Source organism: Parasteatoda tepidariorum, chromosome 10 (genome assembly GCF_982258835.1).
Source record: "Parasteatoda tepidariorum strain Cologne lab strain chromosome 10, Ptep-v5.0, whole genome shotgun sequence".
Lineage (NCBI taxonomy): Eukaryota > Metazoa > Arthropoda > Arachnida > Araneae > Theridiidae > Parasteatoda > Parasteatoda tepidariorum.
The window spans coordinates 58,039,605-58,167,395 of record NC_141764.1 but is presented as its reverse complement, the minus strand read 5'-3'; the positions used below and the strand labels follow the sequence as shown (position 1 = coordinate 58,167,395).

Genomic DNA, 127,791 nt, shown 5'->3' with positions numbered 1-127,791 from the left:
GGTACAAAGTACTGGCACTTTGGGCGCATCATCTGTGAAATCCAACTTACCGTAAAATCCACTTAAAGGTAAAATCCATTTCCCGTATTATACCGTGATTTGTAAAGTAATATTTATTTAATTAGACTGATTAAGTGATTACTACTGTAAAAATTATCAAAATGAATGGTCATTAATTTGGATTTAGCCTAATTTTTGTTATAAAATTCATTGTAATAAAACGCTACTAAGTGCGAAAGTTATTTTTTTCAAAAACGCATGGATAATTTTCTGGATAATCAATTTTGGAAGATGAAATATGGACCGAACAAAAAGTAAGTTTCAAATTCATTTTGAACACAATGACACATACTGACAAATTCTAGGATTGATAAAATAAATAACAGATTTTATTGGGTGACTCAAACAAAATTTAAGTGTGGCGAATTTAAATCTGCATTGAAAATGAATCTATCACACTTAAACAATCTTAACAAAAAAATCTGAAACAAAAAAAATCTGAAACAAATCAATATTTTTTACGTCATATAGATAAAAAAATAAGGATGTTGTAACAGTTTACCATTGTTGTCGGTACATTTTTGTTATTTAGTAAATTACATGGTAGGATCCAGTTTCCCCATATTAATTTTGCTTTAATTTTTTTTTTTTGGTTGCCATCAACATAAAATTAAAAAAGGCCATAAAGGTGCTGTTTTACTGCAAAATATTTCTGTTTACTAAATTTAAAGGTATTTACTGGCAATATTTATTTTCCGTTTTCTAGTATGTTCTACTCACATTTTAATTTCGATTGTTTTTTAAATTAAGGATTAAACGATATAAATTATATGAATAACGTATATATATATATATATATATATATATATATATATATATATATATATATATATATATATATATATATATATATATATATATATATATATATATATATATATATATATATATATATATATATATATATATATATATATATATATATATATATATATATATATATATATATATATATATATATATAAAACAAAGAAAAATTATAGACATATGAAAAAAAGGGGGTGGGAAATAATAAGTAAAAAAAAAAAAAACAACAAACAATATTTTATTTTCATTTCGACATTTCACTTTTTTTTTTTTTTTTTTTTTTAATAAAATATTGTTTGTTGTTTTTTTTTTTTTACTTATTATTTCCCACCCCCTTTTTTTCATATGTCTATAATTTTTCTTTGTTTTATTCTTCATTTTGAACTTTTCTAATGAGTGCTGTTTACTTGCAGCTTAAGCGCAATAAATGTTACTTATTGTTTTCTTAATTTTCTTAGTGTTTTCTTGTATTTATTTTTTTATTATATATATATATATATATATATATATATATATATATATATATATATATATATATATATATATATATATAATATATATATATATATATATATATATATATATATATATATATATATATATATATATATATATATATATATATATAATATATATATATATATATATATATATATATATATATATATATATATATATATATATATATAATATATATATATATATATATATATATATATATATATATATATATATATATATATATATATATATATATATATATATATATATATATATATATATATATATACCGAATATATTTGTAAGAAAAAATTTTAAATTAAGCAGAAAAAGGATTCGATAATGAGTCGATTAAGCAAGATGATTATAAATTATTTCTTATATGTTGGATGGCAAGAATCTGGATGAAAAACAGAACAGCTACGGTGAATAAAATATATGCTAACCTACTAAATAAGTCTCCCTTGTATTAAGGTGATAAAACAACACTTCACATTCTTTTAAAATAAGGATTAATGTTACTCAGTATCACTTATTTATCATGATGATATTGATCGCTGATGATATATTGCTCGCTAAATGATAGTCAAAATTTACAAGCAAATAATTTACTTCGGTACCTATTCCGTTCGAGGGATCGTAAGACACTTATTTCCACAGTATTAAAACTACTCAGTATTGGTGCAATTAAAATCATTTCCTAACATATCAAAATAATAATTTTATCAAACTTACGCCAAAATTTAAAAATTATAAGGGATTTTTAGTAAGGTATTAATAAGACTTTTAGAGCATCACCAGTGGTAAAAAAAAGCTCGTTCAATTCTAATTTAAAATATTAATACACTATCTTACTTCCGTCTATTGGAAAATATGCTGTAGAATTCTATTAAAACTGCAGCAATTATCAACGAATAAATACCTTTTCTTTATTAACTTTGCTTTTTCATACATTTCTTTTTCTTTTTTTTTAAGTAATACGTATTACTAATATTAACTAAACTTGCGGTGTCAATAATAATGTGGCGATTTTTTACAATTCCCCAAAATGAATAAGCATCCTCTCTCCATAAACTTTGCTGCGTTTTAATACATGGCTTATTCTTTTATTTAAATTAATACACATTAACAACATTAATTAAACATCAATTTCGTCAATAATAGTATGACAATTTTTTATGATTCCTCTAAGCGAATAAGTATATTTACTCCATTAATTTTGCTTTTTAGTACCTAGCTATTATTTTTTATTTCAATATATACTTATTACCTAAATTAATCAAGCATCGTTGGCGTCAATATGGCTATTTCTTACGTTTCTTTTAAATGATTTAGTGGCACTTTTCTTATACTTTTGCTTTTCAATGCATGAATAATTTTTTACTTCCTTTCAATTTCCATTGAGTTAAATAGTAATTTGGTGACGTAATCCACACTTACGTACGTTATCGTTGTTCATTAAATTTTAAGGCAACATAGCAATAATAATTAATAAATAAAAGCAATACGGAAATATTAAAATACGTACAATAAACTTTTTTTTCATCAAATAGATCTAGAAACTAGGAAGTGTGTTTAAAATATTGGGGGGGAAATGGAATCGCTTTTAGGTTATAATAATGAATAACTCTGAACCGATTCAGAAATTCCAACTCGTTTTTTGCTTCAAATGCTTCGATTGTTTTTTGATTTTGTTTTTTTTTCATAGATTTTTACGGAGCTTCTGAAGCAAGTGACTTTACATAACACACTTAACATATTTAACATTAAAGTAACACACTTAACATTGAAGTGATATATAGTCCTTCTTATGAGAAAAAACTATATTTTGGAGGAAATAATTTATCCTTTACCTCATCGTGCTTTTCTTTATTATTCTTAAATAACAAATAAAAACAATGATAATAACCATAATAAAATAAATATCTAGTTTATAAATATATAGATATATATAACCGCTTCACGCCAGGATAGCCTGGTTGGTAGGGCATTGGGATGATGTCCAAATGGTCGTGAGTTTGAGCCCAGTCAGTTGCAAACTCCCGGTGTAGTAAATGATGACTGGTACACATTAAATCTTTCAGAATCATGAAGTTCTCCAAATTCCCAGAACAAACCTTTGGGGGTACTGAGTAAGAGATTGATCGTTCTCTGGTTCAGGCCAAAATTACCATTTGTGGATGAAGGAATGGGGTCGCCTTTTAAGACGGGCTGTGACGTGTGTATGGCTGAAGCCTTATTCATGGCCATAGACGGCGCCACTGAAAAACAAACGATGAACCCTCTGGCTTCAATTCGCTTGGATACACCAAGCAGACTTGCTAGTATTTGGCAAGTGACATTAGAAAAAACAACAACATATATCCGCTCCATGTACTATAAAAACGGTTAGAAAAAGATTTAGTTATAGAACGGTTAGTTAAAGATTTTTTTAAAAAAACTTTATTATAAATTTTTTTTTAGAAAACTTTCTTTTTTTCTAAAACATTTATTTTCATTTCCTACATTAAAGCTACTAGTTCCTTTCACATTAGTTACTTTAAAAATAAAAAAAAAGATAAAAATTTTTGTCAAATTTTTCGAAATATGAACTTACCACCACCTGAAAAACGTCCGCAAAGAGCTGTACTCGGAAATGAGAAGAGAAAAAACAAGTTGCTAATTTAGTTCGTTAATAACTTATTTTTGGTAGGAAATATAGCTTTATATAAACTAGAAACAACCTTGCATATATGTTAGATAGATTTGATATACGTTATAGTAGTCACGGTAGTTTTTTACTCCTCCTGATACAAATAAAATAGTACTGTCAACTTTTTTTAAAAAAAAAAGAAATTCTAGATAAGTTTTTCGGCTAAATATTTTCTAGTAAAGGACTGAAAACTGTCATATACAATTATTATTTATGAAACATTTATTTTCAACAACTGGATAAAAGCTACTAGTTTTTTGCTACTAGTTTCTTTTAAAAAAAACTTCAAATTCTTTTATATCATTTTGAAAAATAAGGATTTCGGGGCACAAGAGAAACTACTGCAAAGAACTGTATTTGGAAATCTTAAAAAAAAAATATAATAAGTAAAGAAAGAAAATCTTGCACTCAATTTATTTCCTCTCTAGCTTGTTTTAGGGAGAAATTGAATATTTATTCAAACGAGAAATAGTCCTGTATACATACTGTATCGATATAACATATGCCATGGTGATCACGGATGTCTTACTCCTTCTGAAAACAAAATGTAAATAAAATAGTTTCACTGTCATTTTTTTTTCTAATTTTCAGATAAGGAGCCAGATTATAGATTTTTTTTAAATTTAACTCCGTTAATATATGACTCACATCGTCAATTTATCTGACACGTTTTACTATCCTTTCAAATAATATTTCTTTTTTTTTTAAATTTCAATGAAAAATTATCTGTCTTTTTACAAACTCCAGTCTTTATAAAGATAGGCTTATACGTATTTATACATGTGCCAGGTTTATCAATTTAATCTAGAAAATCAGCTCTATCTATTAAGGTATCATTATCAGCATTTTAACTAGTGATAATTGGCTATTGAACTTAAATGGAAAAAAAATAACAACAAACTCTTCTTTGTCATATAAAGAATTTTTAGAACTTAATAGAAGTCCAAAAACAAAATTTTCGACTATAACATGCAACAAGTATTGGTTTCTATGACAACAATTGTGCAACAAACATAAAATAAAACTGAATAAGGGAAAAAAAGACAAAGCTGCTGACAAAAGATATGGGCTGCGTGGTTATGGTTTCTATGTTTTTCCCCTATTTGTTATGTTTCATTCATATTTCATGCATTTTCTATCCATTATTATCAAATTCTATTTCGTTGCTTAGTCAATGTTTTATTGATCATAAAAAGCATTATGTTAACAAAAGAGAATATGTGTATTAATATAAATATCGATAAAGCCTTCGCGTGACAGTAAATTTATTTTTTATTTTGTGAATTTTAATTTTTAAAACATCGTAATTTTAAAATTAATATTTAACAGTAGTTTAACATTTATCGCGATTTTGGTAAACAGGGAGGGGGGCCATCATTGATATCATTGGTTTTATATGGGGGCTATCATTGGTAGCTCCTTCCAGCTCAATTTTTTTTGCAGTTTATGTCGGCAGGTGCTTTCTAGTGACTGTTTAATATACAATGTAAGAATTTTGAAAATAACATCTTGTTCGTTGATTAATTTTAATTTAAAAATATTTCCCGTTTAAGTGCAAATTTTGAATTTTTCTTCCAATTTTTCACTATACATGAATTAAAGACATCATAAAGACTTTAATTGGGTTTTAATTTTCTCATGACCGACAGAACAGGGCTCGAATCTCAGTCTTGACACTACAATATTTCCTCCTTTCAATTCCACACATGAAGTATTTCCAATGTCCTGCGCTCCCCAATTTGTGACCCAGGCCTATTTGAATACTATACTCTCATTCATGCATAGATAGCAGCACCATATAAATTCTAAACTGATTCCAATGTCCAGTTACATTCTTTTTTCTTATGGTTTTAAAACTGTGCACGTTAAAAATGGATAAAAAAAAACGTATAGCCTTGTATTCATGATTTCCTAAGCATGCTAGTATTAAACGGTTTCAAAACAGTAAAGGTTAATTACGGTTAATCGGTTGAACAGACGGCTGCCTGTTATTTTATCACAATTCTAGAATGCAAATTCTAACATTGTACAAATTTGTCAGAAGTTAAGAAAATTAAATTATATATTAATCTAATTTATCCTTGCTAAATCAAGTTGCACTCATTAAATATTTGGAAATATTAGAAATCCCTTAAAAAAATGGTGCAACCGCAGAATATACATAGGGGAAGAATACTAGCTTCCATAGACAAAATGTAAACCAGTCCTCCAAGGTTTGGAGCGGTTCCTGCGTATAAGGAAAAAACAATATTTAGGGGCATAGAAAAAGTGGTTCTTGATACGGATTTGCACCTCCTTCTCCTCCCAATCACTGCTGGAGTTGAGGAAGAGACAAAATTTCTCGCTTTTTATTCATTGATGGCTTGTTCCGTATTTTTTATACCATAGATTAACAGATACTGTACCATTAATTAAGATACTTCTTTGCGAATACATTTCTGTTATTAAATCTGCTAACACGTTTTGACTTAGTAGGAAATAATAAAATGGCAGGAGGACAACGTACCAAACCATACATGCAGAGTTCTCAGACAACCGATTTACAATTAATGTATCACCTGGCTGTCACTGTGCTTCTTATGCGCATGTGCTAAATCTTAGTACATGTAATACTCTGCTAAATCTGAAAACGTTGTTCACTCTTTAACTTGCTTTTCTGGTAACGCATACCACCCCGAGCAGTCTCCCGCGTTGGTTACGTATTCGAAAAGATGGATTTCTTCTCTTTCTATGTATATTCTTTGGTGCAATTATGCTCTAGCTCCCAAGTCATTCTGGCTCATAATAATTTTAAATGTATTAATATCTTGTATTTAGGTCATGCAATAAGATTGAAAAATAAAAAAGCTACCTGCTTATTCAAAGAAACTTCTGGCCCACTGAAGGTGGCCTTTCATTGGGCAGTTAGCCCCCAATTTTTATTTTTTTAATACTTACTTAACATTTTATAATCGTTATGTCAATGCTCAGGTATGCACAGTAATGAAAGTACTAATTATATAAACTTATACATAACTGTACAAGTTCCATATTGATGCAGAAATCAAGTGTCAAAAATAGGTTTCCCAACATTAGCAACATTCTCCCACGTATAAAAATCCTTGAGCAAGTCTTAATTATATCCTAAAATAGCGTATAGAAACGTCTTCTTACAGAGAAGGCTGCCAATCAAGTAATACACCGTTCTGAGGTAGGATTCAAATATTAATGCATATTTTTGTTCGCTAATTCGGGAAATTTACATAAAATTTCCCTTGCTAAAAATAACATCTTAACTAATATTTAGACAAAATCGGTTTAGTGCGTGGAAAGTCAATCAAAAGGCGCGCAGAAATTATTTCGGAGTCAACAGTAAAAACTTACTATATTGTTGTGACATTGTGTCACATAATTTGATTTTTTCCAACAAAATTGTGACCTAAAAATTAGGCCGACCCCTGACCCCTCTCTTCTGACGCCTTTCTGTCTGTCGTCCTTCACGGCTTTGACCTTCGGCAGCCTTTGATGTAGGCACATGGGAGATGGTCCGATATGGTCGCAGTTAGTTCATAATTGTGGTTTTATTTAAGCTGTTCATCAGTTCACTTCGGTTCTCTCTTAGCCACGATTCTTGATGCGTTTTAGGAAGTTTAACTTCAATTTTCAACCTAATGATATAAATACCGCCCATTTTTTGGAGCAAGTAGCTTTCTATAACTTAACGTCTTCCTGAACACTACGATCCCTTAACAGGGATTTTTCTTTCTTCCACCCCCCCCCGTGGGGGTTTTGCTGTCCAACTGGGATGGCGTCACCTTCACCATGATTTTTTAAAAAGCTGAATATGTACGGATGGCGTGATTACCGATATGTTCGGGATTCATCATAACGACTTTATCACATGTTTATCACAGATCTGTTTACGGAAGTGGCAAGCGTTGTGGATGCCGTATCCCGTGTGGTCGTGTTTTTGGTTTTCCTTTCACTGACAAGATGTCCACCAGTTCAGTCTAGCCTTATGTTGTGATTGTGATCTCTCTGTATCCTGAGTAATCGATGATGTGTTTTACAAAATAAGGAAAATGTTTTGAATCGTGCTGTGTCCCTGCTTCCCATAGATGTTGTGATTATGTTTCGAACCGTGCTGTGTCTCTACTTCCCATTGTGATTCCCCTGTTGTGTGTTTTAGAACATTCATCAGCTAAAAAAATAAAAAGATATGTTTGTTTTGTAACGACAAGAACTCATTTTCTCTGACTCCTCAGAATTGGTCATTTTAAATATTCTCAGCTTGAAGTAAATCTCCGCCTGATTCAGTAACAGGTATGTTGGACTTAATCACCATGATGTATTGATTTTTGCTGTTTTAAATGGTTTTTTTTTATTTTAAGGATTATTGTAGCACAAATTTTTTAAGTACTTTTCCACTATAGTAGTTGTCACGCGCCATGATTATTTTGTTACCTTTGTCTTTGTTTTTTTTTTGTTTTGCACAACCTCTTAACGATAATATTAATTAATTAAATCTAAATTTTCCCAACCTTAATTGGTACAATTGTATATTACTTTGATGCCCTATGTCTATTCTAAAAGAGATTTACTAGATTTTTTTTCCTCATTACAAAGCAACTTCTTTTTCGCAAAATAATTTTTTATGTATATAGCTGGCGCTGAACAGCCAACATAGCTACACTATCAATGTTATAAGCGACTATCAAAGTTCAACTTCGTAGCCTTGTAGTTTTGAATCCAACCCAGAAGACAAGCGGACTCCAGGATCAAGAATTGAGACAAACTAGTCTCCATGGAGGACTTTTTGATGGAACTAACTCGCATTTCCGTTACATGGAGAGAAACACCAGAAAAACCTCTCGTGGTTCGCCAGACGGCTAGGTGCTAGGATATTCTAATCCAAGATCGTGAGGCGGGAGCAGAATTTGTACTAACCTGTTATCGCTAGTATTCTAATCTAGGTAACCTAATTTTAGTCAAACGCTCTATTTCCTGAGTCACTGCTGCTCTTGGGCGTTTTTTTTTTTTTTTTTTTTTTTCAATTATTGCTTTATAACCGTCATTGAACAACCGAATGAACCAATGTTCAACTCCGTAGCCTTGTAATTTTGATCCAAGTCCAAAAGACAAGGAAACTCTTGGATTAAGTATTGAGAAAAATTGTCTTTGTGGAAGATTGTTTTGATGGAATTAACCGGCATTGGAATTAATCAGCAACCGGAAAATCACGAAAACCTCCCACAGTTAACCTGACGGCAAGGGACTTTAACCCGTGATCCGTCTACCATGTGGATATTTTACTTCTGCTCTGTGATTGGTGTGAGCAGGGTGTGGAATTCGTATCAATCAGCCATCGCTGAGATTCGAACCTCGCTCAGCTCATTCGGAATCGAGAGCTGGATGTTTGTTTGTTCATAATATCACGATAAACTCTAACTATAAGGAATTAACTATAAAGTGTAGTCACTTTTGAATTGAAACTTGATAACTCTAGCTGGTCTAAACAAAGTTAAAAATTTGTATATCGACGTATGTGTATAGCGTATTTGTACATATTGTAGGTGATAATGAATGCTTGTAGCTGCCAAAAAATGATCGAATTCTATGATTTCATGCAGCACAGACCTCTCAGTTCATCAATTCAAAATTTTAGTATTCTAGCTAACCATAAAATGATCAAAATTTTGATTTACCTTTATTTTTATTTATTTATTTTTTCAATTTTTTATTTTTATTTATTTATTTCTTGTAAATAGCCAAAATAAAAATTACTAAAGATATAAATTTAAATATATTTAGTTTAAGAAATGAATAATTCTTAAAAAGAGATGAAGATATTTACGAAATTATTTTTATTTTTTTTTACTGCTTTGAACGTAAATTCTATCTCCGTTTTATACAAATCGCAGTAAGTCGCATACGTCACATTAAATCTTCTACGGGATTGCACTCCACGATTTAAAATTGAAATGAACTAACTCTTGAAATAGCAAGAAATAATTATTACAAACTTTCAAAATTACCAAAGTCGGATGTTAATTTTAAAATTCTTTAATTTTGCCAGATCGGAAGAGTTCTACAAAATACACTGTATGAAAAAGCACAAATTATCGACTGAGTCATATGTAAAGAACGAAACTAATTAAAAAAATGTCTGATATACATCCGGGGAATTTATTAATGCCCGAGAAACCAATGTTACAGTTTAAATTGCTTCACGCGATCATGGAAGTGCTCTACTGTTTCAAGCAGACTGCAGTACTTAGAAATTTTGATTAAAAGATTTGACCCTCACAAACACGAAACCAAATTTCGAAATGCTGAATTAAAAACATATCAAGCAGTTAAATAATTGTACTATGAATCAATAAAATTCTATTATTTGATACAAAATCAGTTCAAATTAAAATTAAAGAGAAAAATTCAATCAAACATGTTGACATCTATACGCAAAAGAGAGAACAAAATCAAATCGAAGTAAGTTTTTTGCATCCTTACATTTTAATATTTATCATGAATAGATACGTATGTTAAATTTTAGATATAAGTGAATTTTTTAACACTATCTCAATACATTTTTGTGCGAAAATGGTGCAATTTAAATAATAGGGAAATTTATGTGCATTTTTTCCCAAATGGCTAGATTTCTACCACTGTCCAGCGGTAGTAAAACGAACTACCAACAAAAACAAATAGTAGAAATGATGTATTACCAGGAAAACACTCGATTTCCGTGTTTCAATGGCAATTCTGCTGGGGTTTTTTATAGATAATAAAAGAGACAGAGTTCCAGAGATAAAAAGCATTTATGATTAAAAAAAATATCTGGGTTTAAGTGTGGAAATACCAAGTTTAAAATCCATCTTTGAAGTTGAATTGCATAATATAAAGCACATTGAATATGATAATGTGTTATCGGTGGCTTAAAGCTCAGAGAAATAAAACAGTTGTAAGTAGCATGCATTTATTCGCAATCCCTTCAAATTAATTTAAAAAATAAAATAGTGATATTGCTCTGATAAGCCATTAATTCAAAGATCTGATAAAGCGAATTTAAAGAATAAAAGAGCTATTATTGTATTCATCTCATATCAAATTGAATTTTACCTATGAAATATACATACAAGATGATGCTAAGGTGAGATAATTTTGATACTGAGTATTAAAAAAGCATTTTTATGTTTTAAAAAATTTATTTTTTATGATACGACAATACAAATTTTGTGTTATAAGACTAATGCTGATATTTAAATTTTGCTATAAAATGAAAATATTCCATCGTTATGGGTTTAAAAAAATGTAAAAAGGACAGCTTTTGTTTTAGAAGTAGAATAGCATTTCTAATTATTTGAATAAACTCATTGCATGTGTATATAACATATTAAAAACTTTTTCATTAAATTAAGTTCAATATTAATTTTTTTTTGAAAAAGTAGGTAATTTTCCATAAAAATATTCGCTTTCAAAATCAATTTCAAATACACTTTTTCGTAAATTGTAACAAACTGTAAATTGGGTAGAGTACATTATTCTTAACAATTATTTAAAGCCTTGTTTAAAAAGGAAAAGTGGAGACATCGTGAAGAAAAATTCTGTGAATCACAGTAATGCGTATTAAAAATGTATCTTGTTAACTTGTATGATCTTGTTAAATGTAGATATGTTAACTTGTTACACTATTACAAAAGTAGCGTAACTTAACTAATAAGCATTAAATGTAATAAAAGTAGGTTTAGTAAAGATTAGAATTTACCGAGTTATAATTATGTATAAAAATAAATTATAAATAAATTGTTATTCTTCAAACTATAACATACATAAAAGTGATTAAAGAAGAAACTGTCAAAATAAAACTCTATTGAATAATACATATCTCACAAAAAACCTTATTTCAATTAAATAGTTAATAAGTTTTTTCATTTGTTTATATTCTTAATGTGTCTATTTTTATCTCTTATTTGATTTATTAATTAACTTTTTAATTAATTTTTTTATTATTTACCTTTATGTATTATTATTTTTAAATTCATTCAATTAATTTTACTTTTACTACTTACTTTTCTTTCAATTCACTTTTTAATTTTAATTTATATATTTACTTAAATCCAACTATCATAAATAAAGGTAACCAACGAAAGGTAACCAAAACAAAGCCAGTTATATACAATAATTACGTAAAAAAATGTTTGTTAACGAATGGTCGCGAATAAGTCATTCACATAAAAAGCAATGTTCCCCTGCAAGTAAAGCAATATATATATATATATATATATATATATATATATATATATATATATATATATATATATATATATATATATATATATATATATATATATATATATATATATATATATATATATATATATATATATATATATATATACGACGGTTGCTATTTATATTTCTGGCCTAATAATGAAAAAACAAATATGAAGGATCGAAATTGGTTTTATTGTTTTTCAAAATATTCTCCATGATGATCAATACACTTTTGCATGCGTTTGAACCAATTTTCAAAGAACTTTTTCCAGCCCGATTGAGGTAACTCCAAAACATGCGTTTTGAATGCATCAACCGCATCTTCGGGGGTCGAAAATCGTTGTCCACGTAATTTATTTTTGATGTGTGGGAATAAGAAGAAGTCATTGGGTGCCAAATCAGGGCTGTACGGCGGATGACCCATCAGTTCGATCTTTCGCTCCGTCAGAAATGCCTTTGTTTGAGTCGATGTGAGAGAGCTCGCATTGTCATGATGAAGAATGATTCGTCTGTTCTTCTGCTTTTTTCGAATTTCTCCGATGACTTCTGGCAAACAAATGGTCGTGTACCATTCAGAATTTACCGTTCTGCGTTGATCTAATGCCACTGTTGCCACATGACCGTTAATGCCGAAGAAACAGGCAATCATTTGTTTCGATGTGCTTCTTCCTCGAACAACTTTTGTTGGTTTTGCCTCGTCTTGGATGACCCATACAGTTGATTGCTGTTTTTTTCCGGCTCATATGCATAGATTCATGATTCGTCACCTGTGTAGATGTTATACACAGCCTCTGATGTACCTTAAATGTATTTTTCCAACATTTCCTTGCACCAATCGACACGAGCCTTTTTTGAGCGTTTGTCAGATTATGCGGGATCCAACGCGAACAATTTTTTTTACGCTCAAATGTTCATGCAATATTTTATTGCTGCTAATCATACTAATGTCCAAAGACGCCTCTATCTCACGGTATGTCACATGACGATCTTGCTTTATCAGTTCACGCACAGCATCGATCTTTTCTGGCACAACAACGGATTTTGGACGACCTGCACGGGATTCGTCCTGGATCGAACATCGACCACGATTAAATTCGTTATACCAATTTTTTACAGTGCTGTAGGATGGCGCTTTATCGCTGAATAAAGAATTAAGTTCATCGAAGCACTCTTGTCTTGACAATCCACTTCGAAAGTTATGAAAAATAATTGCACGAAAATGTTCGCGATTCAATTCCATTCTTTGAAAGAGAAGAACTTTTCAATTTACTGTCAACAACACAAATGAAGGTATAATGGTAAATCGTCTGCTGAATTTATGTTTAAAAATATCAAACTTTCGATTAAACTCGTCTGCGGTCGCCTAGCAACACTTACTGTTGCCAAGACCAGAAATATAAATAGCAACCCTCGTATATATATTTTTTTTAATATTTTTATATATATATATATATATATATATATATATATATATATATATATATATATATATATATATATATATATATATATATATATATATATATATATATATATATATATATATATATATATATATATATACAATATTTTAAATTTTATGCCATATTAACAGAATTTTTTTGTCCATCCAGCTAACCCTTTTGCATTACATAATTTCAGAAATCAGAAAATATTGATATTGTTGGTGCATGCAACTCTTATAACACTTAACAATGGCTGTAAGTCGAACACAATTTTATTTTACCTTCCATTCTTCAAAAATAATTAAATGCATAGTATTGTTTATTTTTGCATTATTTTTTTTCAATAGCATTTTGGGAAGAAAAAAAAATTTCGTATTTGTGCAAACGCTTGATCTTGCTTAAATCAGGCGTGGCGAATTCACATCTGAAATTAATTTTTCTCCAATAGCTACCATTTTTTAAAGGATATTTTTAATCTATTTGGTGTCGTAATGTTAAGGCTTAAATACGTTAGATATGACAGGGTGTAGAACACATCTTCAGGATTGAAATTGCGTAAGGAACCTTCCGGGAAGACGTCGTACGCAGATAGGAGCTCTTCCCTATTATGACCTGTTCAGAAGCACGCAAAGAAACAGTTCATAATAGTGAAGCTCCTCTAGCGGCGTATGACAACATTTCCCACATGGGTTCAGATGCAATTTTAATTGTGATAACGTGTCCCAACTCCCCTAGAAGTTTGTCACAACATTTATGTGAGCCCCTGTTATATATAACGTTCCTGAACTAGTATATTTCGACAAAAAAATAAATATGTTTAATAAAAAAATTGTTGCTTGAAGAGAGAAACCGATGGCAGATTTGAAATTGGTGATACAAAAGTATCCACGATCTGTTTAAAAAAACTCATGCAGAAGAAAACAAACAAAAATCCCTGTATTTCCTTCTTTTGATATTTTTTTTTAAATGTAGCTATTACGGGAGGTTTGACACATTATACCAAACCAAATATTTTAACAAATGCTTTGATAAAAGATAAGATGCCTGTCCCCTGTGAAGAAAAGGTACGATAAGAAAAAATATATAAGATCAAAAAACGGACAAAAGCGCGAATAATGGATCTGTCTTCAGAAAATACAAACAAAAGTAATTTAACAATATCAGTTCAATTTGCTCTTTTTCATTGATAAATAAATATTTGATACTTCTTTATCTATAATTATTGTGTGCCATATTACTTAAAACATTGATTTATTGCTGCATAGGTTTTAAATTGCATTCCTTGCGTAATTATTTTGGCCCATGAATCAAATCTCCCTTAAATCGAGAAATGTCATACCAGGGAAAAATCATAATAAAAAGAATAGTTTATAATTTGAGCGAAACGGCTGGACTTTGTCGGGGTCAGGGAACTGACCTTGCATCAGGAAGGTTCTGGGTTCGAATTCTGGGCAAGGCATGGATGTTGTTTCATTCTCTGTACTATCTGTCCTTACTGTGGGAGCAATGTTGGCCCACCTAATATCGTGCCTCTTAAGGAGTGGCCAACAAATCTGCCCTGTAAATGCCTGAATTGACGAAATGTTAACATAGGTGGGCATTTGAAGTAAAATAATTTGAGTGGAAATGATAATATAATCAGTTACAATGATCAAAAGCTATAAATTTATTCCAACTTGTTAAGTTCATTATGTTAAAATGAAATTAAAGAAACCTTTTTATAAGAATCGGGTGAAGTTTCCATGTTTCCCCAATATTCAGTCCTTATGCTGTTGGTTTCAACTATGCAAGGACACCAAAATTCATAACAAGCCAAATTCGGTTACATATTTATCTAATAAATATCTTTATTGTTTCATTACGTATAACTAGTTTGAAATTGTAGAGTAATCTAATGTTTTATTTAACTACTGAAAGCGAAACTTTCATAATCAAACTTAAAATAATAATTATTTCTCAAGTAATTAATTTTCATGCATATAATCATAATATAGACATCGAATATACAAACAAAAACATTGAATAGAAAGCTTTTGCTAAATTTTTGAAATAAATTATTCAATATTTTTATATAATTTGATGTGTATCTTGTTTTCAGGCTCAAACGTTGAAATTGTATCGCTCACAGAATGGGGTGGCAAAACACCTCTTCCGCTCACCGATTTGAAATTGCCACAAAAACATATCATTATAAGTCATACAGTCACACCGCAATGCCATTCAAAAACTCAATGTGCAAATCGAATGAGGAGTATGCAAGAATACCACATGCACCAGTTAGGTAAGTAAGCTTTATTAGTAAACTAAATATAAATCACCATACATGTAAAGCTCTAAGAATAACAATGTACACTTTTGTGGATTCAGCAATCCTTGAGCTTTATTTCGTTACTTTTAGCAGTCATTTCTGTGCAAAATTACTTGATTTTTGTCGAAACACGAATATTTGGAAAAGTGTGTGGTTAAACTGGTTAAGAATACAACATCTACCATTTAAGTAATTTAAAATAGTAAACATATGTAAGCTAAATATAAATTATATATAGCATTTAATAAATCAAGAGGCTTATTACCCTCTCGGGATAAAAACGTACATTTTTATTGCTTTGGCTATACATAATTCATTTCATTAAAACTCAGTGGCATGACAGCCCATGCAGGGCCAAGGTCTACTCTGCCCATCTCAGTGTTCTTGACCTTCTGGCTCTGGGGTGCAAGAGCAGATATTCCAGTTGGGTTGTCAACTCAACACGGGACCCCCAGTGTTTAATTACCAAACACACTCGGTATTCATTTTATCGACCCACTGAAGGGAGGAAAGGCTGAGTCAACCTTTCCCGGCCCGAGGACCTGTGGCACGACAGCGCGAAGGACTACCACTCAGCCACCGGACGTCAATCATAACGGAATTTATATATTTTTATCGAAATGCAGTATTTTGTATTATATATGGTATCTAGATTTTATAAAAGAAAAAAGGTATAGAACTTTTTCTTTTTAAATAGGATGGCCAAATATAGGATATAATTTCGTCATTGGAGGTGATGGTAGAGTCTACGAAGGAACAGGCTGGACAAAAGAAGGAATTCACACTTACGGATGGAATCCCAAGTCTTACGGCATTTCATTTATCGGTGATTATAGATTTCAAAAACCGAATAATGCCATGATTAAGGCGGCGCATTCCCTCACCATCTGTGGAATAAAAAAGGTAGATGATCTTAAACTGTAATTGAAGCAATACAAAGTAATTAACACTCATGCTTGGTTCGGATTTAAAGGGTGTGTTAAATACATAATGTTTCTTTCCCTCTTCTAGAAATACTGATATATTCGATAATAAACGAAGAAAAACTGAGAACAATCCCTTTTTTCATCTTTTAAGTATTTAAAGTTAATAGGATTAGTATTTGTGGCTTAGTTGTAGTGAATTTACAATATAATCTAATTTAAATTTGGATTATGGGTGAATTTTAAATTTGAGGCATTTATAAAGTCCGACAAAAGAATATTTTTTGATATGGAATATTCAATAGTCTGTTGTCTACTTAATAGTTTGTTCTCTTAGATGTTTATAATTTCCAAAACTAAGAACGATTGAAAGTTAGAATGCATAATATTATAAGAATTTCAAACAGCATTATTTTCTATAAATATCTGATCAAACGTAATCCTAAAAAATAGGCTGCCCAAAACGTCAAATTTTATTCTGAACATTTTTCTAATATCCAATGCATGAAATAACTTCAAAACAGATTACATGTTAAAAATGCATTTTTAATAAATCTTGAGACATCTGCAGTTTTTTTTTTAAATTTTTCTGATACATATTATTTTCCTTATGTTCTCTAAGAGAAGTGTTTGGTCTTCAGATTCCTAAGATAATAATTTTTAAAATTCCTCAGTAGTTGATACTACCACTTTTTAATATTTCTTTCATGATTCAGTGTTTAGTAATAATCATTTTAAAAAATAATCTTTAGATGAACGATTACTTTTGAAGATTTTTGGATTTTAAAACGATGAGTATTTTTTATGCTGTCCGTCTCTTTAAAGTTAATTTATTAAGATATATTAACTGCTTGTCTTTTCCAAAGTGAGTCTGCGAACCATATTTGAGTCCAAAAAGTTTGCATGTGATAGCAACAAAATTCAATTATATAAAATTGTCAAGTGCGTTTCCTGTTAAAGTGTTTTTTAGTTAAGTGATGATTTATAAGATCCCCACAGATCAAAATTTTAATTCAATCTTGATGTTAAAACACTTACAAGACCTGTACGAGAATCAATGTTAAGTACCAACGAAAATCAGTTTTAATTTCATTTCTAAAACGATTTAAATGCCTTCACATTTGAAAATTACTCTTATACAAAATATTAAAAAAAAAGTAGTAGAAAATTGGCAATTAGAATAATATTCTCTAGCCCTTCCAAAAGTCTTCTACAGCCTATTGCTGCAAATTTAATTTTAAAAAAAAAATACACAAAAATTAAAACTATCTGTTGGAAAATTTCTTTTCTCAGTCCTTCAAATCTTGAAACAAAGCTCGTGGTAAAAAATACATTGTGTTAATTAAGCATCACACCTAATTAATACCTTTTGGTAAATGTTATTATTCGGTTATTTTGCCCCATCACCACTGAATTTGGTAAGTGTGATAAAATTTAAATTTTTTTTAGATTACAGAATTTTACTAAATGAGATAATTTCGGATTAGATTCGAGGAGTAAAATGTTTGCTTAAAAAATTAAACTTATATAATATTATTCTAAAGATTATTCAGAAACCAACACCCTTTCTTGACATACCCTTCAATTTTATGATACTTCCCTACAAAGAGCAAATTTGTTTGCCTGAGGTTGACTACAAACTTTACACTTAGGATAGATTTAGAAATTTGTTAGTGTAGGAAATATCCAGGCAATGATCCTTAGCTTTAAAAAAAAATTAGCGAATGGAATTCTGTGGCAGTGTATACGGGGCAATGATCATTAAAGTTAAAAACTCATCATAGTGGGGAATAACTATCAAATGTATATCGGCTACATTGACATTAAAAGCATATTAGTCTCACAAATATCGAGCAATGTGATTAAATTGCGTTTTAACACACTTTCTGAAAACCGTGACCATTATAAAAAAAAACTGAATTAACCGGGATAATTTACGGACAGGAATATTAGCCCATTCATTCTACTTACCTCGTTCTGAGTACACTTTTCTGAAATTCCCCACGCGTCTGTTTTACATAAGACAAAGGGCCTTAGCATGGTATTCCCTACACCGTTTCTTTTTTGTAACGATACGTCATTTTCTGTAATGTTACTGTATTTTGTAATTGTTACTGTATTAATGCTACTGTATTAATGTAACTGTATTTTGTAATGTTACTGGACGTTATTTTTATTTGATTTTTTATTATTATTAAAGACCTCATTACTTCTCAAAATAACCTAATTCGGGGAAATTCTTCATTCGGGGATAGTATAAATAAACTGGTAAATTTCATAAATATTCACTAATTTATCCCTTTGCCAAGTTAAGTTGTGTTTTTGAATATTCTCCGGTGATTATGCATGATCACCAGCTTATTTCCTTTGCTGAAACTTATATCTTTTGACAATCCTTGATAATAATTAATTCACTAGAATCTGCCCCAAATTCAAATTCTAAATCTTATGTTACTACGAAAATAAATGTTTAAATCATTGGTTTCAATTAAAGTGAATGTCGAGTGTAAATAATAAAAAAACCAAATTACTCTAAAGACGCAAGAAAGCTATCCGTTTTTAACTAGGACTGTTTTGCAAAGTGAATTAAGTTATTAAGTTTCACATATTAGGACACAAAATGGCCGAAATTTTCTCTGTCAGAAAATACGGCAAATAAAAAAACTTTCTTTTGGTTAGTTGAACTTCTATATTTGTGTTTCGATAAATTAAATAATATGAGGTCACTGCAAAGGGAAAAAATTAAAAGGAAACCGGAAATTATAAGTACTAAAGTGTCAGTTTTGGGAGTAATTAAAAAAAGAGATTTGCTGTACATGATTAGGCTTCGCTGAAAATGATTAGGCTTTAGTTATCGTATTCTGCATTTAAAATATGAATGTGACAAACTTTTAGTGCTGAATAAGTATTGTGAAATATGTGTGTAAGAATTCATTTTTAGTAAAAATGGCCATTCTAATATGGTAAAGTTACCTAGAAAAATAAAAAAATAAGAAGGAAAATTAAAGTTATGTCAATGTTATGGATTAAGTGTTGATTCAGTGGTATAATTGTGACCAAGCCTAAGAAATGTATGCTAAAAAATTGTAAATTAATGTTAAGTACACAAAAAGAGTAAATGCAATCCTTACTTGTACTCAAATTAAAACACACCATGTTCTTAAAATTTAATAATTAAATTAATTAAAATTAGTATTTGATATCTCATAATTGTTTTTTAGAAATAATTAAACTTATAACTAACGCAAGGAAACATTTAAAATAAGTCAAAAGTGTGCAATTTTAAATTTATGAAGATTTAGTTTGTTTCAAAGGGACTGCAAATAAAAAACTGAATTTAATACGACTGAAATTAATTCGATTAATCCAAGATAAATAAATAAAATTTTAATTTTATTCGATAAATATCAGTTTCAAACTCTTATTCTTTCATTCAATGGTGAATATAAGAATTGATGATTGCAATTAGACTGTGACTTCAATGAAATTCAATAAGTTAATTGTGTTATTAGCTTTATAAAAATTCATTAATTTAATAATTCTAAATTTAACGAATGAAGCATTTAAGATGTTAATTACATAACCATTTTTTTAAATAACTGAAATGCAGACTTAGCAACAAGCAAATCTTTGTCCTTGAGGTTTTGATTTCTGGAAATCGATTTTGGATTAGTCAGTTTCACGAATTCTTTTGCCCACTTGTAATCTCCTAAATTTCGAACACTGCTTAGGAGAGTAATGACGTCGGGAGAAATAGTTTCAATTAAATTTATCAATGAAAGGGGCAATCTTTCAGGCAAAAAAACTAACATTTCAAATTATAAAAGCATAGCTGTTATGCAAACTCTTTCTACCTTAAAAAATACCAAGTATATCAAGATGAAATAGCAAAACATCACGGATGACGTTGACTAGAGATCCAATCAAAGCGTACAAAATCTCTCTTCAATTTGAGTAAAAGTAAGGATTGTTTTTATGCACCTGGTAAGAGCAAGAATTAATTAAAATATAAGAACTGCGAATTAAAGAAAACTTTACTTATTTTTGAAATTCTATTATTTTTTTTTAAAATTTAATATTTCGTATCAATAATATTTCAATTTTAAGAAAATTGAATCTCAAAAAACAACAAAACAATGCATCTTAATACAGTTTTGAATCATTCTTTTAGGGTTATATATCTAAGTCTCGGGAATTACATGGCGCAAGAGATGCAACATGTACAGAATCTCCCGGAAATGCTTTGTACGAAATCATAAAGAAATGGCCAAGATTTAAAGGTGGACCTCTTCCAGGATACAAATGTTAAATATTTTGTGCGATTAGGCTAACTTAAACGAAATAATTTTCAATTATAATACATTTTATGCAGTTAAATGTGAATAAAATTATATTTTTGACAATAATATCGTTTAATTTCTTTTCATATAGAGCAAACGACTACCTAAGAAATACCATATTTCTTTTTTGGTAAATATTATGTTAATTTATTTTAATTTTTAACATATTTTTCCTTTAATATTGGCGTTCTTTTAATATGTTCTGCTTTTTCTCAATCTTTCTTACTCTCTCCCTCTCTCTTTTTATTTTAGTTATAATTATAAGTTTTAAGACAAAGTACACAGTGACATATAAATCTTAGTTTCGTATCTTGATCAGGTTATCGAAATATTTCATTACTTGTAAATATTGCTTCCTTAAAAATACCTACTCTTTTCGTATGTTCCAAATAAACTACATTTGCAAGTTCGAAGAAACCTGGTTTGACTTCTAACAAAAAGCTGAATGATTTTTTGTATTGACGTTTAAATAAAAACATTGTTGGGAGTATAATTAATAAAAAATAAACATCATTACGATGTTCCAAAGAAAAACAAGTATAATCAATCATTTTTACTTCAATTCAGTTCTTTTTCAACTGCTCTTTTTACTTCATTTTCAGCTCAAAGAAAAAGTTCGAGTGCACAAACGATAATTTAAGCACGTATCGGTTTTCCAACAGTTACAATTAGAACAATTTAGTTTTTCAAATTAAACAAAAATATTTTGTCTAAAGTGGCACAAAAAAGTTACTCAAAGTCGCAAAAAATGTCTGAGGCAGGACACGCACTGAGGAAGCAAGCGGAAAGAAAGAAGTATACAGGTGACGAATTCCTATACTTTTGCATTAAGATGGACAGAAGTAATGTGCGCATGCTAATGCAAAAGTATGGGAATCTGCCTGTTTCATACAGCTTGTTTCCTCAGTGTGTGACCTACTTAAGTTATTGCTACGAAAATAAAGCCTCGGTAGCATTGTCTCAACGTTGCTCTGCATTGTTTACAGTTTCACCCAATTTACAATCTTTCCAGAAATTGATCTCTAGTTAAATGTGGGTAATGGAGGAGGGTTATATGAGATATTAAACATGTCTAGTACATGTATTCCTTATTCGTCTATATCATAGCAAAATTAAGTTTGATAAACTTAAAAATCAAATTCTTTTCGATATATTCTTAAAGGTGTGGCGTAACTACCACTATAAATATTAAATACCAATTCACTAGTATATAAGACAAGTTAACTTGATTCTATTTTAAGGTACCTTTTGTTATTATTGTTAATATAGTTTAATTTGAAGGAAATGAGGTACCGTTTGAAAGATGAAGGTTGACATAGTCGATAATTAAATCCCCACACTGATGACCCGGACGTGATGAGAACTTGCCAATATTGATGGATGATCCCCATTAAACAGTTGATTTGCTTAAAACTATACTGCTCGAAGGAAGAAGAAAAAATCCGGTAAAGTAAATAAAGTCTCCCGGTCAATAAACAAAAAAATGAAAGAAAAAAAATAATGATCGAAATGCTATAAAGAAAGAAAATAAATATAATAATGAGAGAAATGATATAAAAACAAAATAAATAAATAAATAAAAAATGAAGAAAAAACAAAATGAGCAAAATTGGTATAAATAAATAAATAGCATGAATCAACTAGTGGTAGTCATTCATCGAATTCTACCACAGATAAAAATTCTGGTAGGGGAGTAATCTGGAGTAACTACCAATATAAATATTAAATACCAATTCACTAGTATATAACACACGTTAACTTGATTCTATCTTGAGGTACCTTTTGACAGATTAAGTTTGACATGGGCGATAATATAATTTCCCACAAGGGGTTGGAAATGAAATGAAAAATAATTTGTTTCAACTAATAGTTTCTACTCTTAAATGCTACTAAACCCATTAAATTTAATAATCCGACTGGGTTCAAAGTAAAGACCATTGTAATTTTAACCCGATACAGAAAACAAGGGAATCTCCCATTGGGAGAAATTTTCAATCGTGGTGGTCTTTTTGATAGAACTAACCCGCATTTACCCTACATGAAGAAGAAAACCGCGAAAACTTCTCATAATATGCCTGACGGTAAGGAGACTATAATCCAAGATTCGCCTACTATTCAGGATTTCTTATGTCAGCACTGTTACTGGTGCGAGCGAATCGACCAGCCATCGCTGGAACTCGAACCTGGTTTACCTCATAGGAGGTGAACGACCTATCCCCTGAGCCACCATGGCTCTTTACATAGCGTTCAATAAATTTTAATACTTATTCCTTTCAATAATCCATTGCTTCAAATATTAATAAAGCTTGCATGATTATAAAAACTTTCGTCCATTGCAAATAATTACTATTACATATTCTTTAGCTTTTACCTACTTTACCTTTTTAAATTAAGATATATAACGTGTTAAAATTAAAACCAATAAAAATAATTTCTTTCTAATCCATCCCTTAGGAACAGCCAATAAACAAACAAATAAACGAAAACAAAGCAAATATACTCAGGTAATGAACGGCTTTTAAAGTCAGCGTTTTAAGAGTTATCTAATTATTTTTTTAAAGCTAACAAAAGCAATTTTCCAAAAATTATATATTTAATGAAAAATCAAAACATTTTAAATAATTGAAAATATAAACACTTACTTATATTTGAAAAATGACTGGATTAATCGGTCTAGTAAGTTTCTTTTTGTTTATTTGGGTGTTTATGTGGATGAGTATCTTTGAATACCACCAAGAAAACCCTATTATTATATGGCGTATACCTATATTTTGCGCATTTCATGAGGAAGAAGATATTAGCAATAATGTTTTGAATCATTCAGATGCAGTTACTGCTGAAAATGCTGTTTTGAATCATACAGACGGAGTTACATTACAAAATAATATTTTTAGAGACACAGATTTAATTAAAGTAAGATTTTTGAGATTGGAATGTTTTGGGGAAGAATTTGAAATAGATTTGACACTGTATAACACTTTACAACAAGATGCTAGAAAGGAGATGATTATCAATAAAAAAGGTGATTTTGTGTTGTTAGACGGGAATTCATTTGAACTTTACCATGGGAATGTTAGAGACAAAGAAAACTCGTTTGTTTTAGGTTTCTTTTTACACACTGGTATTTTTCGAGGTTACATAATCGCAGATCAAATGTATGGCTTTGAATCTACAATTGATAAGGGAAACAAAGAAATAATTTGTTACCGTTTAAAAGACATAATGGCGAAAGATTGCTTCAATGAGGAAAAAAAAGACTGTTCTCAATCAGAATTTTTCAAAAAATTAGAAAAAGGTACGATCACCTCACAAGAAAATTCAAGAAACAATGAATATAAAAAATTACAAAGTAAAAATGGTGATCATGAACCGGAAAAAGAAGTACCGTCTTCCACTAAATTTAGTACTATTGATAAATCAAATAAAAATAAAATGTTCGAAGTAAAAAACAAAGGTATTCATCCAGCGAGCATTATAACATCAACACGGGCACACAAAAATGGTGGTGAACTAGGTAACAAATCCTCATTTCCGCCTGAAATTGATGTTTTGGATAGTATAAAAATTGCTAGGGAAAATGCCTCACAAGTTAAACCAGTCTCAAAATCCAAACGTAAAAAACATATTGATATAAATATGATAATGGTAAAGAATATGACTAAGCATTTATTTCTAGAAGATACACAAACATTGCTTTTTGATGATGTAGAGAATTTATCCTTTAAAAGGTGAGTTAAAAATTAAATTACTCTATAACTAATATAATTCATGGTTTAATACGCTTCCGTGAATGAAAACAAATTATCAGTTTTCATGTTCCACATCAACAAGAACATTGTTCTTTATAATTGATAATTTTGAATTTTAATAACACAATATAATGGCAAAAACATTGATATTTGACAAAATGTTGCAGTATTTTTCTAATCGAGTAAATTGCCATTATTTCCTCATTGGTCAATGCTTTCGTTATCCAAATAAAATTTATCAACACTTTCCAAAAAATTTGCATCTTCTCTACTCCAGTACGTTATTATTATAATAATCTCATAAAAATACATAGTTATGAGTTATAAATACTCCTTAATTGCCGTGTGAATAAAAAGAGTAGCGTTGCTGACTTCGTTACCAAGGTGACGGAAGTAAAAAATGTGACCTTGAGACGCCAATTTATTATTGCCACATAGCATTGTAAATATGTGACATTTCACGTGTTTCTTTATTTCTTTTCTAATGATTATAATGACAGCCTGAATTTGGTACTTGCACTATAAGAGGAAGAAGATCACCAATACCCTTACAAGTGACCTATGAAATCAGCGCCAGCTGATTGTTTATAATCAAAATGTCGTGTTAAAGTTGTATTAACTTTCTCCACACTAGTTAGAATGTTAATCAATCTAAAATTATCAAAATACAGTGCCGTATTGCCCACCAAATTTGTTGAAAGATAATCTACATCTTTTACTTAACTTATAACTATTATTTGTTTATGTATTTTGTAGTAACCGTGATATATTTTTGTTTTGTGTACCTGGCAACTTCGGTGAAAAAATATATCGTGAAAAAATGGAAATCCTTGTGAAAGAATATAGAATGTGTCATTTAAGAGAGTTGATACTAGACGGGCTTGGCTTACTCGAAATACAATGAAAAGATGAGATGCTAATACAAACAAATTCCATGTTACAACAACCAATCAGAATCGAGATACCCTCTCTATGTCACTTGCAGGTGACCCATTATAATAACTTCTAAACAAGTAAAAATTCCCTGAATCTAATATTTGGCTGAAAAATTTTTATTTTCAAAACTACAATAGTATTGTATTTGTATTTCAAAAACGTAATGAAAGCATAACGTTCTATTTTTTTTTAATTTTCTTAGAATTTAATCTTCGGTTATACTTTCTTTCGAGGTACCTCTTGGTTCTTAACTAAATTGGTCGCCAGAGCGATGTTGCTTAATTTAGGGCAACCCGTACAAAAACCTCTAGATAAGTCAATAACATATTTCCTATTTTACTCTATATCAGAATACATGAATTAACATTTCTTATGTTATTTCCTTGTCGTTATTTTGATATAAAATACATTTTTTTCGAGTTTTATTTTTTTATGCTTGAATTATTTGGCAGAGTATGCCACGTAAGCAAAAACACAGAAATTTTCCAATTAAATTTATTACTCCATTATTGTCCGTGGCTTTAATTTTTCCTACCTAAAACATATCAAACCGTTTTTTTTTTCCTTTTTTTTTTTTTTTTTTTTAAAGAAGAAGGAAACAGGCAAATGTCATTACAAAAAAATACTTCTATTCGCTGCGTTTTTCCATTTTCCATTTTATTAATGCATCTGATGACTTCAGCAATCTGATTAAGAATTCTCATATTAGTCTTGTTTTGGTGACATTTTATTCAAATGTCTTATGTCATGGTAGAATTCTAGAAGACGAACAACACGGAATTCGAAAATATATACCAGTTCTCTTAATTTGACATTTTTTCTGTTATATGTATGATTACATCTGAATGGGATACCTGCAAGAGACCTAGTGTAAGTATCTCGATCCTGATTGGTAGCTAAAACATGGCATTTGCTTACGTTAGCAACTGTTCTTTGCATTCTATTTCGAATAAGCCAAGTCCGTCTGGTATCAGTTCTCTTAAGTGACGCATTCTATATTCTTCACAAAGAGTTTTTCACAAAGATTTCAATTCTTTCACTATATATTTCCTACTTAACACAAAGACAGGAACGAAGCCTTGTAAAACATAAACATCGAAGTTGTCAGGTACACGAAGCAATATTATATCACGCTTTGCAATAAAATACAGTAACAAATAATAATCTAAGTTAAGTTAAAAACATAGACGAAAACTAATTATATTTTACAAATTTGATGTGTGATACAGCACTGTATTTAATTAACTTTTCGTTAATTAACATTTTAACTTAAGTGGGGAAACTTAGACTCAACTTTAGCACGCTATTTTGCTTATAAATCATTTGCTGACGGTGACGTCATTGGTCACATGTGTGGGAGTCCGTGTCTTCTTTTTCTTGAAGTGCAAGTATCCAGTTGCGTTAGTGAGAGATATCTTCTGTGGTCAAAGCCTTTCAGTTGGGTAAATTTAACTTAAACCATTTGAATCCCTCTCAAAAATTTTAAATTGACCCTTGCATAAATTCATTATTGTCATAAACACTAGATTTTATTTTAACAAATCTTGTTAATCATTCTTATCTCAATCTTCTTTTTTATTCTCAAATGAAAATGCAACTAAAAAGGAAATAATTATTTTAATTTTTGTTTCTTCTTACATCTTTTTTCAGTTCTACATTGGAGTCTGATGCCCTTTCTTGTGGTCTAAAAATTATAGCTAGCCGTTCATTGATGGAATTCTTTGAGGAAAATAGTACTGATTTAGTGAAAGATATTTATCTCCAAACTGAAATGTTAAATATTCTTTATAGGAAGCTGACATTCCAGAATAAAACAAACAATTTCATAGTCAAGTTTCATATTGAAACTATTATTTTACAAGGTAAAGATCTCTCAGAACATTCCAGTCAAGAATTATCGCTTGAAGAATTAATTAAAAGCTATAGCCACGATAAATCTTTTTCCCAAGCTTGTCTTATAGTCGGTAAGTTAAGCTTTTATTAAGAAAGGTGTACCGTAATTATTAGTTTCATTGATCGTACAGTTTTTTTCTCACTGATTAAATGTGCTATAATAATTATAGGTTTTAAAATGTTTTATTTTGTCTGCTATAAAAATATTCATACTACTGAGTGATGCTATCAAAATAAGCACAAATGGAAGTAGAGGTGAAAATAACTAATCAGGCAATGCTATAGTCCGCTCACCAGGAGTTAGTACTTGACTCCACCTCCTCGGACGAAGAGTTCATTTCAGCGAGGGAGTTAGAGGAGAAACACTCTTGAAATTGAGTCAACCCTTCATGCGCGCCAAACTCAAACAGAGAATTCTTTTTCAGTCACTTACTTCGCTTTATCATCTGCTATTATACCTCTCATTATTCTATCTAATTAAATATATTGCAGCAAAATGTCCCAAAAAGGACAAACTATTCACTCAAAAGAGTGAATAGTTTGTCCAGAAATATCATCAATAGTTTGTCAAATAGTTTGAAAAAGAAATATCATCAAATTTAAGAAATATTTAATGCTGAAAAATGCATATAAAGATTGCGAAATAAAAAAATTTTTCATACGATCGTCAAATAGCAACCTTGTTCAAAATTGTTCACATCCTTCTCCCAAAAATGGCGAAATAGTATCGCCGTATACCACGTGATGAAGGCGGAGCCAAGTAGCAACTCCTGGTGAACGAACTATATTTATATCAAGTCCCCTGGTGGAAAACAAAAAATAAAAATTAGAAACCCAGACTTTTGCTTCGTCATCAAAAGTGAAGTTGGTGAACGTTAGCAAGTTAGGCTCTATTTGTAAATATTTCGTCAGTTTCCATAAATTTGCAGCTATAATAGCTTTATTTCTTTCAAAAAATAGATATAAAATTCAAAATTCCTAAGTTTATTCACTTAATTCAAAATAAAATTTAAATAAAATGTTTCTTTATTAAAAATTTGTTAAAATAAATGCCCCAAAGGATGTATAGTATGTTAATTCAAAAACTAAATTTTTGTTTTAACCGGAAGTTAGCTTAACTTCTAAGAACTAGAAAGTAATTTGCAGAGTTTTACTCACTTGATTTTAATAAAATTACTTAAGCCTCCAGCATAAATTTTGTATGTTTTAAAAACAAATATCTGTTTTTTATTCTTTGTAATTTTGTTATACATGAGTAAAAAGCTATTTATATATATATAAATTAATACTTTTAAATGATGTTCGAATTAAATATTTAAATGCTGTACTCCTCATTGCAAATATTCTTAAAATTGTACTAAAATTTTTAGATAAATAAATTGTGGTTGATTTGATTGAAAAATGCTGATTGTGTAGCTATTGTTTATTTCCTTGGCTTAATGTTAATGAGCAATAATATTGTGTTCCCTCTTTAGAAAGGAGAAGTAAAATATTTAAATATTTTAAATGTTAAAGTTTTCTTGGTAATTACAGCAAAAAGAAGTATGAATTTTTGGAAAAATAAAATTCCAAGGTATTTTTGACAAAAAACGAAGAAGAAAAAAACTTTTCTTGTATTATTAGGAATGATACTGGTAAACTTCACAAATCTCCTCTGTATACGTCTCCTTTTTTCGAGAATATAGAGGTAATTTAAGGGAGGTTTTTTTTTTAAAACAGGCAAATGAGGCATTGTTATCAATTTATTTTCCCCTAAATTGAATGAGATCAATACCGAGACGATCGGAGTAAATAGTTCAGAAGTTATTTGGCTTTTAGATACCAAATCTGCAAATTTATACTTTTACCAATTTATGCATCTGATATTTCTATCTAAACGAGTGAAGCATCAAGTCAATAGAACTAGTAGTTAAAAAGTTGCAAGCGTTTTCATGTAAAAAAAAAGTATTACTTTTGGCATGACATAATGCACTTTTTACTTTGCTATCGCTAGGCATTCCAAACTTCAAAAGGAATTTTAGATTGCAGCTACCCCTTTCCCTTAACTTGATGTTTAAAAATTCAAATTCGTCAAGAAAGGTATGCTTAATCAGAAAAAACGCGTTTTTTTGTCTGATTCCTAAATAAATTAGTAACTAGCACTAATTAGTTAGCATATTTGAAAGCACCCTAAACCATTAGATCCATTAAGGTTGGCTCTTAGTAAAAATATAATCAGCAATAAAAGTTGTTTAGGGTGTTTTTTTCTCAACACTGATTAAACGATATAGTTACTATAAAAGGGTTGCTGTTAATGTTTTCGCTATAATTTCAATACCAACTACTTCAAATATCTCAGTAGATGTGTCACAATAATCTATAAGCTATATTTAATGAAAGAGATTTGTCATGCTCTATTTTTATCCAGACTTTTTTTTTTTAATAGAACAGAGATACGGAAAATTATGAACATTACTGCCGATAATTTATCAAGATATAATACTAACGAAAGAAATAGGATTTTACACGTTATCACTCTAATAACGTTAACAACTAACTGCTTTGGTGTATCTTTTCCCAGAGTAGAGATATCACAAAAAAAAATGATTTAATACTTAGAAATAACTATATATATTTCACAGACTGAATAATAAGCTTGGTAACAAACATTTTCTGTAGAAATTTCGGAATCATAATTCCGACCCTTGCTTTACCGATTAATTATTCATAAAGTTGCAGCAATTATTTCCTAAAATTCTGCTTTTTTTCTGTTAAAGCCTTTTAAAGTATGTATTAACTTATGGTTTCTCTTCGCGAATGTTTTGGCTGCCTAATGCGTCTTTTCGTAATTTAAATATATTTTCCCTCCTTATAACACTTAGGGATTATGATCAAGCTTTATTTCAGTCGGAAATTATTCATTTATACCAGCCAGATTCAATTGATTTGTTCGTAAACTTTTATACTTTGCACCCATTTCTGAAATAAAACTTAAGTTTCCAAAAAAAAGAGTAAATTTTACGCTGAAAACCAACATGGCTTAGTTCTTTGTGCTATATATAGATGAAAAATACATAAGAGCAATTTTGACTTTGTGTCATAGCATTTGACATATAGCATAAGAGCATTTTGACTTTGAGGGACATATATGTCCCTCACTGGGATATATATGTCCCGTAGATATTTACATCTCACAGATATTTACATCTCACAGATATATACATATCGCTATATCTCACTGATTTTATGTGGTAATATTAACATTTTAGCTTAATTCTTTAGTCTAATTGGCAGAATTTCATTATTTTTACCTTATTTCAGCGATTAAAGTCGTAATTAGTCTTTTTAACGCAAAAGAAAAAACTGGTTTTGAAAGGGTTGAAGAACATAAAAGATATGTCTGAAGTGAAGATCTATATATATATTTCTCTTACACGGTGACAAAAAAAAAGCCTCATTACAACTCCCCGAATGGCAACGCTAGAAAATCGACCAATGATTGCCGTTAAAATTTCACATGCCAAATCTAGATGAGGTGGCTCAACATATAGCGCTTTTAAAAACAGAAACTGAAATAACCAAAGAGAGCATTCTTACCAAATGTGATCTGTTCCGAAAATTACCCTATCAGCTGCGGCAATCTCATACTATTAGGCTAGGCAAAAAGTGAGTAGTCTTCGTTGATAGATCTCTGTTTTAGTATTTCGTTGAAAACGCTTTTTTTATGAATTTATATATTACGAATTTATTTGACAATTTTTAATTTATATCACGAATTTATTTGTTTTATTATTGTTATTAGTTATTCATTGAAAAATGACTCTCAGTCGTGCTGTTATGCTTTAAGATTTTATACTATGGCACATTTCTAATAGGTTTAACGAATTACATGTCATTTATTTGAATTCAAATTTATTTTAATGACTTAGTATTTACTAAAAAGATGTATTTTTTTAAAAAAAGTAAAGTTGTTGTCTGGATTTGAATGATTGTTTTGAATTCTTAGAATTTAGTGCATTTGCAATGTACCTAAGTTAGTAGCGAGTGCGAAGCGAGCTTGGTTTGCGAAGCAAACCATATAAGATTGCGCAGCAATTTTCGGGGGTTGGCGAGCGTTAGCGAGCAAGGGGCGCAGCCCACTAGTATTAAATAATCTTCCATAGCCCTACATAGATGCAATTTTAATCATAAGTTTGAGTTTTCTTCATTTAAACCATTCAACAATGCTCTACAGCCAGTGACTTTGACTTTTGGGAATCTTTTCATTCTTTGAAAAGTTTTGATTATTTAAAAAAAAAACTACCTTCTTAATATTCTATTCTTTCCAAATCTTTGGAAGCGCATTTTATTTTATTTTCTTCATCTAGTAAACCTGGAGATCTCACCTTACAACCACCATACCTGCATCTTATTTCTTTTCCTTGGTTTAATTATCTAACTCAAACTTTTTCTCGTCCACATTGGATTAAATCAATTATTTCTTGCTGCAACTTGTTTATAATATTTCTTCTGAACCTCACTCATTATCTTCTAACAATCTATATTTTGTCACTGAGGAATGCTCTCGGTAATAAAAACGAAACTATAATATGTCTAACTTTTTAGCTTTATTTTTGTTCCATTCGTGTTGTCCAGTTTTATTTGTAAAACATACGTTAAGAAAGCTCTAAGGAACATGAACAAATATCGATTGTTGTCTGGTATAGAAATCTTAATAATGCCTTCTTAACTAAACTTTTTTGTTTGAATTATCATTAAAAATCATTATTCATAATACAGCAAAGCAATTTCTTATTTTTATCTCTAATACACCTGCAGGATTGGATATGAAATTACCAAACACCGAAAAGTTATTCGATCAGTCACCTGAGACTGGAGAAGCCTGTATAGATGGTAAGAACATCATCATTGTGAGTCATGGTACTTCAGAAAATCCAAAGCCAATGGCTTTCTACTTTGCTTCATATGTCACAGCTATAACTCGAGCTCTGGCATCCACTGATAGTGATAAAGTGTGCCATTTAAGCTCTTCCGAAAACCCTTTAGTTATGATTGAAGAATACTTTCTCTCTAACCATATTGAGCCTTCATCCTCCTATGGAATATTCTCTGATTGTTACATTCGAGAAATAGAAAATAGTTTGTTAAACAAAAGTAAGTACGCTTGATAAATATAAGATTTAATTTAAACTTTCTATATTTACAATAACCCAAATTGCATAGTAATCTGTTAAATGCAAAGTATTGATTTGAAGGTAATGAGAAAATATCATTGCATCATTTAATTATAACATGCTAAGTTTTTGCATTTTAATATTTTACTCAAACTGAGCCTTCATCCTCATATGGTATATTCTCTGATTGTTACATTCTAGAAATAGAGAAGAGTTTGTTAAACAAAAGTAAGTACGCTTGATTAATGTAAGATTTAATTTAAACTTTCTATATTTGCAGTAACCCAAACTGTATAGTAATCTGTTAAATGCAAAGTATTGATTTGAAGGTAATGAGAAAATAACATTGCATCATTTAATTATAACATGCTAAGTTTTTGTATTTTAATATTTTTCTCAAACTGAGCCTTCATCCTCATATGGAATATTCTCTGATTGTTACATTCGAGAAATAGAAAAGAGTTTGTTAAACAAAAGTAAGTACGCTTGATTAATGTAAGATTTAATTTAAACTTTCTATTTTTACAATAACCCAAATTGTATAGTAATCTGTTTTATGCAAAGTATTGATTTGAAGGTAAGGAGAAGATATCACTGCATCATTTAATTATAACATGCTAAGTTTTTGCATTTTAATATTTTACTCAAACTGAGCCTTCATCCTCATATGGAATATTCTCTGATTGTTACATTCGAGAAATTGAAAAGAGTTTGTTAAACAAAAGTAAGTATGCATGATTAATGTAAGATTTAATTTAAAATTTCCAATTTTTACAATAACCCAAATTGTATAGTTATCCGTTATATGCAAAGTTTTTATTTGAAGGTAAGGAGAAGATATCACTGCATCATTTAATTATAACATGCTAAGTTTTTGTATTTTAATATTTTACTCAAACTGAATACCCTGTCTTTGAGACATTTTAAAAGGTATATATTTTAAAACAAGAACGTGTATTTTTGAAGAAAACCTCAGACATTTATTAGGCAAAAGCTATCGCAAGTTGAAAGTTAGATTTTTCGTTTAACAACAAAGAAAATAAAGATCAGAACTGCTGATAAATATTCATATGACTTTCACAATGTTAATTAATCTCCTTTTCCAGCATCAAGTATTTCATCTAACATGATCAACATAAGATGGTGGTAAAAGACTTTTCCTAAATATACTCTTTCTGAATAGAATAGGTGTCTCTAGGTTACGTGATTTTCTAAATATCTATACTTTTAGTTAATATATCTCTCTAAATATCTCTCTTTTGGTTAAGACAGGTCCTAGAACACTAAGTAAACCACTGATGTTTCCCCATTTTTGCACTTTATTTATTCTCTTATTTTTTATTTAATTTGTTTCAGATATATTTCCTTATGTTGTTTCATTCATTTACCTAGAATACATTATGTAGTTAAAATTTGCCACAGTATAGACATAGTGCCTTTCAACTAAAAATTTAACTCCAATGCCAATTTGTAGGTAGGTGTTTTCACATTGACTGGTTATAATGGCAAGGAGTTACAAATTGACTTTAAACAACTTCTAGAGTTTAATGTTTGAAAATGACAACCCTACAAACTAAGAATACAACATGCCAAATTTAAATCCATTTTGGAGAACTTGCTATTGTTTAGATTTTCTCTTTAAACTGGTACTCAATATCTAACTTAAATTTTTTACCTATTTCCTATAGCTTCTCATTATTTAGACTCGTTAAAACAAAGTTTTAAAATGCTAATTATCATTAAAATAAATAAAACAATATTTAAGAAGAAAAAAATCTATTGTTGAAAAAAATTTAACTGCATGTAAAAACAATAATACTTTATATTTATACTATAACATTTATTTTAAGTTATAAAATTCATTTTACCTAAGAAATGCACAGTAGTCCATCAAAAGAAACTTCAATTTTTTAGCATTTAATTAATGAATAAATTTTAAAAATTATAAAATATTTCAATACTTTCAATTTTTTTCTCCATAAGGCAAACTATATATTCTCTCTTGCCTTTGTAAACAGAATGCTTGAAGAAAACTCCCTTTTGCACTGGAACCTGTCCTGGAAATTCGTCTCACTGCCCCACATGTATTCCATCAAGACAGCCATCATCGTGTGAGAACTTCTCAAACTGTAGAGCCTTCGTGTGCTCTGCAAGAGGTCTAAAAACTTGCCTATGCAAAGGAAAGGACGAATGTATCACGTGTTGCGTCGACGGAGGCAAATGCCAAGTGACAGAAATTCATGACGTATATTTTTGGAGGAGACACATATTTTTAGCTTTTCCCGACGGTTCAAAATGCAGCAGTAATAGAAGTTGCTAGTAAGTACAACTTCTCACTCAAAGAAAAACTTTTAAAAAATAAAAAAGGTGAAAACTGAAGCACTATTTTGTGAGCCGCGGTGACTCAGGGGATAAGGCGATTGCCTCCCTATTAGGTGTAAAGGTTTGAATCCCAGCAGTGGCTTTTCATTGGCACGACAGACCAGGATGGGCCTTGGCCTTCTCAACAAGCCTATGCCAAGACATTCTTCCCTTAGCCAACGTTCTCCAGTTTATTATCTTTAAAATTTGTTGGTCATTTTCAAGGCAGTCTAAAAGTCTCAGGTTTGGCCGTCCTCTTTTTCTTGTACCTGTTGGCCTGGCACTGAAAACTTTTTTGGTTGCCCTGCCATCCTCAATTCTTATAATGTGGCCTGCCCATTTAATCCTTTGAATTTTGATAAATTTAATGACATCAGGTTCTTTATATGCTTTATAAAGTTCCGTGTTTGTTCTTCTGAAAAAGGTACCGTTAAGTTACCAGTCTAAACCAGGTTACCCAGCAGTGGCTACTTGGAACCAATTCTGCTTCATATTTTTGGAGAATACATGTATGGAGATGAATGTAAAACATCCTAAGTGGTATACGGATCATGCGTTAGATTTTCTTGCCGTCGTGTTAACCGTAGGTGGTTTTCGTGGTTTTCCTCTCCATGCAGCGCAAATGCGGGTAAATTACAACGAAAAGTCCTCCACAAAGGTCTGTTTGTCCAAATGGTTGATTCAAGAGTTCCCTTGTCTTCTGGTGGTTTGGGTTTAAAATTACAAGACTACGGAGTTGAGCATTCATAGTCGTTGACTCGAAACTGGGTAAGCTGTTCAACGCCGGTTGTATAGATAAAAACTATTTTACAAAGAAAAAAAAACAGAAAACTAAGTAGCTTTGTAATGAGAAAAAATTTGATAAATCTTTCTTATAATAAACAAAAGCAAAGATAAAGGATTATAAAAGAAATATTAGATAGAAATGTTAACCTCGAATTTAAGTATTAGACCAACAAATCCCTAAAATAATAAATTTTTGCGGATCAGCTTCTTTCATTTGTGAGCGTCCTTGATTTTTGTGTTATATAAGCTCCACCCGTATTATAACTTCAAGATTTGAGGTTGCTATACGTTCATAGAATTTGAACTATGTTTGAATAATAAGTTTAAATTAATTTATAACTGTTTTTACAATTTATAAGTGAGAGAAGCTTGTTTAATTATACGGTTTAGTTTAGAAGTTTATCTGAGTTAAATTAGAGTCCTTTGATAATAGCTGTTTTCTACAAATCAATTACATATCTACTTTTTACAGATTATTAATTAACATGGGTTACTTTTACCAGCATAAAAGCATATTCAAATAGCTAAATTTTTAAACAATTTTTTTTAAAAATAAAATTGTCATAAAAATTCAGATTAGTAAAGGAACTCAAATACTTTGAGTAGAGCCTGCTTTGGGTTGCTTGTTATTGAATCTTTATTAAAGATTTTTTAATTGTAGGAAACTCATTTGTTTGTAGTAAGATTTTTATTCTGATAATATTTATTAAGGATTTTTTTTCTATGTGATTTGATAGATTTGTTATGAGGAATTGAGACGGGACTAATTTTAAGCCTCAAAGAAATTATGAGAGTGGTACTTAATTTAATGTCAAAACAAAGTCAAACATATCTAAACAACTTTTCCGCAGAAATTAATTAAATGAGGTATTTGCTGCCCTGAAACCTAAATCTGAGGCTGACATTCTTAGATAGCATGGATTTTTCAGTCTCTCTTCTTGACTTTTGCTTAGCATAAAATAAATTTACCTGATATTTTTAATTACAAAGCAACTTGTCTGATTTTTCTTTGTTGCCTAATAGTTTTTCAGTCTGATGGCTTTTTTCTACTTTTTAAAAGTTTTATTTATGTTAAGTTTTAATTAAGTTTTTTAAGGTATTAGATAACTAAAAATACAACTAATAACCCATCTCCCTCTAAAAATCGCGATTATTAATTCAAATACAATTTGGATCATAAAGTTTCTCATGCTCATTATAGTAGCTCTAACTAGAGCCCCTGAATTAGAATCCTAGTAGAGTAGCCTTAGCTTTAACAAATTTAATAAGTTTATCTGCAGCAAATTGTGTGTTTACGAACTCAATCACTCTCTTTATCACCAAATTATGAAACGATAAAATTTGTTTTCACTAATATAAAAAATTGAAAGGGTAATTTATTGAAATTTAAGCCTACGTAGGATTGTAAGTTGCAATATTCTGAATCAAAGAGAAATCTACGCCGCTTTCGATTAATAACTTGGTTGAGTCTGATGGCTTGTTTAAAATTTTACATGTTAAAGGATTTTAACTCTACTGTCGATTTCGTTTACAGAAATTTCAATAACTTTTCAGCGTCGTTTTTAATTCTAAAAAGCGCATTTTCCTTCATTTTAAGACGTAGCTGATATTTTGGTAAGATCTTTTTATTTTTATTTTTTCTCTACAAAGTTAAGCTTCCCAGAAGAAAATTTTTTTTTTCAACTTTAACATGGTTGTGCCGAGTATATATACCTCGTGTAGTTTCTGACTTTTAAGGTTTGTGGCTAAAATATCGTCTCGCTTGAAAATCTATTGTTTTTCTTCGTGAATTATATCTTAATCAAAAATAATTAGTTAGTACTAATCCGGTAGCTGAGTAACTTCCATGCGCCATAATGGTAGCCAATTAGGAAAGTATTAGAAGAAAGATAGTTACATCGAAACTTATTTAATTATGTTGAACCGATTAAAAACAAAGACTTTAACAAGTCTATATTGTTTCAGAAAAAAAGTTTATTTTTAGGGGAAAAAATACTTATTTAATGAAACTTTAAGATTCATTACATAATTTGAAATTGCCTAATAACGAAAAAGGAAGTATTCAATTTTTCCAAATACATTTCCAAATATATTTTCCAAACATATTTTCCAAATATATTTTCCAAATATATTTTCCAAATATATTTCATAAGACAAATCATACAACTAAGTTATTTTCAACTGTTATAAAAAAATAAAAAAAATAAATATAAAATTTCTTGCAGTCAGTGCAAATTGATTTTTTAAAATTTTCGCTATGTTTTTCAGCGTGTTTCATATAATTAATTAAATGTAATCAAAAATGAAAATACATCAGTGTCAAATAAATAATTGGAGAAAGAATTCGTGAGAAAGCTTAGCTGTTTTAAGAAGGTTTCGTCTTGTGTCAGATACTACGTAACAAATGATTTCTTAAGACTCATAGGTTGCTAACTGGTATAAAATTCAGTAGGTGCTAGTGTTACTTCTTACATCTTTTTTACAACTTAGATTTACGAGCTTTATGCAAATTATCTTCATGCTAAGTGTTCATAAATCAACCCCTTTACTCATAAGTTGCTAACTGGTATAAAATTCAGTAGGTGCTAGTGTTACTTCTTACATCTTTTTTACTACTTAGATTTAAGAGCTTTATGTAAATTATCTTCATGCTAAGTGTCCATAAATCAACCCCTTTAATATATATTTTTAGAATCCGTATTAAAAATGATGTACAGAACATACACATTGGAAAGTTGTATATGTAGGTATGCAATAAAAACAAAATTTATCTGTGTCAAAACCTCACGAAATCAAACAATTAAATGTCACCAATTGGCTACTTGCAGCTAATCACATGGTTGTGTCGAGTCACGTGGTTGTGAATGTCATCTTAACGTTACATATTTCAGGAATGGGTTTATTATCAAACTGAATCAATTTTCATATCAAATTTAAGTGGATGTCTGCGAACGATGTTCTGCGTGTGCGTCGAACCTGATTGGCTCACCCACACGTGACGTCTCTTGCAGGTATCCAACTGATTTGAATTAGCGAGGATCTTTTCTGAAATTACTTTCTAAGCATGACTTCCAAATATAAAACTTTTCACAGGAAATCTTACCATTGTTCTATTTATTGATTAATATTTGATTCTTGGATTTAAAAACATGACAGGAAAAACTTAAACAATCTTAGACACACTTAATAAATAAATTATTTAAACGTACACAAACAAACTGAGAATTATTGCATTCTTATATTTAAGTGTAGCCAAAATAATGAAACAAAAATGTGAAATCAAACAAAATACTTCAATAAAAAGAAAAAAGTTGGTAGATTATTGATATTTTCATTTAAAAAAATGCTTTGAAATATTTAAAAAATCAATTACATATCTTAGAATAATGTTACAAGAGGTTTAAAGGGTTAAAAACAAATGGTTTAAAAAAGTTAAAAACAGAGCAGTTCATCACCAGTGATTCCCCCTGGAAATTATTTTCTCCATTTTACTCTAACGTATTATTTTGTATAAAATAATTTCCGTTTAATTAGACCTCATACGAAAAGCGTAAAGCGCATCAGTTTTGAAAGACGTAAGCGGAAAAAGCTGGTAATTATTTCAAAAATAGAATTATTTTCTATTTCTCAGTATACTTAGTAAAAAACTTAGTTTTTAAAATTTCCTTTTATTTTGTAATAATAACATTGTTATTGTACTTTAATACAATCTTTAGTTTTGCTATCACTAATAACTTGTTGATTGCTTTTTTAACTGACTTCTTTTTATTTTATATAGCAATGGTGCATGCATTAGAGAAAAAACTGGTCATTTAACCTGGATCTGGAAATAATGTGAAATCTCAAAAATTCCATGTCACTCTTTTTTTTAAATGTTAATTTCAATTCTTATAAGTGTATATTTCAATTCTCTTTATTTGTATTAGCACACATTTTAAAAGTACTATTATTTCCTCAAAGAGATATTTAGAACTAAGTTAAATTCTGTATATATTTGCATTCACATTTATTAACAGACTATAATGAAAACATAGATCACTGTTAAACATAAGAGCATTAATGTATCTAAATTTTTGGAATTACAGCACCAATGATACATTTATTTTCTGTCTACTCGTTGTTCTAATTATGCTGTTTTAATTGTAATCCCTAATTCCTCTCAGTTTATATCGAGACGGAGGCCCCCAAAACTAACCCGCGATTTGAAAATAGAAACAATTAAAGAAAATCAAAAAGACAGACGAATTCACAATTTCTTATGTTCCGCTAGAGGACATGTTTATTTATTCTCAACTAGCTTCAGACTATCTAGAAAACTGATCAACAGATGGCGCTGCTAACTGGAAGGAAAAAAACCTTTTTAAAATAACTACAACACTGTGGTGCTGCATCATAGAACCAGGAAATATTTTAATTACCATGGTCTGATATGGAGCCTAAACGTTTCAATGTTTCCAGTCAGCAGCACCATCCATTGACAACCTGCAAATAATTTTGATTGTAACTAATTTTGATATGTAGTAAAAGCATGTTGAACGAGGCAACAAGCTATACTACTTTTATTTATATCCTTCCATTTTTATTAACTGATTTTTCAAATCATTTTAGGAAGATTTACTATGAAGAACCAATTAACTTGTAAAATTACTTTTTTTTCGTTATTTCATAAACTCTAATGCCAAAAGAATTTTCCAAATTATTTGTTTGTTGTATAATAATTATGTACGTCTTTTATTGTATAGATTACATATCTGATTCTGTCCAAAAGTAAGCTTTTAACTTTAATCTCCTAATAAATATCATTTATAATTTTTTTGCTCTGATCAATGTACATTAATGCAATTACCCAAAATGCGCTAATTTTCAGGTTGACTTTTTCGAATTCGTAAATTTTAGTATTTAGTATTTTTCTTCCATGAAATAAATTAGTGTCTTCAAAAAAGAACACTTTTTAAAGCTGCCAAAATAGATTGTAAAATTTAATATGCAGCTACAAAACGTGGAACTGCAATACTCATTTACCTCTGGTGTGTTACAAGTTTAATTGCATGATGTATGTAATATAAAACGTTATTTTAGTTTTCAATCACAATTTAAGGTTTTTCGAAATTACCGTTATCGTGTCAAATCACGCTCTGTAGCCTATAATATGCTATTTTGTATGACTGTTTTGCGCTTCTAATTGTAAATTATGACTGATTGGTAAAGTTTGGTACAATAATTTTCTTTTAAATGAAATAAAATCCTGCCAAGTTGATGATTTTTTATAAAAAAAAGCTTAATAGTTTATTTTTAATAATCTAGATTTTTGTCTGTTATGAGTCCAGAAAATCTTTTTAGAAATATTGTACATATATAGTTGAAAATAAAGCTTTGCTTAGAGTTAAAGGTATTAAAACTGTGTTGTTTTTTTTGTCTGCTTTTTAGGAAAAAAATACTAGGGAATATATTTATTATTATAGAAATAAGTGCATCAAAGTTCCAGATTACATTAGTCAATTCGAAATTATCAAAATTTTTAATTGATTAATTTTTTTGGGAGAAATAATGTATTAATCATTTAAATTTAATTTCAGAACATTATTTCCAATTATTGAATACTAGCCGCTTAAGGCGGCCAGCTGTCCGCCAGGCTAAAAGTTTTCTCAAATAAAGATTTTTAAAACATAGCAGGAAATCTGAAGATTAGTGGACAATTAAAGTGTTCCCGTCCTGCAATTTTGTCTTCAATATTAAAATCTAAGTGCTTATCTGCTGAAACCTTCTGAAAATAACTAATTACATTTGATAAAAACTGTTAAAATAAAGAATAGAAAAACCAAAGAGATCCAAGGTAAGAGTGATCGTTAATTCAAAAACAATTAAATTCCTATTTTATATAGCTACAACGCTTAAGAAAAAAAAAAACTAAAATGCTAAATACATGAAAAGAACACGAAAACGAATTAATTTTTTATGGTATCAACTTCTATTTCCATATAATTTTTTATGGTATCAATTTCTATTTCTATATGGCGACAAAAATTATCGTCTTCGCTTAAGAAAAAAAAATAGAGCGTGGAAAGAAGAAAAACTTATCACAATTATGAACAACAACAAATATATCAAAGCGAAGCGTTCTATTTACGTATCGAATATGTTGCCACATTTTTAATACAAAAGTTAAACTTTTCTCCACTTTGATAAATGTAAACTAATGCGAACCTTACAATTAAATTATTAATTCATTCATACATTATTGGTTTAAGTTGTCGAAAATTAATATTTCAATTGTAAGGTTAGCATTAGCATACATTTATAAGAGTGGAGAAAAGTATATGCATTTTTCAATTCGCGATAGCAACGAACTATAGGGGGCGTTGTTGTATGAGACGCTTACCTGCGATTTCTATATGAACCGTCATTCAGTTACTCTGGAGACGTCGTTAATGTAGCGTGTAGCATTGCAACGTTCCGTCTTTATTGTGGCTTATTAAATTTAAAAAAGAAAAATGCTTGATCTTCTTTCTTATACAACCGAAAACAAAATGGTATCTCTTTTTATTAGAGAAGGAACATCCAAAACACATCGGAAAAATATTTGTACATTAACAGAAAAAAATATGTATATTCTTATAAGAGTTAAAACCTAATGCCCGAGAAATAGTATTACTAAATTTAATGATATAACATGAAAGGCCCATTTAAACTTTACATTCTATAGTTTTAAGAATCATATTAGTTCAAAAATTAAAATGAACAAAAAGTATACATAAGCCTCATAATTTTATGAAATTTAATTTTGTAAACAACGTTTTTTGACAACAATTTTTATCAAAAAATTTCAAGTTTCAATAAAAATCATTATTTAGAAACTAAGAAACGTAAAATAGAGAATGCTGACGAAACAAAAACAAAAAAAAAAAGACAATTCTTTTTTGTCGCCATTTTTAGTGCTACGAATATTCGTCTTTGGGATTTGCCAAAAACAAAACAAGATGCAATTTTATTTTTTCAGGAGGGAAATATTTTACCGAAAAAACGAAAATGTACCAATTACCACAACATAAAACTTTATCTTGGTAAACGTACGTTTTGGAAATGTTATTTCATTTGGAATCTTATTCATCAGAGTTCATATGGCGATATGATTGTTTTGAATCTATGCTAAACTCTATATCGGCTCATTTTCCACCGAAATCCGATTATCTATTTTGATTTTAAATAAAGTGTTTTATTTTATGAATTGTCGCAAAAATTTTAAGTGTAGATTAGCGGCTCTTAAAAACCGCCAAATCTGTAGCGGCGGTGGCGTTAATACGTTAGTACCGAATTTTTATTCCATACTTTTCTGAATCATATTACTTCAAACATTGGAATATACAAGAAGTATACATAAACACATAATGTTATACCATTTAATTTTTCAAAAAAAGTATTTTGAGAACAATTTTTATCAAAAAATTATAAACTAAAAAACGGAAAATAAAGAATTCTTAGGATAAAAAAACGATTTTAAGAATTCTTTACATTGAAATAAAAACTTTCATATTGTTTCTTTTTTTATTATTCTTATAGTTCTTAATCAGACGTAAAAACCCATTCTGTAGTGTAGAGAACCATCATCAAATGAAAAAAAAAATATTTACAAGCAAATTTTTTATTGTAAAAATCATTGCACTTACCTGATTTATGATTCCCGGAGAATTCCAAAATGATAAGTTCCTTGTTTGAAAACTTTATTCTCAAATAATAGATACATAGTTTATACCTTCATTACTTTTAGATAGCATACTACACAGCAAAATTTTATAATTGATATGAATTTGAATATGTAACTAAAAACAGAATAGCTGAATTCTAGTTGAACTTATTCTTTCAAAATTAAAAAAAACTTACCAAGAAAACGATTTAAATTAATTAAGAATCAGCAGAAATGGCACTATTTCAAGTAACTTGGATAATTTTTTATTGTTGTTTTCCGAATTATATGGATACAGAAATATATACTATTCTATAACTATTACAATTCTGTATGTTCTGAATTCATATTTATTCACTGGAATGACGAAAGCAATGTTGACTTCACTTTAATTCGTAATGAATTGAAGACAGAAGAAATGCATTTTACCTTAATACACACATCTGTAACAGTATCCGAAATCGGAAGTCATCAGTTGCAAGTTTGTTGATAATAGAAATTAAAAATTATTGAAGAATTTTTCTTCAAATGTTTGGCGTCGTGTTCTGTTCCTGAAAGATTTACTAATATTCTGGAGATTTTTTTCAAGTTCTTCGGCCTTTTCCTTAGGGAAATTTTGTTTCCTATTTGCTGCTAAAAAATGGCGTCTGATTCAGTCAATGACTTTGATGGAACTAAATGAAAACGTGATAAATTAATGTCCGATATTTACAGGCTCCCGCTAGACGGCGTACTCGAGCGTTGCGATCGCGAATAGTTTTTTGAATATGGCTCTTTAAAGACGAAAAAGCATAGATTTTCTTGCAAAATTACTGATAACTAAAAAACTAATCCAAATTTTTGAAAAAGAAAAAAAATACTTCTTCATTATGTCAAAACACAATTATGTGCCGAGTTTTGTGCCTGGGCGAGGCTTCTGGGGAGATATATTGTGATTACAGACACACACACACACACACAGCCGCGTTTATTATTATGTATAGATTAAATTCTTATAACCAGTTATTTTGTAAAAGAAATACTCTGTATATAAAAATAATTAAAATTATTAAATAAAATATTAGATGAAAATAAGTGGCACAATGAAAATTATTATTCAATGAAACTAAACATGAAAGGGTGAGTGTTTTGTAAAAACCCTATAATATGAAGGATATTACAACAGAGACCTAAAAATAAAATTAATTAAAGAAACATGATTATCTATATTTATTTTTAGACAATTAACAGTAAGGAACAGCATAAAAAGCAAGTGATAAACTATCAATGAGACCATCAAACCTCAATAAGACAATTACCTTAAATAAAAATTACCTTACTTATTCATGGGGATTTCTGGCTGGTGGTTTCATTGAACTATATTTTCCTTTCGACAAGGATCAACAACTAAATATTGCAGTTTTTTTTTAGTAAAAAATTTATGTCAACAAACTATTGATCTCCCACACCCTTAAAAAGAGTATTTACACTTTATCTCGCAGATAGAACAGCATTTGAAGAACTTAGTGGAAGAAGGTAAGTTTGTGAATTTCGGAAATCTCATTGGCATTCTTTGAGTGTTTTTGAAGTGGAAGAAGGTTCCAGGAGCTTACCAAGAAATGGTCCTTGAGGACTAAATAAAGTATCTCTCTCTCTTAGCAACTCGCCAAAAGCTCGCCAATATGCCTAATGAGAAAAGAGTGAGTAATTTAAATGCGTGTTAGGAATTCATTGATTTAAGTTATTCACTGTAAAAAATTCCAAATCAGATTATGGTATAAAGAACCAGCACTCTAGATGCATTTACTATAAAATCCATTTCACCGTAAAATGTTATACCGTAGTTTTCACGGTAATATTTATTTAATTAGAGTGATTCAGTAATTATTACGGCACTTATTATTATTTTTTCCGTAACGTGGTCCGTTTCAGATTTTTTGTTCCAGTAAAAGTAGATTTTATGGTAAAAAGTGTCAGTGCCTTAAGTGCTGGTACTTTTTTTCCATAATTTGATCCGGAATTTTTACATTGTAGGACAGGAAATGAAGTGAACTTTATTTCTAATTACATTCTGTTTCTTTTTTTTAAAATAACATTTCATTTACTCAAGAAAATAAAAACGCTGAATTTACCAAAGAAATTACATGCTATTTAGGAAGAAGTATGCTTTTGTGCCAAATATTATTTTACTAACTATCACAAAGCAGTTAACAAAAATTAAAAATTGGGTGCCTCGTATCGTGCGTCGTGGAAATGCGTCTTTTTGCCATGAAAAAACCGAGTATTGTGACTAAAAACAATTTAATTTCTATATTCCTAAATGCAGAAGTAAGTATTAAACTTAACCAATTCTCCTATCTCTCATGCATAAAGTGGATAAGCATGATGTGATGTGCATAAATATAGATAGTATCTATAATTTATTTTTAAGAAAATTCCATTCTCGCTAAAAAAAAAAAATTTGGCTTAATCAATGTACTCATAAATTGTGAGCGTGATATAATAACAAATATACTAACAACACAGTAATATTATAATGTAACAAAAACAAGCAACTGTGAATTTAAAAGTAAGGGGCATACGCGTGCATGATAGATTTTAATAAATCCACTATCATTTTCAAAATTCAATAATGTATAAAGGAAATCCAAAACTAAAGTTTCATATCTTTTTATACATCCATGTCTTATCAACCCCCAGCTATGTTCTTCCATTGTATATCATGTTTAACATTGTCATCAGTGCTGTCTATTTAGAGAAGCAAAGACGTTTTAACTATGACGGAGTGGAAGATAAAATTAAATGCTCACTGAAGCACAGAGCTGAAGCTGGTATGAAGTAGAATTTGCAAAACAAATGACGCAGTATTTTCAAAAATGTTCCATCTAAGTGTGATTCCAAATATAAGCGGAAAAAAAGTTAAGCTTTTAAAATAATACAGTATTATAAAAAATTAAAAAATTTCTGTAGTTTAAAAAAAAGCACCATTCTCTTCTTTTAAGAATACGTATGAACTTAATGTTTTTAAAATTTTTAAAAATTTTTTTTGAGAGGTTGACATAGGCAGTGCTCTTGAGGTTGACATAGGCATACGTAATCTCAAAAGAAGAAAAAGCACCATTCTCTTCTTTTGAGATTACGTATGAACTTAATGTTTTTAAAAATTTTAAAAAATGCTTTTGAGAGGTTGACATAGGCAGTTTTCTTGAAAAAATAGCTTTAAAGAAAGGAAAATAATCACAGTTTTTAAAAAAATAAAAGCATTATCATTTAGAGTAAAATGCAAAACAAAGTGTGGTTATCCTTATTTTTTGTGTCGATATTTTCAATTTTTCTAACAATTCTATTAACCTTTATTGCTTCAAAAGAACTCACCATAATTATAGTACCTTTAAGGTGTGAATCAGTACTGTAAGATGAAAGCTATTTTCGAGATCTCTGGTGAGTAATTTTGCATACAGGAAAATGATTTCAAGTATAGCAAGAAATATAATTGAAGTTTAATTGTTTTTATTTTATATGCTGTTATATTATGTTATATCCTATTACATTATGTTAGATGCTTCTATATTATGATATATTTTGTTGTACTATGTTATGTAATATGCATAACTTTTTTTAAAATTTTATTTGTTTTGCGATTCTACGGCGTCAGACGTAAAATATTAACATAAATATCTTAAGAAACGATAGTAATTTAATTATAGTTAATAAGTTTAGTTAATTTAAATAATAAAACTTCCAAAGATAGTTATTAACACTATCTGAGCAATGTCGTGATTGAAAATCAATGAAAATAAACGAGAGAAAAAATAAAATTACACAAAAGAGTTATTTTGAATATGGATTTTATTTATAAAGTTAACAGAATTCTTCTACTGTTCAAGATGTTCTCACTGCTCACGATACTAAAATAAGATGTATTTATGAAGTTATTAGTCTGTGGCGTAACTACCACTACAAATATTAAATACCAATTCAGTAGTATATAAGACATGTTAACTTGATTCTCTCATGAGGTACCTTTTAATAGATGAAAGTTGACATTTTCGATGACTTAATCCTCTCAAGTATGTATAAAGTATTATTAAATAGAATACAAGTATTTAAGCTTAATTTACTAGTTCATTAAATTTATTGGATTTATTTCGGCTAAATTTTACACTCTAATGATTTTCGTGGTTATTTAATTCAACACATTTCATTTATTCTCAATGGTAACTTCTTTTAAAATTGAGAAAAAGGAAAGAAAGGTTGACGTTGTACCTATAATATTTTATTTATAACTTCTAAGAACCTTTAAAAATTATGTCAACACAAATCTATAAAAAATCAAAAATTATTAAGTATTAGAAAATAAAATATGAATTGACAAAACGGAAAAATTTCTGCCCCCCTCTGAACTCAGTATACTATTTAAACATATCGATGCAGGCATATATCTATACTATCAAAATATGCCATATATATATATATATATATATATATATATATATATATATATATATATATATATATATATATATATATATATATATATATATATATATATATATATATATATATATATATATATATATATATATATATTATATATATATATATATATATATATATATATATATATATATATATATATATATATATATATACTTCGTCAAGAGAAAGTTAGAACTGTTACACTGAGAAAAAATGTATGGTCAAAGCTAACAGAATATAGTAAAATTTACAGCGTTTCTGCCTCTGTGATAACATCAAAAAACTAAGTAATTTTTAACGAAGTGATTCGGTAAATATTTTGGTAAAATAAGCAAAAAATAGAGTTTGATAATATGTGATAAATTTTGGATTATGATACTTAAGAGCATAGCATAAGAGCCATTTATTCTGTTAGATTTATTATTCATTTTCAGTGAGGGGTAATAAGAGGTATAATTTTGAAAACCAGAATTTCCTGTAAACTGTTACCATGTGAGCGGAAAAATTACCAAATGAATTGTTTAAATTCTGTATATTTTGTTTTAATTAAACAGAGTTGTTTCTTTTTTTATATAACAGAAATGTTCTTACCTTACAGTTAGGTAAATTTACCACAATTATTATCTCCGTGCAATTTTATATTTAGCCTGTATCCTGCCTATTTCGATGACTGTTTAAGCGAATCAAAAATATTTTGCTCGCGATTAGAAAATTTGTAAGGATTATAACATACTACTACCATTACAGTTTAATTGCTATAATAGACTCCTTTGTCATAAAACCCTTGCAGGAAATTTAAGGATTCCATAATAATTTGGTTACTAAATAATTCTATTCTTAAAAACAATTGTTATTTACCGTTTCGAAAGAATATAATACGCTTCAAGCTCAGAAGCATCCAAGGTTGTGCCAACGAAAATAGTCTGAACTCTAAATAGCTCTTTAATTTTCATTATTCTAGTCACCAAACAGTAATACAAACTGCTTATCTAGATTAATATCCTTTCAACACTAAATAAACAAAGTCAAATGTCTTAGATTGCTTGCTACGGAATTCCCTTAATATTGTTTGGTTAGCATTAGGTACATATAAATTTTCCTGGGCTAGCATAATCATTATTATCATCGATGTCTTACTTGAACGAAGTTTAAGTGTAGAATGTTCTTAGTGCAAATATAAACTTTTAAAACAATTTTGTAACTAGTTGTTTTTCTTATGCTTTCTTTGTGATGAACTCTTTACAGGTTTAAAATGAAATAAAATGTTAGACAAGATAATATTTGTGATATACTTCACTCTTTGTCTAGTCAACAGTGTTCTTAGTGATACTGAACAGCATCTTCTTTCATATGAAGCCACTACTATTAAACACATAGAAGATGATTTCACAAGATCTGAAGCTTTCAAACATGTCACAACTTTGAGCTTCTTGGCATGCCGTAAAAGGTATACAGTACAATTACAAGTTTATTTTCCACTTTATTATGAAACAAGAATTAAAATTGTATCTAGTGGTAGAAAGGAATTCTCCCACCAAGCTGACATTGACGACTATACCTTATACCATGGTCAAGTGAAAGATGTTAACAATTCATTTGTATTAGGTTATTTTTTAGTTTCGGGAGGATTTCAAGGTTATATAATGACTGATCACATATGCTGTATCGATTCGCTGCATGAGAAAAATGGCGTAACCATTGCGTACCGGTTTAAAGATGCTGTACCGCCGGGATGTCGAATTGACCGTAGTGGCAAGGAGATTGATTGCTTACAATCTGAACGATTCGAACCTTGGTTTTTAGGAATTTTATATGATATTGATTGGCAAAGACGTGATATGTCAAGAAATGTTTCAGACATAACCAGAGATTTATTTCCAGCTACTGATATGTTGTCTCAAGCTGAAACTGAAACCATTGACGGTAAAATAAAATGGCAGGCAATTACTCTTGCTAATCTGTCAAATAAAGCTACATTTGGCAATAGAAAGGCATTTTTTAAGAAAAGAGAAATACCACAAACAAAGATTTCCACGTTAGAGCACGAAGAAGACGCTTTGTTACATGAAGAGATATTAAGACCAGATGGTGGCGTAGAATATGGATATGATCATCCAGATGTGCTACCAGGAATTGGTGATTTTTCTGTTAAAAGGTAAAATTTGGAATTACTTTCGTTTTGATACGATAACGGTATATAAGCATATACAGTGAATTCGCGATAACTCGAATCTGATAGGACTGACGAAAAACTTCGACATATCGGAAGTTCGACTTACGGTTAGTTTCGGTTTTGGACTTTCAAAATATTGTCGAATTATTTAATTAATGCTTATTAATTACAAATCTTCTAAATGCTTACAATATTTAAGATCATTTTTCTGACAAGCCATTTACGATACGACTGTTTGAAGAACTTTAAGATACCCTGGTCCATCGGCTGCAACTTTGCTGTTGTGTTTGGCGGGAGGAACTGCAAGTTTACGGCTTTCAAATTAGGTAGATCACTATGCGCTGTGCATTTATCCATTAAGGGTATCACTTTTCTTTTTTTAGCGAAGAATTTCCGATCCAGTTTTCTTACATAGTCTTCAAATAAAATGTCATCCAAAACTTTTTGTTAGACTTGTAATCCAAAGGATACGTTTTGTACATTCTTGAAACATCGGGGATTTCGGTATTTTCCGATAACAAGTAAGGGCAATTTCTCTGTCCCAGACTCATTTCCTCCAACTAGGATAGTCAAACGTTCCTTGCACATTTTACCCCCTGAGCAGTTTTCATCCTTAAACATCATTGCCTTATTTGGAAGACATTTAAAAAATAAACCCATTTCATCAATATTGAAAACATCATTTTCACTGTATGCTTGAAGTAAATTTGGTAACGTTTCATTTAACCACTGTTCATATACTTCAAGAGGGATAGCTTTAGCTTCTCCATGAAGAGTGCGAAAGACATTTGTGTGTGTGTTGCAAAGGAAGGGGCAAAATATCAACTCCTAGGTCTTTTTCTTGCTTTAAAAGATCCAAAAAAAATCGAGTTAAAGGGAGTAAAATTCGAGTAATCGAGAATAATTAACATGAAATTGAAGATAAAAGGGTCGGGACCTCATAAAAAAATCGAGTTATAGTAATATTCGAGTTATCGTACTTCGAGTTATAGCGAATTGACTGTATTTTGAAGTGACTGACTTATTAAATGTATTTTATGTGCTTATGATCTAACTCTTTAGATCTAGCGTTAATTTTTAAATGTTTAAATCACTATTGAAGAAATTCCAAAATATTTTTCTTTATTCTTCTGTGAATGCTAATATAATTTTGTCAAAGTCTTTGCGAAGAAGAATTTCCTTATAATTAGGTGCGTTAATCAGTTTAATAAAACTTGAGAAGCTGGACATCAAAAATTTATCAACCCAATACACACAAAAATGCTCGTTTTTATTAAATATGCAATGTTTAAGTGGTTTTAAAAATTCTAAAGAAAATAAATAAGCATAAAAAAGTGCGCACAAAGCACATGTAAGTGATTCTATGCAATCTAATGGATACTTTTTCACTATAAGCACATCACTAAAAATGTATTTGTGTTTTCATTCAATAGCTTTTTTTTTTTAAAGTCAGATTGCTTTCACCAAGTTGTACCTGATGATCTGTAAACATGAAATATAACTAAATAGAGCAGTAAGCATAGGTTTCCCTTAACAAGTTTGAAAGTACAAAGTGAGAGTAAAACAAATCGGAAGAGTTTATTTTAGCTATTAAGGGGAAGAAGGCAAAGCAAAAGAGAAACGGAGAATCGGGGGGGGGGGGAGGAATATAGTCACATTAATCGGCGCAATGCAGAAAAGAGAAGAATAAAAAATCTAACTTATTGAAAGTGCTTTCTATATTTGTGAACCATTGTCTTCAAGTAAATTGTTGTTAGGCTACCATTAATTTCTAACTACTAGTTTATTGTTGCATTTTTATTTTATTCTACTGCTAACTTGCAACTAAACTTGCATTCATGAATTAAACTTTTGGCGATATTTCAGACTTTTTTCCCTTAAGGATGAATTTTTACGGGATAATATAATGCAGAAATAGTAATACGAGTTATGCTTCCATATTTTTGTTTATTAGTTTGTTTCGATATCCAATTTTTATAACGCCTATGTATAGAGTTCATAAGAAACGAAAACTATTCACTACTTTTAATGAAATGATTCTATTTCCCCGTGCAATTAGTGCAGAAGGTATCTTAAGTAACAAAACTAAACACAAAAGCATATTTTTTCTAAATAAGCATACCTTTTTTTGACGGATTTAGATTTTTGACAATCAAAATGTGGGGGTAGCCGCAATCTGGGAAATATTATCCAATGATTGAGGAAAATTTTGAAACCCTTAAAGTTAATTTCAAACTTTACGCCTTTCTTCTTCTCTAAGTAGTCCTATTTGTAAAAAAACATTTCTCAATATATTAGACCGATCCCGTTCAAAATTTAAATGTTATTATTTAAGATTATATACATTAAAATGGTGCTAGAATTTGTATGTCTTTCAACTCAAAAATTTTCGACTATCAATAAATTAAATTATAAAAAAAAATTGTTGCTTAAAATAATTTTTTCTTTGAATTATCTTTGGATAAACACGCTTTGTAACTTTGAAAATTTTGTTTGCAATTCACTTCATTAGTTTCGAGAGAAGTAGCCAAATACTCAAAAAGTATTTTAGTATTTTAGTTATAAAGTACAGTAATAGTTTCTGAAAAAATCTCTCAGATTATCGGAATTTAATTTGTACTGAAAAATATAAAATCCAAAAAAAAAATAATAAAGTGATTTTTTCTCATTCGTATTCAAAACTTCATCAGTAATTGATTTTTTTAAATTATAGAAATTTCAATTATGAATAGCTGTTTCTCTCTAATCTAAATAAGTGCATATTTGAAAACTTAATGTTTGAAAGTGAGCCGTGTTTGGAAAATTTTACCCTTAACGCAGAAAAAGACACCAGTGTTTCATGGTGTATTTCATAACCATAAATTATTAAAACGCTAAATGTGGTGTTTTTCACGTATTTTGACCTAAATTAATATAAATAGGGAAATATATCAAAATTTATCAAAATAATAAATCAAGTGAAAAGAAGTAACAAAAATATGTTTAATAAAAATTATGCGTCTAAGTGATAATGAGTCAAAAATATCGTTTCCTAAACTATCGGGACCATATTTTTCAAATGGTAATTATCCCCACTATTTTGATATAAAAAAATCTAAATCAGATGAAGAAAAAGGTATGCTTATTCCGAGAAAATACTTTTGTGTTTGATTTCGTAACAAAATAATTTGCATATTTATGGTCAGACACTCGAACCATAGATATTGAGTCCTAGTACGTGGAAATATGACCATTAGATCAAAAGACCATTAGACCATTAGATTAATAGCGTTTATGTATTTATTTATTTATTCATTTATTCATTTATTCATTTATTCATTTATTTATTTATTTATTTATTTATTTATTTATTTATTTATTTATTTATTTATTTATTTATTTACTTATTTATTTTATTTATTTATTTATTTATTTATTTTTGTGTACTGTACTTCGAATCAAAGTCACTACATTATTAAAATGGATAGTCACAATAAAAGAGAATATTTGTCTTAAGTTCATATGATTACCTATTGTTACATACTTTAATGTTAAATATTTTAGTTGAATGCGTTTTTTCGTAAAACTTTATTTAATTTAATGAGCATGTTTATTTTAATTAATTAGTGGAGATGACAATTTCAATTATTAAATCAGATCTAGAAACTTACTGCCGAAAAATCGAAATTTTTTTTATCAATTTAGATTATTAAATTTCAGGACTGGCTACAATTTGGAAGCTATGGTACCAAAAGTTTAGTTTTTTTTTTTGTTTTCAGTATATTAGTTTTTTGTTACATTAAAATCATCTTCTTTCAGTTCTAGATTCAGGCCTAATGACCTTTCTTGTGGTCTTAAAATTGTAGTTAGTCGAACATTGATGGAGTTTTTTGAGAAAAGCACCACCGATGTAGTTAAAGATATATTTCTCCAAACAGAAATGCTGAATATTCTCTATAGAAAGATATCTTTTAGAAATAAAACAAAGACTTTCAAAATGAATTTTCACATAGACACCATTATTTTACCGAGTAAAGAACTTGTAGAAGAAACTGAGGAAATGTCCTTAAATGATTTCATTGAAAAGTATACCTACTTCCACTCAAGTTTACAACCTGCTTGTCTTATCGTAGGTACGTATATTAACAATAGCACCAAGGAGAAATATTTAAAGAAAATTATTAATATTAAAAATAACGACACATTTTTAAAACGCAGCTAAGCTGCAATACTTTTAGGCCTAACGTATACAGCGCTTTGCTGCGATACTAAACTTAATGATTCGTTGATTGCTTTTGTCCTATTTTACATTACTGATTATAGATTAATTGTGTATATTACATTTTATAATAAATTGCTGGCTATATATTAATAGATTGGCTATATAAATAACAGTAATACAGATAGAAAAAAAAATAAACATAAGTAAACAAAGACATGAGGGTTAACTCGTCATATCCGAAAAGTAAACTAAATGGGGTTTTTTAATGTTGATAAAGGGGACAACTTTAGATACAATTTTTATTTATTTATTATACTTAGAATCTTTCCATCACACATATACACATTCGTTCCGTACAATGATTGTTTCATTTTTTTGTCAAGTTTTGAGCTGAACATGATCTTGCAACTTTTATAAAATGTATCCGCTATTCCACGTCGTAACTAATCTGAAAACAGAATTGGATACCTGCAAGTGACGTCATCGTATGTGAATCACCACATTTGTCAATTCAAAAGCTAAGTTCGACAAGCAACTGTGACCTCAATTACAGCTATCCAATTAAATCTCATTTAAATCACACGGCAAGACACAATCGTTTCACTTCTTCCCCAGTTGCAGGTACCCAACAATTACTCAGAGATTTTGATGCCCCCGATACTTGAAAAGAAGTGATATTTTATGTACAGTCAAGGGGCGAGTTTTCATCACTTCAACCTTTGTGAATAAACTGTAATAAAATATATATTTCGTTACTAAAGATGTATTTAAATGGTTAGAAGATATATCATGGCTTTTGGTACATATAATGTATCAACGAATAAGTCTTTTTCTTCCTTCAAATATATGCAGTAATCTAACAATGCATAAACATCTAAATATAAAGTCGCAGTTTTTCATGGTTGTCGGTACATTATTATTTGCCGAAAAATCACATGATAACATTCAGTTTTTCCACTTTAATTTTCATGATTATTTGGTCACCATCTGCAAAAAAATTAATTAAAGTCATAAAGGTATACGTTACCTCTGATAACTCTATGATTAGATCAAGACATTGTATTGTCTTTTATGTATATTGGGCAAATAACGCTTGTGTTTCAATCTGAAAGAAGTATTTCAGCATTCCAGATGTCAGAAATAAGATTATAGATTAACTTTATAAGTACTGGTCCATGACATTTCAACAGCTCAGTTGCGATATAGTCGTACTCTGCTTTCATTCTATTCAAGAACTCAAGAACAAACTTTATAATTTTTCTCCTAAAAAACTTTTTTCTAGCCCTCGTGTAGTCTCTTTTCCTCCCTTTTGCATTACCTACATTCCTTAGCCTTAAATCTTGTGTTCCTTTGAATCATTTTCGTATAAGCAATGTCTTTAATGTTCGTATCTGTAGCATATTCAACGTCAAACCTATCCTTGCTTGAGCTCTTTTTCTTTTTGCAAATAATGGTGTAACAGCATTACATATGTTTTCTTTCAATTGTGACCATTTTGACTTAGTTGAGTCATTCTATCAATGTATATTGGCAAGTGCAATTTAACACAATATATTTCGTAACTTCAATTCCTTATCATTCGTAATATTACGTCGACGATTAACCGAAAGAAATTCCATGAATGACTCGTTTTTACCAATACTTGAATCAGTGAGTGGAGAAATGATCATATTGCAGCCGAATTCGCTTCTGAAACAAGATAACAAAATTTTTTTTAATGAAAAACCAGCAAAATTAAAGAAAAACATTTTCAGTCAATCGTGCAGTTCAAAAAATTGCAAGAAACGATAACAAATAAAATTATAATTAATGTTTATTTTAACGGGATGCAGTTGGTATTTAAATCTCTTTCTGTTCAACAGATGGAATTAGCAGATGTTGATCAAAAGTCTATGTTTTTTTTAATTATCTGTATTGAAAATAATCCCAATTAGTTGATTTGTTGTGTTAGTTGATTTAAACATTATACTTTCTAACATTTTAAACAAGTAATTCAATTTGGAACAGAAACATATAATTATTACTGATTGTATGAGTCAACAAAATTTTCGTATTAATGTTGTTAACATGTTTCGTATTTGTAGGTTTGGATATGGTACAAGAAAATACGAAAAAGTTTTTTGTAAGTTCGCATGAAAATGGAGAACCCTGTAGCAAGATAAAAAATACCATCATTGTGAGTCATGGAACGTTAAATAAACCAGAGCCCATGGCACTGTACTTAGCTCAATATGTTACAACCATCACTCGAGCTTTCGGAGCCACTGATAGTGATAAGATATGCCAAACGGGTTATCCTCCAAATCCAATGGTGTTAATCGAAAATTATTATCTCTCTTCAAGTATTGAACCTACATTTTCATATGGCATCTTTTCAGCTTGCAATGTACGAGAAATGGAGAAGAAATTATCAGACCAAAGTGAGTTCATTTATTTCTACTTTCCTTTAAAAAAAATTTCGTCAAATAAAACTTTTTACAACGTGTGATACATTAATTTGATATGAATGTAATGTATTTTTATTTAGTTTCTTAGGGAGAAAGAATTCTTTTCGATGCAATGCCCCGGTGCAAAATATCTAAAAAGTTCAAAAATTATATAGAATCCCATAAAATCTCGAGAACAATAAAATTTAAGTATTTAGGAATGTGGTTGGGGAGACCTGGTCTGCTATGCATCAATAACATAAAGAAAAGAAACACTTATCATGTTGAAAGGTAAGGGATTTGTTGCGGCCACTCAAAAGACATGTTGAAAAAGACTGCTGTTTCCTAGGAATATTTAACTGGTAACTCCATAGTGGTCTTTTTCTAATGTTCTATGAATGAGCAGGGGAGACTTCTCCCAGAGTGGGTTTAATTCCATTTGCAACGACGTGTCTCTCCCTGATGATTTGCCAAACAGTACAGAACAAAAATTACGATTTTTGTCGCAATCAGCAAAAAAAAACATAGCTGTTCTGTTGTTAAAAAAAAGCTCATTTGATCACCCTTTACAAAAGATAAAAATAAAAACAAACTATCTTACTGAGATAAAGCGAAACTATCTAAATGACATTAAGTGTAATGGACAAAACAAAACGATACCACCTTAAATGACTACAAAAAGTTACAAAAACTACTTACCAATATTAAAGGCTCAAACGGGTGATCTCAAATATCGTGATTAATAATTGTTAAATATTAATAAAGTTACAGAAACAAACACGAAAACATACTTTGTCTGAATAATAAAATCCGTCTTTCAACGTATTTGGATTTTTGATCATCATAATAAAAGAGAGGGAAGCCGCAATGCAATCTGTGAAATGAGTTGTTCCAATAGTTTTTCACAAGAGTTGTTTTAAAGCGAATAGAACATTTTTTATACATATAAAATTTGTTTATCCAAACATAATTCTAAGTTAAAAATGATTTTAATAATTTTTTTACTTTTTATTATTTTATTTAACATGGGTCAAAAAATTTTGAATTGCAAGATACATAAACTTCTACACCATTTTAAACTATGTAATTTTAAATGACAAAATGCAAAAATTGAGAAATATCGATTGAATAATTTCGGACTTATAAAATTCAAAAAAATGATATTTTTAAAATTATATTTCAAGAACTATTCGATCCATTTCGTTCAAATTTTGCAGTTCATCATTCAAAAAGAAATAGTTTGAAATGGATCAAGCATTTATATGTCTTTAAATTCCAAACTTTTTGTTTGTTTATTGATGTTTATAATTTTCATAATTAAGCTTAAACATAAATTTTTAGAATGTTTCGAGAAGTTTGAGTACTCTACATGTGGAAATGCAATCCGAGAAGACGGTGAAGAGTGCGATTGTGGACCAAAACGATTTTGTGAAGAAATAGATAAATGCTGCGAGCCACCCACTCCTATATTTCAAAGCAAAATTGGAAAACATTCTAATAATACTAATAGTACGCAATGTATGCTACGCCCTGAAGCAGAATGCGCCACAAAGGATGCTTGTTGTAATGATTGCAAATTTGCATATTATGGGGTAACATTTATAACTAGCATTCTAACTTATCTAAATCGTATCTTTGCCGTTTTAAACCTTCATATATTCTTTTAATATTACTTATATCAAGATTGTATTTTAATTATATAAACTGCAATAGCATTTTTTTTAATTTATGGATAATTTATTATTTATAGCATACATTATTATAACTTACATCTTATCTGTATATTTCTTATCTTTACCTATTTAAATCTTTATTAATTCCCTTTAATGCAGATTATATTACAATTAAAAGGCAAAAATCCTTTTATTAGTCTTTAAAAAAACTACACTGGTGAACAAAATTAAGAGATGGAAAGCTTTTTTGCAAATTCATTCTCACATGCAAGATACCCGCACAGAGCTCCATGTGTTTGACAATGGCTCCGTGAATGCCCAGAGGTACAGGCAGGAGATACTAGACCCCTATGTGCATCTTTTTAGGGGCGCTGTTGGCCCTGAGTTCATTTTTATGGACCACAATGAGCGACCACATAGGGCTCTCATGGTTCATAAGTATCTGGAGAGTGAGGAAATTCAACGAATGGATTAGCCAGCCAAATCCCCTGACCTGAATCCTATTGAACATGCTTGGGCTGCTCTTGGGAGAGCTATTGCGATGCGCCAACCTCCCCCCAGAACCATTCTGGAGTTAAAAATTGCTCTGGTGGAAGAATGGGAGGGTCTTCCGCAAGTCCTCCTTAACTCCCTTCTTAACAGCATGCATACTCGTTGTGCATGCTGTCTGTCTGTCAGGGGTGACCATGCACCATACTAGAGGCAACACACACTGTACAAGACTCACTTTTATTGTCATATTTTATCCTTAAGTTCAGACTTTGGATTTATTGGCAATAGGTCTTGCCAGTGAATGGCGCTTTCATTTTTGTTTTGCATACTTTATTGCCATGTAATAAGCTATAGCTCGTTCACCAGGAGTTGGCACTTGGCTCGACCTTAATCACGTGGTATGCGACGATACTATTTCGTTATTTTCGGGAGAAGATTGTGAGCAAGCCTGAACAAGGTTGCTATTTGACTATTGTATGGCAAAAATATTTATTTCGCAAACTTCATCTGCATTTTTTTAACATTAAATATTTCATAAATTTGATGATATTTCGCTCTATTTATGGTTACTCTTTTGAGTGAATAGTTTGTCCTTTTTGAGACATTTTGCTGGGAAAACAATAGTTTTTTAATTTAAAATATATTTAACTATCTAGAGAAACGAAAAGTATAATAGCAGATGATAAAGCGAAGTAAGTAACTGGAAAAAATTCCCTTATGTGTTTGGCGCGCATTAAGGGTTGGCTCAATTTCAAAAGCGGAGATGTTTCTCTTTTTACTGCCGCTCTGAAGTGAACTCTGCGTCCGAGGAGGTGGAGTCAAGTGCCAACTCTGGTGAATGAACTATATATCCATACCAAATTTCATTAATTTATATTCAGTACTTTTTGAGATATTTGGGAAAATGTCTTCCATCTCTTAATTTTATCCATCGGTGTAATTGAACATTTTAGTAAGCATATTTTTAAATGTTTACTAATCCTATTCCAACTTGCGCTTAGCCTACAGCTTAACTTCATTTCTTTTGAAGTTCAGTTTAAAAAGTCTAAAATTAGGATGTTTTATTGAGATTTTATACTTAGTGAATGTGAAGGAAATTTGATCTAAATAAATAAATAAGTTAGATTAAACTGGGGAGCAAATTTTTTGTTGCGTTTAAACAAATACTTGATCTTGTCTGATTTTGGGGCGGGGATTTCAAATCTGCAATCGGTTTTCGTTTTTTGCAAAGTTGCGTTTTTTTAATGCATTTTTAGTCTACTATTGTTATGCTCAAGTTTAAAAACTTTACATATAATGAAGGATCTCTTAATTGTTGTGACAAACTTCGGGGGAAGTTAGGACCTATCACGATTAAAATTTCATAGGAAGGCATTACCGGAAATACAGTCAAAAGCCCACGAAGAAACAGCTCATAAATAAGGAAAGCACCCCTGGTGGCGTATGATATTTCCGGGCATTGGTTCCTATTTAATTTTTATCCTGGCGATGTGCCCTAACTCCCCTAGAGTTTTGCAACATTATTTATATGACCCCCTGTTATATATTACCTTTATAACAAAACGACAGAAAATCTAAAAATGTCATTTAAAAAGAGAGGAAAGAGAAACAGATAGCATATTTGAAATCAGTGATAAGAAAGAATTTAAGATCTGTTAAAAAAATAATAACTCATACACAACAGAAAACAAAGAACAATTTGCTTACTAGTTTTATTAATTATGTTCCAAATGTTCGAATAGAGCAACTTTGGTCGAGATAAATAACTTGATTTAAATGATAACTGCATTTGCATGATGTAGCAGTGAATAAAATTAAACAAAAATTTTTACTTTTTAGTTTTTCAAGAAATAACACAACAGTGTTTACAGGAAATTGAATCCATAAATATATATATATATATATATATATATATATATATATATATATATATTATGTTATTATGTATATCAATACAGATCCTTACCACCTTCTTTTACCTTACAGACAAAATGTGTGGATAGAGCACATCATTGCAGTGAAGAAATGTGTCTTGGTAACTCATCAGAGTGCATTTGTGTTGCGAATAGTTCTCAGTCAAAATCACATCATTGCAAGGGATTAGAATGTGGAAGCATTCCGTGCGCCACAGATAGTCTAAAGCCTTGCTTATGCACTGGAAAAGATGAATGTCTGGTGTGTTGTATAAAGCATGATGTTTGCAAGACTGCAACTCGAGATTTAAAAGTAATGGGGGATTTACTTCTTGCTTTCCCCGATGGCACGAAATGTGGCGTTGCTGATGAAGATGCGCAATGCTAGTAAGTATAACTTCATACAAAAATGCAGTAAAACAGATAGAACTACGACTTCATGTATTCTGCCTAATAAACTAGGTTTTATTATCCCCAATTTTAAGAATTAGTTACGAAATTCGTCAACAGATGTCTGGAAGACAATAAAATTGGGTAGTTTTTTTCTGCATTCGCACTATTCAAACTTAAATATTGACTTCGTACTAAGTCCTTTGACCATCATTTAAATGGAAGTTATTTTGAACATGATACTCATAATTTTGAACTCATTTTGTAGTTCCATTTATTGTTGAAATTTGTGACTAATTTTGAGAGTTTTTAAGAATAATGGTTCTTCAAATTGAATAAAGAATAAATGCTTCTGATTTTCTAAGAAAAATGTAACTACCCATGCATTTCTATATCATCCCTTGTATAATTTAATATTTTTAATTTAATATTCAAAAAAAAAATTTTTTTTTAATATTTAAAAACTAGCTTAAATCCATCAGTTGAGAACAAAACTATCTTTGAATCAGCAAATTGTTTTGAAATAAAAATTATACAAGTTCGTGCAATTAGTTGTCAACAATTGCAACTAATTACTTAATACTTAGTATCAAAAATACCATAAACAAGAATAGGGTTACATATGTCAAAGTTACAACTTATCTTGTGACTGGGTCATTTCCATTGTCTCGTGCCATTTGGAAAATATTCCTTCTATATGCAATAGCATCATTATGCATTTGTTTATAAGATAGGCATTAACAGATAATTTCAAGAAAACAGGGGGATATATAAGGCACTTTTTTTATCAAAAACAGATTGTTTATCATAATTTGCTAATCTGATAGCTAAATTGGAGAGCATTGCTACTTTGTTGCCAAGTCAATAAACTACGATGAAACAGATTAATCTAAGTCTATTTTAATGTCAGTAACTCTTATCAAAAATATATAATTAACATAAAATTAAAATAATTCATGTGGATTAAGGTAACGATTTAAATCGCTTGAACAGATAATGAGTGACTATTCTCAATCGTTTTACTGAACACTACATCTCAAAGTTTGCAACCGCTGAACTAAATTGACCAATATAGATCTTTACAACTTCAAATTCTTCTAAATTATTAGCAAATAATGGATCTTAGAAACGGTTCATTGCATAATTTGTAGCGTGGGATTTTTTTTATTTCCTCGAAAACAAAATATTGGATTTTTTGAGAATACTTTTTTTGTTTTTTATTTTGAGCATCCACTGTCTCCTAATGTGAAAGTATTTTCAACGGAATTTTAATGATATTAGTTAATTCAACCCGCTAGATAAAAGTACAATAAAAAGGGTTTTCTTTTTTTCAAAATTACTTTCAAGAAATCAAAAATTCTCTATCAAATTTTGTACATGTACTAAATACTCTAAGCAGCTGTTAGAAGCAGCTTTTTCTAGTGTTTTACGTTTAGTTGTTGAAAATTTTTTAAATATTTATTTAAACTTGTAAAAAGGTATTAAAATATTTTTTTTCTTCAGTGCACATTTAGTGAATAATTTTTTTATTACATTTCCAGAATAATTTTTTTTAAGTAATATCTGCTACCTATCATAACTGTTACCTATTATAGTGGCATGCACCTAAATTAGAAATTTGGTAACTAGGTTCAATAGAAGTAAAAAATAATCAAAAATATTAATTAGTAGAATAAATAAATTGCCTTTACATAAATCTCTGTACGTTAAAGTAGAAAAAATAAAATACCTTATTAATTTAAAAAGATCCTTCATATTTAATACAGAAGTTTGTTTATAAATTCCATTTGCATGTGATGACTTTAAGCTATCTTTCTTTTATCCATATTCTTGATATCCATATTCTTGATATTCTTGATCCATATCTTTCATATTCCTGATTATGACTATTTAAATATTGTTAGTAACTCTCGTAAGAAATTTAGCCACAAAATTTAAAAATTTTATTTGAAAAAAATAAAACTTTGCAAATCGAAAAGATATCAATGGTTGTACGCAGGGAAAGAGTAGATGGCAGCCGATGTATAAAGAGATCTTCAATGATCATGACTAAGATTGACGAAAATGTCAAAGACACATAAAGATATGAATAAATAAGGTTGAAAAAGAGCTCAACTGAAAAATCAGAAATAGAAAAAGAAAAACACGAGGCAGAGCCTTTGGTGTCTAATTATAAGGGAAGGACTGTTAGGAGAGAATAAAACATTATTGATTAAACAGATTGTGTTATTACATCTTATTCATCTCATCTGCTGTTATCAACAAACCCTGTTAATTTATAAAAAAAATTATTATACTAGAAGTCATTAAAATTTTTCTTGTACAACATATAAACTTTAATTATAATTTAATTTTAACGAAGCCGACTGCACAACACAACTGCATTTAACTATTATAATTCTGCAAATCCTCCTCAAATATCAACATCTTATTAGTTTTAAACAGCATATTTACCAAATATAATCGTCTAGATGTTGCCCTCGAAAAATACTATGATTTCAATTTCAACCATTTTACAAAGTTGTCCGCGATATTATCAACAAGCCCTGTTAATTTATAAAGAAATATTATGCTAGCAGTCGTTAAAATTTATCTTGTGCAACATATAAACTTTAATTATAATTTAATTTTAACGAAGCCGAATGCACGACACAACGCATTTAACTACTCTACTTCTGCAAACCCTCCTCTAATATCAACATCTTATTAGTTTTAAACAACGTATTTACCGAGTATAATCGTCTAGATGTTGCCCTCGAAAAATACGATGATTTCAATTTTAACCATTTTCCAAAGGTGTCCTCGATATTATCAAAGTTTTCTATGAATTGAAATTTACTGAAAACTTAAAATCACTCAAACCACCGTAAGTATGAGTTTAAGACATTTGATTATTTAGATTATAAATAAAATGATTGATAGACATAGATTGATAGATTATAAATAAATTACATAGATTGATGACATAGATTGATAGATTATAAATAAAATGATAGTAAGAGTTTATTATCACAACACAAGAATTCAAGACACTTGTGTTAACGATATTATTTATTGATACACTTTTCTTACTTCTTTTATTAATTTTAGCAATGGTTCTTGTATTGTAAAAAGAAAGGATCCATTCAAGCCTAAAACTGGTCAAGCTCAAGGAGACTCAGACTCGAATGAATCGAGTGGAGGTTCGAAAATCTCTCTCTGTTTTGGATTCCTCATAGGATTTCTACTTCTTACAATCCTTTTTCATATTAGTACTATCTGGGAATTACTCACCTTTATACTACTTTAACACTCTTTTGAAATTGTAATATTGTTTCCTCATTAGCTTGTTAATTTATAGGTTGGAGCCGATACATAGTGTCGTTTTCAATATCTGGTGTAAACTAAACCAAATAGAAACAAATTTGATTTGGAAGAAAGTATCAATTTTAATGTGTAGTATGTAATCTATTATAAAAATTTTAGTACAGTAAATGCAGAAGTACCTGAATTTATCAAATATTTTTCTTATTTCGGTTTAATTTGTGTTTCTTTGAAATTATTTTTATTTTTTTAATACTGTGTGTCATATATATACTTTTTTGAATAAATTCTATTTTAGAGCATAATTTTTGGTAAATTGTTGTTTTATATTTAAAATGTATTGCAGTTGAACTTTTCCATTACTTTTTTCTTACCTGAAAATAAATAAATATTAAGTTTAGTTTAAAAGAATTATGCATATTTACAATTTATAAGCTAAAAATCCGCTTAAATTTTTTTTTTAATTTTAATTATGCTAGTGGTTTATGGAACTCTTTTGATTGCTTACAGTATTTTTTTTTTGCTTTGTATTTATAAAACAAATTGTACTATTCCTAACATTAAAGAAATATTTCTAAATTTTGTGTTTTGTGTGTAATTTTTTACAGTGAAGTTACTATCATTTTTTCAATAATTTAAAACACTGATTGCAATGTATACCCTGAATACTATATGTACCCAAACAATGATAATTGAAGTGGTACAAAAACATTGCCTCATGCCAGCCCAGCTCGCTTACCTAATCCTCGCCTAATTGCTTCCCCTTTATCATTGTTGCAAGTGAGAATAAGTTATCTATCAAATGCAATGGGAATAAGTGTAAATCAAGCTTCAGCGCTAAATTCCTCTAAGACTGTGAAACAAATAGAGATAGTTTTGTTTATAAATAAGTGGTTCTTAAAAATATCGCCAAATTAATATCTAACGAAATTAAATCTTTCAATGACAAAGACAAACTCAACAAAGTTTCTCACGAAAGAAGAGATTGCCGTGGATAAACAATTTTGATTGTGATGTATTTTATATTATTATCATATATGTATTTTATATTATTATCATATATGTATTTTATATTATTATCATATATGTATTTTATATTATTATCATATATGTATTTTATATTATTATCATATATGTATTTTATATTATTATCATAACTACAATAAGTTCAAAATTAATTCTTACCTGATAAATTCCTTCTAAAAATAGGCAAGGTAAAAGAAACCGAAGCTTTTTTTCTGTCAACCTCAATGTTGTGAAGTATTGAGACAAATAATTGAAACAGAAGCATTTTACCAGAAATTAACTATAAATTATCGAGTAATTTTAAAAAAGAAATAGATATAAATAAGAAGAGAAAACTTGTTTATTTTTTCAAAACTGTATTTTAGAATCTAAAACATTTTTAATATTAATAAAAATTGTAAAGTAAATTTAAAATAAGATGATTTTAAACTATCAATTAATGCAGCATTAAAATAAACGAAAATTTTGCCTTATTTTAAGATCTATTTAAGCCTTAAAAATATCATTTCTTTTTCTTTTTTTTCTTCTTTTTTTTCAATTTTTTTCTCTTTTTCCTTTGTTTTATACTTAAAAATGGCAGAATTTAACACAAAATGAAGGTTATACGATATTATCGACTACATATAACCAACTGTTTTTCTTAATAGTAATTTTTCTTTCAATGACATTTTTATTTGTCTATGAAATTCTTATTTCGAACTAAAAAATATGCACGTCAATCGAAACCAGAAAAATAATTCAAAACAAAAGATTATTAAGTAATAATGAATATGCTATAATAATAAATATAAATGAAAGTAGCGTTATTTCTTTTAAGGTAACGTTTAAAATGAAAAGTTTTTTTTAAAAAAATACTCACTTTGATTTAAGTTCAATTCCTACTATGAAAAAACATTGATTGCTTTCATTTTAGCAATGCAAACTTCCCAGACATGCTAATTTTAAAAATTATGCTAATATCGGAAAAAGATAAAAGGTATTAAGAGTTTTTTCATTTACGGGAACATCCTTGGTAGAAACTTCTATGATGACAGCGTGCTTTCGTTGATTCGTTGTTTTAAGACTAGATTGATGCTTTAGTGATACGCTCCTACAGATCAAAGATGTGACATTCCATGCATAAAACATATTTTCATTTAAAACGCGTTATGCATCGAAAATCCTGAGATTAGAAAACGTTTAAAGAGACTGAAAATGAATTGAAAATTTTAATAAAATGCTTATGAGTTATAGTTCTTGGTTAAATGTGTTGCCTGACTTTAAGAAAATAAGTTCCTAACTATTTCGTTTCGAATTTCCACTTTCAAACATTTTGATATCAGCAGTAAATACACTTTTAATAACAAAATCATAATTAAACTCTTACAAAGAACACACGTAACTATTTAAGGGGGAAAATTTCAAACCTTTTCTAATCAATAAAAATTCCTTAAAAATGCTTCTCTCTTGCTAGACACATTGAAAAAAGTTCCGATTTAAATTACGGTAAAAAAAAAACTGATACTCATGGTGATAAGGATTTTTACCGAATAATCTATTGTTACCATAAAGTTTTACGGAACAAAAATTTTACATACCATAATTTTAACAGTAATTTTTACTGCAAAATCACTAAAATATTGTAATTAAATAAATATAAAAACATACCAGCAGCATTATATCGATGTAACTTTTATTTTAGGTATAAATCAAAAGTATTAAGTATTAATTACAAAGAAGTACTAAGAATCTATAATAGTAAAATGAAAAGCTTGTCAACGTGCCCGTGTGTTTGCCTCTCTTATAATTCGAAAACCATTTTTGATAGCGTCCTGAAATTTGTAAAGTGGTGGGTGAAGGAGGCAATTTTAGACCTTAATTTTACAAAGAGTTAAAAAATTTCAGTTATATTTTTAGGGAGAGACGTTTAAAAGATAGTTTTTCTTTTGATTTAGGACTAGACATTGGCAAAAAATAAAACTACAGATGATTCTGCTCTTTTTTTCTTTTTTTTTGGGGGGGGGGTTTAATTTTTTTTTCATCTTCCAAGTATTTCAAAGATAACATCAGTGATGTTTTCTAGCTTATTGCTTTCATTCGAAAAGGTGCGTATTGCTCGTTTTACAATGCTTGATTATTTTTTATGAATTACGTCAGATAAATCTAATTAAAAACGTGTAAATTTTAGCATGCGCGAACTGCATCAGCAAATTAATATTCTTAAGTTATTTGAAACCGCGCATTTATTTTGTTTATTATTATGCTTTAAAAGGTGTTTTTCTAAAACTAACTAATCAACATAAATGGCATTTGGAAGAAAAAAAAGGTTTTATACTAAAAACTAAAATTAATGGAGAAATAATACTAATTCGCTTATGAGAAACGAAAAACATCTCTTTACTATTGTTGACTTTAATGATGGTTGATAAATTTCAATAATAAGCACTAAATGACGAAAGAATAAACTATGTATATAGAAGCAAAACCAATGGAGAATAGATAGAAAAGTATTTATGAGAAGCATAAAAAATTGCAGTACAACAATTGTTGCCAATAATACTTTATTAATTTTGATAGTATTGTAGTTACTAATTGATGCAAAACAGGAGCTATGTGCTAAAAAGCAAAATTAATGGAAAGCTAATTCATTTAGAAAAAGCGTGAAAAATCGCCAGATTGTTATTGACGCCAATGATGCTTAACTAATTTTGGTAATAAATGCTAATTGAAACGAAAAAAAGCTATGTATTAAAAAAGCAAAATTAATGGAGAAATGGTACTAATTCGTTTTGGAAAAGTGTAAAAATTCACTGAACTATTATTGACCCTAAAAATGCTTAATTAATTTTTGTAATAGTTACTAATTGAAACAAAAAAAATATACACTAAAAAGAATAAGTAGAGGGAAAATTGTGCTAATACGTTCAGGATAAGTGTAAAAAGTCGTCACGGTATTCTAGAAAACAATGACTCTTAATAAATTTTGAAAATGGGCTTTAATTAATAACTCTTAATTAATAAAAAAAAACAATGGAGATGTACTAATTCAATGAGTAGAAACGTAAAAACATATTATGCTATTATAGATGCCAATGATGCTGAATTAAATTGTGTAGTCGGCACTACTTGTCTTAAGGTAATGGGAGCACATTTTAGAAAATTCGGCAACCAATTACGGTAAAAAAAAACAGGCATCCTAATTGCAACATAATTAAAAACTGTTTTTCCATAAAACTCATTTTACCGTAGTATTTTATGTCGTAATTTTTGAGTAATATTTATTTAAATAAAGTGATTCAGTGATTTAACAATAAATATTACGGTAAAAATTATATTATTTTTTGTTCTTTAACATTTTGGGGTAAAAATGAATTTTATGGTATAAGGTACTGACACCCTAGGTGCTGGTAATTTTTACCGTAATTTGATCGCAAACTTTATACAGTTCAGTTTTCATAGGTACCAAATGTACAATTATAGTTACAATATATTTTATTATTTTACTTGGTTATTATTGTGCAATTTTATTATATACACTGTGGAAAAATGTTTTTACGGCCCCTATAAAGGACAAGTACCGAAGAGTAGTGGGTATAGGCCTCGAGCAGCATGATAATTTTCAAATGATACTGAATATGTTTAATCTTTATTTTGATGGGATAAGCTATTACGAAACGTGTTTTGCTTGATCTAATAACGTAAAGCCACCGGAGAATAAAAAATATAATAAACAATTTGAAGTACTTTAGCTTTATTCGTTGTGTTGATATATGCCTTTCAGTTTAGTGCAAAATTTGGCAGTGTTGTTGCGTATTGATTTATTAATTACTTTCCTTTTTTCCAGCCCGCGCGAAGAACGGGTATTCGACTCGTTTTCAATAAAGAACCAATCAATAAGCACGAATGAGTTTCGATGGATTTGATGTTATTAGTTGTTTTGCACACATTATTAGTTGTTGTTTTAATATTATTACTACTTGTTAAAAGGGATAAAGAAAAGGCAGAACCTTAACGGCAAGTGCATGCCTTTAAACTTGTCTACTTATTTTCGTGCTAAACAATCAATTGTTTATTTGTAGCTGAAGTATAAAGTATTAAAGATAGAACAGTGATTGAGAGGAAAATTTTTTAATAAAAATAATCTTTACTAAGGGGATAAAAAAATACCAAAGATTGTTTCAAGAATTCCGATTTATATGATTAAAATAATTAACTTTACAATAAATCTTATCAAAGAAAATCATTTCATTTTTGCTCTGACTTTACGCTTGCGCTACTGAATTATCTAGGATATTATCGTCAAAATTATACGGGTTTTACAGTATTTCGGATTAAATTTTTACAAGCTGACTTGATCATGCAAGGTCAAAAGTACACTCCCGATTGGAATTTCTTAAACACTGTTGGTACATTTAACGATGAATTTTTTTAACGTTGCGTCGCTAGGCATGTTGGGCAACATAATTTTCGAGCCCTACTACAGAGTATGCTATAAATATATATTCATTTCTTTAATAAATATGCATAATACTAAATATACATAATACTAAACATGCATGTGTAAAAATAAACATTTAAATAAAAAAAGATATTCAAAAGACATTAAACCTAAGTTTATTAAACTCATAAGCCAAAGGATGTAACAAAGTTTTCAAAAAGTAACATACCTTTTATCATTTTAAAATATCAATGAGAAAAAAAAGGGTAATAAATACGTTGTTTTTTTTCCTTTTTTGCACTTTAAAGCAAACAAATATCGTCATATGTAGAGTCATTGATTTCTATTTTAACACTGACCTAGTTATGAGATATTTGTTATGAGAAACCGTTCAAGCTCAAAATTGAGCTTCGATTTGGCCTTGATTTTGCGAATCTGTACTAAGATCATAAAAAAAAGGTGATAAATACGTTGTTTTCTTCCTTTTTTGCACTTTAAAGCAAACAAATATCGTCATATGTAGAGTCATTGATTCCTATTTCAACACTGACCTAGTTATGAGATATTTGTTATGAGGAACCGTTCAAGTTCAAAATTGAGCTTCGATTTGACCGTGATTTTGCGAATCTGTACTGAGGTCATCAATTGCAGCTGTTCAAAACAAACAAAAAAACTTTTATTGCAGCTTTTTTTTTTTTTACGAAAGTAGCCTTCGGTGCAAAACTAATACATTCAATTTATTGGATAAAAAATTGGAAATTTAATTTAGATGCTAATGTAATTTTGGAATTGATATGAAATAATGTTCAAAATATAAGCAGTATTTTCTTTTATAACAGTAATATTAGTTTTATACCTTAACATCCCCAAAAAATTGGATTCCAGCAGCAAACTGTTAAGTACCTTTCTCTTAGTGAGTGGTAAAATGTTGCATGACATTGCATTTTAGAGTTTAGATGTAAGTGGAGAAGGATGAAAAGGGGATGACACTTAAATATGGTTATACAGGCAAATGATATTTCTAAAGAATTTCTTAAGTTCGATTGAATGCAATCAGACGTTAAGACAGTTTAATAGTTTAGTAATTATAATCGTTTTATGTATAAAAAGTACATATTTTAACTGTACTTATTTACACGTCTGACATAGAATGGTATTTATTTGCTACCTTGGTAAGTGAGGTATTGTTTCATGTATATTTTTTTTATTCTCAATAAAGGGAAACCAAACGCGAATTCTAAAGGCAAATAGCTTAGAGATTAAAGAAAATATTTATAAAACATGATAAAATTATAGTGGAAGGGGTTTAGTTTTAATTCTTTACTCGCTTTTTAAAACATGACTCACGAGATCATGCAATTTTTTACCTCTCACAGCTGCACTGTTAAAAATTCTGAATCAAATTACGGTATAAGGTACCGGCATTTTAGGTGCGTCATCTGTAAAATATTACACTGTAATTTTTTGCCACGAGGAGGCGGATCAGGCAGCCAAGGAAGCCGTCAGTCTCAGCCAAATCAATTTAGAGGTCCCAAGTTCCAAGGCCCAGATCAAAACAATCATCAAGTCCAACAACCTAAATAGATGGAAAACAGAATGGCAGAGCTCCGAAAGAGGTCGACAAACCTATATTTTTTTTAAAGACCCCTCCACCAAACGACTACAGGCCAACTTTCACCTAAACCAATTACTTACTGGACACGGGGTGTTTGGAGAATACCAAAATAGACTTTTCAATAAAAACCCAAATTGTACCTACTGTGGGGACAATCAGACAATCGAACACTTGATCATGAACTGCCCACACTTCCAGACACTCCGTGGAAACCATTTTGCAGGACAAAATTTGCATCAATGCTTTGCTAAGTTGGTCTGTAGAAACATTGTAAAAAAATTATAAAGGTAACATTGGAGGACATTATGAACCACATTTAACTATGCTCGGAGCCTGCGAACACTATTACTGGTGTCTTGTGTTTCTATCTAATTTCATTTTAAACTTCTCTACGTTTTAACTTGTATTGTTTTTATAAATTTTTAATTTAACAAGTATTGCTTTTATCAACTTTTAACTGATTGTTTTGATTCTTAACTTGTTCTGCCTTTTAACCTTTTTATCGAATTTTAACTTCTATATTTTATCACTGTTTTGCATGTTCCTGTAAAGTTTTAACATTTATTGGTTTTTGGGTGATTTTGTTTTTTTAACCTTTTTACTACCTTATTATTTTAATTGGTTTAAACTTGTTTTATAGAATTGTATTGAACATTATTTTAGATATTCGGATTTTTATATTCACTGTTGATGCAACTTTTTTAGAGATTTAAGTATTTTTAATGTATGATTTGTGTATGTATCAACTCTCGTATGCCCTAAAATAGGGCGGGGCGAGATAAGAATAAACTCATACTGTAATTTTTACAATAATATTTATTTAATTAGATTGATTCAGTCATTTTTACCGTAACTTTTACTGCATAAATTTCTGCAAATTAGATTTTTTGTTTCATAATATGTTCGGGTAAAAATGAATTTTTCGGTAAAAAATTCCGGCTTCCTGAGTGCTAGTACTTCTTATCGTATTTTAATCAAGAATTTTTTACAGAGTATATTTTAGTTATATTGATTCTCAATAATTAGCGTATGAGAGATTTGCATTTTGTAAAAGGAGATCGTCTAAAAAGTTTTTACAACTTTTCAGCTGCTTTTTTCTATGGGAAGAAAAATTCATAGAGAAGTGTTAAAGTGCAAAGAACAAATAATATAGAGAATAGTTTTTCGAATGCATGTTTTAAAAATTAAATATCTGCGCAATTTCAGTTTTTGCATTTGCTTGCCTTGCTTAATGAAATTATTAGATCATAAAGGAGACAATTTTTTAAGAATTTTTTTTTATAATTTATGTAAATTAAAATTTGAAATACTAGAGGTCAGACCCACTTTTTTACTCCCTCTTACTAGCTCCCATTTTCTTCAAAATTCTTTCTGATTTTTTCCATCAAAGGTTGAACTTATTCCCTTAAAATGTCTGATCTAAAAGGAATTATGCTTGCTCAAGCTCATGACTCTCATTTCCCTCGTCCAATCATTAATTTTATGATTTTGTTAAGATTTATTCATGAACATAAATCAATTTTCTTAGTTACCACCTTATTAAAATATTTATAGTTAAGATTCATCATCTTAGTAAATTCGTTCAGTTACAATTGAAACTTCATCTACAATATCGCTTTTAAAATTCTTTTTTTATTTTTTTTTGTCTGTTATTTGTTAAATGATTTCTGACGAAATAATTGTTTGGAAATAATCTGAAAAGTGGTCTTAACAATGTTTAGTCATGTTCATGTTATGTTAAATAATGTTTAAATAATAATGTTGATTGGACACAGCTTCACACAAAACTTATAGTGCATTATCTACCAATAAGTATTTGGACACCTTTGCAAATGACTATATCTGCGGTCCTGAGATACGTCACGCCCTCCTGCTACGGATTGGGACCCTTGGTCCTCATTCATGGTAAGCTCAACGCCAATGCCTATTGCACTATTTTGGATGACAATGTGCTTCCTACGTTGTGGCAGTTTTACGGGGTAGACCCTTGTTACTTCCAGGACGACAATTCCAGCTGGCATGTTACGAGGGTCACCAAGGCTTGGTATGGTGCCAATGGGGTTAATCGAATGGACTGGCCTGCCCAGAGCCCAGATCTGAATCCTATCGAGAACCTCGGGGACGAGTTGGATCGCTGAATTAAGGGGTGTACTAACCATCCAAAATCGGTGAAGAAACTTACATGTCTTCTCCAAGCCGAGTGGAAGAAAATACCACTAGCCGTCACACAAAGACTTGGGGAAAGTATGCTTATTTGCACTCAAAATAAAATTCTCCGTTTTGCCGCTTCTGCTCACAAGATCAAGTTTCTAGCATTCAAGTTAAAGAGCAACAGTCATATTCAATCTTTTGGACAATTTTAATAAATCAGTAAATAAATTCTGCTACAGATTATCTATTTTTTATTTTACTTCTTAACCATTGAACAGTCGACCCAATTTTTGAGTTAATGACTACTAATGTTTAATTCTGTATGTTCCTTGTAATTTTGAACTCTATCCAGAAAGCAAGGGGACTCCTGGATCAAGAATTGGGAAAAATTTGCTTCCGTGTAGAAGTTTTTAATGGAAATAACACGCCTTCTTGTTACATGGAGAGGAAAACCATGAAAACCTCCCATGGTTAACCTTATGGCAAGGAGACTCTAACTCATTATCCGTCTACCAATGAGGATATTTTCCGTCTGCACTGTGGTCATTGCAAGCTATTGCACCCTATTCACCTCATTGGGAGGTGAGCTCTCTATCACCCACTCGCTATCTTAGCTCACTATTTTTGGAATAAATATCTCTACTGAAGATCACATTATGCTTCCTTGGAGATTGAGATCATAGAAAAGACTAGGCAATTCCATTATAAGCGCCTCATAATCCAAAAACAAGCTTAGTAAAGGTAAGATTTTTTTTCATCATGATGGAGGAATTTTCTTTTTTGGAATATCCAACTTAGGCAACAAATTATCCCTGCAAATGGCAGTAAATGATTTAGTAATTGGTAGCTTTCATGTAGCAAGGGAGAAAGGTCTTATACCTTCCCATGTCATTCATGTACTTCCACCTTCTGTGTGTGATAAATAAGAAAACATGTTCATTTCTTATGCCATGCCAATAAACACAAAGTCGCTTGTTTCAGTACAAACTCATAAATAATTAGTTTTTTAAGCAAGAAATTCAACCATATTAGACAAAATTGAGCAAATTTGAAATAAAAGTCTTTAAGTAACTATAAATTCGCGGACTATTAAATTCTCTATTCACCGATATGCTATTTCATGAATAACCCTATACTTCATACTTTTTGAATGAATGAAGAATTCGAAATTTTTAATTAAAAACCCATGTCTTCTATTAAAATTACTTCTTACATCAATATTCGGTCATTCCGTATCCGTAAGTATTAAGTTATTTTAAATTTTTACTTATTCAAACTTCAAACTTTTTGCAATACTAAATAACGGTACATAAAGTAGATTTTAATTTTATTAGAAAGCCAAAATAATTTGATCCTTGTTTACTATTTTCTACATTTTCTTTATATCCGGTGCACTTAAAATATCACAAATGTTTTCAAGTTAACAGATGTTATCAAAACTGTTCGTAACCTAATGACATTTTAAAGAGCAAATAAAAATTGTTGGTAAAAACAACATTTTTTCTCTTAATAGTAAAGAAGAAAAGAAATTAGTGGGTCCCCAAATATGGAGACGAAACTTGAAAAATGAAATTCCTATCTAATCTTTTATTGCGATTTGAGGTTAAAAAAAGTAATAAACTGAGAAACAAGTCATCAAAATAACATCTAAACACCGTATTAATAGTAAATTTGAAGAAGAAAATAAGTTTTTCATTGAGAGAATAAATACTCATGAAATGATTACAGAAGCGATTTGAAAAATAAAAATAAAAAGCATTTAGAAAGCTAAACAACAACTAAACAATCTTTGTCTTATCCTGAACTGCTTTTATTTAATTTTCCTTTAAAATTTTTGTTATTTTTAAATAGTTTTATTTTTAATAACTTTAAAATAATAGTTTCAAAAAAAACTTTTAATAATAAATTTATCATTAAAAATTTCATTATTTAAAATTTTTTAGCAAAATGTAAAAATAAAATCTGCAAAGCTTATACTAAATATTGAATTACTTTTAATTAAAACACTACGGTTGTTAAAAAATAAAGACTTTTAATTTAAAAAAATCTGCAGTTTTTATTTGTAGCTAAATTTCTTTAATTAAAGTAATTTGATTGTGTTTACAAAGCTGAATTTTAACTAAGAATAATCTGAAACGCTTCCAGTCAATGCTTATTTACTTTTCACTAAAAAGCTGTGTTTTTAAAAAGAAATATTAAGAAGTAATCATTATGAAAGCTGGATCTTTAATTAATAAATGCATGTAAAGCTTATAATCAAATCTAAATGACTTTTCTTTAAAGCACTACGATTGTTTAAAAATCTGAGTATATAAACCTTCAAAGTTTTAACTCAATGCTAAACTAGTTATCATTAAAACACAAGACTGTTTACGATACTGGTTGCGAGTGTAAGTTGAGTAGCAAGCCTTTTCATTTTTTAGATCTGCAATTCAAATAAATAAACAATACATGCGGATATATTTATTCGAGAACATTTATTTTCTGTTAAAAATATTGTTTTCAAATCTGAATTTTTAATCTCCGAATAGTCAATGCTTCTCAAAATTCTAATAAACACTTGATTGTAAAGTTCAATGTTCGCTTATCATAAGAAACATTTCATTAAGTTCACTGACTTTTGTGATAATCGAAAAATTTATGAATCGCAATAATAGACACCTTAGAATTTTCAAATACATTCTTTATTCATTACAAATTTATTATTTATTATTTATTTACAAATCAAAGTGTTTCCTCACACTTTCAAAATATTAGGTCCATAAAAAGTGCTTCGTTGATTAAAGCCATGCAAAAAGAAATTATAAAGAAAAGAACAAAGCATTAGGTTGTTAAAAAGGTTTTGGTTGTTAAAAGGCAACAACCTTGCAGCATTCCTTGCTGAAAAATCTCGTTTATAGCAATAACGAATTAAAACCTGAAGTTCAGTTTTATTCTAAAGGCATTTAGAGCTTATTGGTTGTTCCTGACGTATGCCTGTTTAGGCAGAGGTGGTGCCTTTGTTTTTGTTTTCCAGTGACGCCATATATGGCCAAGAATTTAACTTCTGCCTCACATGTTTATAGGACAGATCCATTCATGCATCTATTCATTATTATGCATCTATTATTAATTTTGACCTGAATCAGAGAACGATCAATCTCCAATTCAGTATCCCAGATTAATTGATTTGTTATGGGAACATGGAGGACTTTGCGACTCGACAGATTTAACGTACTTCATACACCATTTACTACACGGGGACTCTTGAGTCTTTAGCGGGCGGGCCTAGCGCCCTACCGACCAGCCTATCCCGGCCTGTATATATATATACATAGTTTTAACCAGTTCCTTCACTATTAGAGCGTACTTTTTGTGTAAAGTTGTGCCATTTTTATTTGAAAGTGTGTTTAGTTTATATTTAAAAGCTTTTTAAGTGAGTAATGAATGTGGGGAAATCAGCAGCAGAAAGAATGAGAGAATGTAGAACAAGAATGTTCCAAAGAGAAAAGACATTTGTAAGAAGAAAGATCAAGAATATAAAATGAAAACATATGATAACAGAAGTATTTTGAAAAAAACCTTAACAGGGAAATAGATAAATTTGAAAAAAAAGAAGACAAAGAAAAAATAAAAAGTCACTGATACAAGCAGTGGAAATTCAGGAAGGATATTCTCTTCATAATATTCCTTAGGCATTGGGGAAAGCTATTAAAAAAGTCAACTGTGCATTACCTGTATCTCCAAGAAACGTTGTACTGTTCCAAGCATACTCTGTAACCTTACTACCAAAACAAACGAAATAGCCTAGTAATAAAGTTTCTGATGAAACAAAAAAGCTTTAATAAATTTCAACTCATCTGATAAACTTTCTTACCAGACTTCTAGTAGAGCTGAGTGCATGATTGTCAGAGAAAATGGACAGAAAATCCACAAAGCCAAATGTGCACCTTGATAGAAAGCATATCAAGTATCAAAGCAGATTCATCCAAACATAAAAATTGATGAATCTAAGTTTGCTGTACTATGACCTATCCATATTTTATGCGTTGGTAAAGCACCATATAAAATGCGAATGTGCTATTCACGAAAATGTTAATTTACCAATTAAATCACGGTTGTTTGCCTAATAATTACATAGAATTTCTAAATATCGCAGCTTGCGGCAGTCACTCAAGTGACTTTTTATTTTATAACAGTCATTGAACAGCCGACCCAAATTTGAGTTTACTGCTACCAATGTTCAACTCTGTAGCCTAGTAATTTTGAGCCCAATCCGAAAGACAAGGGAACTCCTCGATCAGTATCCTCAGAGGTATTGATTTGTTTTGGGAACTTGGAGGACTTTCTGATCCGACATATTTAATGCACACCAATCACCATTTAAAACACTGGGATTTTTTTTTCGATGTTGCAATAGATAGTGTAAAAAGTTTCATGAAAAAATTGGGTAGCTAATTTTCTTGCCAAATAACTGAAATTGAGAAAGAAACAAAAAATGCACTTGTTTTTTTTAAGCAAAATAAAAACTTTCAAATATAACTTCAAAATTGTAGTACGTTTCAATTATAGCAGAGCTGCCAACTCCAACTTTAAATAATCAAAGAGTCACTTTCAATTTACTTTTAATCCTTTTAACTTTTTGTCTAATTTGCAAGATGTCCCCTCTGTTAAATTCCAAAAAATCGGATATACCATAATTACAGGTATATTTACCGTAAAATCACTGAATAGCTCACGTTCACGTCGCAAGCTTTTATTTGCATTAAAAAAATTATTACAATAATATGTAATCACAATCCGTATTGATTGTTTTTAAATCCTTGTTAAGATGAAGAAACCAAGTAAACGCATTAGAAGTCTAGATAAAGAAAAAAAGTGATAGAAAATAAATAAACAAAAAAATTGAGGAATAATTATCAAGGTCAAATACATTAATGGTGATAATATCGGTATCAAAACTAGTTTGTTCTCTGAATAAACTTAAAAGCGTTTTAATCAATCGCCATTCATCTCCTTGTGAATGTATGGAGGACGAACTTTTCAACAATCAACTTTTATCTGAATTTAATAAATAAAGAATGAATTAATTATTTCTTCTAACAGCATTTCACTCAATGTCTCCTTAGTCAAATCAATCCAATTTCGCTGGTGTTATGAGACGCATTTTTTTTTAGCTAAAAATAAATCAAAACCGAACACGTGTCGAAAAAATTGAGCCATGAAAAAATAACAGTTTTGTTTTTCCCTTTTCTACCCAAAGGATCTGAGAAAAACTTATGAATGATTTCGTTAGGAAAAATAAAAACTATATCGATAAACCCTATCTCTTTTTATTCAATTTGGAAGATAAAATTGCGGAAAAATCTAGTCTTGTCAATTTCACGTGTTTGTAGATACAAGATTATTTACTTTTAAACACGTGTTTTTAATCTAATGTAAATACAAGTACAGAATACTCGCGCTACTTGACCCATATGATGATTTTTATACTCTTTAATGAGGAAAAAAATGACATTGAAATTTTTATTGTAACCTTGTGTACAAGGAAATTGCGTTTTATTTTCAATTAAGGCAAATGAACTACAGTTTCTTCAAAGTGTTTAAAATTTATTCTAATTTACCTATTTTTTTCCTTTTCAGATATGAAATTAGACTAAAGCACACTTATGTAAAATTCCAGGAATATTGTTATAAAATAAAATATGAGCGCCATTTTAAGAAAGTTAATAGCAGAAATATATAATTACATATTCAAAGTAAATCCGTAAATGTTTCATTTTAGGGAATAAGGGAAATCTTAGTAATTGTAATTAGTTTATTAAATAGGTCGCGTGATTCCCACAAAGAGCAAAGGGGAAAATGTCTGACTTTTAAGCAATGCACGCTTGAGCCAAAAATGAAGCCAAAAAGTTTAAAGGACAGAACGTGGTTTTAAAACTGTGAGAAAGCATTTCGTTTTCAATAGTAAATTAAGAAAAAGATTTACTGAAAAAGAATAACATAGAAAGAAGACACACACACACACACACACACACACACATATATATATATATATATATATATATATATATATATATATATATATATAGAGAGAGAGAGAGAGAGAGAGAGAGAAGCACAATAAAGACAAAAAGGATAAAAATAAAAGAGAGAAAAACGAAGAAAATTATTAAGTTTTATTAACTGCGCATAAGCTGCAAGTATATGGAACTCATAAAATAAGTCAAAATATGGAGGAAATGTGGAAAATAATAAAGATTAAAAAAAAGAGAAGGAGAAAAATAATTAAAATAAAGTTATTTAAAAAAAATATTTTTAACTCCTTTCCGCGGATAACAAAATAAAGAAAAGATATAATCTGTTCATCAGTTCACTCGATTATATCAGCATAAAGGAGTTAAAAATATTTTTTTTTAAATGGACAGAGTTTTCTTCGAATCAAGCTCCTATTATGTTATAAAAATATTCCAGGAATTTTACAGAAGTGTGCTTTAGTTTTATTTCATATCTGAAACGTAAGAAATGAGTAAATAAAAATTAATTTTAAAAACTTTGAAAAAACTGTAGTTCATTTGCGTTAATTGAAAATAAAACGCAATTCCCTCGTACACAAGGTTACAATAAAAATTTCAATGTCATTTTTCTTCCTCATTAAAGAGTATAAAAATCATCATCTAGGTCAAGTTGAGCAAGTATTCTGTACTTGTATTTACATTAGATAAAAAACACGTGTTTAAAAGTAAATAATCCTGCATAAACAAGTACATGAAATTGACAATACAAGATTTTTCCGCAACTTTTTCTTCCAAATTGAATTGAAAGAGATACGGTTTATCGATATAGTTTCAATTATTCCAACCGCAATCATTCATAAGTTTTTCTCCGATCCTTTGCGTAGAAAAAGAAAAACATAACTGTTGCTTTTTTATGGCTCATTTTTTTCGACACGTGTTCGGTTTTTATTTATTTTTAGCGTAAAAAAATACGACTCATAACACCAATGAAATTGGATTGATTTGACTAAGGACACGTTGAGTGAAATACTGTTCAAATAAATAATTTATTCATTCATTATGACTATTTTCTAAATTCAGATAAAAGTTGATTGTAGAGAAGTTCGTCCTCCGTGCATTCACAGGGAGATGAATGGCGATTGATAAAAGCACCTTTAACTTTTATTCACCTAACAAACTAGTTTTGATGTAGATATTATCACCATAAACGTATTTGACCGTGATTACAAAATACTGTTTTAAATATTTTAATTCATGCCAATAAAAGTTTCCTACGTGAACGTGAGTCATGTTGGTTGTAGATTATTTTGTTCTCTATGCATTCACAAGAAAATTAAAGACGATTGATTCAATGAACGTTTTATTCAATGAAAAACAAACTAGTTTTGTTGAACATATTGCCACCGATAATGTGGTTGACCTTGATAATTATTCGTCAGATTTTCAACCTATTTATTTTCAATCAGTTTTGTACTCAGTTAAGATTTCTATTAGGTTTACTTCGTTACTTCATATTAACAAGAATTACAAAATAATAAGGACGGTGATTTCAAAAATGAAATATTGTTTGAAATAGTTTTATGTATGCAAATAAAAGTTTGAGACTTAATTAGAGTTATTCAGTGATTTTACGATAATTATACCTGTAAAAATTACTGTATATCAGATTTTTTGTTCCGTGAGATGGAATTTACGGGGAAAAGTGAAATGGATTCTACTCAATGAATCAATGGATTTAAAAATGTTTAAAATTTACGTTGTTAATTTCGCGACCTTGAAAAGTACTGGCACCCTGAAAGCTTGTATTTTTAACCGTGTTCTGATCTGGAATTTTTCAAGCATATATTTTAGTTTCTATGATGCTTAATAGTTAACGTATGAGAGATATACGTTTTATCAACGGAGTACTTCCAGAAATATGTTTAATTTAACATTTCTCCTAAATTTTTTATACAACTTTTTATTATTTTAAACTTATTTTACTTTGAGCCACTTTAGTAATATAGTATTATTTTTTTATTTTCTTACTCTTTGGGTTTTTTCTACACATTTTGCGAGTTTATGTTAGAATAAAGTTCTTTCGCGTTTTTAAATGCTAAAATTTAAAATCGTGAGTATAGGGAAGTATTACAATAAATTCACGGAATAATTTGTTCTAAATGTACTTTCCAAATAGCATTGTAACATATTGAAATGAAATCGCAAGGTACATAAATTGAATGAAATGTTTGTAAGCCAAGTATGCAACCAAAATATGATTGCATTTACCACATTTCTGGTTCAATGGGAACACCAGAAATTTCGGAAATTTCTTACCGAAGTGCTTCGGTAATAATTTTGGAAAAATCATCAATAAAGTTTAATTTTATAGTATATGATAAAATTTGATAATTTATCATAATACTACCCTAAAACAATGCATAAAAAACTATTTATTCGGTTAAATTTACTTTTCAGTTTTTTTATTTTTTACTAAATGTATGGTAATAGGAGCTATAATTTTGATAACCAAAATTTCCGGTAAGCATTATAAATGGAAAAAAATACCTTATAAATGGAAAAAATACCAAAGGAATTGCTTAAAAATAGAATACTTTGGTTATGTAAACCAGAATTTCGGTTTTCCTTGTCAAATATGTAATTTCCATTTAATGTAATTTTTCTTCAGAAAATTAGAATTATAATTTTCAAATAAAATTTATGAATTCTTACCTAAACATTTTTTAATTATTTATATTTATTGTTTATAGAAAAAGAATAGTTAAAAACTTAACTTTTTCGCTAAATATTGAAATACCAAGTTTTATATGAAAAATCTTTTGTTTATACTTCTGGTCTTCAAGTAGAAATAACTATCGTATATGATAAACACTTATTTCAATATGTAAATTTTATTAGAAGTTATCGTAAAAATTTTATTCTTTCTACAGACCTGTTCTCATATTTTTGGTGTTTGAAAAACCAATTTCGTTGCGGAAAACGCATTTTCTGAGGAAATGTTTTCAGTACATTTAATGCATTATAAGTTAATCAAGTAGAAATTTTAGTAGAGCTTGGAGGCTAGGTATTAGACAATCTCTCAGCATATAAAAATTTCCTCAGTATATAGAAAAATATTCAAAGAAATTTATATCATGTGTATCGTACTAAAACTAAGTAAATCAATATCTTTCGATTTCGAGTAGTGTTTACATGTTTTATGATCAGTATATCTAGTTATAACTTTGAATTCCATTAACTGGATAACTTTACAACTAATCGTTTAGAATCTAGCGGTAGTAGTTAGAACTGGACAACTTAAACAATAATAAGACAAAGTATAAATTTAAACAACTATTTCTTTTCATATTTTTTAGAGTAATCTATTATAAGTATTAATACATTGTCATGGACTAACATAAGTTCAAAATTTATGGCAGCAAAATCGATGTTTGGAGTCAAATGCAAAAGATTATTCTTAAATATTTTCAGTTTTAAGCTGAGTCAGGTTAAATTTTACTAAAATTGGAGACTAGATCCTTAGCAACTAAGTACCCACACTGATAAGGAAAATATGGTTAAAACTACCAGAATATGGTATCATTGACCATATTTCTGGCTCTATGGTAAAGCCAGAAAGATCAGAAATTTTCATTTCTTATAAATTTGTTTCTTATAATTTTGTTGCTATATATTGAAGTTCATTTTCTTTTAAATTTGTTCTCACATAAATAAATAAAAAAATTTATATATTCATTTGAAATTTTAAGCGGTATTTCATCATTTTTTTAAATCAAGAAAGATGTAACTGATTAGACTACTTTATCAGCAATACAATGATATAATTTGTCTTATGCATCAATAACGTATCATACTCATACATCAAACACATTAAAACGTATAAAAAAATACTTATCTGGTGTTCGCTATCGCCATTGGTTATCTAAACATAAATAATCTATAAAATATATATAGCAAGTTATTTTCTTGGAATTAACTACATGTGTATATTAATGTTTAAACCTTTAAAGATAGCATAATGTAGTGACTTGTTACATAAATTTCCTTATCTTCATTCACTTAATCCTTTGTTTCTGTTTAAACGCTTTCAATTCCTGTAAATTCATATTTATTTGATAAAACATATATTACTTAACCCAAATAAAGCATTATCTTTAACTCAGATAATGAGTTATTAAGTATTCCCGTTATAAGTTCACAACTAACCGTGTAGAATCTAGCGGTAAGTTTCTGAACTAGAGTACTTTTAAAATAATAAGACAAAAAATTAATTAAAAAAATTTTAATTTTCAAAAAGATGGTGTAATGCCACAACAAGCATTACATATTTCCTAACTTTTAAAATTTCTTGAACTTATTTTTTAATCATTCTTAATCGAATTTTAATTAAATTAAACCAATTACTTAATTTTATTACCGTCATGTGGGGCTACTTTGTGCAGGATTTCGCAGTTTTTGAACTTTGACATGTAAAAAAACTATGTTAATTCAAATTTTAGTAAAATTTATCGATATTATATTCCTAACTGGACTCAGACGAATGAATTTGATCAATATTGGCATTATTTGTATGTAATATTTACAAATAATAAGTCAAAACATACCTTGCACAAAGTAGCCCCCAAGTGAGGCTACTTTGTGCAGCGATAGGAATTCAGTTTAATAATATAAAACATGATTCTAAAAGAAATAAAAATAAACAACTTAAGAAAAAATGCTGTTTCCAGCCATAGAATTTTTTGAAAGTTAACTTAGCAAAATAAATCAGAATGACATAGAAGCGCAACTAGATCAAAATTATGATACCTGAGCGCTTGACGTAACAAATCCTTCAATTCTAAAAGTGTTGTATCGCCAAATGCCCAAATTAACAATTGTGTTCTTAAAGAAATTCTATAAAAAGTTTTAAATAAACAACCTACTTCTACAACTGCTTCTTGAAGAACTTGGCTCATTGATTAAATATATTGTTTTAATTTTACAGTACTAACTTTACTTCTACTTTCATTACTGCTATCACCCTCTTTCATTACATTTTACAACTTCATGCTAAATTTGAGGACTTTAAGTTGTTTTGTGGTTGAATACTGACATTTAGAAATTTGTACATAAAAAAAATAATATTTAGAGGTTAAGAGTTGCCTAAGAAAAATTTGAATTATTGACATTGAGCTAAACAATGGAAACAATCGTTTTTGTGAAAAATTGAATTGTATTGTTGACATCAAAACTAAAAATATTGTGTTTCAACTTAACAATACTACCTTAATTTATACTTTAGAATTGCCTCGGAGAAACTTGAATTGTTAGCAATGACTTAAACAAAAAGTTTTATTTTAACTGACAAATACTATATTATAATTTTAACTTTTTCTATGACTATACTCATTTTCTTACTCTTTTCTTTGTTTTTTATACATTTTATATTTTTGTGATAAAATTCTGCTTCTGAACACTGATGAAAACGCAAAATGATGGGCTTCATCAACAATCAAAAATATATACATTTATTTTACAATTTCCATATTTTTAAGAGAATTAAAAATACAAAATTATCTTCATCAAAGCCGATGCTTTACATCCGGTGTTCAGTGGCAGACTACTATTTCATATTGTTTTACAACACATGGCTTTAGCCCTCTGGTGGGAAAGACTTTAAAACATAACTTACAATAGTTACTTTTTTCAACAACTGAAATTTAGAATAGTGTGATTAAGAAAAACATGTGAACTGTTTGCAATTTCAAATTAATATTGAAATGTACAGATTTAGAATTTTTTACAGTGAAAAGTTTTCGGAACTTCAGTATTCAAAAAAGTATGCAAAAGCTAGACGTAAAGAACGTATCCAATGAGCGAGCAAAGCGAGCATTGGATTGCGAAGCAATCCGAAATGAACAGCGAAAGCAGTTCCGGGGGTTGGTGATCGCCAGCGAGCAGGGGGTGAAGCCTCCTAGTTATTACATATTCATTAACATTTATAATATTGATAAATTTGAACATAACATGCTTGAATGAACATGACAGAATTTGCTCTTCAGTTTCTGTCAAAATCACCTGATGTCCTATAAAATATATTTTTATGTGTTAAATCGTTTGATTAATTCATTGGAAAATCTTTGTAGAAGAAAAATAATAGTTTACCAGCACGTTTCACATGTTTCTTGTGAATTTTATTAGAGATAGTATTTCTGTGGATTTTGTACTTCCGAGAAGCTTCTGCAATTGACATACCACCAGCAACTGCTTGCAAACATTGTTGCAGCTTTTCTAAAGTGTAATCACGGTAGTTTCTCGTTCCAGGTATTTTTTTTATAACGTCTGACCATTTTTCTGTCGAAAAAAAAACAAATGAAACTTTGCACAAAGTAGCCCCACAGTGTATTTTTTTTTTCATTTTCCGTTTATTAGTTATTAATTTTCAAAATTTTTTAACGCTAACATGGTATAATTGTTTATTAATATACACTTACGACAATTGTTTTATCAACGGCTTTGCATTTCACAGCTAAAGTTTCCACGCACACTTTTCGACGTCCGACGTTCTCGGAAAGTTGTTGACATTGGATAAACAAAACACACTCTGAGATAAGTTTTAAAATTCAAAAAAATGTTTGTAGTAATAGAGGAGACTTCTATCTTTAAATTCCACTCATTTTTAACTTGAAAAAAAGCATAATACTGAATGGCAGCACTTGAAAAGTGACTAATTCGAATTTGCACAAAGTATGCTTGATTTCTGCTACTAAAGGTGCCTGCTCTGCAGCCTTTTCTAAGTTCAATTTTAATTCCTGAAGATACTCAATCGCTCTCTTTCCTATATTTAAGGGCAGTCCGGCTGCACAAAGTAGCCCCACATGACGGTACATTTTATAAAAAGCTAATACAAATATTTCATTCTCTTCTTAACATTTAATGTAACGGCTAACTTTTTATTTCAATACAAATATAAATCTCATTAATTCACTGTTGCGACTAAATCGAAAACAAAATCTAATTATAACTCTTTATTCTCGATTTCTTACCACAAAAAATGCTTCAGTTACACGGTAATACTAATTCTCACAGTCTTTTTGGCAATTCTCTTTTTCCAAATTATTTTCAAATTTAATATTGATTACGGGGTTTGGCTTTGTTTTGGGCTATTTTATCTTTCGATAAATCGCCAACCATGGATCTCTTCCTATGCTCCGAACTGTCCATTAGAAACTATTCACTTTATTTTTAATTTCGATTTCTCACTAACGCACTGAAGGGCCTTCATCCTCTCAGTTCCAACTGTTGAATTTGATACATTTGCAGAAATTCTTGATGAGGTAACAAGAAGGATTCTCTTGACCCCGTCGATTTTTCTTAAACGATTTTATTTATTTTTCTGGGATAAATATCCCTACGTCATATCTAAATGAAAAGGTATCTCAAACGGCCATAATAATAATAAATTCTTATAACTACATCAGCTATTGAAAAGAATTCGGACTAAACTGCCAAAAAAGTTGTTTTGGAGCTACCTAGTTTAAGTGTTATAACCAAACTCAGGAGTTTACAAAAAAATTTTAATTTAAAGGTGCAAATTTATTTTTTTAATATTTCATTTATGTTTCAAATTGTTGAACTATGTACTACGATGAAACTTGAATGAAAACGTAGCATAGTCTAAGACCCAATTGAAATTAAAACAAACTTGCATGATGTTAGTAGGGAGATTTTACAAATTTTCGCTAGCTTCCGTACGCAAGATTTAAAGCAATAGCGCATGCGGTTAGAAAACACTAACGCAGTGGAATATCACGTTAACTTTCACTGCAAAATCGAAACAAACATTTACAATGGGTGTAGACTGTCTCTTTAAAGCTGTGGCATACGATTCAAAATGCTTTGCTCTACGTCAAACTGCTGTTCTGTCAGCAAAAATATTTGGTAGTTTATAGATTTCGATGAATTCAGCAGTAAAAATGCAGCATTTAATTATCATTAATAATTTTTAAGCTTAACCCGAACTAATATTATATTATAATTTATTATATAATATTAATTAATTATATAATATTAATTAATTATATAATATTATACGAATTAATATTATATTATTAACTTAATATTTTCTCCATGTTGCATGTATGTTTTAATTAGAAGTTTATTATATTTTAAGAATTAGCTTGAGAATGTTTCCAGACTGCTTTTACTTTAAATAGTATCTTAAATATAACTAACCTAACTACAATGTGTAGTTAGTTAATATCATGTTGTCATTGTAAATTAAAGAATTATTATACTCGTATAAGCAGCAGCTTTATAGCTTCGTCTTCGTAGCGTAAATCACGCCAACATAACTGCCCTGTTACGGTTGGGTATAGAATAAAAATGAAAAGTTGCAAAAAATGATAACAATTTAGAAAGAAAAAAAAAACTAAAAAATTAATGGCCGGGTGAAACATATAGTTAGTACATTTTTTTTGAAGTGGTGTCGCAAAACTTTTATAACCCATGAGGAATAGTAAATTTTCTTCTTCAAAAAACAAGTTCCAGAAGATAACAAGTATATTCTAAAAAAACATACCTTCTTCTCCATAGAAGCTACCTGCGTCTAGGATGAAACAAACAGAAAAAAACCTTGGCTAGTGAAAATGAATTAGTCCAGTTCTTTTTTTGAAAAAAAATCTTTGTTGTTTAATTGGAGAAAAACATGTTAAAAATCATCATATTGAGGCACATCATGTAAGGAATCATCAATGGCACATCCTAAAAATGTGGTAACTAGTGATAACTGGAACAGGAGACCGGACTTATTCTTGAAACGGAAAAGCTGCCGACATTCTTTTTGAGATTTTTTTTTTTGAAGAGATTAACAAGCAGGAGATATCCCGATCATGAAGTTAGAAAATGACTGTGAAGGATTTCCATCACTGGCGGTGGCTGTTCAGCGGATCATCTTAAAAGCTGGAGATTTATCAGGAAAATTCTTTAGTAGACATTAATCCGAGACAATGAAAAGGACAGTAGATTGACCACATGGCGGTAGATGAGTTAGTTACAGAGAACAAAACAACAAATAAAGATGGCGCAAGGAAGCCATTCTTCCAAAAAGCTTCTCCACCTCAGGGAGGTGGGAGCAAAAAATATCAAAAAAACTCCGTTAAGCGGAGGGCAGCAAATTACTTGACCATCAAAATATCGAAAGCCTCTCGTCTTTCGCGCTCTTCCTTTTTATAAGATACAAAAACTTAAAGTTGAAGTTGTATTACATGTTGTGCAAGTTAAAGTTAAATTATCTAAAAATTACGAGTTGAGACGAAAAATTGATTATACGTTAACAGTTACGGTTGAGAAACACAACATACACGCGGAGATGAAAGATGCCGACAACCAGTGCGAATTCTCAGAAAAAAAAGGGTGGAATGTTCTCGAAAGAAAGGGGCTCTTCAAGGAGCTGGTAAGGAATTTTAGGGGGAGAATGTCCAAATTGCGCTACCGCTTAAGGGGCTAAAGAAAGATGATGAAATAAAAATGTATTACAAAATCATAAATTAAGTCAAAAGAATTAGTATTATTGATTAAAAAAAAAAAGGATATTTAGAAAATTAGGCTGTGACCTAATGTCACATTATACCCCCCACTGCAGAAAAAAAAATTTTGAAGAAAAAATTTTTTTTTTGTTTTTGAAATCTATATCAAAACTTTTGATAGTAAGAGTCTGAAATGAGAAAAGCTGTGCCTCAAACATAAGACATACAAAGAACTAGTAACACATAACAACACATACATATAAGCAGCTTTACATGGCTGCATCTTGATTAGTGAAAAGGCAAAACAATGTTAATTGTTTGATAAATGGACGAAAAAACACAAAACAATCTTAATTGTTTGCTAAATGAAAACAACCATTTTGACACAGAATCGTCAACACATGTACTATAAATTAAACTTAAACAACATATGCCTTGATGCATGTGAATGCCTATAAGTGCAATAACACTTGTATAAAAAAATTCAGGCTACATGAAGTAGACTGAGAAAATCTTCTCCAAAGAAAATAACATTAAGGAGGTAAAATGGATAATTGATTATTCAAAAAAGAAAATCTCACTTAGTAATAGTGGAAAAGCAATTTTTGAGGTAAAGGACATTAACTCAAATTATTCCTTGTAAGAAGGAATTGAAAAGAAATTGATTTGTTTGCTGGAATTTATTATAAAAAAATTTGAAAAATTGCAAACAAACGAAAAATCAGGCTACCATTGTAGACTGACAATACTCCGAGCTTAAACGGAAAAAAAACTTTGTACAACATTTTGTACATCAATCCATTAAGTGAATTTTGAGAAAAAAAATTGAAACCAATCGAACAAGATTGATAAGTAGTAATCCGAGTTAAAACGACAAAAAAATTAGTACACATCAAAATGTATACCTGAAACAAATCAAAGTCATTAGTGAGAGCAATAAGTGCACAAAAATTATTAATTTAAGACTTGAAGAAAGTTAAAAAAATTACAATTAAACTTACTAGTTGTAACAGGAAAAGCCTAGGCAAAACATTAAACTTAACAAAAACTGCAAGGAATTTTAACACTTAAAAAAACAACAAATTGACTCACAGAACTTTGACCAAAAAAAACTGCTAAAACAAAACAAAAACAAACAAGGGCTTGACACATTGCTTACAAAAAGCATTACCTAACAAAAATTGCTGAACAATATACAATTAACAAACTCAGCATCAACAATTTGTATAAAACAACATAACACAAAACAATAAAAAAAATCATAACAACCGTTGTGACACCTTGAGATGTACAATGAGGTGTACTTGTATACATTACTAATGCAAAGAGAATTCACACTCTGCAAAAATCCAAAAAAATTTTTGTATGTAATAATAGTGACTTATGACATACTAGAAAAGGAAAAAAAAAAAAAAAAAAAAAAAAAAAAAAAAAAAAAAAAATACTGTACAGAACTACAGGGTCGAAAAACAAAAAAATTTGGCATTCGAAAATCAGACGTCATTAATTAATTACAATTATGTGTTTAAGTAATTTAAAAAAAACAAATATTAACATGAAATATTTGTTAAAAAAATTGCAAACAGTTAGACATGAACAACCAAACACGAACCCATACTTATAAGTTTGTAGAGTCGCAAAAAGGAGGGCACTGCTCATCATCCACCATACAAACCATATCACTATTTGAATACCTCATTCAATAATTAAAAAAATTTAGAACCATTGACAAAATTAGTTACAAGAACTGTATATCAAAAAATTAACCAAAAAAATCACTGGTATTGCCTGACAAGTACTACAGGATCCCGATGTTCCGCAGATATGACGGCCAGCATCATATACACCGATACCCAAATAACACCCATCACACATAACAATGTTACATTCAACCAAAATTTATTAGAAAAAAATTATTTACTTCTTAAATTGTAAGGACAAGCCTTAGGGAGAGTGATATCACTATCAATTACACTAGGGGAGGATACCTCCCTAGGGATGAAAGAGGGATGAAAAAGCAAATTTTGCCTCCTATGAGGACATAGACGTAAACGGTCTATATGAACAGTTAGTTTAGGTGCCTTTGTATTGTCCAAAAGTTGTATTACATAATCCACATCATTAAATTTTGACAAAATAGTAAACGGACCATCAAATTTAGGTTTAAACACATTAGTATGTTTTAAGTAAACAATATCACCAATATTCAGTGATCTTAATTTTGCTTTCGCACCTTGTCTCGAATTTTGTTTGACTTGTGCTCGTTCAGAATTATGGTAAGCATTTTCATATGCAATATTGAGTTCATTCAAGGTCTCCAATAAATAGTGAGATTTATCCAAATGTATTGGTTCAACACTAGTTTCAAAACAATCAAAAATTAAGGCCAAATTACGACCAAAATGAAGTAAGTTAGGGGTGAATTTGGTTGAAGAGTGAATTGAACCATTGTATATATTTTGGTGAATTAATAAGCTGGTTGCAAATGACACACCTTTCTCATGTAAAGTTAAAACAGAAGACTTAATAGCTTGATTAATGCGTTCACTCATTCCATTACTTTGAGGATGAGCAGCACTGCTATGGGCTAATTTTATGCCTAACATTTTATTGATTAATTCAAAAACCTCAGCTTTAAACTGAGTGCCTAGATCTGTTAATAGGTATAACATTCTACCATAATGAGTAATATAATTCATTAAATGTTTAGAAACAGTCTCAGTGGTTAAATTGACTAGTTGGTTTAAAATTAAATGTCTAGAGAAATGATCTATGAAAGTTAAAATATATCCACAATTTTTAATGGGTCCTACAATGTCCATTGAGACAAATTGTCCAGGCCTCTGAGGTAGCCACATTGATTTTAAAGGAGCAGGCTTGATCGCAGACTGTTTATGTTTAATACATAATTCACAAGACTTAACATAATTACAGGTATCACTGTAACAACTTTTCCAAAAATATCTTTTAGACACAAGCTCATACGTCTTTTGAATACCAGAATGGGAAACATGACAAATATTTAACACTTTAGATTTTAATGAATTTGGAACTACAATTCTGTGTTTATGAGGAAAAACCTCAGTGGCATACATTAATATACCATCATTTAAAAAGAAATGTTCAGTCTTAGATTGATTAATTAACGTGGGATTGTTTAAAAGAGAAATAATTTCCTGAATATTTTGATCTTTACATTGTTCCGATTTAAATGTGTCTAAAGAAATTTCAAGAGGGGAGTCATTATTAGTTAAAGCATGAATTACATGGTCTTCATTTATATCAGTGAAAGGTAAAATTAGTTCAGAATCATTACTATTTAAAGCAGGTTGACAAAAATTTGGATCAGGAGAACGACTAAACCAGTCGGCTAACACATTCTCATGACCAGGTATATGTACAAACTCAAAAGTATATTCACTTAAAGCAAGCAACCAACGTGTGATAATATCAGCAGGTGATGTAACCTTGCGATAATGTTTTAGAGGTTTACTATCACTCAGAATTGTAAAATTTCTATTATAGAGGTAAGATTTAAATGCTGTAACACCCTTAAAAATTGCATATAGCTCCAATTTGATGGCGGGATAGTTTTTCTCAGACTTGGACAAAGCCTTACTAAAAAAAGAGACAGGGCGAAGAGATCCTTCATGCTCCTGCATCAAAACTGCTGAAATGCCTAATTTGCTCGCATCAGTATTTAGGAAAAACGGTTTACTGAAGTCGGGTAACTGAACAAAAGGTTTCGAAAAAAATGCATTCTGTAATGCATCAAATGCCCGCTGTTGTTCGTCATTCCATTTAAATTTAGATTGCTTTGTAGCAACTTTAGTCAACACAGCAATTAATTGGGCGAAATTTGGAATTAAATGGCGATAAAAGCCACACACACCTATAAACTTCTTAACCTGTTTGGCATTACGAGGGGTAGCAAATGAAGTAATTTTGGCTATATTGGATGAAGTAGGGGTTATACACTTATGGGAAATTACAAAACCGAGATATTCAACAGAATCTTTAAAGAAAGAACATTTATTAGGAGCTAAAGTTAAGTTGTATTTAGTTAAAATTTTAAGTAACGCTGATATTCTATTAGTCATTTCCTCAAAGGAATTTGCTCCGATTAGGAAATCGTCTTGATAAGCGTGGATACCTTTAATACCCTCAGTATTTAATTCCTCAATAATTAGGTCTACTAAAGCCTGGAAAGTACTCGCTGCCGTTTTGAGGCCAAAAACGAGTCGTCTATTAGCGAAGGATCCAAAAGGAGTAGTAAAAGTTAGTATGTCCTGTAGATGCTCAGGAAGCATAACCTGCCTATAGGCTTCTCGAATATCACACTTTGTGAAAAATTTATATGAAGAAATTTCATTAATTATAGTGCTTATTTTAGGCAAAGGGTAAGTGGAGCTTTCTACCACTGCATTAAGCAATCTTAAGTCCAAAGCTAAACGATACTTAGGTTTTCCCTGACTATTTTCTGAGTTTTTCTTTTTGACTAAGACTAGTGGAGCAGCCCAATGGCTGACATGCCTATGAATAATCCCGGCTTCCACTAATTCATCTAATTCTTGTTTAATGTCATCCCTTAAAGCGTATGGAATTTCAAATGGTAAGGTTTTTATTGCATTGTCATTTTTCAATGTTAAAGAGGGAACTACACGATCAGTACATCCTAAAGTTTTTATGGTTTTAGAAAATGCAGCAAAATTTTCCAATAAAATGTTCTGAAGAATTAATTTTTGATCAGTGTCTAAATGTGCTAAATCAAAATCAGTAGATTTTAGTTCATCTTTTCTTAAATTTAAAATATCCTGAGAAGCAGTAATTAAATTACACTGTTCTAGATTAGTACAATCATTTAAATCTACATTATTACCATCATTACTATTTTGGACAACAAAATTACAAATAATATTACCTATATTCAAGCCTTTATTTAAATGAACAGTGTTATCAGAATTATTTTGGATTATTGTATTAAAAGACTTATTATCAACAACATTAATAGAAGGATGAATTAATATCTTTGAATTATAAGTAGGTGTGAAATACACTTCTTTATTTGTTTGATTAGCAAAAGAATTAATTCTTAAATGGGCAATGGCAGTCTCGCCTGGCTCAATTGTGAGTTTATTTTTTAAAACTACATCAATCTGTTCATTATTGGTATGATTAGAAGCTAACTTATCAAAATTATTTAAAGGAATACAAAAATTACTAAATTGCGCCAACTCGTCTTGGAAGTTAATAAGAACATTATGTGTTCTTAGAAAATCAAAACCTAGAATTCCCTGAAAAGTATCACTCTTAATATCTGCAATAAAAAATTGATGTCGAAAAAAATTATTATGGATTTTAAAGGAAATTTCAGCACAAGCCGAGAATTGTAGCTGAGAATTAATTGTTCTTATTTGGACTTTTCTTGATAAGAATTTTACTTTATTATGAGCCCTGATTGCATTGAAAGTATCTAATGTCAATAATGAGACTGACGACCCACTATCGAGTAGAAAATTTACATTAACATTTTTAAAGCTAGAAGCAATTGTAGGAAGATTAATTTCATGTGAAACAATATTTATGTGTTCAGTATTCTCTTTATAGTCACAGTTAGTCAAAAACTCCCTAATTGTAACATTTGAGTTATGCATCGATTTTGACATAAACTCATTTATATCAAAAATTTTGGATGGTTTGGTGGATGAGAAGACAGTGCCATCCCCTACTGCCTCCTGCGAGAGTTTAAAGGATTGTTACCTCTATAATTAGTATTATTAACCCTCGGTCTAAATTGTTCATTTTGACTAGGAATCGGTGGCGGTGGATACTGCGGTGCAGTGAACCTGGGAGAAACCATGGGGAACTGTGGCGGAAAAGAATGCATCGCCAATGGCCCAAATGAATTTTGTCTTAAATGTCTGAGATACATTCGACACACACTCATGATATGCCCAGACCTATTACAGAAAACACAGTGAAGGTTTGAAGTTGGGCGAGGTTGTTCATGTCCAACCCGATCCTGGTTCTGTACAGGGTGAACTAAAAGGGGACATAATTTAGTGCTGTGGGATTTCTGACATATACTACAATTAGACTGCATAGTCTCAATTCTAGTTGTCAGCATTTCGAGTTGTTTTGAAATTAAGGTGAGCTGATCAGGTGCAGCAGAAGCACACTGAGTCACCGCATGAGCTGCGACTAAAGGAGTAGCCGATCCAGCTAAAGATTGCTGTATTGTCACGATATGATTGGCCCTTTTGACCATCTCGCGGTAATCTTGTATTCCCTCAATGAGAATAGTCTCCTTAAGGTGCAAAGGGATTGCAGATAGGAACTGCATGGCTTTTATCCGAGACAAAGCTGATTGGTCATTAATAAAGTTATATGCCTTATGGGCAAGAGAATCTATCCTATATTCTAAATTTTTGATAGTTTCAGAGGGCAAAAGGCTGATTGCCTGAAATTTTGCCAAGTCAGCCGAGGAAGAATCTTCTTGTTTGAAAAAATTTTGAAGCAGCTGACATGCATCCTCGAACTTTGTGACCACTCTACATTCAGGTGAATTCTGAAAAAAAGTGAGAGCAGCCCCAGACAATTTTGATTTTAACAAGTATAATGCAGCCGCATTATCAAACTGATTTAATTTTACTAGATCTTTAATTTGGTTCAGGAACCACTCTACATTCTGAGAATTTCCAGAAAATTCTGGACTATTGAAATTGAATTTAGGGGTTTGCCTATTGGCCTCTATGTTATTTACGTTGTCAGGCATAATTATTGGATTAGAATACGTTCTATTACGGGTTTGAATTGGGGTCATCTAATGAAAAAAAATTAAATAATGATAGTATCAATTACACAGGTATTATTACTAATTGTAACCTTTTGATAACCTCATGAAAATAATGTACACATTGAAATATAATAAATTTAAGTATCAAGAAAAACACAATTAAAAAATTAGGTAACCCTTCAAATTACTGTTAATCATATAACGATATACTTGCATAAACAAGAAATATCAACCATTAGAAAAAACAATATTGTCATTAATTATTTCAAAGTGCAAATAAATACCCAAAAAAATTTTAAAAACAAATTAATCATAAATATGTAATTGTAGTATAATAGATTAAAACACTAATAATTTATCAATATAGGAGAGTAAGACATTGGCAATTCATATTAAAAATCAATGCAATAACCTTTCAACAAAATAATCAATTAAATTATCAAACATGACCTGATTCAAAAGCATAAGAAGCAAAATATTTAGTTCACATAAAATTTACCAAATATTAAATAATAATTATTATTTTAACCAATTGCTGTGAAAAAAAAATTTTTTTTAAATAAATTATGTAAACATCAATTTTATAAAATAAAAGGAATCTTATTTTTAAATTGTTATATGAAAAATTATTTACCAAATCTTATCCAATTACTACTTATTATTTAATCAAAAAAATATTTAGATTAATCATCCCAATCAAAATCGTTATTTTTACTCACTATTATAAAACAATTGTAATATTCAATTACAGAAATTATGACAAATAATTATTATTTACTCAACTTAAAAAAATTATCTATTTGGTTATTGTATGAAACAAATTAGTAAATAACCAAAACAAGATATTAATGAACTAATCAAAACATAAAGTCTATTAAAAAAATTCGATTACATTGCATAATTTATTATTGTTTATTTGGCTATTATATCAAAAACTATTGAAATAAACAGTTCATTTCCTACTCCAAACTTAAAGAAATTTATTGAAATTAATTTGTATTAAACATTGAATAATAATATCTTACTTTACTCATAGTAAAAAAATTTAATTTGAAATAATACACATTCCCTGGTCAAAATAAATATAGTTAAAAACTATATACACCAACCGAAAAGCGGAACGGCACCAGATGCCCTGTTACGGTTGGGTATAGAATAAAAATGAAAAGTTGCAAAAAATGATAACAATTTAGAAAGAAAAAAAAAACTAAAAAATTAATGGCCGGGTGAAACATATAGTTAGTACATTTTTTTTGAAGTGGTGTCGCAAAACTTTTATAACCCATGAGGAATAGTAAATTTTCTTCTTCAAAAATCAAGTTCCAGAAGATAACAAGTATATTCTAAAAAAACATACCTTCTTCTCCATAGAAGCTACCTGCGTCTAGGATGAAACAAACAGAAAAAAACCTTGGCTAGTGAAAATGAATTAGTCCAGTTCTTTTTTTGAAAAAAAATCTTTGTTGTTTTATTGGAGAAAAACATGTTAAAAATCATCATATTGAGGCACATCATGTAAGGAATCATCAATGGCACATCCTAAAAATGTGGTAACTAGTGATAACTGGAACAGGAGACCGGACTTATTCTTGAAACGGAAAAGCTGCCGACATTCTTTTTGAGATTTTTTTTTTTGAAGAGATTAACAAGCAGGAGATATCCCGATCATGAAGTTAGAAAATGACTGTGAAGGATTTCCATCACTGGCGGTGGCTGTTCAGCGGATCATCTTAAAAGCTGGAGATTTATCAGGAAAATTCTTTAGTAGACATTAATCCGAGACAATGAAAAGGACAGTAGATTGACCACATGGCGGTAGATGAGTTAGTTACAGAGAACAAAACAACAAATAAAGATGGCGCAAGGAAGCCATTCTTCCAAAAAGCTTCTCCACCTCAGGGAGGTGGGAGCAAAAAATATCAAAAAAACTCCGTTAAGCGGAGGGCAGCAAATTACTTGACCATCAAAATATCGAAAGCCTCTCGTCTTTCGCGCTCTTCCTTTTTATAAGATACAAAAACTTAAAGTTGAAGTTGTATTACATGTTGTGCAAGTTAAAGTTAAATTATCTAAAAATTACGAGTTGAGACGAAAAATTGATTATACGTTAACAGTTACGGTTGAGAAACACAACATACACGCGGAGATGAAAGATGCCGACAACCAGTGCGAATTCTCAGAAAAAAAAGGGTGGAATGTTCTCGAAAGAAAGGGGCTCTTCAAGGAGCTGGTAAGGAATTTCAGGGGGAGAATGTCCAAATTGCGCTACCGCTTAAGGGGCTAAAGAAAGATGATGAAATAAAAATGTATTACAAAATCATAAATTAAGTCAAAAGAATTAGTATTATTGATTAAAAAAAAAAAAAGGATATTTAGAAAATTAGGCTGTGACCTAATGTCACAATAACGGAAAGATACGTAGCATTTAAAATAAATGCGAGCATGTGCTGTTGCTTCAAACGTACGTACGGGAACGCACGGAAGCTAAAGTAAACGTGCAAAATCTCCCTATTGTTTAGAGGGCCAACGTTATGATTCAACTTAAGATGATGATGAAGTTTGCTTACCTTTATCTAAAACACTAAAGACCAATGAATTTCGAAACTCCCAATTTCGTGTTTCATTCGGTTATTTAATCTTATTAACGATGTCTTTTAAAGAAAATGCTTTGTTCTTCAGAACCATTTAAATATGAGAAATATCGATCTTTTAAAAATTTTTCAAAGGTACGCCCCTTTCTCTCTTACATAATTTTCACAATAATATTAAATATTTTGTAGAGCTATTTTTGGCAACTTTATTAAATGGCCATGTTGAACTGTATTATGAAGCAAAAAAACCTTGTTAAACTTAATTATTCCATAATTAACTTGAACAAATATGTAGATCAATTCGGCGTTTTACTAAGCTTGCAACTAGTTTCAACTATTTTACAGTCAATGTTCCAATATTTTGGTTTGAGTTAGAGCAGATTTTAGCGCACTGCGAAAAGAAATATGGTCAAAACTTAGAAGAATATGGTAAAATTTTCCGTCTTTCTGGCTCTATGAGAACACCAAAAAGGTAGGTAATTTTTAACAGATTACTTTGGAAATTATTTTGATAAAATCAACTATAAAATATGGTTCTATAATGCGTGATAAAATTCGATAAATATGGAAAAATTTAGTAATTTCATCATGATACCTTAGAGCATCCTATAACGAAACATTTATTCGGTTAAATTTAGTTTTGTATTTTTTACTAAATGTGTTGTAATAAGAATTATAGTTTTAAAACAAGAATTTCGGGTAAACCGTAACCATTTGATCGAAAAATTACCAAATGAGAGGTCCAAATACCGTATATTTAGGTATAATTAACCGGCATTATAGCTTTTATAAGCAGAAATGTCATCACAATACAGTAAGATGATTCTACCAGATTTTTTTTTACGCGTTAGAGTGCAAAATTCTTTAAGTAAGCTGAGCTTACTTGATATAAACCAAAATAAAAAATTAGCTTTATTGGTTCTTTGATTAAATTTCAGCATCATTTCAATTGGGAAAATTTTTGATTTGATTGTAAAAATCTTTTGTCTTTTCTGGCGAAATTAATTGTGCCAGAAGTGTTTAAAGTGATATTTCTCACTTAAAAGGTTAATAAAATTATTTTTTTAAAACAAAAATACACCGCACTAATAATATTAAAGGAGCTGTTGACGTAAAAACAAATATATCATACACAGTTAAATTCAAAAGAAATTCAGGTTTTTGTTTCAGATGAAATAAATCTCTTTAAATTATCATTTAAGGCGTGAGGTCATAAAAATGATTATATTTGTTTTCAATATTGTCTTTGTGGTTTAACAAGTTAAAATGAGCTTACAGTTTATCACCCACTTACTTCAAGCATTTGCGTCAACTTCTTTTTGGCTTTTTCTTGGAAAAGCAAACCCTGTTTTAAGAGATTCCTGAGAAATTAAGCGACTCGCGTGTCATCCTTCTCTTGGCACAAAAGCGATACTTATTTTATAGTTATTATCTCTTTAAAAAACTATGATAGGTTTCTAAAATTGTTTTTGAAATACAAACTAATATAAATTAAGACCAAAACTAGATGTACTTAATAAATATTTAAAGTTTACTTTTTTAAAAGAGGAAGAGTTTTGAGATAAATGTTTTTTATATCTAAATTCATAAAAAAATTGAAAAAAATAAAATCATAAAAAATTTTTAAAAGGTCAATATTCAATAAAAAAAATTTGAATTGATGAAGAATATCGACTGTGTAAAAAAGAATGTTAGTACTATTGAGAGACTACTTTTAAAAGCAACCAAATAATAATAATAATTTAAGAAAAAATTATAATAAATTCTTAAATATTTTTTTATTATTTATAGCCCTGGTGGCAGAATTTATTGAGCAAACCTGTAGTACAATTCACATATGTAAGGATAGTAAAAATTACGCACCAAAAAGTTTATATTGTAAAAAAGTTATGTTGTTTTAATTAGAATTTTATATAATACCTTTGAAAATTAAATAAATCGTAATATTGCCAGATATCAAATAAAAAGAAAATGAAAGGTAAAACAAAATCAAAATTTTTATTGCTTCATTTTGAATTTTTTCGTAAAGAAACTTAACTAATTATTTGAAAATCAAATATTTATAATCAAATAAATTGCATCTTTGTCTCTCTAATAATTGCAAATCATTGCAAATCTGCAAATTGCATCTTTGGTTATAGATTATAAAACTTTTTGTACCTTTATATTTGCAATTAGAATAATCCGAATCTACAGCTCAATTTATTTTTGAGTTAGATTTCAAACGGGAAAAATTGTCCTTTATCTTTCAACGAAAAGGACAGAAAAAACTTTTTATTTTTTCTTTGCTTTTCATTTTATCTTACTTTTCTTCAGCAATTTTTTATCCGTTTCTCCTTCCTCCTTCCCAAATCTAATATAAAAAAATGATTTTCAGATGCTGTGATAATATGCATCGCTGAAAGGCTACCAGGCTTACACTACCGTGCGAAATAAAAAATCAACGTAAACAACATAAAATTCAAAATTGAGATTTATATATGTATATGTATGGCATCTCCATATCAAGGCTGGCGCTGAGCATTCGCCACTTCGCCAAATGCGATAAAATCGTAAATTTGGCGAATAAAATTGCGCATTGGCAAAAGTATTGGCTAATCATTTTTTTCTACTGGAAAGAAAAATATATTTAACTTGATTCTCAAAATTACTTCAAAATGAATTTCTCTAAACAAATTAGTATTTTTATTTCGATTTCAGTAATTTTTGGAAGATGCGCCGCATAACTAATTAGAATTGGGTCCAAATACTATAAACCTGAAGCAAACTACCATAAAATAGCTTTCTATGAGAAAAAAAATTAATCATAAAAATTTGGCATTCGGGGACGACTTTCGAAAATTGGCGAATACTTTTCTTATTTGGCTAGTTTCCTGTCTAATAATTTGAAATCCTTACAGAGGGTCCTGCTAAACTGCCATGATAAACTACATGTTTCTCAAAAATAAATTTTCTTAATCAGTTTTCTGACATTCTATTTTAGCCTTCATAGCATTAGCAATCGAAAGAAAAAAGTTGTCACACTACTTTTGTCGGAATCTATTGTGAAGTACTTGCGTTGTTTTTCAATTGCGCGGCAGTGCAGCTTTATATAACTTTAAAACGGAATAATGAAAACCATATAAATGTTTACTTTCATTTTACTTGCGAAAGAGAAAAGTTTTTAATAATTATCTCAAAACCAGAATGCCTTTATAGAGTTGAAATTAAATGCCTCAATAATCTAGATTTAGTTTTGGGTATTTAATCTTATTCAAAATCATAAAAATAATTGAATGAATTTTTGCGCAAAATATATATTATATTAAATGATCTGAAAAAGAAAACAAGACAGTAAAGTAGCAGTCATTACCAAATCCACTCTTAAGCATTCAATAAAAACTCATTTCAGAAATACTGTAAAGTAAAACATTAATAATGTTTTGAATTAGTTTCCCTACTAAAATATTTGGAAGAATTTCAAAGATATGCAAAAGTTCTTCGTAGAAGCATCAAAACTATTGATGGTGAAACTTCATTCAAATTTATTGAGTTTTGCTTTTCAATTCACTTTCAATTTGTTTACTTTGACACACCTTAAACCACATTTCTTAATAATTAAATTTTTTATCAACATTAATTTTTTAAATAGTATTACGTAAAACGTTATAAGAATTTCTTCGCAATATTTTTCATTTGACTTGCGTGAACTGGCGCGATTTTTTATTTTCAGACGTAAATTCCTAATAAGTACGTCAAATTTTTCGATAACCTTCGCCAAATAAAAATAATGTTTGCTTTTAAGAGTTCTATGTTCTCTTATAAAGGTAAATCGAACGATATGGTCATATAATGATACGTTTGTTTTGCGCGTTTTGTTCAAACTGCCAATTTCTTTTTATTTCAATAGTAGCAAATCCTTATAAAGAAAATAAATATATATGTAAGAGAAATAGATTGAGTTTGACTTAAAAATATTTCAAATTTACTAACAAAATATCTAAAAAACATTATTTGCACCAAACTAACTCAAACTTTAATGATTTTTGACTCATGTGTATAAGAATGATTTAATTTACGCAAATTTGAATAAATAAGATAACGAATAAAAATAAGAATAAGCAAAGCACAATTAACACTTAGACAAAACTATATATACATTTTTATGAAAATTTTGCGTTTTTTACTCATTGTTAAATACAAAATTAAGTTTAATATTTTAATAAATAAGTTTAGAAGTAATAAAAATTAGAGCTGCATTAGACTATATTACTTGACTGAAAACTTCATTCTCTTCAAAAATATACAATAGTTCCATTCCATTAACATCAGTTCATCCTAATGCCCTGTAATCTTGTTTTGTTCATACGAATGTTGATTCCCTTGTCAACTAACGACATTAGTTCTTCACCACATTTACATAGCACATAAAAATACATTTTACCCTGATTTACTTCCCTCAGCCACTGTGGTTTTTCTTCTTCTAATTCTCTTTTTTTTTGGGGGGGGGGCTACTGTAGTTTTTCTACTTTTGTTTCTCACCTTTAGTTTTTCCTTTTTTTCGTTGGCAGCTTTCCGTTTTTATTTAAAACGACTTTTGTTTCTTCTCATTCACGTCTGACAAGTCTTGAAAATGGGTGCGTGTTTTTGAGCGCTATTACCATTTTATATATTTTTGAAGCGAATGAAGTTTATAGTACTGTAATATCTTACCACTTCCGCTTCTTAAATTACTCATTTTTTGAGCAAAACTATTTAATATTGAAATTGTTTCCTAGGTTTAACTTAAAACCTTGCAAAGAAACACTAAAAAACAGAATAGGAATTTTATTATGCAAAACTTAGACGAAACTTTTGCAGAACCTTTTAATTGGTTGCAAAGTAAACAAACAATTAATGTTAAAAAAAAACAATTTTTCTCAAGAACTGAAAATAAAAATAAAAAGTATTTAATAGATTGGACAGATGTAAAATGTTCAGATCGCCCAGACAACGATCATTTACTAAACTTTTAGCATAAAATCTTTTATTTGAAATTGAGTATAAAAAAAGTAAATTATTAATACCTACAATAAGTATATAACTAATAAAGAGATTTTGCGTACGGTTATAATTTCCCCTAATTCTAGCGTTTACGCTATTCGAGCTTCATAGCGCATATGCGAAAACTTGCAATTCATTGTATCTCTTAGGAGGTGAAAATAAAGTTAGCTTTACGGTTAGCGTAATGCAAACGCTATGCAACAGATCTCGAATTCTAATAATACACATTGCCAAATCAATTGCTTATATCATTTAAATGATTAAATTATAAGAAATCCTCATTTATTTTTCCACATGTGAAAATATTTAACATTCCCTGTAAAAATAAATGTTGGCAGCTCTGCGTAATATTTTTCAAAACCACTTTCAAAAAAGTCTTGGAGCAAAACTCAAATTACGCATATTCTTTTCATGTGACTTAAACACCGTTTATTAAATTTTGTTTCATTGTTTTAGATATCTTCACTAAACATTAAATTAGATTTTTCGTACATAATAAGCAGTAAGTAGTAGCGTCACTCATGTATTAAATTTTTCCTTTCTTTTTATCGCATAACGTGAAAGTTCATTTTTCTTCCTTTTTCATTTCTCTCAAAACTATTTCGCATGAAAACATATTTGTCAGACTATGGATGAATATTTACCTTTTTTTTTTCAAGTTGATTTCAAAGTTGTTGATCATCTGTTTTAAAAGCTACCTCTTTCTCCTTTATGCAATAATAATTACGATATAAATGAACAATCTCTTTTCGCAAATTCAAAGATTTGATAAAATCGTCAAAAAACTGTTCCCTCGGTTTTTTTAAATTAAAACTAAAGAGCAGTCACTCATATTGATTGTAAGAAAGATGAAAATAATACGTGTGAAGACGATAAATCTCAACGCGAAGTGTTCCGAGTGGTGGCGAAACTAAATAGACAGCCCTTCTACTTTAAAACTCACCTCTTTCTCCCTTATGCAATAATAATTGCCATGAGTATAAATGAATAATCATCTACATGTTTATAAATCTAAAGATTAGCTAAAATCGTCAAAAAACGGTACCCTGTGTTTTTTTAGTTGAAACTAAAAAGCAATCGCTCATATGGATTGCAAGAATGCTGGAAATAATGCGTGTGAAGCCGATAAATCTCAACGGGAAGTGTTCCGAGTGGAGGCGAAATTAAATAGACAGCCCTTCTGCTTTAAAACTCACCTCTTTCTCCCTTATGCAATAATAATTACTATGAATATAAATGAATAGTCATCTACAAATTTATAAATCTAAAGATTAGCTAAAATCGTCAAAAATCGGTACCCTATGTTTTTTTAGTTGAAACTAAAAAGCAATCGCTCATATGGATTGCAAGAATGCTGGAAATAATGCGTGTGAAGCCGATAAATCTCAACGCGAAGTGTTCCGAGTGGAGGCGAAATTAAATAGACAGCTCTTCTGCTTTAAAACTCACCTCTTTCTCCCTTATGCAATAATAATTACTATGAATATAAATGAATAGTCATCTACAAATTTATAAATCTAAAGATTAGCTAAAATCGTCAAAAATCGGTACCCTATGTTTTTTTAGTTGAAACTAAAAAGCAATCGCTCATATGGATTGCAAGAATGCTGGAAATAATGCGTGTGAAGCCGATAAATCTCAAAGGGAAGTGTTCCGAGTGGAGGCGAAATTAAATAGACAGCCCTTCTGCTTTAAAACTCACCTCTTTCTCCCTTATGCAATAATAATTACTATGAATATAAATGAATAGTCATCGACAAATTTATAAATCTTAAGATTAGCTAAAATCGTCAAAAATCGGTACCCTATGTTTTTTTAGTTGAAACTAAAAAGCAATCGCTCATATGGATTGCAAGAATGCTGGAAATAATGCGTGTGAAGCCGATAAATCTCAACGCGAAGTGTTCCGAGTGGAGGCGAAATTAAATAGACAGCTCTTCTGCTTTAAAACTCACCTCTTTCTCCCTTATGCAATAATAATTGCTATGAATATAAATGAATAGTCATCTACAAATTTATAAATCTAAAGATTAGCTAAAATCGTCAAAAATCGGTACCCTATGTTTTTTTAGTTGAAACTAAAAAAGCAATCGCTCATATGGATTGCAAGAATGCTGGAAATAATGCGTGTGAAGCCGATAAATCTCAACGCGAAGTGTTCCGAGTGGAGGCGAAATTAAATAGACAGCCCTTCTGCTTTAAAACTCACCTCTTTCTCCCTTATGCAATAATAATTGCTATGAATATAAATGAATAATCATCTACATGTTTATAAATCTAAAGATTAGCTAAAATCGTCAAACAACGGTACTTATTTTTAGTTGAAGTTTTAGTGAATAGTTTCTTCCTAAATTATAAACTTAAAATCGGTATCCTGGTTTCAGACATCACTTAAATGTAAATAAAAATCATGAGAGCTAGAATTTATTCAGCTAATTACAAAAAAAGTTGCAACCAAAAACCAGGTCAAAAATAACCAATTTAAAATACTCTTTTGTGGTGATGAAAGCAGGAACTTTTAATGAATTAAAATTTATTGTGAATTAAAATTTATTAAAAATTATTACAGATTGAAAGATCAAGGAAGAATTCAATTATCCATAAAGAAATTATTAAGACTTTCTCCAAAAGTCCTACTAAAGCCCTGTCGGGAGAAAGGTCAGAATAATCCTTTAGTATAATAATTCATTGCAATTAATTATAATTATAATAAATTTTTTATGTTTTGCAGTTTGACTGCTACCTAGTAAAACTAGTTGTAAAACTTCTCCGTTTTAGTCATCAACACTCTGTCATCAAGAAAGCAGACTAACTATTGCTTTAGCCTGCAAATTATCTATACAAATTAAAAAACTCATGATTTAAAACTAATGTTGCAAAGGTGATAAAAAAAAATTTAAACAAAACATATTAAGATCATTTCACGCTTAAAATAATTTCTTAGTACACTGTGATAGTTATACCGGCAGCTTATCAACAATCATTTCGAATAGTCTGTAAATTTCATTAATATAAGAACAATTAAAGTGATTTGACATAAAATAGCGATCAAAAAATAATGAACTTTGATAATTGGAAAAGATAAGTATTGATGTCATTACGAAAAATCCAAAACTCGCCTTCTATTATTATTTCAAAATTAGACCTTGTTTTTGTCCTACTTTATGGCTATTTCAACAATGAAAACTGACCGATAATGGGGTAAGAAAAAGAACAATTACTTACTGAATTAAAAACCCTTGAAATTATTTTTCATTCTTTCATCTTGGCTTATTTTGCTGCTGAGTCTCCTTAACTTCATTAAGAAAAACGTAAGACAAGTTAGTTATTGAATCCGTCGTCAAAACACTCAACAATTTTTCTTCGATGGTCAAATTGATTTTTTATCTTTATCGTTGAACTTGTTTACATTAAAGCCTGCTTACGTAAATGAAACTCACATACTATAAGATGAGATTCTTTTTGAATAATTTTTGTTTAATATTCTTCCCTTTACTGATTCACATCACAGACAAGATAGTTCTAAAAATGTAGCACCGTAAGTATCAATGCAATTTTAAATATGGTAATCTTAATCATTTATAATTACCATTTAAATATTATTTTAAAATCATACTATATTATTAGCGCGATTATTAATTTTAAAATGTATCTTTTGAATAATTATTATTTTAAAAATGTATCGATTGATTATTATTTTATCAAATAATCTTTGGAATCCAACAAAGGATTAAATACACTTTGTGCTATGTAGACTAGAACAATAAATAACAAGAATTAAGTTCAAAACTGTATTTTCATTTATGCTTAATTCAAGTTGTTGTTCTTTTCTTTGGAACAATTAATACATTAAACTAATAATATTTTAATTATTATCACAACTGTTTTAAACACTAAATTAAAAAAAAATTTGTTGTTATTTATGAATTTAAGTTTGCGTACATAAATAAAATTCACATAATATTAATAGCGTTTTTTAATCATTTATTTTATTTTTTATTTATTTTTTATTCTATTTTTTATTTATTTTTTATTCCATTTTTTATTTATTTTTTATTCTATTTTTTATTTATTTTTTTTGGAATAAATTTGTGTTAGATTTTCATTTTATTACTATTTTACTTCTAAAAATGTAGAACTGCAAGTATGGAGAAATAATAAAATATAATAGTCCTTAATTTAAAAATTCATCTTATTTATGAATATTTTTATTTAAAAAATACCCTTTTAATAAGTAGAATTTTAAATAAATAATAATTAACTGTTAATATTTTAACAATAATGCATTGTTCCCTTTTTTAGAGACTGCAAATTAGCACAATTTCTGCGGGCAACTTCTAAAATTTTTAATATTTTTTATCAAAATATATGAAAAAATTTAAGAAGTGGTAGTTAAAGTTAAGTTTTACAAGAGCCTTTGTTAAGTTATCCCTAACATTTTGACTTATCCCTAATTTATCCCTAATATTGAACATCTAATGCTGCATTTTTTCAAGTAATTGCAGTATTAAATGTAATGAATACATATCTTCTGAGTCACATATTTTGTAATAATAACTGAACTAGAGTGAAAAGGAAATGTTTTTTCCTAGATCATTTTAACTTTTCTACTTGGAGAGAAGAAATTCTGGTAAAATGTATTGCATAGTAATGACATTTTTGTCAAAATAAAACACATTTTTGGTTGATAAAACCGAAACATGTGGTATTTAAACCATTCATTTGGTAATTTTTCCGTTCACATAGTAACGGTTACCGGAAATTCGGATTTCGAAAATTACAGGTCTTATTACTACGCATTTGAAACAAATGCAAGTATGAAAAGCTAATTTAACCTAATAAAAAATTTTCATACCATGTTCTAATGTATCAAGATAAAATTGCCAAATGTTACTTAATTACCTACATTTACTAAATTTTATCACACATTATAAAACTATATTTTATTAATAATATTACAAAACTCATTTCCAAAACGCTTCGACTAACGCTTGTAAATAAAAAATTTTTGGTATTCCCATAGAATTAAAAACACGGTTAATTTAAATACATGCTGGTAGATTTGACCATACATTTTTCTCAGTACATGATCATTAAAAATTATGTATTTTATTTTTTAAAACAGTATTTTTACTGTATGAAAACATATCGCATGCAGTCTGTGAATATAAATATTAATTTTTACCTACATGATTTTTATTATATTTTTTCGTCAAATTTTCTTGTCTTACCCACGTTCAGTTAATAAAACTTTATACTACTTTCATGAAAGCAAGAAACAAATATCATTCTTAAGAGCATTGTTTGTATAAAATCATAAAATCAGTTCGATTTTGGAGCGGAATTTTAAGTGTATAATTAATTAAGAATTTTAAGTGAATTTTAAGTAATATATTTCCTAACAGTATTTTCCAATTTTTAAAAATCACATAATTACAAAATAAAATATTTAAATATCTTTATTTTTTTTAAATGAATAAATACTTTTCCATAAATAAATTTAAATAAAGTACATGAATTACTTTGAGATTTTGTTTGCTGTTAGATATAAAACAAATTTTGAGTGTCTTTCTCAATTAATTCCTATATACATTTTTATTCAGTTAGACAATTGTGAGAGTAAATAAAACTTTTTCGTGTATTATTTACTGTTATTAAAAGTAAAACAATACAATAAATCATGAATTTCGTAAAAAATATCACTCTTAATGAATCGTTATCTTTTTCATATTGATTAAAATCGCTTTAACTTGCATTAAAATCACATTTATTTGTCATAAAGTCGCAATTATTTGAAAAGATGCGCAACTTTCTTTCGCGATCTTTCCTTTTTATTAATTCTTTAAAAAAAAATTTAATAAATTTTCAAAAAAAGTTCTAACTTCCCTGCAGAAAATATTTTTATTCTTTTTTGCTGAAATCTTGCATTACTACCTTGCACTGCGTAATAAGAACAATATAAAATGCAATTTTCATGTAAAGAAACAGAAATAGAATAACAATCTAGCTTTAAAAAAGTAGCTAATTAAAAATTTTAAAATTATATTAGTGCAAGTAAAAGTTTTCTCATACTGTTACTATAGCTGGTATTACCCAGCTGTACAGAACAGAATGGCTTTAAAAGGTGGACCTAGTTCTCGGATTAAATTCTAGTTGCTTAACCACGTTGGGAAAAACAAACAATAAACGTTTGAATATCATCTTTTTTACGGTTATTTCACAGTTTTGATTGAATATGGTAAAATAACGATTGAATAAATTGCTATTTAACCATATTTACCGAGAAATTTCTAACAGTGTTTAATTGGCAATGAAACAAAAATGCGTCATTGAACTTAAATGAAGGTGTTTTCAATATACGCATCATTTTAAAGATAATTTCATAATGATATAACAAAACAATAACTAATGGTTATTGCGAAAATTATTAATATAAAGTGATAAACCAATAATTTGCGCAACATACACTAAGCCCGTCATGATAAAAGGAATTAAATTGGATATTAAAAATTAAAAAAAATTAGCCACCCACAATAACACTAAACTCTTATATTACACTGATAGTATGTCTAGTGACTGTTTTTCTCAGTCACAGCGTATTGAAAACTCTTTAAAAGGAAAAAGTCACTTTAACCAGTTTGTATATTTACCCTCGATTGATATTTCAAAAGACGCAATTTTCTGGACAAAAAAAAAATTTTATTACAAAGTTTTGTAATGAAAATTCACAAAAACTTCAAAATAAAAAGTAATATTTTTAAAAACCACGTTTTTGTAGTGGAGAATAATAATTTTAAAAAAATTGAAAATCGAAAAACGTGGGGCGCATGAAATACATAACAGTAATGTTATATTAGTGTGTGTATGTGTGCTCTTGAGAATATGTGTATGTATATCTGTAATTGCAATTGCATCTGAATATGGATGTGGAATATGTTTGTGTATATGCGTATGTATGTGGATGTATATGTGGCTGTGCATGTGTTTGAGTAAGAAAATGTGTATATGTATGCGTATATGTACTGTTATGTATTTCATTCGCCCCACGTTTTGCGTTTTTCAATTTTTTTTTAATTATTATTCTCTACTACAAAAACGTGGTTTTTAAAAATATTACTTTTTATTTTGAAGTTTTTTATTTTAAATTATAGTTTTTTTAATTTTTAATTTTTATTTTATATTTTTTAAAAATTGTCGTTTTTTAATTATTATTCTTCACTACAAAAAACGCTATTTTTAAAAAATATATATTTTTATTTAGATTATTTTTCTTAGTCAAGAGTAGTCAAGACTACTACAAGACCACTACTAAAATAATAGAACTTTCATTTTAAATTAGGGATACAAAAATCTTTATAGAAAAACAATACCTTTACGACTTTCATTAGTTTTATGCTGATGACAACCAAAACGATCTGGAAATGAATGAGGAAAAACTGGATCCTACCACGTGATTTTTCAGCCAATAAAAATACTCCGACAATAAAAATCTTTTCACCTGACATGTAATAGTAATTTGAAATAATGGAATCGACAACAAAAGGCAATCTCGAAAAAAAAAACTTTTCAAATTTTAATTTTATTTTACTTTGTATGTCTTTTTTCTCTTCATTTTCATGCATTGTCATCCAATTCTGAACTATGTGCCAAATTTGAAGTTTGTAGCTAGTCGGGAAGTTGATTACAAAATTCCACCCGGACAGACATACATGAAGGCAAATTTATATAAACGTGGTAAAATAAATAAAAATTGCAATTTCATAATAAAAAAATATATATTTAATTCCTTGTTGCTAGTTTTTGCTTTCACATTATATATCTTACGATACTCTCTCTAAAAATAATTGAGGAAAACATATTTTCCAGCAATTACCTTGATCTGTAACTTTATTGAAAGTAGCAATAAAGTTACCTCTTTTTAGTCACCTGTTTAACACATGTGCTTTAAGTAGCAAAAACAACAGCAACAGCGATATTACAAAAAAAATTATCAAATACAAACGTCGTTAAAGCGAACATTATAACAACGAATCCTGGAGTGTTCAAAACAAATAACAATCAATTTAAAAGGGATATATAAAGAGAAAACAAGAATCTCACTATACATTAAATTGAGTTTTCCTTTAACTTAGAATTTTCACTCTAATTCTCTTCTCATTTTTTTAATAACGAATTGTAGCATTAATGAAAAAAACTTCAGTTAATAAAAGTATTCTGCTTATTTAAAAAAAAAATCAAGTTAATGTCTGAAAATATTATAATATTTTATAAAGTTAGATACCTTTTATGGAATAGGAGAGGGTTATCAAGGTATGATAAAGCTAGTACCACTTCTGGTAAGCTATATTTTTTATTGTAACTATCTATTTTATTATTTGCAACACTAATACGTATATTGTTAAGAAAGCCGAGGAAATTTCTTTCCCCTTAACGTACATGATTTACGAATGATGATTTTTTTTTAAATAAGGGCTGAACATCTGAATCTAAATGAGATAAAAGTTAGGCAGAAATGAAAGATTAATGGTGAACACTTCTTCTAACTAAATAGTTCTATATATTTTTTTTTGCTCCGTTGTTTTAATAAGTGAATAATTTCAATAAAAAATTCAATAAACAATTTGAGCGAAAATTTAGATTTAATCGACAAAGATCGGTCTGCTTTGCTTTTTTTAAAACTTGTTTTTTTTATGCATTTTACGAGTTAATGTTAAAGTAAAGAAAACTCCAATACGTGACCACAAGCACAGGAATTTTTATTTGCGTATAAACGGAAATTCAAATACAATTTCTAATCAGCAAGGAAATACATACAGTAAATCAAATTTAAATGTATATAAATTAATGAAATGTACATAAATAAAAAGTTGCTGCTGCTGAATCAAGGGTTGCTTCTATGGCTTCCTCAGTTGTTAGTGCTGCCCGTCCAGTTGGCGGGGTTCCTGTGGCTAACATTAACCAAGACCGTCCTGCTGCTTACAAGTATACTTCAAACATGCGAAACACACTTCAGCAGCCGCAAACAGCTCAACAAGGCCGGGATAGCCTGGTTGATAGGGCACTGGGCCCATGTCCAAGAGGTCGTGGGTTCGATCCCCGCCGGCCGAAGACTCTCCGTGTAGTAAATGTTAACTGATGCACGTCAAATCTGTCGAGTCGCAAAGTCCTCCATGTTCCCATAACAAATCAATATCTCTGGGGGTACTGATCCGGGAGTTTCATTGTCTTCTGGATTGGTTCAAAATTACAAAGCTACGGAGCTGAACATTAGTAGTCGTAAACCCAAAATTGGGTCGGCTGTTCAACGACGGTTGTAAAATAAAATAAAAACAGCTCAACAAGCTGCAGCAGCCTATTACTTTAAAATGCTAACGTTTAAAAAAAGAGTCTAAAAAAAGTATCACAAATTTGTTAAGAACATTTCTTTTGAAACATTTTTAATGATATTTATGCACGTTTTGATTGTATTTTATTGCTTTCAATTTCGTTTCATAAGAACAGACATTTTTTTTTTTAATTTTACACTTGTTAGAAATAGGAAATTTTTTATGAAAAAATTTATCTTCTACTTTTTCTTTATTCCATGAATTATGCAAAACACTCATCTATAGTTAAAATAAAGTATATTTTTAATAAAATTATATATATTACTAACGAAAGATAGTAATGTAGATATAAAATGCAGATATATAATCAAACGAAACCTTAGACTTTATTAATTAAGAAAATTTTGATCTAATCAAGCATATCTTTGTATTATGGTAAGCAAACGCAATGACGCCTACCTATTAAGTAAAAACAATCCTTTCTCAGTACTTGATAATTATTACTTCTTATAATAAGTATAATGTTCTTCGACGATAGTTATGCTTCTGCATATTTTATTTCTTTAGGATATTCTGAAGAATTTCAATCTCTTAAGATTGGAATTAACTCACGCTCACAAATAAAAAAGTAAGTTTTTAAAAAGTACCAATATTACCACATTACATCATCACTTTCATTGTTAAAATTGCCAATGATGTTCTTTAATTGCAGGTGTTTAACGAAATCAAAGAACTATCAAGATGAAAAATAGAGGCTTGGACAGCAAATATAGTTGGATGGTAGCTGTAGCTGGAAGTATAGTCTTCCTTCTGACGACTTGGCCGATGAGATTAGGCTCCCAACTCTTTGTATTCATGATAGAACGTTATGATACAACCCGAAAAGCAGCTTCGTTTCCGTTCTCTCTGTCCTACTTTATGCGAAGCATTTCAGGTAAATAAATTATTGATGTAGATGATGATATAAAACAATAATTCTTAGCATAATTTTTAAAGTTTTTCTTTTTCTTAATGTTGGTAAATTCAATTGACTACGCAGTTAGAAATAAAACTCTCACTTTTGACGATTTAGGAATCCTTGAGCTTTGTTTCGTTGAATTTTGTGTATCATTTCGTCACGAAATCACGTTATTTGTGACAAAACGCTTACTCTCAAATGTATTACGAAAATGTTTCCTCGATTGACAAGTGAATTGTGGGAGATTATTAACCAGAATGAAGACTAAACGATTGAAAATAAAGTGACGCAACAAGCCGGCTAACCTATATGATAATCCAGAGTTCGAATCCCTCTTCGGGCATATCTGCAATTTATCTCTCTGTTCTATCAGTATTTCTTTTCTTGTTAAAGACGGCATTGATTCAACTATATGGTGCCCATGACAAAGTGGTTATCAGAAAAGTTAGATACATTAGGAGCCACTAGGATTTTTTTTAATTGAATGAAGATAATTTTGACGAAATTCATTTCCTCGAAAAAGTTACCAATTTATTTGAGCCGTGGTGGCTCAGAGGATAGAGCGTTTGCCTTTTAATGACGTGACCCGGTTTCGAATCTCAGTGATGGCAGGTCGATACCAATTCCGCAACCGGTTCACACTGACCACAGTGTTTGCGTGAAATATCCTCAGTGGTAGACGAATTATGGGTTAGAGTCCCTTGCCGTCAGGCTAACCGTGGGAGGTTCTCGTGGTCTTCCTCGCCATGTAAAGCAAATGCGGGTTAGTTCCATCAAAAAGTCCTCCAAGAAGGCAAATTTCTCCCAATACTTGATCCCGGAAATCCCTTGTCTTCTGGATCGGGTTCAAAATTACAAAGCTAAGAAGCTGAACATTAACAGTCGTAAACCTAAAATTAGGTCTGCTGTTTAAAGTCGGTTATAAAACAAAACTGTTATTTCGGCGTTTCATGCCGTAAATAACTTTTGTTTAATTATGCAGACATTTATGCAACTATTTGATGATGATAAAGTAACATTTCTTCAATTTGCAATATAAAATTCTTTTTTTATTAAAACAATATTAATTATTTAAATAATGAGAATAACTTGTTTATTTTTGCCGATACACGCAGAATATAAGTAATTACCAAAAATCTTGTTGCAGAACGTTAGATATAGTTCCGCACACAGAAAAAAAATTCTAGTATAATTACCGTATTCTATAATAATAACTTTCATTACATAATTTAGGTTTATTAAACCAAAATATACAGTATTTAAGCCATTTAGTAATCTTTCCGTTCATATATTTTGGTTTTCAAAATTATAGTTCTTATTACTACGTATTAAGTAAAATCACAAAACTGAAAAGTAAATTTAACCGAAAATGGTTTTTATACCATGCTCTAAGGTGCCCAGATGAAGCTACCAAATTTTACTACATTTACAAAATTTTATCACAGGTTATAAAACCATTTGTTTGTTAATTTTAACCAAAATCTTGACCTTTTCGCTTCGCTAAAAATTAACGAGCTGCTTGGAGTTCCCATAGACCCAGAAACATGGTAAATTTCACCATACTCAATTATTTTTTATAATACATTTTCTCAGTGTGCTCATGGGATTTCATGTATAAAATACAAAACCTGCCAAAACCAATTTTCCAAAGTCCAGTTTTCTGTAAAGCGATTAATAAAACACCAATAGTAGGCACCATTAGAATAATATCGCTTACTCAAAGTGTTTAATAGGATATATAACAGACGCTAATTCTGAGGATATACACAACTGAAAAAAAAAATTTATATCTGGATAGAAAATTGGCCTGTCATTATCTGAATAAAGAACAGGTAACGAAAATTTTAAAGACTAGTGGCGTCAAAATGACGTTTTTATTTGATAGTCGTCTTTTCTAAGAAAATTGTACGTGTGACGTCATTCTAACGCCATTTATCATTGATATTCAATAGCACCGGAACATCGAATAAGCCTTTAGTTCTATCGGATGGTTTCAGTGAGTTTAAATGATAAGGTTTTTAAAATATTTATGTTATGCTTCTTAGAATACTTTATTTACTTTTTCGTAAAGTTTACCTCTTTTTATGGTCCTGGACGAAGGACTCTGTCATCCAATAGGCAATCTTCTCTCTAGCATCAAACAAATTTCAATAATTTTATTATATAGAGAAACATTCCGAAGAAAAGAAAGAATCTCATAATTTCACTCTTTTGCAAAACGGACAAAAAGTGTCTTTGTTTCAGATTCCAAGATTTGTCCATTATATATGAAATTTCAAATCTTTCACTGTATCGGTTTCGAATTTTTAAGTTCTAATTAATATACATTTAGGATCCAAACGAACAACGAAAAATTTAAGTTGAATTTTTTCTATTAAAATTCATTTTTCGTTAGAAATTAAAAAAATTCAAACAAAAATCCAATCAGGGTTTTAAAACCTTAACGGCATAGGCAGAATTTTTAAATCATTTACTATATGAGTTTTGAATTTTTATTAGTTAACAAATAAAAAATACAACCTATGTTTTTTAATTAAAAATCATATTTAGTTTGAGATAAAAAGAAAAGAAAACAAAAACCCATTTATAGTTTTGAACCAGAAACGTGATGGACAAAATTTCATATGATTTACTACATGTGTTTTCAAGTTCTAATCCTTTTAAATACTTGATAGCAACAAAAAAATTTAATCGGAGATTTTCATTTGCAATTTATATTTAGTTTTAAATATAAAAATAAAACATAAAATCAATGAGGGTTTTGTACCTAAAACTCCAAAGACAGCATACCTAAGCGTCACCTGGAAATAACATTTGCCACAATCTATATCCTTTTTCATAGCAAAATTAACACTTCATTCAAGTAACAGAAAAACTATTTAAAGTCAGCTTTTTATTAATTGCTCGTTATCGAAATATTACATTGCACTTAATTCCATTTCCTGGTTAGACTGAAAAGCTTAGTAATTTTGCTTGCCAAACTATTTTATTTTTCTTCTTCATCAGACTGATTTCTCAGTTTTTTTCTACTAAAGCATAATCCACGTCAAAATTAATCTTAATTTTCTGTTCAAAATGTGATCCATGTTAATTGGTTATTTATAATATCTTCATTTCTAAGAACGACGTTTGTTACGCAAGTCTTTAAACGAGAATTATGACATTTTTGTAACACCAATTTTTTTTTAATTCGGTTTATATTTCTCAGATATCTAACTGAGTGTAACGGAAGGAAAATTTATTACAGACATTTCAAGTTTCCTTTAAAAATGGATAGAGTCATTCCTTAAATATTTTAACACTGCTTAACAAACAAGAGTTTACAAAAAACATTCAAACTCATTTAGAGTAAAGAGATTTTGTCTATCTAATGAAATGTAACAAATATCACTGAAATTAGACTGTTTCTTCAAAAAAAAATTAATTACCAAAATCTTTTTTTTTGGTAGAAAAATTTGTTATGTCTACATAAATGATACCTGAAAACTCCCTCTCCTCTGTACGTTTTCCCCATTTTTAAGGGAAATGGGGATTATTAGAGAGGGAAGCGGTTTTCTTCTAGGCAGGCAAGTGAAGCTTTGTTATTTATATATTTTTGCACGCTTAATTGAATGACACCAATCACGATACAATCAAACGATTAGCTTATGCGTACCTGTTTACTCATCTGATAAAAAAACAAGTGAGATAATGTTTCCTGTGTATTTTTACGCTGATACGAATATAACTATACACGAGCCCAATAGATCGAATAGTTCGAATGTTTCGAATGTTCGAATGTTCGAATGAAGTTACAAATGTTTCCGTGTATAAAAAGCACTATTTTTGACATGAATTAGTACTCTTTTTACTTTATCGTCTAAGGGCTATATGAACATGTGACAATCATTTTCCTATGAAAGCTTTGATACTGAATTGAATGAAATAAAATTTGAATTGATTGGATAAATAGTTTTGAAGTTATAAGGGTTTTCTTATGATGTATTTTTGCACGCTTAATTGAATGACACCAATCACGAGACAATCAGGCGATTACTTTATGTGTACCTATGTACTCATCTGAAAAATCTATCTAAACAAGTGAGACAATGTTTCCTATGCATTTTTTTACGTTGGTGCGAATATGACTACACGACATAATAGATCGAATACTTTAAAAGTTACAAACGTTTCTGTGCATAAAAAGTACTATTTTTGACATGATTTAGTACTCTTTTTACTTTTTCATCTAGGGGCTATATGAACATGTGACAAGCATATTCCTATGAAAGTTTTGATACTGAATTTAATGAAGTAAAATTTAAGATGATAGGATATATAGTTTTGAAGTTATATGGGTTTTCTTCACAATAAGTATAATACACAGAAATAGTACATTTTGTACAGTAAAAAAAATCATTTCAACTTTTGAAGTATAGTATTTTTTTATTTGTATTTGGTTTCATTCGAGTAAACGAGAAAAAATACATAGAAAACAATGCATACAAAAGAAAAATAATGATTGTTATTGCCTATTGTACGTAGTTTAAGAGTTTCTATAATTTTAAAATATGATTTTTTTTAAAAGAATTTTGGGTGAAGTAATATTTAGTGCTCATCAGTTGGAAAATTTTTGATTGGTATTTAAATGTTTTTTATGAATTTTTAGGACCAATCGTCGGATTTTTTGGAGAAAAGTTTGGGTTGCAACAGGTAACTCTATTTGGATGCTTTTTATGTGCACTTGGAGTAGGAGGATGCTTCTTTGCTGAAAATATCATTACTGTCGATTTATGTCTAGGCATTATTTTTGGTGAGTAATTTAGATGACAAACAACCAAGAATTTTAAAAGCAAATCGTCTGAAAAAGAAAGTCATGAGACAACTTTTTTTAAATAATGACGTCTTACATTTAAAAAATTGCCTTTCCAATTAAAGTTACTCTTATGCGTATTAAACATCTTTTCGTGGGAACCAATCACATTTGTTTAAACAACGCTGATAAATTTCCTTACACTAAAGTTCCTAATAAAGTATACATTTCTTTATTTATTTATTCATTTTTATTTTAAAAAATGTAACTCAGAGCAAAATACATTCAGTTCTCCAGACGTTAGGGTAACTTCACAAGAAAACTGGAAAAAATTATTAATTTGTAAGCAAAATTGATCATTTAAGATCATTTCACTAGTAATCGAATCAAAGAACAGACAGGTTTAAGAAAGATAAAGTTTAAGGAATTTTAAATTTGATAAAGCGAAACGCACACACACAAAAAAAAATGTAAGTTTAACGAAAATATACTTTTAAAAGGATTTTGAACGCATATTTTATGGTGGAAAATTTATTCTGAAAGTAAACTTAAAAAAGCAAAGTTGAATTCTAGGACTTATTCTAACGTAGCAAATTTTACGATTTCAAGATTAGTGGTAAAAATTTCATTCTGATCCTTTCTTCTTTTTTCCGTTTTTTTATTTTCGATTATAGTTCTTTTTAACCTGAGTTTGCATCTGAGTTAATGTGTCTTCCTGGTACTGGCATTTTTTGGCCGCATCCGGTTCTAGCTTATTAAACTGAACATTCAATAAAAAAACTTCAACATAACTTTGAATTTAAAAATTAAAATATCATGAGCATTATCGCAAATTTTTTAAACTCACATTGGCGCAGCATAGCCGTTTCCAGCTCCTATTTGAACATTCAATTGAACGTTCAATCGATCTAAAACATTTTGAATTTCAAAATTAAGGCTGTTTCTCGAAGGCTGCGTCGTAATGTGAAATGATGTTTTGTTTGCGAATAATATGCTATTTATTTCATAACTGCTGTGAGTTTGCAACTGTTACTCGTGAATGTAAAGTCAAGTCTATCTAAAGCCAGCAATGTCTACACTTATTTTGAAAATTATGCAAAACGTTAATATGGAGAAAACCAATGTTTCATGAATGTAAAAAGCGTTTGTGGTCTTAATTTTTTAAGATTTAGTAACTTACTCCGATGCTACATTACTTGGGTTCCTAAAAATTTGAAAAAACTGAGAATAAGGCAGTGAGTTTGATAATTTTTATGGATAGTTTTTAGAGGAAAAAAATGTCCCCAAATTGGCAATTTACTAAAAAAGTTTAATAACTTTTGAAATATTTTAATTATTTGTTCGTTCTAAAACCCAGATAATTCTTCCCAGCCAGATTATATATATAGTTTAAAATTATTGCATTGCTTCAAGTATAAGGCACTTAAACTATGGCATTTTTATTTTTCTTGATGGCAGAGAGCTTCGAAAAACAGCATTAAACTAATTTGTTTGGCTTTAAGCTATTCACATACAGAATGCATTTTTAGTATGTGGTTTTAACTGAGCAGTAAGTTTAATAACTTTTCATCACTTAATTGTATGCATGATAACGCTGCGCGTAATTAGCACCATTTACTACACAACTCTCAAATTTTGTTTTAGTAATCTGATTCAATAAAAAATAGGTCAAATAAAAACTATTTCATGGTTAATGTTGAGTACACTGATAGCCTTTAATTGTTAAAAGAATGTTAATCTACCAATATTTTCCTTTGGCAAACATTCCTTATTAGAGTAAACATAAACCCATTGTGTAGAACTAGTCTTAAAAATTAAATTTTTAATAACAGTATTATAATAACAAGTAATAAAAAGTTATGCAATCAAATTTTAATAAGCGTAAAAAACAAATTTATAAATTTAACTTGTCATTATCCAATTTTCATGTTTCAAGTGGCTGAAGTATTACATAATTAAAAACATAACTAAAAGTTTTGTCACATATCGTTTTTGAAAGTTTGTGCTTCAGTGTTTTGTTATATTTCATACATAGAGCCACAGTGAATCAGGATGGAGACCGTTTCCCAATGAGGTGTCCCAGATTCGAATCCCAGAGGTGGCTGATTGATACAAATTCTGCTCCTAGCTTACACCGACCACAGTGCTGACGTAAAATACCCTCAATGGTAGGTTACAAGCATTGGGACAAACTCAAAGTCTAGTTCATCCCAATGCTTGATACAGTAGTACCCTTGTTGTTGGGATAACCGTGTGAGGTTTCTTCAATGTGACGCAAATGCTGGTTAGTTCCATAAGAAAGGCCTCTACGAAGCCTAGTTTGTCACAATGCTTTATCCAGGAGTTCCCTTGTTTTTATGGGTTGGGTTCAAAGGTACAATGCTACGGGGTTGAGCATTGAAAATCATAAATTCAAAATTGGATCTGCTGTTCAACACCGGTTAGAAAATAAAATGAAATATATCTCTTATTTGGTGATTTTTAAAAAAAATTTCTAAGTGGCTAAAATTATTTACTGAGTACTCTTGATCGAAATAAAAAGTATAGGACGCATATTTTGAATAAAACGAATGAAATAATTTCTAAGAAAAACATTTACCTATGCAGGCAAAATGATAACCATTATATTATTTTACTTTAATTCCGGAAATATATATTTGAGACTAAATTCTTGGAAAATAAAAATATTTTTTTATTAATTTTCAGGAACTGGTTTCGGATTATCAACACTAATAGTTCCTGAAATTATAAATTTGCACTTTGACCAACATAGAGCCAAGGCAAATGGTATAGTCTTTGCTGGGGGTGGCCTAGGAGCCTTCATAACACCACCAATCATTGAAATGATTCTTAATGACTATGGTGTGTCTGAGACATTTTTAATTATGTGTGCCATATTGCTCAATGCCATACCGGCAGCTATGCTCATGTCTGTACCGAAAACTAGCAAAAAAGTTGTGGAAATTAAATCACCAGAAACATTCAAAGATATTAAAAGTGTGAGACCATCTCAAGACATATCGTCATGCTTACAAGATCACGCGTCATGCTTGGAGGAAAAGCCAAAAACAAATAAAGAAATTTCGAATGTTGAGTTTCCTGAATATGGCTTTCTCAATGGTCATTACAATCCTGTTGCCAAAACAGAAATAATACTAAATGAAAAGAATGAAAATGAATCGAAGATTTGTACGGAAGACGAATACTTGTCGAAAAATCCAGATTTTAAAATAGTAAATGAATCTAAAATGTCAATGTCTGATGTCTTCTTTCCCCACGAGGTCAACTTTTCGAAATCGAACTTTCTCGGACGTTCACGTCAAGGTCGGAGATTGACCCCAGTGTTAATTGACGTGAGAAACCTAAGAAAGCCGAGTCTTCCGGGCTCAACGGAAAGCTTGCAAACACTGAATGAAATTGAAGCACTTGAAAAACTTTCTACCAAATCACCTTATGCTTCTTGTAACGTACTATGGGATCCCGTATTTTTAACCTTAACTTTGATTCAGAGTTTATCATTATACGTAATGTACATATTTTGGACAATTACAGTTGACATCGTACGTGATAAAGGGGTTCACAGAAATTTAGAAATATATTTTGTGATGTCTCAGTCACTGTTCGACATGATAGGAACAGCGACGTTGGGAATCATACCCGACAGTGGATACATGTCAGAAGGTAACTTCTGTGCCTTTTGTTTCGGAAGCATGGGACTTTCCTGCATCCTACTGATTTATGTATCTGGTTTCTGGCCAACAATTGTCGGCATAAGTATACTCAGTGCAGTGCTTGGTGGAAATGTAACCGGACTCCCCGGCATAATAACTCAGTTTATAGATGAAGATAAAAGAGGGATGGCAATGGCATCTCGGTTTATAATGTATGCCCCCATGAGCTTCACAATGTCACCTCTAATAGGTAAGTGTGAAACTTTTTAATTGATTGAAGTAACAAAAACAAAAGCATGTACAGATCGCAAAAAAATAAACAGTGCACCCTGGAAAATTTTTGATCTATTAATCAGATCTTCATGTTCTAGTACTCAATCTTATAGGTTCGAAGAGGTGACCTAAATATGTTTATTAATAAGTGCCAACGCGATACTTCAAGTTGCGATATCAAACACAAAAACGTACTTTCTCTGAATACACATATCTTCTTTTCCAAAGATTCGGATTTCTGATAGTTATAGGGGATAGCCGCAATCTGGGAAATATGGTCCCCTTAGTTTTTTCAGGAATGCGATCCAAAGTGTGGGCCCTTTAATGTAAATTTTACTCTTTTACGTATTTTGATTTATCTCAGGAAAATTTTAATCGAATAGAAAACCATTTGGCACATAATTATAAAATTCATTTGTCTAAAGATAACTCTATGTAAAAATTAACTTTTTGTAAATATTTATTATTTTATTTAATAATCGGCGAAACCATTTTGCATTGCAAGATATAATTTTTTTTTTACATCCTTTTAAAGAATATAATTTTATATGGAACTCAAAAATTGAGCAAAATCGGTTTAACAGTTCCTAATAAATCCAATTTTAAAAAAGTAATATACATGAAATTTGATTTGATGCTGCATTTAAAATTCAATTTCAAGGGTAAGTATTCAAATTTTACAGCTTTATAAAACGTTTTTGGAACGTTTTTCATATGATGTAGTTGTCGTGGTGCAAGAATATAGTGAGATAAAGTTACCATCCAAAGATTGAATTCCTTATAACAAGATTGGGTTACTTTCTATAATTCCTAAAAGATTTGACTTTGCCATGAGCAAAATATATGTTTCAGAGAACCCAGAAAGCTTTCCAATTCGTTAACTGATAGAAAATTAATTAGTAAATATCAATACAAATTAATTTAGTCAGCAAAGTATTTATATCTTTTTTACCAGTTCCTTTCATTAAGAAAATAATGAAAACAGTTAGTTAAAAAAAATAAGTATTTTTAAAAGCAAATAATAATCCATCAACTAAAAGCATAAAAAGCAGAATTACATCTTCGAAGCTTTAAATGATGGCAGAAAATGCAATTTTTAATTTTAAATGTGTAGCTTATAGGAAAGTAATGAGTTATAAATGCAATTAAAAAATTCAATTATTCAAACCTAAATATTATTTTTTGATTGTTGCATAAAAGTAATAAATTTTAATTTTTAGCATTTTTACATATTATAGAATTCTTTTGTAATGGATTTCTTTACATTTTAGAAATGGAACAAAATCCACTAAACTCAAATGATCATATTGATCATTATTACTTAAGTAAAAATAGTAAATAATTAGTATAAATGCATGAGATTATTTTTAGAATTAAATATGCATGTAATTATTTTCGAAAAAATGAACTTTATAAGCAGAAAATTTAATATTCAGTCAAATAATTCCAAAGATATAGCAAAGTATGTAAAATGTTAAATTATTATTAAAGGCTCAAAGCTTACGGCCACTCTCCTGACTATACTACTGATTAAAAAAATTGACACACATACTCAACTATACTATACTATACTATAATAGAGCTGTAATTTCTAAAAGAAATATTAGTTCCAAAAGTTGCCTATAGAGGGAAATTTGGCGCTTCGAACATAATACGAATAATAAATAAATGCATATTTGTCAACTGAAGTAGTAAATAACTTTTTATAATGATAAACAGCATTTATTGATAATTGTAAATGAATAACTATAAATGACTATAAGCTTTAGTCATAAAAGCACTTGCAATTGCAGTATAATAAAGTTTAGTGCAATACTTTTTAAAGTAACTTTTTCCTTTACTTTTTGTTAATTTGGTTACATAGAAGTATAAGTAACTCTGTGTTAAAGTTAATTTGAAATTTATGATCTGTAGATATATTTTTTATTTATTACAAAATTAACTTTCCTTTTGAACAAGGTTAAATATTTTCTGGTGAAAAATTTTCCTTCTATCGTTTTCAAACAATGTTTTACTAAATTAGAGAATATTATTGAATACTTATATATATACTTATATTTTATACTTTATTTTTTTAGTAGTTTTTATGGTACGCACGTTTAATAAGACATATTTCAGAATTTGAATAATTAGAACTTTTAAATGCAGTTGTGCTGTGCATTCAGCTTGGTTACCATTAAAGCTTATAAGTTTTACAAGATAGTTTTGAAAAATGATCAAGCTGATCGACAAGTAATTTGCAAAGCTTCTGTATTTACTAAGCAATGTTTATTTTCATTTTTGATTTTAGGTTACTTCAGAGGAACTTTAGGCTCATATGACGGCTTGATGTATACGTTGGCAGGAATGTGCACTTTGTGCACAATCTTACTTCTGATATTGCCACGAGTTATCAAACGCAAAAACAAAAGAAAGGGTCTTCAAATCAAATGAAATATTTTTGAAATACCCCTACCTTGTAAGCTTTTCTTGGAGTAAAAAGATTAAAATAATTAGCGGGGAAAACCTCTTCTGTGGGTGTTTGTTAACCGCTAGAATGAAGATAAGAGAGAGAGAGAGAGAGAGAGAGAGAGAGAGAGAGCTACTTACATCCGCAATCATTTGAACTAGTCATTAATTCTTCCAATATAGTATTAAACAAATTTCTTGTGTTGTGAAATTAGTGTTTTTATTAAAAAATATTTAAAAAAATTTTGTGTGCTTATTTCTATTTCGTATTTTCTTTGTTAACGTTTCTTAAAACGGGATATAGCATTGGGAATTATCTGACCATAAATGGAGAGCTAAATAAGTCAACAAAGTGCATGAACGAGTCTACTGTATTTAAATTTTGTAAGCAAAGAGGACCAAATTGGATACTTAGGGTATAAGATTGATTATTAGAAAAAACTTAATACAGTCGCCATACAGAACGTACACAGTTTGCATGGCGAACGTGTCATCATCTTCATCAATACCTGCATATAAATCATGAACTAATTTATTAAAATTACTGCATTTGACTTACCTTTTTCTGAAATATGCAAATCATTACAGATTTAATTTCAGGTTCTCAGTGTAACTGTTGCAAGCGAAATTACCTCTCAACATCCGTCGCATTCATATTATCCGTTGTCCATTATTAGATAGACACATATAATTTATAGCCATTTTATTCCATCAGTTTTTCATTTCCAACATTTTAAGTTTAGAACAGGGTCCAAAAGGCTAAATTTTGGTTCGTATACAATTTTTCTTACCTCGAGTCATAGTAGCGCATCACATTGTAATATTGTTCTTATAACAAATGGTGTACTCCCTCATAGTCGTAACAATCACAGTAATTGCTTCAAAATTACATTAACTTAACCTTAAACAGTTATACAAGACATAATATAATATAATTTATTGGTGCATCTATTACTAGCATTGAAGTTGCTTGAGTTCTTACTCCTTTATTAGGTTCAGAAATGAAATTTGCAGATGAGATAGTCATAGCTGTATATCAGATTAATTTAATAGTATATCATATTTTATACTTTTTGTACTTTTAAAAGTAAAAGATCTAAACAACTTTTGTATCGTAACTTTATTTTCGAATTATTTATTGCTTTGAGTTACATTTTCAATTAAAATAGTATATGTAAAAATAATGCCAAAAATGCTAATAGCTAAGCACCATTGATGAGCACTATTTATCAGACACTCCTATTTATTTTTAATTGGTTACTTGAAATTTGAAATACCCAATTGTCAGAAAATAATTTATCGCTGATTAGACAGAATTTTTACAAAATAGTGATGAATCTCACGGGAGTCTCCGACACTAGTCTAAATCAAAAAATATGACTAACAAAATACAACAACAAGCAATACCTAATTTTCTCAGGTAATTTTAGTGCTTTCTCGTGGTGAAAAAATATTTATAAAACAAACTCTGTGTGTATGTGTGTATTGCTTGAAAAATAACTTCACTGAAAACTAAAAAACGCAATTTATCATCCATGAAGTCTACTTTGTCCCTAATCGAAGCATATCTAATAAAAATCATCCTCATAACCACGAAAGTTTTCTTTGATGATTTGTAAGATAAACTAATTGAACCTTAGGCAAATTTCCGCATAAAACACTGCAAACGCAAAGAAAGGCAATTGAAATTAAATAATGCTGAATATCTTGTCAATACTCTATACACTTTATAACACTATTCCGATTGAGTATGTCATCGCAGCATTATAGTTTAAATTCCACCACGTAATCAATTGTAATCAAAGAAATGTACAGGTAATTTACCGTTACTGCAAGGATTATCATATTCCACAAGTAAAGCATCGATGTTCTTATAAATTTAAAATGCCTTTTATTGAAGTTATACTTCTTATGCGACTTCCAACAAGGTTGCGTTAAACGTTTAACGCTTCATTTTTATTGGCCGGGAAATCACGTGGTAGGATCCAGTTTTCCCTCATTCATTTCCATATTGTTTTGGTTCTCACTAGCATAAAAATAATAAAAGTCATAAAAGTATTGCTTTTCTATAAATATTTTTTTAGTTTGTTTTGATACACATATAATTTAATAGGGTAGTATTTTTTATTTTCAAATTTAGTGGATAACAATTGTAAAAAATGAGTGAAAACAATCCCACGGACAATGCGACGGACTTAAGGTTATGTCAAGGTACGTCTCTTGTGAATATCAATTGATTGTTTCTCTTCTGAAATTACATTATGACGCATTCACATACATTATTAA

At 29.4% G+C, this 127,791-nt stretch overlaps 3 protein-coding genes and 1 long non-coding RNA gene across 11 annotated transcripts; 3 read left to right on the top strand and 1 right to left on the bottom strand.

The window, feature by feature from the left end:
• The first annotated feature begins 9,119 nt into the window (after positions 1-9,119).
• Positions 9,120-41,605, top strand: LOC107448157 (peptidoglycan-recognition protein 1). 6 transcript variants are annotated; one of them, XM_087153800.1, is made up of 6 exons: positions 9,120-10,528; positions 13,955-14,013; positions 15,857-16,039; positions 16,764-16,969; positions 21,421-21,459; positions 27,665-27,799. In XM_087153800.1, exons 1-6 carry the CDS (start codon positions 10,485-10,487, stop codon positions 27,680-27,682), a joined length of 549 nt encoding a protein of 182 aa, XP_087009926.1. In that variant the 5' UTR covers positions 9,120-10,484; the 3' UTR covers positions 27,683-27,799. The 6 variants fall into 6 exon arrangements, with proteins under 6 accessions (XP_087009926.1, XP_087009927.1, XP_015918753.1 ...); XM_087153799.1 differs by lacking the exons at positions 9,120-10,528; positions 13,955-14,013; positions 15,857-16,039 and adding exons at positions 32,705-33,040; positions 35,079-35,379; positions 39,986-41,605 and having other exon boundaries at positions 16,869-16,969; positions 27,665-27,978; XM_087153801.1 differs by lacking the exon at positions 21,421-21,459 and having other exon boundaries at positions 9,122-10,528; positions 27,665-27,812.
• Positions 41,606-49,317: 7,712 nt separating this feature from the next.
• On the top strand, positions 49,318-65,492 carry LOC107448159 (uncharacterized). The gene is made up of 6 exons (XM_016063271.4): positions 49,318-50,501; positions 54,318-54,631; positions 56,805-57,140; positions 58,488-58,738; positions 61,298-61,611; positions 64,705-65,492. The coding sequence occupies exons 1-6, from the start codon at positions 49,609-49,611 to the stop codon at positions 64,901-64,903; spliced, it is 2,307 nt and encodes a 768-aa protein (XP_015918757.1). The 5' UTR covers positions 49,318-49,608; the 3' UTR covers positions 64,904-65,492.
• Positions 55,006-107,403, bottom strand: LOC139426123 (uncharacterized). Its single transcript, XR_011637371.2, has 2 exons — positions 107,263-107,403; positions 55,006-56,409 (listed from the first exon to the last, which is right to left on the bottom strand). It is a non-coding gene; the product is annotated as an uncharacterized LOC139426123 (long non-coding RNA).
• Positions 107,404-107,437: 34 nt separating this feature from the next.
• LOC107456540 (uncharacterized) lies at positions 107,438-125,716 on the top strand. 3 transcript variants are annotated; one of them, XM_016074420.5, is made up of 6 exons: positions 107,438-107,575; positions 113,931-113,991; positions 114,076-114,297; positions 118,970-119,113; positions 121,820-123,034; positions 125,348-125,716. In XM_016074420.5, exons 3-6 carry the CDS (start codon positions 114,105-114,107, stop codon positions 125,488-125,490), a joined length of 1,695 nt encoding a protein of 564 aa, XP_015929906.2. In that variant the 5' UTR covers positions 107,438-107,575; positions 113,931-113,991; positions 114,076-114,104; the 3' UTR covers positions 125,491-125,716. The 3 variants fall into 3 exon arrangements, with proteins under 3 accessions (XP_015929906.2, XP_015929908.2, XP_015929907.2); XM_016074421.5 differs by lacking the exon at positions 107,438-107,575 and adding an exon at positions 112,146-112,373; XM_016074422.5 differs by lacking the exon at positions 113,931-113,991 and having other exon boundaries at positions 107,445-107,575.
• Positions 125,717-127,791: the final 2,075 nt, after the last annotated feature.

What these genes read in the sequence shown, in the direction of transcription:
- LOC107448157 (XM_087153797.1), top strand. Translation starts at nt 27,726, where the DNA reads ATGGAATTCTTTGAGGAAAATAGTACTGATTTAGTGAAAGATATTTAT. An exon ending in CCAAGCTTGTCTTATAGTCG is followed by an intron (nt 27,979 to 32,704) that starts GTAAGTTAAGCT and finishes ATACACCTGCAG; the next exon opens with GATTGGATATGAAATTACCA. An exon ending in AGCAGTAATAGAAGTTGCTA is followed by an intron (nt 35,380 to 39,985) that starts GTAAGTACAACT and finishes TATTTTATATAG; the next exon opens with CAATGGTGCATGCATTAGAG.
- LOC107448159 (XM_016063271.4), top strand. Translation starts at nt 49,609, where the DNA reads ATGTTAGACAAGATAATATTTGTGATATACTTCACTCTTTGTCTAGTC. An exon ending in GGTGATTTTTCTGTTAAAAG is followed by an intron (nt 50,502 to 54,317) that starts GTAAAATTTGGA and finishes ATCTTCTTTCAG; the next exon opens with TTCTAGATTCAGGCCTAATG. An exon ending in GCAAATTTGCATATTATGGG is followed by an intron (nt 58,739 to 61,297) that starts GTAACATTTATA and finishes TTTACCTTACAG; the next exon opens with ACAAAATGTGTGGATAGAGC.
- LOC107456540 (XM_016074420.5), top strand. Translation starts at nt 114,105, where the DNA reads ATGAAAAATAGAGGCTTGGACAGCAAATATAGTTGGATGGTAGCTGTA. An exon ending in CTTTATGCGAAGCATTTCAG is followed by an intron (nt 114,298 to 118,969) that starts GTAAATAAATTA and finishes ATGAATTTTTAG; the next exon opens with GACCAATCGTCGGATTTTTT. An exon ending in CACAATGTCACCTCTAATAG is followed by an intron (nt 123,035 to 125,347) that starts GTAAGTGTGAAA and finishes TTTTGATTTTAG; the next exon opens with GTTACTTCAGAGGAACTTTA.